The sequence below is a fragment of the Strongylocentrotus purpuratus genome, unplaced genomic scaffold (assembly GCF_000002235.5).
Source record: "Strongylocentrotus purpuratus isolate Spur 01 unplaced genomic scaffold, Spur_5.0 spur5_scaffold_15, whole genome shotgun sequence".
NCBI classification, from domain to species: Eukaryota; Metazoa; Echinodermata; class Echinoidea; order Camarodonta; family Strongylocentrotidae; genus Strongylocentrotus; species Strongylocentrotus purpuratus.
The window spans coordinates 16,704,672-16,848,850 of record NW_022145600.1 but is presented as its reverse complement, the minus strand read 5'-3'; the positions used below and the strand labels follow the sequence as shown (position 1 = coordinate 16,848,850).

The 144,179-nt window shown below is 35.8% G+C and overlaps 6 protein-coding genes across 13 annotated transcripts in view; 3 read left to right on the top strand and 3 right to left on the bottom strand.

The window, feature by feature from the left end:
* Positions 1–4,910, top strand: part of LOC577171 (tetratricopeptide repeat protein 1) — a 14,018-nt gene extending 9,108 nt beyond the window's left edge. The window contains exons 5-6 of the mRNA XM_030985696.1: positions 802–921; positions 2,036–4,910. Of these exons, the coding sequence (XP_030841556.1) occupies positions 802–921; positions 2,036–2,236 (321 nt within the window). The 3' untranslated portion in view covers positions 2,237–4,910. The remainder of the gene's footprint in view (positions 1–801; positions 922–2,035) is intronic.
* Positions 4,911–6,871: 1,961 nt separating this feature from the next.
* On the bottom strand, positions 6,872–26,966 carry LOC100892706 (homeodomain-only protein). The gene is made up of 2 exons (XM_003724788.3): positions 26,426–26,966; positions 6,872–8,294 (listed from the first exon to the last, which is right to left on the bottom strand). Exons 1-2 carry the CDS (start codon positions 26,597–26,599, stop codon positions 8,214–8,216), a joined length of 255 nt encoding a protein of 84 aa, XP_003724836.2. The 5' UTR covers positions 26,600–26,966; the 3' UTR covers positions 6,872–8,213.
* Positions 26,967–33,839: 6,873 nt separating this feature from the next.
* LOC763196 (rho GTPase-activating protein 19) lies at positions 33,840–55,083 on the top strand. 2 transcript variants are annotated; one of them, XM_030985693.1, is made up of 13 exons: positions 33,840–34,097; positions 34,559–34,651; positions 35,383–35,592; positions 36,005–36,255; positions 43,623–43,715; positions 44,389–44,490; positions 45,058–45,225; positions 48,046–48,174; positions 49,006–49,077; positions 50,025–50,150; positions 51,873–52,184; positions 53,024–53,272; positions 53,924–55,083. In XM_030985693.1, the coding sequence occupies exons 1-13, from the start codon at positions 33,881–33,883 to the stop codon at positions 53,951–53,953; spliced, it is 2,052 nt and encodes a 683-aa protein (XP_030841553.1). In that variant the 5' UTR covers positions 33,840–33,880; the 3' UTR covers positions 53,954–55,083. The 2 variants fall into 2 exon arrangements, with proteins under 2 accessions (XP_030841553.1, XP_030841554.1); XM_030985694.1 differs by lacking the exon at positions 48,046–48,174.
* An 812-nt stretch (positions 55,084–55,895) lies between these two features.
* Positions 55,896–64,308, bottom strand: LOC763203 (ribonuclease H2 subunit A). The gene is made up of 8 exons (XM_001199108.4): positions 64,064–64,308; positions 62,648–62,719; positions 61,762–61,888; positions 60,931–61,018; positions 60,362–60,499; positions 59,469–59,556; positions 58,762–58,885; positions 55,896–57,826 (listed from the first exon to the last, which is right to left on the bottom strand). Exons 1-8 carry the CDS (start codon positions 64,257–64,259, stop codon positions 57,685–57,687), a joined length of 975 nt encoding a protein of 324 aa, XP_001199108.1. The 5' UTR covers positions 64,260–64,308; the 3' UTR covers positions 55,896–57,684.
* Positions 64,309–67,780: 3,472 nt separating this feature from the next.
* LOC577425 (LIM domain-binding protein 2) lies at positions 67,781–130,298 on the top strand. Of its 6 annotated transcripts, none has more exons than XM_030985687.1 (12): positions 67,781–67,945; positions 78,303–78,548; positions 93,066–93,141; positions 104,820–104,922; positions 109,525–109,697; positions 112,084–112,206; positions 114,473–114,562; positions 115,644–115,767; positions 119,824–119,975; positions 123,415–123,510; positions 125,045–125,074; positions 129,513–130,298. In XM_030985687.1, the coding sequence occupies exons 2-12, from the start codon at positions 78,493–78,495 to the stop codon at positions 129,807–129,809; spliced, it is 1,320 nt and encodes a 439-aa protein (XP_030841547.1). In that variant the 5' UTR covers positions 67,781–67,945; positions 78,303–78,492; the 3' UTR covers positions 129,810–130,298. The 6 variants fall into 6 exon arrangements, with proteins under 6 accessions (XP_030841547.1, XP_030841551.1, XP_030841552.1 ...); XM_011674556.2 differs by having other exon boundaries at positions 67,782–67,945; positions 114,485–114,562; XM_030985690.1 differs by having other exon boundaries at positions 67,782–67,945; positions 115,644–115,749.
* An 8,030-nt stretch (positions 130,299–138,328) lies between these two features.
* LOC577487 (transmembrane protein 127) lies at positions 138,329–142,576 on the bottom strand. 2 transcript variants are annotated; one of them, XM_777712.4, is made up of 4 exons: positions 142,516–142,576; positions 140,430–140,697; positions 139,412–139,582; positions 138,329–138,875 (listed from the first exon to the last, which is right to left on the bottom strand). In XM_777712.4, the coding sequence occupies exons 2-4, from the start codon at positions 140,695–140,697 to the stop codon at positions 138,562–138,564; spliced, it is 753 nt and encodes a 250-aa protein (XP_782805.1). In that variant the 5' UTR covers positions 142,516–142,576; the 3' UTR covers positions 138,329–138,561. The 2 variants fall into 2 exon arrangements, with proteins under 2 accessions (XP_782805.1, XP_011672857.1); XM_011674555.2 differs by having other exon boundaries at positions 142,389–142,571.
* Positions 142,577–144,179: the final 1,603 nt, after the last annotated feature.

Below are 144,179 nucleotides of genomic sequence, written 5' to 3'. Positions count from 1 at the left end.
TCCCCTGGTTGCTTTCATACACTTACGTTATAACAGTCAGGTTAAAACAGACCATAGAACTCCAGTTAGTTCCCCACCCCCCGACAGTACATGTACATACAGTCTCTGTGGGAGGGAACTATTTTGGTGCTCCATGAATTTGCCTCTAAATAAGGATAATTTCCACTGAAGTAACTATCTCTACTCTATAAAAGCCATAGATAAATTTGCCAACTTATAACAATTATTGCACTATCAAGTACCGGTAATCAGATCGTGTAAATAACCCAACACATTGGAATTCAAGCTTTAGTTTATCCAAGTTATGGTATTTCTATACAGCCTATAAATGTTTTCACTATAACTTTGTCTTGTAAACTACTGCTGTGGGAATTTGTCTTTGATTAGATGTTAATAACCCAACACATTGGAATTCCAGCTTTAGTTTATCCAGGTTATGGTATTTCTATACAGCCTATAAATGTTTTCACTATAACTTTGTCTTGTAAACTACTGCTGTGGGAATAGTGTCTTTGATTAGATGGAAATGATTTTGTTGTATGATAACTCTTAAATTTGCCTCATGTTTATGATATCTTATTTATTGACCTCCATCTTGGGTATTCTCTCCTCGTCATCCTCAGTGTATTTACTTGTAGTTATGCAGCATTACATCAACAGCCTGGGTGTTGAACTGTTGATTATTTATCCGCTAAACTATTAAGAGGTTAGTTGATTTTTCAAATAAGTTGCTTCGCTTTCACATTCAGTACCAGTAGTCACCACTATTGACCTTTAACCTCTTTGTTACTACCCCTATAGGTGTGGCTGAGGAGAGCAAACACATATGAGCTGATGGAGAAGCTTGATGAAGCTCTGGCAGACTTCAAGCAGGTTCTAGAGTTGGATCCAAGCTGCTATGAAGCAAGAGCAGCCTGTATGGTAAGATATAGGTTCCAGAAGGGCATTATTTCTGTATTAAATGGTGTGAATTAACAGCCTCCTGGCCTGTAGCAGAGAATATATTGCCTGTTTGGAGCCAGGAAGAGCATTAAAGAGAAGGTTGAGCTCTGGGAAGAGGTGACAAATAATTCATGAGCGTTATCATTGTATGCAATCTGGAAGAACATCAGATCAAAAATGTTCCCTGAAAAGCATAGCTCTTCAAATGCCTTAATATTCTAAATATGTAACATCATACAAATCGGGACGGATTTCTATACCACATGTTCGTTTAGTCCCATATACATATTTCTGTGTACAGTGCTTGTAACTTTACCAAGACTGGGCCAAATTTCTTATCATTTTGATGATTTCAGAACCTTGCAGTACACACCAATACTTATATGCTAGATGATCAACCTTTTCTGATCGATTCCACAACGTTTCTTTCACAATGCAATCACATCACCAGAACTCAACTTTATCTTTAATACACTTTTGGCTCTGAACAAATTGTACACTGATTTGGCAACCAACTGAAAGGAAGCTTTAGTCTGGTTAAATTGCATTTCAATAGTATGATTAGGTGTCTGAACGCTTGATCTACATAGCTCATGATGCAGAAAAGATCTGTATTGGATAAAGTTTGGGGAAATGTAGACAACTGTCATAATTGTTTGATAAGCTCATCAAGAATGGAGATATTGCCATTTTGTGAATTTGAATGCCTCGAAATGCACTGTGCGCTGATAATGGCTGCCGGAGCTAAAGCTAGGGTAATAATTGTGTAATTTATTTTGAGCACACTTTGTCTTATATGTCTTATGATATGTTTTATGATAGGGATTGCGCTATATAAGTGGTACTGTACATATTATTATTATTACACATGAGGTGTTGTGGTCTAGTGGATAAGTCACCCGACTGTGGATCGCAAGGTCCGCGCTTTGAGTCTCGCCGCGGCACTAATGTCAGAGCTAAAGCTAAAGCTAAAGGTAATAATTGCATCATTTCGTTTAATAAGCGCACTGATATGTCTTAGGACAGGAATAGGCGCTATATATGTGGTACATATTGTTATTATCACGCATATCTTTTTATGGATCTTACACAGAGACTTCCTGATCAGATCAAAGTTAGGAATGAGAAGCTAAAAGAGGAGATGTTCGGCAAGTTGAAGGACCTTGGAAACCTGGTGTTACGTCCTTTTGGCTTGTCAACTGATAACTTTCAGATGCAGCAAGACCCAAACAGCGGATCATACTCGATGAACTTTCAACAGAACCCAACATCAGGGGGGAATGGGAACCGCTAGCAGAGCGATTAGAGTATGAGGCAAAGAGAAGCACAATAGACAAAACAAATCTGCTGAAGAAATTGGATCATCATAAGCACTTCCATTGCACTATAAATTGTACTCCCAATCGAATGCAAAAGCTCATGTCGATAGGATTGGTTATTATGTGCGAGTTATTCCCTTTGCAAAGTTCCTGATTGTCATGTCTACAAACATGGGATGCAGTTTAGAGACAACAACTTTCGAATTCCTGATTGCATTACAGGGTGGTTTCAAGAATAAACATTACATTTTTACAAGTGTACATCTTCGGTTGGATTTATGGCGTTACTTTTGATGAGATACAGTGATGAGATATTAAATGCACTTGAGGTACATGAATATGATAACATTTCACAATAATATGATTATCATCTCATTTATCTTGAGTACTGAAATATATGCTCAGCATGAGTTGAGAATTGTCATATATTGCCACTTAGATATTTCTTTCATATAATGAATTGTTTTATTTGTATTTGTTTACATGTTTTTTGTGCCATGACAATGATGAATTTACAAGAAATTGTGACCTAATTTCATTTCTGCTTAAATCAAGCTCCTCTTTCCTACACTTTGCTACCTAATTGCAGAATCCTCTTTTATTCCTTTTTTCTATTTTGATAGGGACTATTGTATCTCCTTAAAGTTTTTACACCCCCTTCCCCATCACCCTGTCAAAAACAGCAACAACAAGAACAAAACAAACCAAAAATGAAAGAAATAAAGAAAGAATGAAAGAAACAAGGGGAAAACAGAGAAAGACTGCACAAGAGCAATGAAAAGTATTGTGATGATTGGTTCTTTCATTTTTTCGACACCTTTTACAGTTGTTTTCATTTTTCCTGTGTGCTACATCAAAATGAAATATTAAAGAACAATGTAGATATCAGCTAAGTTGAATAAGGTGAAATATTTCAGCACCTTTAGATCCAGAAACACAAATCAATTATTAGTATGTGTGTTAGTGTAAGGGTGTTGTGATGTAGAGGATAATTCATTGTAAACCACAAGGTACTGGGTTCGAATCCCTGCCATAGCACCAACATCTTTTGGTCAGACATTAATGTACATATGCCACACTTGACCCAAGTGAGGTAAATGGGTATCTGGCAAGAATTATTTCCTTGAAATGCTAGAGCACCATAATGGCAGCCATACTAAAGCTGGGGTAATAGTTGTGGAGAACCAGGGTGTCAAGTTTGATAGAAATGAGCGCTATGTAAGAACCCACTATTATTGTTATCATTATTGCTTTATTACTCAACTTTTTTTAGCTCACATATTGTAATGAAAGAGAACATGACATTTTTTGAATTTGGATTGTGAGTTACATCACACTGAAATTTTTTTTGGAGATTGAAATGTTAATTGACAGAAAAAATCTTTTAATGAACTAAATCATAAAATGCCCAATTAATCATGTATGATCAGATACAGCAGCAAATGAGATCAATTCTGTATTTTCTCTCATTTATGAGATTTTAGATGGGAACATAAGTCTGCAAAACAACAGTGTTTGTATTTACTTTCATATTCTCCAGGTCTATGATCTTAGAGGGTTTTTATATTATTTTAAATGACAAAAATCATTTAGGCTCGAGTCTTCATTCTTTGTGCTGCATCTTGTCTAAGAGGTAATACATGTATCTTGTATGTTTTATATGGCACAGAAAAGTATGTGTTTACATATACTTTGGAAAATCCTGCAGATTAATTGAACATATAATGTTGCTGCATCATAAAACCGAAGTACATCCATACATTACAATATATTTGTATTTATGGCACTGTTATTATCTATGTGGATATTATTATTTATTACCACGTGTATTTTATGTATTTTATGTAAGTCCGATGGACTCTAAACGTTTGGAATGATGTTGTATAATTCCTTTCTCTCTGAGTATGTTTTCATATTTGTTATTTTAAGCATCAAATGTTCTAGAGACAATGGAAATTACAGATCAGATAAATGTGTGTTCTGTGAAGAGGTTCATTTTTATTAGTTGAGTTGATAAGAACCACTGTTTTTAATTTCAATATTAATTCTACTCATGTTATTGACCTTCCTGATAACAGAGAGAAGCCTTCATTGGGAGAATGGCAATCCGAAAATGTGAAATATTAAAATGCCTGTTGAAGATCGTTTGTATTGTTTTCACTGCCAGTCAGTTAATGAAGCATGTTATGTAAGACAAAAGTCTGTCTCAAGTGGGGTCCTTGACCCAAGGACTTCGTACTTTGCGCCACATGCTTGTAATTGCAATGTTACTCTCATTAGCGAATACTAATCAAAAATTTCAAATGCTGGCAGCTACGTTAATGTTGTTCTTATAGACCACGTGTGTGTTGTCCATTAATTGTTAAGAAAGTACTGTATTATCAATTTCATCATGAATTCCAAATGATAAAGACTATCTACTTCTCGGAAAGGCATGAAATCATGGTGATATTTCAATTTTTCTGAATAATTGTTTCATAGTTCCATCAATAATCAGTGTATGGGCTGTAAGGTGGTTCTTTTTATGTCCTTTATACTTCTGTTATTTGTGACCATTTTTATTTCTTTCTCTTTTTTAATACTTATTACATGAATAATATATCATACTTCATATTTCATAAGTATGCAAAGAACATATGAGATAAACAATAAACTGATACAAATATATGAAGTAATATAGTTCTGCTAGATTTCTATGTTAGTCTGTTGCTCTTGCTCAAATATGTTCATTTGTAATTACATGGCCTAGATCACATATGATGTGGAAGTGCTCTCCTGAGTATTTGAGTTGATTCAGGTGCAAAGCATTGAGTGGGTATCTGTTCCCTAGTGTGCCATACTGTACTGCAAAATTGTTAGCGAATCTCTCTGGCTCTGTTCATCCTTACTCTCCATCTTGCTTCCTTAAATCATTGCTCTTTACTTACTTCATCTCTCCTGCTTTTATATCCTTATCTGTCTTTTCTTTTTCTCTGTCTTTCTCTTCTCTTCTCTTCTCTTCTCTTCTCTCTCTTCTCTTTTCTCTCTCTTTCTCTCTCTCCTTTCTCTCTCTCACACTCTCTTTTATTTCTCTCTCTCTTCTCTCTCTTTATTTCTCTCTCTTTCTCTCTCATTACCTCTCTCTATTTCTATCCCTTTCTCTCTCTCTCTCTCTCTCTCTACTCCCTCTTTTTATATCATTCTCTCTTTCTCCCTCTCCATCCTTCCCTCTATCCATTTCTCACACTTTTTTCTCTCATGCTCTGTACCAGTAAGTAATTAAATACCGGAATGCATGTATTATTTGGAACACCTGATATTCTTTATTTCATTCTCTAATACAAACAAACTCTGAATTGATAATTGAAACGACTGCAATAAAATTCCACATTTCAGAAAAATACACTTTCACATGTGTTGACATTAAATTATGGAACATAATATTTACCAAAAACTTATTTATAAACCTCTATGAAAAATGTGATCAGAGAAATGAAATACATGTTACATTAAAGTTAAGGAAATACACCCGTACATGTATGAAAACTTGAACAATGAATGCAACAGTTTACACGAACGTATATAATCGATTCGAAATTAGTTTTCTAAATAACAATAAAATTAATAAGTATATGTTTGTATAGAACCAGAAACAGATGAAGAAATAGTTTATGATACAGTATTGCACAAAATATTGGCAAGGAATTTAACATGTGTATCAACTACATTCTAAGTACACATATCACTTTCCTGCAATTATTTCTGCTCTTTCTCGTGAATAAACATCTGAAAATACATTTGATATTTACATTTTGTTAAAAATATGCCTCTCAAATACGGCTCCTCCTTAGTGACAGAACTTAATCTGATACAAAGTGCTGTCGGAGAGGCATTCAGTCATACTGATTCTTACTTCTCTATCCGGAGATGAAAAAGACGTTGAGCTCGTGAGGTAAAATGTATATTTTTTTCTTTCTCCAAAGCTTATCCATATTAATGCAATTGAAAAATTGCCTACGCCCTACATTAGGCCTACAAAAAAAAATGTTGTATTGCCGGTCGGTCGGATTTTTTTTTTTTACTCCCTCTTTGGGCTGATATTTCTCAGTTTCGAATGCTTTAACACATTTTTTTTTCTAAAAATCGGTTTAAAAAAAAAATCCTTTACTAAAAATCCGACCGTACATTTCAAAATTTTGGGGTCGGTCGCAAAGAGCAATACAACATCTCTTTTTTAAAGGCCTTATTGGAGCAAGAAGTGTCGGATTATGACAAAATATGAATACCGGTAAATTGAGTCCGCGTTAAACCCTAAAATTCGAACATTGATAATGTGGATAATATCGGGGTATTACTTTCTCAAATAATATCAAATATTTTGTTGAAGAAATCCGCATTTAACTTTGTTTCGATTCCCGTCTCAAAAAGTACGAATTTGTTTAATTCGTTTAATTTCCATTATGAATAAAAGAGTCCGAAATATAGACGAGATCGTTAGACCAAATCATAGTTTTCAAGTTAATATGTAATTCATAAGTATGCACTTACTTTAAACTGTTATGTATTTTCTCAGGAAACATCATTGATGATTATCATTCAATGGTTCATAAATCAATCATAATATCGATATCTTTTTTCGTTTTTCTGTCATCCTCTCAATTCTTCTTACTTTTTCGTTTAGAGAAAATCTTTTGTTATTTACAAAATCAACATCGTGTAAATCATATCTCTTTTATACATCGTTTAAAATGTCTTTTTTTTAGCCCGGCTTCTGTATCGGAAATTTATATGCAGACAGAGATATTAAACTTGATAATGTCGTCAGCCATTAAGTAAGAAAAGGCGATACAAATCCAGAATGTTCCCAGTCATATTTTGTCAACAAGATATTGCCTCGGTGCTTATTTTGGAGGACCTGAGCAGAATATAAATCACTGGCATGTTCTCTAAACCATTTACACGCATGTTTTCTTGAGAAAGACATGAAGCTAAATTCCCTCGTCAATTTACAGCATCGTCATCCCGGATGTGTTTCATTATGTGACAGTTTCCATAGCAACTGATCCGGAATGATGTTGATTGCATCACATGGTTGATCCCCCGTTTCCGTTCCGGGTTTCCCGAAAATGAAAGCAATGGATTTGCAGAATCAACCCAATTTAGGCCTGGAAGTCGTGATTATTTAAGCTTGCGTACAAGACTCTCTTTATCAGTAGCCTGCATGCCACGGAGAATACCTACGTAATTATCCTTATGAGTATATTTCAGTCACACTGAACGCACCATCTATTACTCGGGCTCTTACTCCCTCTTCTCTCAACTATACTTTACATGTTCTCAAATACTTTCAAAAAATCAACTTCAGGCAAGTTTAATACCGCCTTGCATATTGAACTATATAATCCGAACATGATTTTTATAGGCAAAATATATTTTATAATTTTGTGTATCTTTAAGTTTATTTTTCAAGGTCTTTGCTATTGTATTCTTTCATGTTTTATTTAAAAAAATGTCTCTATCTCTATCTGTCTGTTTGTCTCTGTCTCTCTCTCTGTCTCTCTCTCTGTCTCTCTGTCTCTCTGTCTCTGTCTCTCTCTCTCTCTCTCTCTCTCTCTCTCTCTCTCTCAAGTTATCTAAATGCGTTTCTGTTTAATTTCCCTGTGTTAATTAACTGTTAGTTTATCCTGAGCTTCATATCCCAACGGTACCCCCATCTTCATATACAGTTTTCTTTAAAGCCCCCATCCTTATGTATTACCCCCCCCCCTAAATTTAAGAGACCACAATCATCTCCCATAAACATGCATAAAGTCCATCCTCTCTAAGTTACGCGTCCCTTGATATTTGTCAGCTAATATACTCTCTGCGCAGGTCTGTAATTATGACAGTTCGTTCTCCACTGATGGCATCTATCTGGAAGTCGCTGATACTGAGATGATGACAATGATTGCGTGGAGTAAGGTATCCTTGACTTCACATGTCTGTAAGAGAGCCAGATCCGATGCGTAATCCTTCAGTTCTTCGCCATTCATTCTTGCGCCAAGAGTACCATTTCTGATGAAGAGAAGAAAGATAACGAAAAACCATCCTTAACAAAACTGTATCATAATTATTTAATGCTATGGGATTTTGGATGGAGTTTAAAATTGAAAAAAGAAGGATACATGTAGATGACATTGATTTGTATTCAGCAATACAATGTCAGCATAGAATATACACACTATTCTTTCATTTTGGTATTCCGAAGAATAAACAGCCGCTTGAAATATTAGCTCAATTTCAATACGACAGTTCAAATTAATTCAAGCTAATTTGCCATTAACGGGGCATTAATCACCGTTCGAATCGCAATTACCCAAAACCAGACGACAACTTATTCAAGAGATATGCTAAAAGCGTGATTACTCTTTCTAAATGCAGCTGTACTCAAATTCGAGGCATTTAAGTGCTTATTTCGAGACCATTATAATCCATATGGTTTCCCTGATACATGTAAGTCACAGATAGAGAGTGATGAGGGGGTGAAATTGACATAGCATTCGTCCAAATAGCACTCCCGGGGAAATATTGATTGACTGTGCTACCGGTAAATTTGTTTTCATCAGGGACCGCCTCAGAATGATGGTTTAGAATGAAGTTAGGAAACGGGGACTGCTTGAAAAAAATCGCTTCTCTGCTGGGTCTGTCGTTGTGTTGAAAGTAGTTTATTATTTTGAGATTAATTGAAATATTTTTCGTTTCTAATCTTAGTACCAAGGTACCATTTCACCTTCTCAACCAAAAAGCAATAAGCTGTTAGATCAGAATAAAGAAGGGGAAGAAAATGGTACGAATAAGCGCATGGACAGGTTTTCATCGAGCACTGCTCTGCTTAATCATCACTCCGGTGTATCCCCTCCCTCCCCTTCCCCCTCCGTAAATCTGTTTGGAAACCCAGAAGCATGCTTGTTTACTTTTCGCTGCCCCCCCCTCCCCCTTTCTGACGATCCTGGATCTACCCTTTTTCTTCCACCAACCCTACCCCGCCCCTTCCCCCAAAGCTTCTGGTAACGCAACTGAATACTACGTGATATCAAACAAGCAGGTCATATAGACCCACATCATTCATATCAATAAATCAGGGGAGAACATTTGTAGTACATGGGCTATTCATTAATCATGTAAACAGTGGTAAACTGCACGAGTGACTGTCTCAAAACTGGTTGTTATAGAAGTTTTGAAAACATGGGCCTTTACAAAACGAAACAAAACGAATATGGCTAACCAAATACTATGGAACAATGAACATAATTCTCTTAAATGGAAACAAAATATGTTAAATCCCCAAATGACAGATACTATATTGTTTACTATGTTCACAACAAGTACGTATCAGTTGAATATAAATTAGGCTAATGTGTTCTAAATATATTTATGAAAAAGGGAAAAAGTGTTCGTTAACAAATATTTGTTAAGACCGATAAAATCAATTAATACCAAAAAACCGACAAAGGGCATTAAAGCATAAACTGAACTAAACAAATCACAACCGTGATAACAATTGATAGGCCTACTTTTCAATTCTTTTAAAATAATGTATCATTCGTTTTTATAATCTCCCATCTCATTTCATCTCATAATCATCTTCCAGGTGTTCACTCAAATTCATCTCCTGGCAACCCCATTCCTCCGTCTAGTCATAAATAAGCCAGTGGAATTCATTAAAATTTCTTCATGCTCATTCTCATTGTGCAAGCGTGAATATTGTTTATCCATAGTGACCCACCAGCATGCATGCAAGACCGCGTTAAGTTTGGCCTTCATTCGTCGTTGTGCTGTCTGTCGCATCCGATTATGATACCCCTTTCATCACAGCCACAATCAAAAATTTATCATTCTCTTTCAAGACGTTGCATATTTTTTACCTAGTATCCATACATACTGTGGTTAATCGAAATTATAAGTACGACTTTTTTAATTTCAGTTTTAAGGAGATCAAACAGTATGACATGTGACAGAATCAAAGTTGTGAAAATAGTGATTTATTATCACGATATCTCACAAATACACAGAGGCCATCATCTACAAAAGTATGGAAGCAAGACTTTATCCTAGTTACAATTTTAACGGCCATAAAAATGTTGTGATAGCTCCGACGTTATCTACCGAAGATGTAGAGTTAGAAATGTGAACGGAATGCGAACTCTCAATAATGTGGATTTCTCCACAATAACTATAGAATGATGAGTGGTCACCATGACAAATGATTATCATATTCGTGGTTTACTTGGTGATTATTGGTCTCAAAGTATATGAAAGTCGGGATATTTGGTGCAATAAAGACAGGCATATACCAGGAGCGGTTCTAGAGGATTTTTTTATTTTTTTATTTTTAAAATCTTTATTTTTTTTATTTTTTTTATTTTTTTTATTTTTTTTATTTTTTTTTTGGGGGGGGGGGAACTTGAGAGAAGGCCCACCCCCTTCGAATCATTACTGGATAAAACAATCATAAACATTTACGATGTCTTTCAGTGTGATCGTCTATCAGCAGCCCTTGCAACCCACTGATTACAATTGCTGTTGAACATCATCTGTCCGCACATTAAGTCTACCCACCCCTTTCTCTCCTTCATTACCCCTCTATTCGTTTGTTTACTTCCTTTGCATCTCCGACCATCCCCATCCTTCTCCCCCCCCCCCCTCTCTCTCTCTCTCCCACATACATACACACACAATACAGGTGTATATTTCTCTCGTTGCTCGATTCAGGATACCTCTGATTCTAAGACCAATTGGCCTGTATTTACCCCCCCCCCCCCCATTGCATTATAGCCACGATTCTCTCCAAAATAATTGGATCTATACCAAATGCAGATGGGGTTCATACTCTTAGGCACACCACCATTCTCTCCCAGACACCCCTCTAGTTAAAGGGATAGTCGATATCTAATACATTAAATAGTTATGATAATTCATTTGGCGATGTTTGAAACTATCGTGATTCCTCTGAAGACAAATTAATTATATCGGTCTACAAAGATTCTTGTTAATATCATGTTACAATCTTCATGTTCTTAAAAAAAATGGTGTGCTACTATTGTCTGTATAGGTTCTACATGCAGACATACACGCAACTGAAATGTATTGATGTTAAGAATTATACTGCGAGTGCACACCACTCATGAACTCATTTTATACTTAAGACAGACAACACATTTTATGTAATGAAGAAGAATAATCTGAGGAAAACCTCTAATGTTACAAGCTAGGTAAAAAAAAAAAAAGGGGGGGGGGCGAGTGTGCCTCCTTTTCATCATAGTTACTCGTACTTGCAGTAAATATTTAGAAAACGCTTTGGAGCTACGATGATAATTATGAAGATGTGATTATCGATATAATCTACGAATTAATTTTATTGGAGAAAGATTCCACTTGGGATGTGATTCTGTGATCTTGCTGAAAACGGCTGCCCTTGCAATTTGGTCAGATTTTATGTCATACAACCCCCCCCCCCCCCTAATCTTTTAGGAGAAAATCCTGTAAACATTATTATCTCCTTATGAACAATCCCCTTCCCAATTTTCATGAAAATAATACCGTACCTATAAACTTCATGAAGAAAACATGGACTACATGCCTTTAAAGTTTAACATGTTTAATGACGTGGACTCCATGCTGGCGTAATGTGCTAGCTAATACGTGTTCGTTTCATCACAGTCTCTCACGCGTTACACGGATGAGGGAAGATCCTATTATGGGGTGCATCTATTCTCATCATGATATCCCGTCTCCCTGCTTATTCATGCGATGGTGCTCCAGATGATGATGATGAGATAGAGACGTGAGCTCAAGGAATAATAGACCACTTACTTGTGGAGAATACCAACTGTTGATGATACTCAGGAACGTAGAAATTTGTAATGTAATGAAACCTTAAGGATTTATTCACTTCAGACCTACATGACATTGTATGGAAAAAAAGTTATACAAATTTTGTCAGGGCGTCGCTCAAATTGAATATGTACACATTTGAAAGTTTGAGGACCTATTTTTTCTATTCTTGTTGGCAAGTTAGAGAATATATTTAATGATATTTTATTGCTGTTTTATAATTAGGTAATATTCGGTTAACTTTCCGGCTAATATTTGGTTTACCACCATGCCGCCCCCCTCCTCCCATTCCCCTAACTCTTGAACCATCATTGAAAATGGTCTAGCGATGCCACAGTATTCATTCAATGTCATCGCTAGCTCATTTCGTCATTTAATTATATTATATCCACTTTTCCCATATTTTCTAGATACGAGTTCCGGCAGGTGATATCATTATTTTTCTTTAGGTTACAATGATGTGCTGTAAATATTGTGAGGTGTGTTACTAAGGCAAGTGAAGTGAGGGTGACGATGTTTGTATAGCATGGAAACTCTAAAGATGATGATGAATGTTCAGTGCGATTTAGCGCGAAGTATATACCCCCTTCCCTTCTCCCCCTTCTCTTTCGCCCTACTCCCCCCCCCTCTCTCTCTCTCTCTCTCTCTCTCTCTCTCTGTGTCTCTCTGTGTCTCTCTGTCTCTCTCACTTCCCCCACCCCCTCTTTCTCTCTCATCACCACTATCCCCGATGCATGCTGAAGCAGACCTTCATAATTTCCATGGTATAATACCATATGTTTATATATGTGATTATAGTGGTTGTCATGGCAACCGGCCTATTACTATGATCAATAAACGGACGTATGCTCGTAATTGGTAATAATGTTTTCCTAAAATATCCCCGAGCTTAACCGAGTATACTCTAGGGAAACACTCACTGCATAAAATGACAGAAGACAGCGATGCTTTGATCTGAAAGTATCGGCGAATGTGTGGTCAAAATAGGCGCTTGATTGCAACTAAAACCCTGACATGAGGAGAATTGTCATAGCTATAAAATGTGGATAATTTTGATTGATTATACCATTTCTTTAATGATATTCCCCTTTAAACCGTCCTGTCTACACCATTTATCTACCCTGTTTCACGAAACCTGTTATCAATTACAAGTGATAATAACTGTACTGTACTGTTACAAAATTCTGAAATCGTGACATTTGATTGGCTGAGGGCAAATTTGTCATAAAATAGTAGAATCTTTTACTGATAACAAATTTTAATGAAACAGGCCCTGGTCTTTTTTTTTTGTAATCTGAGTTCCGTTTCTTCGTGATATGTTTTTATTACAATGTCAAAATATGATTTTTAATGCAAAAAATTAAAAAGAGAATGTAGGAGAATATCGGTGATCCAGCAACTTAACATAGGCATTTTAGACTTCAGACCTTATAGGATGTTATGATATAGGAGTGTATTCAACAACATGTACTAGGAGAATCTTAATAATCATACTCTTTATTTTTGTTCCATATATTAAAGGTAATCGATTGAGAGGCCTCTGTTGAAGAGCATTGGTGGACAGGTGAATAAATAGAAACCTTTCAAAGGTGGGGATTTTGAGATTGTTTACTTCTGCCGTAGCAGTGGTTGCTCTGGAATACACCCCTGAGCCCGGAGAAAATATCCCAGGGAAAACTAATGTAGATCGAATAAAGGCTTTATAATGTTTTGACAATTTCACAAGGCTTGTACAAGCTATTTCATAATACAGTAAAATTGATATTTAAAAAAATATTTATACTTTCTCTCACATCCATCCGCACATAGGCCTAAGGGTAGCTTGAAATGTTGAAATTAATCATAGCGATGTACAGCACGAGTCTATCGCGGGTTTTCTTCGGACGTAATGTTATAAAGATAAATCGATTGAATGTGAAGATAATTATACGCTCTCTAGTTACGACTTATCATGTTGCAGAATTGCCCCTATCTCCATAACAACAAGAGTCTCTGAATGAAAAATGGGCTTATCAAAACAAGAAATTAATATGAAAAGCTGTTTGCATGTTGGGTGTAGTAAGTTCACTTCACTAACCATTACATGGTGTAATATGACGATGAAGGTCTGTTTTATGATACAGACGAACATTTAGAGTAGGAATGTATGATACATTAAGATGATACAATCTTCGGTATAATCGAGATATAGGGTTGATTATTACACAGCCCATAATAATAATACTAACGTTTTGTAATGATTCACGATTATTATCAGTTGATCAAGATATTACATGCACTAGCCGCCCACTTGTTTATGACTTGAGATCGGCGCCAAAACCATCAAGTGCAGCACTGCAATTCTTCCTTGAATCACTTTTAATTCCTTATAACACAGTGTAGTCACTCACCATCGCATGCAGTATACGGAAACACAATGCCCAAAGAGTATTTTTATCACCCATAACGATATCAGTATGATCAGCCAGGCCGCGCGTCTATACTGCAATTTGTTTGAGTTATCATTTGTTTGTTTCCGTTGTTTGTATGTTTGTTTTTGTTTTTGCTTCTATTACTTGTTGATGTTATTGATTTAGTGTTTTTTTAAACCTGATTTACTTAGAAAAAATGTCACATTATGCATTCAATATCCATATGGACAACACATCTCTATTACTATTAGCCTGAACCATTTGGCAGATATCAATTTCTTTATGCTAGAGTATACCCTTGCGTTATTCAAATAGAAATTCCAACGCCAATATCATGTTCATCTTCGAGTCAGCCTATACGCGAATGAATGTGTGCATCGGGAGAAAAAAAAATGATATGGACGCACTCTTGTGATACAAAGATACGGATCATAATCGGTGTTTACTTTGCAAAAAAAGAATAAATAACGTGATCCCCGTGTCAACACTAAGGAAGATGTGTTTGGTTTGATACTGATATTGTACATACATTCATTGATTCATATAATCCAAAGGTCAAAATATAATTCATCATATTTATTCATCTTTGGTCTTATATGGACAAATTACACTTCCAGTTTCCATTATACGAGGGAGTATCTCCCTTCTGCTTGAAGCTCTTTCTATAACTTTGCACATGTCATGAAGCATCAGCCAAAGTATATAGAAGGCAAAACATAATCATTATCCTCCCCTCCTCTTTCTTCGTCTTCGTTTTCTTTTTCGATTTCTTTTTCTTCTTCCCCTTTTCCTCCTCCTCCTCTCTTTTTCTCCCTTTTTTCTCCGTCCTCTTCTTCTTTCTCTTCTTTTTCTTCTCCATATTAACATTATCATTATTATTATAAGTAGTAGTATCAGTTATCTACTAGAAGAATTAGTACTAGTATACTACTAATACTCCTACTAATACTACTACTATTACTACTACTACTACTTCTACTACTACTACTACTACTACTACTACTACTACTACTACTACTACTGCTACTACTGCTACTACTACTACTACTAATACTATAACTACTATTACTACTATTACTACTACTACTACTACTACTACTACTACTTCTACTTTTAATACTAATACTAATACTACTGTTACTACTACTATATTTTTGTTGTTTTTGCTGCTGTTGATGATGATGACGTCGTTCTTGTTCTTGTTCTTGTTGTTGCTCTTATTTGTAACATAATGTATACTAAACATCTTGTACTTTTCATCTCATTTTTAATAATACCTTAGTTGCATAAACAATCCAATTTCATATACTCGAATTTGTACTGATATCAGTATATCTTAATTCCTATTATGCCGGTAAGTTCCCCTTTTCTTTATATAAGATTATTTCACAGAAGAGCAATTAACTATACCTTCATTGTCATATTTGTGACGCGGATAGAGACTCTCCAGTATTATTCGATATAAATGTATAATTTTATATTCATTATTATCAAACAACTCATGCATTAACGTAACATCACTCATTGTGCCAAAACTGAAGAGTTGATCATATTTATCAATTGTAAGCTCCAAAATCAGGAAAAGCCATAAACAGTGGTTCATCATCCATCATTATGACTGATTTGAAAGTAAAAATGGATTCCAATCAGAAAAAGAAAATGACCAATGCAGGAATTAATAAAGGGATAATGGATGATTATTAAAAACTAATGACGGATGTGTGACTACAGATGCGTGTCTGACAAAAGTATATTGGTATCAGATGTCTAACTTATATCTCATCAATTATTTCACTATTTGCCTGATGGTTTGCGCATTTTATGGATTTCGAGTGATTTGTATTACTGGGTATGATAATCACAAATTTGCTCTACTTCAATTCTTAATGTTTTAGTTTCAAGGTGTTTTTTTCCTCCATAGATTACCTCATTTTCCATAGGCCTGTCCTATATGAAAGGATATTTTAGAAAAACTGCATCGTATGTACAGGCTTGCATTGTCATTTTTGCCTTTGACAATTTCAATCATGATTCATAAGGAAACCGAGTTTAAACGTCTCTAAAACGCTTATTGAAAAAGACGAGGAAGAGGATCAAGACATAAAGAAATTTTAGTACTAAAGGATCAATATGGCGGTATAAAAATTGCACTAGCTGAATTCAAGTAATATCTTTTATTCTGTTTTTTTTTGGTGGGGGGGGGGGGGCTTAAACCAAGGGACTATCATGAAAACACACTATTATGACTTTTTGTGATGGCACTAAACGAAAAATAAATTGCTCTTAAAGGTTTCTTTCCGGGTTCGTAAGTTTGCGATATGATTCATTTCAAATTTAAGAACCGTTTTTAGGTCACTGTTAATGTTTGCTCTTATAGATTGCGAAATTTCACAATACAACTGTCGACTTTCAAAATAATAACAGGGGTGAAAAGTGCAATGAAATAGACCTCGTAAAATATTTGTAAGTGTGCGATATGATTCATTTTAAATTCAAGAACAACTTTCATGCCAATGTTTGCTCCTATAAATTGCGAGACTTCCCAATACACCTGTCGACTTTCAAATAATGACAGAGGTGAAAAGTGCACTCACATAAACCTCGTACAATATTTTGTGAGTGTGCGATATGATTCATTTTAAATTTAAAGGGAAAGTCCACCCCAAAATAAGTTTGTTTCGATAGAGGCAGAATAATATGAAAATCAGGTGAGTGAAAGTTTGAGCAAATTCTGAATGAAAATAAGAAAGTTATGAATTATTGAAGTTGTGATCAATCAAATACAAATTGGCAACTCTATGACGTATCATGCGAGCTCAACTTCCATTTGCTCAGTACTAAAAAAATCTAAAATTTTCATTTTCCCTCAAGAAAAATTTCAACCATACATGCACCCTAAATATAATAATTGCAAATATGTTTCTATACTCCCCCTGCAAGGAACAAATATATATTCCGTCATCAATAACGAAGAAAACATGATTTTATGGAATATTATGCACAAAGCAAAATTATGAAGGAGAGCTCGTATAATAAGTCACAGAGTTGCCAATTTGTATTTGATTGATCACAACTTCAATAATTCATAACTTTCTTATTTTCATTCAGAATTTGCTCAAACTTTCACTCACCTGATTTTCTTATTATTCTGCCTCTATCGAAACAAACTTATTTTTGGGGTGGACTTTCCCTTTAAGAACCCTATTTCAAGCCACTGTTTGCTCACATAAATTGCGAAATTTCCCAATACAACTGTCGACTTTCAAAACAATGACAGGGGTGAAAAGTGCAATGACATAAACCTCGAACAATATGTGTACACCATTGCATGGTCGGTGAAGTGAACTTTTACTGCACCTACAGACTTATTTTACTCTCTGAACCGATTCGCATTATTTCCCCTGTCAAAATGATTTGATTATGCGGCGTTGAGACCCATAGACATGCACAATGGTCGTTTTCATGACTGAAAGCAGGTTCGTAGAGGCTTGAGTAATCTCATTATATGTACTCACCTGACGGTGGTATTATACCTGCCCCCCTCGTGGCTAGGATATTGGAGTAGGAAGATGGAAGTAGTGGTGGGAAGGAGATTGAAAATAGGTAACAAGATTACGGTAACACTGGGTCCTCAAGCATTTCGTTCCTCGATTCGCTCTTACAAGAACGAATACGAATATGCAAAAGGAAGGACTCAATTATTCAATTTCTTCAGGAGAAAAAATATGGAACACTAATCTTGAGGAACCGTTTTAACCACCCGTTGCATGGGTGCAAAGACTCCATCCAGGGGTGCAACTTTGCACCCCTGGAAGGTATATTGATGAGCAAAAGATGTTACAATATAGTCAAAACTCCTTCAGTGGTGTGTACTTGTAAGAAATTCTCAGATCCAAGGGCATTAACGTTGGGGAAAAAATAATTAAAGGTGATGTACTATTGTACCTATACTTTATGTGTATGAGATATTGATTGTTTATAGAAAAAGCTTCTTCAAAGAATTTCTAAGCTCGTGGATTAATTAATCCATTATAAAAAAGACCATGGATATTCGCGATATTCTTCCACATGACCTGATCAAACGTTCATACGTGATCAAGGGTTGGTTTGTGTTTTAATAAAGTAATTATTGATTATGCACACATAGACGTCCAAAGATCGATATGCTGTACAAATATGGAGGCCGGATTGTAATGAGTTCATGTACGGTCCTTATACCCTCGGGAAGAGAGAATAAGGGTATTATAGAATAACCTCGCCAGATGAAGGGTAAAGTTTATTGGATGTTAGGTATGATAATCCATGAACAGTCAGAAGAACATTAGAAGAGCCAAATGAGAAAAACAACAGTGATACAGAGTTGCGTTAATTCGATGACCCTTCACTCTCTGTGAGCAATTTCCTGCACTATGCATGCTAACCGAATCAACCCTTGACTAAACACTCTGCCACACCCTTATACCATAAACCTAACCTAAAACCCATTGTCATCTTAAACCAAAGCCCTATAACCCTTACGCTACGAGCTCGAGCGACAAACACTATACCTCACCTTAACCATAAATCTAACCTAAAACCCATCGTCATCTTAAACCAAACCCCTATGATAACCTATAACGCTGCGAGTTCGGGCGACATTAATTTTGTAGCAGGAACAGCATTGATGCTGGTTCCTCCTTTAATCCTCTATACCAATTTATTTCCATTTCCTTATCCAAAGATTAAGGAAAGAACAGAAGGGTAAAAGTTCCGTGATGGACCTGCCATGCGTTCTTAGGTCATTGTAAAAAAGATCTACCCATACTAATACCTCAGTCACACTGACAAACCGACTCCACAACGACTCCAAACCGACCGATCCTTGGTCATTCGGGGGTAATGCAATTTTTTATTCGGTTTGGTGTCGGTCTGGTGTCGGTCTCTTTGGTGTGATTGGTTTCTAATCTTGTTTTACTAAATATACTAATAAACCCACAGTACATTCGTGTGATATATATATATATATATACGACAAAGTGCGTGCCATAGGTAGACCCTTGGGCCGATAAGCTCCCACCCTCGCCTTGGAAAAAGGGGGCAAATGGGGAGGAGGGTGGATGTGAAGACACATGGCTCTAATCTTGTCTTATTTTTGTTTCCTCCACATCCACTTCCACCTGCACATCCCCTTCCTACTGCCCATCCCCCTTTCATTTGCCCATCCCCTTCTACCTGTCCATCCCCTTCCACCTGCCCCTCCCCTTTCACCTGCCCCTCCACTTTCACCTGCCCCTCCCCTTCCACCTGCCCCTCCCCTTTCACCTGCCCCTCCCCCTTCACCTGCCCATCCCCTTTCACCTGCCCCTCCCCCTTTCATTTGCCCATCCCCTTCTACCTGTCCATCCCCTTCCACCTGCCCCTCCCCCTTCACCTGCCCATCCCCTTTCACCTGCCCATCCCCTTTCACCTGCCCCTCCACTTCCACCTGCCCATCCCCTTTCACCTGCCCATCCCCTTTCACCTGCCCATCCCCTTTCACCTGCCCATCCCCTTTCACCTGCCTCTCCCCTTTCACCTGCGCCTTCCCATTTCACCTGCCCCTCCCCCTTTCACCTGCGCCTTCCCATTTCACCTGCCCCTTCCCTTCCACCTGCACATTCCCTCTTCCCCCTCCAATTAACCCTATTATTTTATATCGTCAAAGGGTTTTAACTGGATCTCCTGTAACCAATGTATAGTGACTCGCATTCATGGCACGTACCTTACCCAGTATAGAATTCATCTAGACAAACATGGACCGTACTGGTGCCGTGCATTTAAACTCAAAACACAGACAAATATCATCCGAAACGTCGTTTTCAATTAACCTTCTTATCTTACTTCCATCAAAAGAATAATGAACTGTATCTGTTGAACTGATTAAACAAACCAAAACGGTTCTACGTCATTAACCCCAACAATAACATGTTTACCGCGATCCCCCCATCCTTTGTTCTGCAAATTATTCAGTCGAAATGGTAAACATTTCATAGTGGTTTTGTCAAGTACAAGCGTGGGTGTCAATTCCGTGGGTAGAGGGAGCATTTGCACAAAATGATTTCCAAATTTGATGTATAAAACCTACTGAGTATTTACTTTAGACTAATGCATTTGCCCCCCCCCCCCCCCTCTGAGTATAATTTGAATATGTACACATAATGCAGACTAATTTGTTGGTGATGTACATACACGTACATATTAAGGTCCTCATCCGTGTATTGTGGTTCCTGTCATATTGTGGTGACCTTGTAAAACCTCTACAATCTGACAATCAAACTGTATTTCCGATACGTCAGGGATAACCATAATGGGGATATTTTCATTAATTTTGTGAATATCATTCACAGGCATGTAATACATAATACAGGACACAAGCGCTTAAAACCCAATAAGCTTACTTCAATAAGGTATTCTATGGAATATCTATGTGATATATACACTTTTTCATAATGCTTGGCGAATGTGGTTTCGAAATAAAATCAATGGTTAATAACTATAGTCAACTTCAATTTCGAATGGATTTTCATCAAAATGTCATGCCCATACTTATTCAATGTCCATATTTTTTGTTAAAAAATTAAGAATAAAGATTAAGTATATATCAGACTATGCATCGCAAGAAGGTAGGCTTCTGTGTGCACATAACGAGTAGAAAGCCTGAGATACATTTAAAATATTTGTATTTTTAGCACTGGATCTCTAATTCTCTATAGGAATGCTAGATAGCATCTTGTTATATGCTCATAGATGGATCCGAAGGCCGTAGGGACCGCCCTTTCCCTCAGTATCCTCGGGCTTTTGATTTTATGTTAAGAGGAAGTATGTCAGGAAAATACGTCTCACCCCTCTGACACACGGTCCTTGATACGCCCCTGTTATGCCCTCCAAATATAATTATGGTATATCGAAATTATCTAGATTAGTAAACCGAGAACCCTCGTCATCAAAAAAGCCTAACTCCCTACCCCTCTCCCGGCGTTACTTTTGAAAAATCATACTACCGGGGAACTTTGTCAGAAAAATACATCTGCCCCTCCCCTTTTTTCTGACAATCCTGGAACCGCCCCTGCTATATCAAACGGCTCTCAGTTATCGAAATTCTCTAGATTAGCCAAAGGAAGACCCTCGTCATTAACAGGTGTGAGGAGATACCACGTGAAGGTCATGACAGGATGCATAGCTCCACGAATTTCATCTCATCTCTGATCGGGAGGATAATCATCAGAGCTGAAACTAGTTGCCATAGAAACGATACAGATGATGCGTAAAGATGGGCATGATTAGGATGATGGGAGATAATATGAGAACTTGTTATAAGCGGTTACTCTTCATTTTACAACTCTACTAGTGCAATTCTGCAGAAGATTAATCGTCACAATCGTATATGATTTTTATAATTTTCACAAAATGTATGTTTCATTTCCGATGTTCTGAATATGCAAATAAACTGAGTTTTCAGTTTATGTTGCAGATCGTAATGGAGCACATAAACCTACACTGATTTTGAGGTAATCATTCGCCTGCATGGTTTTCTGATAATTTTTTATTCTAATTGACTATTACTTATGTGGTTAGGAAAGGAGTATATGACTTAATTCTTTAATCGCCCCAGCTGAACACCTGTTAAAACTATCTTCATCGCAGTAAGGTCTTTCTAATTATTGAATTACCGCCATTCTGGAACCATAATGCATGAATTAGTTTGAACCCTCAATGGATACCTTCATTACGCGTTCTTATTACTATTGCCTTGTATTATTAAACCTGTTGGATATCTTTAGTTTAAAAAAAGAAGTATTTTTCAAGTGGTATTGACTTTTACTGAAGCACAATTATTATGTGCGATTTAACCATTCTTTTTTCCCCCTTGTCTTTCAAGAGCCTAATTTACTGAGAAGTAATGATGAACTGGAAACTATCGTGCCCCCCTTCCTCGAAGAATTATTCTTTTACCACAACATGTTGTGTCATTGATGTATTATTTGAGGATGGTCGGCCTGACTTGTTTTGCCTTTGAATGGCAACTCATGCTCCCTCTCTGTTAAAATAACGATAGACTGAAGATGCTTATAATATTATAGTTCAGCAGTCCTTCGTAAATATTCTCTGCCTCCATTAGACAAAAGAAAGAGACGACTAGTCACTATGCGACAATCGAATTACCGGGGAGGTATTTTGGAAAGAGACGGAGTCTCGTCATGACGCTAAATAATTGATTCATCGGTATCCATGGTTTTTTCCTTCTTGTTGCTAGGGACATTCCGTTGCTCTGTAAAAGCAAAATGGTACAAATGCATTCCATTTCAACTTGTCTGACATGCACCGCACACTATATGCCGTCTGGCACATTGAGCATCGGTAGCCATTATTCCATCATCAGGTTAAAATCTTATAACATTACGCCATATTAATTATTATTATGTAGGATCAGCCTTTTCAAAGATGAGGGTATTCAACTATTTCTCACACTACAGTATAAACTGTAATACTTCGTTTTGTTATAATGAGTATCATTATAGCGAAACAATTTATATTAAAACAAAAATGTTGATACAAATATTATAGTATACATTTCTATTTTTTTCTACTTCCCTTGCAATGCACTGGACATTACAATCAGCCAGGAAGCACTTGCAAGCCGTTCATGTTCATTCATTTTTCTGAGCATTGAGAAGTTTATCATAATTGGAGATAGCTCCAATATATTCAAATGCGTGGCATATACTTTGTCCATTTGTGGAAGGGTCCATGCTTTGTCGATGCGGTATCCAGGGGCTAAAGAAGCCACACTGGTAATATGCAATCCTATCGCGAATGTATCCACGTCATTCCAAGGTTAAATTTGATAGGAAAATAGATGATGATGCATGGACATTTCCTTGTATGTTGAAGTCAATAAAATCCCGTTTACAAAAGTTTATCAAACACATTTTAGATGACTAGATGTGCATGAAAACATCCGTCTGTTTATCTTCAATTTCTCATTCAGACTGTTGTAAAATAATTGTCATGGCAACTCGGGAGGCTTTCCGAAGACACAATCATGGAATGAGAGCACAACATTGACTATACTTCTAAATATCGCGCGATTCCTTTACACAATAGATATAGGTTTTCACTGTACAAAAGTTTGTGATGTATTGCAAACGATTAGAATGTTAAACATTTTGATTTCCAGTTTCATTGATTCAAATTAGCTTTGTTTTAGAACAATATTGTATGACTTTGGTGTACTGTTCACGGAATCGAAGGGAATGACATTAGGGAAATGACTTACGGGGCGTTGCTCTGTAATGGCCAAAATGTTGTTAACAATCATAATTAAAAAATTTCCCAAAGGTATGACGACAAAATATACACTATTAGTCATCTTTCTTTTCAAATCTGAGCTTTTTTATCTGGAATTCTGCACATACTGTAAGAGGGGTAAGAGGACACTTTTCTTTTTTTTTTTTTTTTTTGGTCTCGAAATTTGAAAATTTGATATTTTGCTCCGTTGGGGGGGGGGGGGTAAGGTCAATTTTTTAAGGTCAGCCATTGGTATAATTTTTGTTGTTGTGTGTTTTAAATAAATATAAAAAAAATACCAAGGGGGGGTTAACCCCCCAAATCCCCCCCCCCCCCCCCTGCGTACGCGCCTGCACAGGGCCCGATGGGAGACCAACTTATTGTAGAATGGGCTACCTTGTTTTTCTTTTAAATGAATAAATAAAATAAATGCTGTGGAGGTATACAAAAGCAAATCTTCATTGGACAGATCTAACGTTACGTCAAGTACGATTGACTTTCAGTGACAGATTTGGCCCACTGTATATAGAATCGACTCAAATATAGGTCAGATTAGTAGTCACAATAATCAAGACCTGTATTTGGGATTTGTCTAAACACAGGAAGCAGAGGAAATATTTGAATGCGTCACTACACATAGATAGTATTGACTAACACACAAACAAAATGATGTCGTATACAGACAAGGATGCGTGTTAGGGAGGGATGGAAAAAGCTCTATACTTCCCCCTTCGTTGGGGATTTGTTTAGTTTGAAATCAAACTGAAATTAGATTTAAGTCAAAATAATCACAAAGATGGATTAAAATCATCGATTCTCATTGCAGAATATTAAATCCGTAAATTACCAACACCAGCTAGCACAGTGATCACGATCACAAAGATGTTCGAAAAATCACCTCAACCAACTTAAGTGCAATTTCAACACCGTTTGCTTTGCCTATAGGATCATGGTCAGGTTACCTATAATACGTAATTATAACGTTCGAACGTTTCAAATGCGCTGCAGGACTATTTTGGTGTTGTGCATGTTGGGATTTTACCTTAAAAAATGATAATCGAAATTGAAAACACGACCTCAAATATAGTTTACATCTATTTGATATATTCAGGCCATTTAAAAAATGTATGCATCATTTAATTGTCACCATATTCAATTATTGCCTTGCTAATTCGCAACATAATTATATGGATTCTAAAATTGATCGGAACTCCTATCTCTTAAGTACACAGTTGCGAAATCAATCGCTACTCTTTATAATATTATCATGATAATACAGGGCCAAGATGTACACATACGTGATTTGGGTCCCTTTAAAGCCCCACTGCACTACTTATACTTGCGTCCTCTATATAACAAACAATGCCTAATCGGTGCATGTTGGTCTCCCGTGATCCATTTTCCCTTTTGTAGTTGAGAGCTGATTTGATGAGATAACCACCTGTCAGTGACCTTGCAAGGAGGTCTAATCCCCCTGGCCAAACTAGTGCAAACGGGCTCATTATTTTGTTTAAGACAAATTACACTGGTTTAAACATTACACCTGACATAGAAACTCCCTTCCCTATATAATAGGATGAACGACTATGGTGTCATTTTGATGGTTATGACTACCCTCGATGGCAAGAAGCCCCCTAATCTGGCTAATGAGTACTTCCTTTGACATTGAGCCGGTATTACCGTGCCCTTAAAAAATATGAAATTTCGGGGTGACTCAGAAGTGACTGTACTCGTGTGTTTCATCCGCCATGTAGACTTGAGATACTTCGTATAATTTGGGACTAATCAAATAATCGACATAATGAAGCATTTATATTAAACACATATCGTAGATATGGAATTTGTTTCATCAAAGAGTGAAATTATTTGTAAGCCTACAAAACACTTTCATGAAAAACAGATATTTAAGAAAATGGCTGTCCCTTTTCGCAATTATAATCTAAGTAGGCCGAATTGATGATAAACAAATTGGATAAACTGAGAGTTTTTAAAGCATGTATCATGGATTATCGATATCATACCAACCACCCCGTTGTAAATTTCAATCAATTCTCGATTTCATTTTGAATTAATCTAAATGTAGGCTGACTCTCAGTACATTCATGTTCTAAGAAAGTTGCAGTTGAATCGTAAATTTCCAAATGTAGGCTACTTTTGAAACCCACTACTATATCGCAATACGCATGTAAATGCATGAAAGTATTTATTCTTTTATTTATGTCTAATCTTTTGTCAGGGTAGCCCATTCACCATTAAGTAGTGGTCTACCATGGGGCCCTGTATAGTCATGAGCATATTTATATTTATATTATAACGTTTATAACTTTATACAGAACAGTTAAAATAAAATTCTATAGTACATTTAGAAAAATATAACACAGCAATAATAGACGGGACACAAACGGATACTCATTTGCAAACTAATCATATATTAGTAACCTGCAAATAGGTAAATATTGATTAAGTCGCAATTAGGTATAATAATGCATGTAAGAGAACTAAAGAGCGCGATTTTATGTTTTAACATTTCTTGAAATTGTTTTATCAATGACATGGTCATTATTAATGCCATACTGAGCCTATCTTCCTACTCACCTCGACGTCCTTTTCGCAAAGACCGCATTCTGCAACCACCAGCTCGAGTGTGATATCGTCCCAGTTCTTTTCTTGCTTGAACTCCTGTTCAAGTACCTTCTCCTGCTGTGCCGTGATCGCCACACCCGACGGCGACGATGATGCCGGGGTTTCCTGAGTACCGCTTGAGCTCATCCTGGAGTTCTTTCGTTTAACTCCTTCACAAGTTACAGCGGTTGTAATACAGTGTTTGGTAGTCTGCCACTAGTTGATGTTGACTACTGCAACTGTAGAGTCCAGGGTATTTATTTCAAATTCACATTTACAGTACTTTGCAATATTTCCAATGCTGTGTTCTATTATGAACTGGGTACGAACAAAACTTCACCTTAATTCCACTCGTCAACAATGAAGTTCAACAGTTGAATTATTGAATATGCAAACATCTATGAACTCGCTTGATTTATATCCAGGTTACTCTTTCGCGCTCTTCTACAGATATAGCAAGTGTCAGTGTCGTCTGCTTTACGCTCTCAACTGAATGACTTGCGTGAAAGAGTCGCAACACGTTTAGCGTTGCGATGCCTTTAGCAAACACAGTAGTCGTGTGCAGCGAAGCTATAAAAAAAACGCCCACATACGACCAATGTATTGAAGGGTTGTTAAATAAAAGTCGCCTATTATATTATCAACGATAGTTGTATTTTATTTGCCTCCACTAGCGTTAAACAAATAAGACAACAGAAGTCAGTTTCCGTAGTCCCTTTCAATAGTAGGATACTCTGTGGCGTATCCACCTCTTGGCCCCATCAGGAGGGGGGAACAGCTTAAAAAAAAAAAACTATTTTGGGAGGGGCTAAAAGATATCTCTCACGTATATATGCTTTGATGAATTTCTTTACTTGCATATCTTAATCTTCTTGTAGTGGCAGGGAAATATTGCCATGGACTTAATCGTAGTGCATTTTATATGAATTTATGTAAAATCGTTTAATAGGCCTAGGCCTAATCCGATTTTTCGAATAATTTTATTTTTCTCGCATTTTTCGAATTTTCTTATTAATCCTTTTTTTAAATATAAATAATGCTTCTCCTTTCTATCGCTTAACAATGACTATGAGTGAGTGGCTTAGTGCATAGTGAGCGCTGATATGGTTTTCTGTGCATTTCAGAAGGAGATTGATGAGACGAGGAAAGAAGCTATTGGAACTCAAGTATTATGTTCCGAAGGCTTGTACAATACAGACGTTTCCTCTAATCACTACTTTAAATAGAAACTAATGTGCAAATCAGAAACGTGGAACTATTTCCTCCCCCGGTCAATGTTGCATTGTGACGAAAGGTCTTAAGGTTATCGATTTTTGGATTTGGATTTACAAAGCCCATGAACAGCGTGCCAATCCATCAACCCTGTAACTGTCACTAGATAGTGTACCATGTATACAGTTATTGACATTTTACCGAGTTATTCATATTTGCAATATTGTGCCAAATAAAAGGACACTAAAATGGTCATTACTGTACCGATGTACAACTTCGTGAAGAGACTTGACGTCCTCACTCCTCATTTATTCAAATTTGCTGTCCTTTTAGAACTTTCCACTTCTAAATAATCATCCACCTTCCACCACTTCCAGTTAAAACTTTTTTTTTTAGTATTTAGGAGGATACCGAACCAACGAACCTAGACGTCTCTTTTTCAAATATTTACCATCAAGTTTTTAGATTTGAGAGCGAGCGAGAGAGAAAAAAAAACATTGACTTTTCTTTGTTCATTGTTACAATACAATGAAGAAAACAAAAATTATAAACAGATCATCTGCCCCAAGATGACTTAAATGTTGAGTGAATATGATTTGATATTTCATTGCCTGAATATATTGGTATTTCTCAAAGTTTTCGGGGGATGTAGCCCCAGTGCCCCCTTCTTACGTCACACGCTTATGCAATTAAGATTTTTTTAATTTTGTAAAAGTGGTTCAATTGTGTTACATAATATTAAATACTGAATAAGGAAGCTCAAGTATGTACTTTGCCCCCCCCCCCGTAAAATCCAAATAAAGTCACTGTGGTTGTAAAATGGACACCTGTTAACCCCACCTGTCCCCCCATGGCCCCATCCCATTATTGCCAATCATCGTTATTGTGGAAATTGAGGCAAAATAACTGCCCGGTTTGTTCAAGTTTACTTCATTTGACAATTATTTTATGAACTGCAACAAAATTGATACAAAATATATCGCCCTCTTACGACAGGGACATTATAATGATGACTACCAGTAGCTTTTATCATTATTGATTTCTGTTTTAATTATTTATTTATTTTCTACTCAGAAAAGCTTTCTTTCTTCCATAAAATTTCAAAAAAGGAATATGAAAATACAAGTAGATGTCATGAATTATGAAAAATATGAAAAATGTATTGAATAACAGACAACATAATATATATACAAACAGTAGCGTACGCAGGATTTTTTCAAGGGGGGGGGGGGGTGGGGGTTAACATTTTTTGAATCGTGCCCCCAAAAACAAAGAAAATGCAATAAATTTTCAATAATTTATTGCGGGGGTAAAATGCAATAAATTATTGAAATATATTGCATTTTCTTCGTTTTTTTTTTAATTTATGGAAACTGCCCCCTACCCTAGCCCCCGCTGCGTACAGTCATGGTTCAGTGACAAAGCAATGGCCTCGTGACTGTGAGGCCCCAGGATCAAAACCGTGTCGATGTGCTATATTAGTGCCCTTTTGTGGGGCATTAATCCTCATTACTGTCATTTATGACTTAAGAGCGTAAGTCCCCTAGTTGATAAGCATAGTAGCATACACATGCTTTAACAGTCACACAAAACACACATTGTCAAATTATTATTCAATAAAATCTGAGAAAGTATGCTATTATCTAGATCTATTATTTTTAAATTATTTTAAAAATAATTCCATAAATTGGGGTAAAACAAAAATATTCCAACTTCATGAGCGACAGTGTATATACATACACACAGGCGCGTACGCAGGGGGGGGGGGGGTTGGGGTTGAACCCCCCCCCTTTGGTATTTTTTCTGTGTGCATTTTGGCGGAATCCCCCCCCCTTTGGTTTTTGTTTTTGTTTTTGTTTTTGTGTTAATTAAAAAAAAAAAAAAATTATACCAATGGCTGACCTAAAAAAGTTGACCTTACCCCACCCCAACGGAGCAAAATGTCAAATTTCCAAATTTCGAGACCACCCCCCAAAAAGGGGTAGTGGGTTAGTGAGCACTCCTTCATTTTTTTACTCAACACCTCTCCCCCTTGAGCAACAACATCAAAAAGTCCCGCCGAAGGCCACCTGAGTAAATTAGGGAGTGACCAGTGTCCACGGATCAGTCTCGTCACCTTATTCAAAAGAAAAACATGAGTAATTTGGATTCTAACATCAATTACTGGTATTTCAAAGCACTGCTACAGTTCAAGCTAGTACTTCCCTCGTGTGCTCACGAAAGTCAAGTTATGTCCAAGCCCTCGTTATTTACAAAATAGGCATATAATACACACAAAAACAATGATAGTGTAACAATGCTTACCGAATCAGGAGAACACAGACTTATGTTTGTTTAGACATTCGTTATTTTATAGGCCTCCAATCCCTCCATGGATTTGCCCGTGAGATCAAAGGGGCACTCTGTAATTCTGCATATTACAAAATGTTACTAAGAAATATAAAAAAAAGTATTATATTCTAGGATTTCTAGCACACTCAAAGGCAAATTATAGCATCCTCGCAACACAATTCTTGAAGGGACGTTAGACTTCAAAGTCTTTCTACTGTATATAGGACACATCTTCCTTTTCGCGGGGAGGGACTTGTCACTATGATCACAAATGCGGCTGCTATACATGCTTCCTCAAAATGATGTACCTCTCGTCATGAGCACCGAACTCTACTATACGTATTGCAGTGTTGAGTTCTTATTAGTGGTTTTGAGCATCGCCGCCTTGCACAAAGATGCCTCATAAATATTATTAATTTGCCTCCCCCTCCCCCCCCCCCCTCCCATCACATCCTATTATAAGCCCTTCCAATTTATTATTGGAGCTAGCTATATCAACTTCCGTCAAACAACGTAAAACTACAAGTTGGGTTTACTCTTTAAGAAGTAAACAAAGAAAAAGAGCACAAATGCTTCATCAACTTTACCTTTTATTTGCTAATTTTCTAAATCAATCTATTTCCTGAGTTGAAGTTTTTGAAAAACTGGAAACCGTCGTTCATATTCTGCCTGCGACTCGATAGACACACCTGCTTTGTGACGTCACAGGGGAATAGACCAATCATAGCACCGTTTTTTTCGAAGTTGACCGTCCGTGCGGAATTTGATTTTTCAGTCTCACTCTCAGTGTTTCTTGCTTTGTCAAAACATTACGTTTTCTCTTCTACACTTTGGTTTCTTCAATATTTTTCAGTAGGTAAGTGATGAAATAACATGATTTGTATAATATTGATCGATTGATTGATGAGAATGAATGATAATCTAGAAACTGGCGATTTAATACGTTATCTGAGAGATACGCGAGCTCAAGCCGAAGTGCATGTCCGGTCCCATATGTTAAAGTTTGTGTAATGTTGATGATATTCATAGTTCATAGTGTACGATAGTGGGCCCCTAACATTTCACTTGAAATTAACAAGAATTTTCTATTGTATTTCCCTAATTATGATTTCATCTTAATCCTTATATTCTAGAAAGTAAGTGTGCCGAAAATCTCATCAAAATTCGAGTACGAACAAATACAATGTTATTTTCACAAGAACATGAAGAGTGAAGAAAAGAAAAGGTGGTGTTGTCATTTGTCAATTTGGCGCTTGTTCAGAAACCTATCCACAATTTGACCCGTAACTCCAGCGTGGAGATACCCTACTAAAACATACCCAAATGAAGTAAATATCCATTAAATGTCCAAGTAAAGATCATGAGTTAAAAGCCATTATGTAATAGACTATTATCTACCTGTTTTGTGTCAAATTTCTTGTTATTTTTGGAGTATTTTTCGGAAAAACGTTGATAGATTTTCTATTTATCATGTTTATAGTGGACTAGAGTCTATACACTTTTTCACAGGTTTCACGGCAAACGTTTGCCGTGAAACCATACTAATATCAATGTTTTCCGAAAAATACTCCAAAAATAACAAGAAGTTTGACACGAAACAGGTAGGTCTAATAAACATAGACTAACGACTTTTGATCTTTATTTGGACATTTAATGAATATTTACTTCATTTTGGGTATGTTTTACTTTTAGAAGGGTATCTCTACGCCAGATCTGAGATTATATTATAAAAAAAAAGAGAAGAGTACAAATTTACAAATAGTAACAAAAAAACAAAAAAAGTGAAAGGCGTAAATATTCTAAAAAAGAATGAAGTGCCGATAATACCAAACAACAAACAAAACCAGAGTTACCGGTCAAATTTTGGATAGGTTTCTGCAAACACGCGCCGTCAATTTGAAATTGCAAAAACAAAAAGGAGAGATTCCCATGCATGTCTGTGCACTCATTAATTTTACACACACTTCGCGTTTTTTTACATGAAGGCATTTCAAGTAACTTCGAGGCTTGTGCATAAAAGTTACATGAAATTATACTTTCTTCATTATATTTTATTTGTTTTAAAATTCATGCATGAATATCAAATACTTAAATACTCTTGACTTCATCATCATCTGGAAGTGTAGGATATCCCAGTCAGATCACTTGGTACATAAAGGTCTATAAATCAGTGCATGCGTGGATGTCAGACTATGCTATAACAAAGTGTTTGTCTGACCAAAAAGAATCCAAGCTGTGTTTAGATGAGTTGATGCTGGTAGCAGTTGCTAGAGTAGAAACACTGGTAAATTGTTCCAAGACTGGATGACCCGATTGCTAAAAAAGTTACTCCTGACATTCAATCGACAGCGAGTAGTGAATAACTTCAATGAATGGCCTCTGTTCTCTGATACTGGGATTTCACAAAAAAAAAACAATCTGGATCGAGTCTATCTATACCATGAAATATCTTGAAAACGTGGATCATGTCTCCTCTTACCCTCCGGTAATGTAAAGAATAGAGATTGAGCCGTTTAAGTCTTTCGCTGTAAGATACATGTAGGGCGCTGAAACCTGGGAACAGCCTCGTCGCTCTACGTTGCACAGCCTCTTAAGTTACACTTCAAATCTAGACCTAGGCAGCTAGGCCTAGATCATTTAGTCTAAAGAATTTGTGATTGTTGCATGATGATGAATGAAGTTAAAGGATTGAACAATTATGAATATATACACATTATTACAAGGCCAAGGGCATGTTGTTAGTCAAAAGGAGTGATCATGATCAGATGATTCTGCTGTGTGTGTGCATGGATTGTCATGATTCAACATTTTGAATAAAACTAGCTTACCGTATGTAGTAATTATGTGAGTACTGTGTAGACATTGTGATTCTGTTTGTGTGACTAAATTGTCAACTTAGCATATAAATACTGGGACTCCTGGGAGTTGTGTGTCATCTTTATCATAGATATAAAAATCTGCTGCTTGGCCTAGGATGAGTTTTTTAACAACTATTTTGTTTTTTGACACTCAGATTGGGTGAAGCCAGACATAGCTAGACTTTCACTTGTTTCAGTGGAAAATATCTCAGAACAAAATAGACTGGTTTTTCAGTTTAGTCCCGAGATAAGGAATTAAGAGTGTGTGTCAGTATGTCCGGACCTTATAGTTGAGATTTAACACTTAAATTAAATGAAATTGTTGTTTTCCTTCGGATTTAACAAAAATATGAAATATGAATCAAAATTAAAATAGCACTAAGATCTAGTTTTGAAATACATGTAGATCTATGTCCCTTATAACATGTTAAGTCATAAAAGATTTATGAAATAATGCTGACTTCAAATGATCACTGTCTGGAGTCTCTGGACACACGACATGTGGCCTGTGGGCACTGATTTTAGATCTAATTATAATGTAACAAAGAATAGTCTATATAACAGTTAGATCATCATGTAAATAGATGATGTAGGTAAATCAAATGTTGAAGGTAAAGACCAGTTTTGGAAATGTTTTGACTAATACGTGATCATACAAATTTTGCAGAGAAACCGCCTACTAATTGATATATTTGGTAAATTATTATATCTATTTGGACCTGATAGATATCGCGCACGTGCCACGTATTTCAATATACATCCTTCTGATTGATTCCACAACGTTTCTTTCACAATGCAACCGCATGACCATAACTGGCCTTTATCTTTAACTTTCAGTTTTACTTTACAGTCATTAACTTTTTAGGTCTTCATGAAGTTTCTGTTCTGATTCTGATTCCGAATATGGCAAAGTTTGTCAAACTTTTCTCTGTCTTTGAATTTGACTTGTCATTTGTAATTGTAATTTGATTGCAAATTTCAAATTGTTTATTTCCCTTGAAAGGTACGGAAAGAAAACTTGAACACAATGAGTGGCAGAGAAGTTCTGTGTAACCCCCTCTACTATGTAGAGGTGATGCGACTCAAGTACACCGAGACACTGACAGACTGGTGCTGTATCGAGTTATCCCATGTGCTGGACTTCAGTGGTACAGACGGCCTTGGTCAGGTGCTGATGGGAAAGGTTGATAATAGGCAAGGCAAGACCATCATCAGGAAATTCACCAGGCATAAGAAAAAAGCAGGTGAGAGTGTTATATTTGTAGCAATTTCTTTTTAATCAAGCTTAAAAAGTCTCATAAGATATATTTGATAACAATGTTTTAAAGATTTGTGTTTTCATACTGGTGTTCATATTGTGCACAATACCTAGTTTTAAAAAAAGAGAAGGAAGAAAAATCTGTTGTGTAGTGCAGATGCAGATTAATTCATGTTTATTGTAAGGTGCACCAAGTGACACAAACACAAGTAAACATGTCATTTTTATTTACTATTATTATGTTGATACTCTCTGCTTATAGCGCGGTTGCCCTTTTTATTCTTTTTATATAACCCCTTGGAAATCATATGACCCCTTCAGTGGTCCAAAAAATGTCCCACACCCTACCAGTCAATATCTTTATAATATTTATCTGTGCTAGAGATCATATTTTGAAGACAAACATGCATTCTAGATACCAAGCATTTTATGTTTTTTCTTTTATAGCTGCCCTCCAGCCTCAGCTGTCAGTATTTGGTGCTCCATTGAATGAGGAAGGTTACTGTAAAGCCAGACAGCTGATTGACTATTTAAAGGATTGTGAGTTTTTTGATCTGGGAAAGTAGATATTTTACCTTATTGATGTGAAGTATGTATATTAGTAGTAGCCAACCCCTTCCGAAGGGACGGCACTAGATGATGATGATGTATAGTCGATTTATGAAAGGAGTAGCAGCCTAGAGTAGAGAAAAGAACCCATCCTATAATAACATCATGTAAATGATGCTATTTACTGGTTTATTGCAAAGTGTACCCATTCATGATATGAACAATTTATTTAAAGCCCTATGTCGAACTTACAACAACAAAAATATGAACAGTATTATGTATGTATTTGTAAAGAAGGTTATTTGACTGTGCATCAACTTGGTTGCACTTTTATGATTCATATGGCACCATAATTTTAAAAGGAGGCTCCTCCAACAGACCGGTTTACTAACATATTCAAATTTTATGCATACTTTTTTTAATATAAGTTGTTCTTGACAACTCAAAAGCTTGCACGAGGCTTGTCCGACATTGAAACAAGTAATACATGCAGACTGGATTCAAAGTATTGTAGTTCATTCATTAATAACAGGTCACTGGAATAACTCAGCACTTGGTCCTCAGGAAAGAAACATTCATGAATTTGAATATGTTAGTAAACCTGTCTATTGGAGGAGCCTCCTTTTGATCAGTATGGTTTTTCATCAGTATGATATTCTGCTGAAGTAACCCAACTTTGAGGCATGATTTTACTGAGTGTCACACATTCTTGTTTTTTCCAGATGTGCATGTTGAAGGACTCTTCCGTATCCCAGGGAACTCCAGCCGTCAATCACGTCTCAAGGACCTCCTCAGCATGGGTAGGACGGTGGACCTGGAAAGCTCTGAATTCACCCCGCACGATGCAGCCTGTGTCCTTAAGACCTTCCTAAGTGAACTACCAGAACCTCTGCTTACAGACAAACATTATGAAGCTCATATACAGGCTGCAGGTACAGTCATTGTAGAATGAATTAATATCTTATTTTGTATATATTCAAAAGTAAACTTGATTTCCGATGATTCACATTGTCTGTTCGAAGCAAGAAGGGAACTCATATATATTTTAACACAGTTACTGTCCTTGTGGCTCTCAGCAGACATATTATATCACAAAAATTTAATGCTATTATGGTAGAGTTGCTTCTGATATCCTATGTATAAGTTGACAGAAATGATTAACGATGAGTAATATTGCCGCCAACAACCAGACATGCCAATTTTTATTTACCATAGGGTAATGTAATTGTTAGTTTGGTCTGTAGTTGGTCTAGTGTCATTCTCGTCAGTGTGAATGGAGTATTTAAAGATGAAAGATGTTTGCTTTGTAACATTCCTAATTGGTGGTATTGTCTATATATACAGAGCTGACATACAAACTTGAGATCCTTCCCCATCAAACACCCGAGATGCTTGGGAGGCTGAGAGCGACACGGACGACCAGCCAGGTGGGGGCTCTCCGATACCTCTTCCTGATGCTCCAGCCCTGCACATACAAGCTCCTCAGGGACGTGATGGAACTGCTCCACACTGTGGCGGCCAACGAGGAGACTAACAAGATGAATGCTTCTAGTCTTGGCATCCTCTTTGCACCCCACGTTCTCTGGCCTAGATTCGTGAGTAAAAGTTTTAGGGTTTTAGCTCGACTTTTGATCTATTTTTCAAGTCAGACAACATAGACAACTCGAACTGGTTTGTGGCCAAATTCAACATTTTTAGGCCGTTTACAGTGGCTTACAACTAATATGGTACTATTCTTAATAGTTTCCCTGCCCTGAGAATAGGTGTGTGAAGTCTGGGCTCTGTCCCCTTTTCCACACTTGTGTAAGTATGGTCTCACCATGATACCAATCAAAGTCAATTCCTGATTTTCTCATTTTTCATTTAAAATTAATGTAATTCCACTATTATTTTGTAAGATTTGCCCATATAGTCAGGTCAAGATATGAAAAAAAAGGGGTCAACCTAGAACTAATTGCAACAGAAACGATTCCACTTGCATATAATCTGGAATAGCCATGAAAACAACATACTCAAAGTTGACAAAAATTGAAGTGGTGGATCAGTGCCTAATTTGCATAAATTCAAAATGGCCGCCATGTCAGACCCTGGTAGACACACAAAACCTATTTTAGCCTATATCTCTAGATCTTAAACACATAGAACGCTAAACGAAGTGTCTTTACACATGTTTGGGGGTCAATAAACATGATTATAGCATTATCAGCAGCTAACAACTACTCCTTGACTCTTAATTTGCATAAATTTGCATAAAATTAACCCTTTTTAAAGTCAAAATGGCTGCCATGTTTCATGTTTAAAACTATTTCTCATCTGATACTTACAGAAAGTTGATTTAAGTGCCCTTATCCATGTTTAGGGGGTCAAGGAAAAATAATTATGGCTTTATCGGCAGCTTAGAACTATTCCTTGACTCCTAATATGCATAAATTTGCATATAATTAACCCCTTTTAAATTCTGAATGGCTGCCATTTGTTCATGTTTAAAACTATATCTCTAGATCTTATACACATAGAAAGCTAAACGAAGAGTCTTTACCAATGTTTAGGGGGTCAAGGAACATGATAATAGCATTATAATCAGCTTACAATTACTCCTTGACTCCTAATTTGCATAAATTTGCATATAATTAACCCTTTTTAAAGTCAAAATGGCTGCCATGTTGCATGTTTAAAAGTATTTCTCATCTGATACTTAAAGAAAGTTGATTTTAGTGCCCTTTTACAAGTTTAGGGGGTCAAGGAACATAATTATAGCATTATCAGCAGCTTAGAATTACTCCTTGACTCCTTATTTGCATAAATTTGCATATAATTAACCCCTTTTGAATTCTAAATGGCTGTTTTTCATGTTTAAAACTATATCTCTAGATCTGAGACACATAGAAAGCTAAACGAAGTGTCTTTACTGATGTTTTTGGGGTCAAGGAACATAATTATATCATTATCAGCAGCTTAGAACTACTCCTTGACTCCTAATTTGCATAAATTTGCATATAATTAACCCTTTTTTAAAGTCAAATTGGCTGCATACGTTGCATGTTTAAAACTATTTCTCATCTGATACTTATAGAAAGTTGATTTAAGTGCCCTTATTCATGTTTAGGGGTCAATGAACATATGAGCAATGATTATATAATTAAGGTGCATGTATGATTTAATACTTTCTTTAGAGTAGCTCACAATATACGTCACGGTGTTGCCAATTTATGTGTGCTTGATTACAACTTTAAAAAATCATAATTTTCTTTAATATTTCTTCTTGTATTTTGCTCAAACCTTCACTGATCTGTTTCTTTAATTTTTCTGCTTCTGTTAAAACCAACTTCTAATCAGGGTGGACTTCTCATTAAAGTTTGGTGTTTTAACCATTTTCTTTGGTTAACAAACTTGACTGTACCATTTACTTCAATTCAATTCGTTTATTCGTCCATGTAAAAATATAAAAATAAGCTTCAGTCATATAGCGTGATGGATTTAAAGCAATTATAATGAGTTTAGTGTATAAAAATGTAATGGCAAGTCAAACCATTCAAAAGGGGATATGACCCGATTCTGATAACTAAAATCTTTTGCTTGTAAATACACAGGATATGGGTTAATTAACACTCAAAGAAACCAGACTTTCAAATTGAAAAACCCCCGGAATGATATTAAGGACGGCATTTGTTCCCTCTTGAAACGCCGAAAAATACCCCGGTGTGTGCAGCTGAATATACAATGGCGTCTTATTTTGTTTACAAGCGACACATTCCTTTAGTTTTGTATCGCTGCATTTGTCATCAAAATAAAAACATGCGCGGGGTTTAGAGTGAGGCAATAGATTATACATTTAGCCTGAAGGTAGTGAAGTAAGAGAAAGAACTCAAGAGAAGATGAAAACACAGGCACTGAACATGTGTGAGATGTCATGGGACATCGTCTGCTTGTGCAAATCATGTCCATACTGTGATCTCACACATCTTAGCAGCGTTCAGAGAACTCTTCAGGTGCTATTCCGGGGCTGTATTTAAGCGTTTTGAAATTTATAATAATCAGTACTTCGAATGTTTCCAAGCATTGAATTTTGATATCATTGTTGAATCAAAGTTTCAACTTTGCAATAATGAAAATAGAGTAAGTTTTTAGAATTAATGAATATCTACTTTAATTTCTGTCTCCCTTACAGCTTTGACGATAAGAGACACGACGTTAAAACCGTCTGTGTTTCTTTCATCACTGTACGTGGATGAAAATAAAGTTATTTTTTAAAATCAATGAATATCTACTTTAAGCAAAATGACAAGGCTCACCTAGTGTTCAGAAAATTAGAATGGTTCTTAACAGTTTGCTAGGAATGCTTTCTGATTAAAATAAGGACCTATGCATTTATACCAAATACAACTTGATGACACTAATTTGCAAAGTAGAAAGAAAATCATGAAAACAAATGAGCATCCATATTAGAATATGATGCATTTATCAATCATTGGATGTAAGGTGCAAATGTTTATGGTTGATTATCTGGCAACCTGTGGATAAAAATAAGAATTAGAAGTTGTGCTTCTTAATGTCTCAACCATTTTGCAAAAGTATCTACCATTTACATTTATATTTCTTCCAAGAAAAGTGCTGCTTCAAGGCCTTGAAGATTGCGCACTGTGTGTGTATGTGAGGAGCCTGTGTGAGCCTGCTGGCCAGGATCCTTGTGCATATATGTACAGGGTGCAAGTAAAAACTTTTAATCCTGTGGGGGCAGTTAGGGGTGCTTAAATGCCTCAAGGGAGAGTGAGCAGGCTGGATCTACTGGAAGGTTGTTCCAGTCCTTGGTAGTTCTGGGGAAGAAGGAGATGATGTAGGCTTGGCTAGTGCACAGTGTCGCTCCGAAGCGGAATCCGTGACCTCTTGTTACAGATGTTGCTGCCTTAAGGTATTGTTGCCATTCAATGTCAACAAGACCAAAGCGGATGCGATACAGCATTGCAAGATGGCTTTGCAGACATCTACTAACTAGCGAGGGCCATTTTACTTTCTTCATCATAGATGTAACACTGCTGGTACGATCGAAGTCGCCACAGACATACCACGCACTCCTGCATTGAACCATTTCGACCTTGTTGATGTTTCTTTGGGTGTGTGGATCCCATGCTGTTGCAGCATACTCCACTATGGGCCTAGTGTATGTGACATACGTAGCCTCCTTGATCTTGTGGTTGCAGTGTCGAAAGTTACGGCGCAGGAAGGCACAGACAGAGTTAGCCTTCTTGACTGTGGCATCTACATGGGCATGGGCGTCAATCCTGGGGGGACGGGGGGGGGGGGGGGACACGTCCCCCCCCCCCCCCACGAATTTTCAGGTGGTGAAATGTCCCCCCATGATTTGGGGTTTAAATATTTTTTTTTTGTTCTCTCTTTCTCTCTTTCTCTCTGTGTTGAGAAAAATCAAGCAAAATCAGGCGATCAGATTTTATTAAAAGAAGCGTCATTAATATTACATTCACATTACCGGAAGTACAAACATTGGTTACGATGAAGACAAAAAATCTTTTCACCAACTGAAAAAAAAATCTCCCTTGTATCTTCCAAACCTTATGGCTGATTGTTCAATGGAAACGACAAATTCATCCATCTACCCCCTTGCATTCTTGTTCCTGTTATTTGATCTTAAGACTGTTTTCTCTTTAATTTGGCAAAAATTATGCCCCAAATCAAGCCATCTATCCATCAATTTAAAAAAAAATCTTTAACTTCTGAGGGGGGCACATCCCCCCAACAGACACCCCCTGCGTTCTTGTTCCTCGTTAATTGAACTTAAGACTTGTTTTCTTTTTAATTTGGCAAAAAGTATGCACCAAAGCGAGCCATTTAAGCATAAATTTGAAACAAAATCTTCAACTTCTGAGGGGGCACATCCCTTCAGACATCCCCCCCCCCCCTGTGTGGCGCAGCCCATTCGCCTCCCTAACAAAATAACCTGGCGCCGCCCTGTCTGAACTTGTGTCCCCCCACTCCACGGTCTAATTTGGATTGACGCCCATGTACATGGGCATTGAAGTTCAGCTTCTGATCAATGTGGACCCCGAGGTACTTGGTTGAGTTGACCTGCTCCAGCTGATGACCATGGATGGTGTATTGGCCTAGGAGTGGCTTCTTCTTGTTGGTCACTCGCAAGACCTGGCACTTGGAGGGATGGAATTCCATCTTCCACGTCTTCTCCCAGTCCTGGAGCCTGTCTAGATCTTCTTGCAGTTTGTCACAGTCCTGGATCGATCTGATTGGTTTGTAGAGCAGACAGTCGTCAGCATAAAAGCGTGTGGTTGAATGCCTAATGCAATCTTGTAGGTCATTGATGTAGATCAAAAATAACAATGGACCTAGGACGCTACCTTGGGGTATGCCAGATGTGACCTTGGCTTCCGAGCTGAGTTGGCCCTCCAGTATGACTTGTTGGGTACGGCCAGTCAGGAAGTTCTCGATCCACTGAAGAGTAAGGCCGTGTATACCACAATGTTTGGCTTTGAGAAGGAATCGTTTGTGAGAGACCTTGTCAAAGGCCTTAGCAAAGTCTAGTACGATTACATCATACTGACCCGTGTCTTCCAGTCCTCTAGCAAGGTCATGGATGGTGAGGGTCAGTTGTGTCTCACAAGAACGGCGCTTCCGAAAGCCATGCTGATTGTCAGATAGAATGTCATGATGGATGAGGTGGTGGATAACTGCACAGTGAACAACATACTCACACAGCTTGCATAAGATCGCAGTCAGTGAAATCGGCCTGTAGTTACCCGGGGATGACTTGCAGCCCTTCTTGTGGATGGGAACTACAAGTGCCTTCTTCCACATCGATGGAACGCATCCTTGATGAAGGGAGGCTTGGAAAAGCAGGGTGATCGCAGGGGAGATCTGATCGGCAGTTTCCTTCAACATTCTGGCAGAGATTCCGTCTGGCCCTGTTGCTGTTACTCGACAAAATCAAAATTGTTTTTGCAACCACTGGATTATTTATTTGGAATGGACCAGTCATCTGCCAGAGCACAAAAATTGTGTTGGATTCAAAGAATAAAAGAAGCCGATAAACAAGGATGGTTTCAAATTCTTCAATTGTATCTTTAAAAGAACAGTAGTTTGTTCCTGCTTAACTGTAACTATGGTTATAAAATGTTAGACAAAAACATTCCTAAGTTCTACCAAGCTATTTTCCTTGACCCCCTAAACATGAATAAGGGCACTAAAATTAACGTTCTATAAGTATCAGATGAGAAATAGTTTTAAACATGCATCATATTATGGCAGCCAATTTGACTTTTATATAAAAAAGGGTTAATTATATGCAAATGTATGCAAACTAAGAGTCAATGAGTAGTTCTAAGCTGCTGATAATGCTATAATCATGTTCCTTGACCCCCTAAACATCGGTAAAGACACTTCGTTTAGCTTTCTATGTGTATCAGATCTAGAGATATAGTTTTAAACATGAAAAAATGGTAGCAATTTAGAATTTAAAATGGGTTAATTATATGCAAATTTATGCAAACTAGGAGTCAAGGAGTAGTTCTAAGCTGCTGATAATGATATAATCATGTTCCCTGACCCCTTAAACATGGATAAGGGCACTAAAATCAACTATCTATAAGTATCAGATGAGAAATAGTTTTAAACATGAACAAATGGCAGCCATTCAGAATTTAAAAGGGGTTAATTATATGCAAATTTATGCATACTTGGAGTCAAGGAGTAGTTCTAAGCTGCCGATAATGCCATAATTATGTTCCTTGACTCCCTAAACATGGATAAGGGCACTAAAATCAACTTTCTGTAAGTATCAGATGAGAAATAGTTATAAACATGCAACATGGCAGCCATTTTGACTTTAAAAAGGGTTAATTTTATGCAAATTTATGCAAATTAGGAGTCAAGGAGTATTTGTAAGCTGCTTATAATGCTATTATCATGTTCCTTGACCCCAAAACATTGGTAAAGACTCTTCGTTTAGCTTTCTATGTGTATAAGATCTAGAGATATAGTTTTAAACATGAACAAATGGCAGCTATTCAGAATTTAAAAGGGGTTAATTATATGCAAATTTATGCATACTTGGAGTCAAGGAGTAGTTCTAAGCTGCCGATAATGCCATAATTATGTTCCTTGACCCCCTAAACATGGAGAAGGGCACTAAAATCAACTTTCTGTAAGTATCAGATGAGAAATAGTTATAAACATGCAACATGGCAGCCATTTTTACTTTAAAAGGGTTAATTTTATGCAAATTTATGCAAATTAAGAGTCAAGGAGTAGTTGTTAGCTGCTGATAATGCTATAATCATGTTCCTTGATCCCCCAAACATTGGTAAAGACACTTTGTTTAGCTTTATATGTGTCACAGATCTAGAGATATAGGCTGAAATAGGTTTTGTGTGTCTACCAGGGTCTGACATGGCGGCCATTTTGAATTTATGCAAATTAGGCACTGATCCACCACTTCAATTTTTGTCAACTTTGAGTATGTTGTTTTCATGGCTACTCCAGATTATATGCAAGTGGAATCATTTCTGTTGCAATTAGTTCTTGGTTTTTTCCTATTTTGACTGTACTAATAAGGGACCCATGTTATTAGGTAGGCTTCATAATTATGTATGCATGATTTATTAGGTTGCCCATCGTAATTCTATGTGATTTGTAGCACACATGCAAGCATTGATTTCAAACCCTGTCCTTCACAATATGTAGATGTAGTCAGGCTATGTCCTTTTTTTTTCCTGCCCATTTTATGAATACGGTATTGTGATCATAAGAGTGATCAAAATTTGTTAATTCTTGTTTCCACATAATTGTGATGACCTGATAATGCCATGCTTTGAAATTATAACTTTAGACTTTCGCTATGTGAGGACAGTATATCTTACTTGTTCTCCCTTTTTAATGCTGTCTTCATTTCTTTCTTCTGGTAATTATTATTTCTTATTCTGTTTTAATTATTCTACAGTTGACTACAAATGACTTGAGGGATCAGAGCTACATCAATAAACTCAACTATGCTGTGGAATTCATGATTAGCTACACAACCAGCATTTTCAAGGTAGAGAAACGTAGGAGTTTATGTAGTTGACATGAATGGAAATTTGGAATTAAGCATGTATTTCCTTCACAAAATTGTAGTAGCTGTCTTTTTACAACCTTGTAATTCTGATGTCTTAAAGGCACTATGTCCCATTTGCAGGCTGAAAAATTGAAAAGGTTAAATTCCAACAGCATTTGTAAGATAATATTAATTTAGAACTTCCCTCAAAACGAAAGGGTTTAAAAATGTCTTTTTGTGGGAAAATAACGAACGTTGGTTGTTGAATTTAGGGATTGCAGTTCTTTTTATCAAATAGTCTGATTTTTGAACCCTTGTACCAAATGGTTGTACCTTTTGTGCTGCGCGGAGATTGAATCAGTTTAATTTTGGCCATTACAAGAAGTGGGTTATTGATGAAGAAAAATGCTCATGTACCCTTTACAGCTCATTTTATGTGTGTTATTACCAAAGTAAAATGTCAGTCACTCAGTCAATAGTGTCTGACAGTGAAGTCTAGTCTCTTTGATCGCAGTTTCTGCGCTTTCTAAAAGAATATATATTGTTGGTAGTACAAGTACTGTATGGTGATGGTATGTTTTTTTCTGTTTACATCAAGTCTTGGATACTACTGTGTATTTTAGTTGGCCATACATGTGCTTGATTGTTGACACATGTTCTTGTATACTTGCAGGTCCCAGACTCTATGCTCCAAAAGTGTGCATTGTTTGTCAAAAATGGAGGGAAGTTACCAGAAGACGAAGAAGAAAAGATCAATCATCGTCAAAGAGCACAGGTAAGCTGCCCCTTCAAAAACAAAAACAAAACATGTTCAAAACTTTTATGTGACCTCTATTCAAATTTGCTGTACTTCCCCACAAAATGGCATTTGCTATTACAGTGGAAACACATTAAAACAAGGAAATTTGGAACACAAAAGTTCCTTGTTATACCAGCTTACTTGTATCATGGTAAAACAAAACAAAAGATATATATATATATATATCTAATGAGCTGGGACCAAAACAAATTACCTTCCTATACCAGGTATCTCTTTATAACAATGCTTTTTATATCAAGTTTCCACTGTAAAAAGTTGTAGTTACTGAGAAATTGTTTGTGCTTTCATTTATACTCCAGTTTTCTTTTAAGTAAGAAACAAACAAATCTAAATCATCTCTAACGATTTTGCCCTTTCTATTAAGACATTGAACATTTCATTCATTCATTCATTCATAATTTTCAGTTCCAATTAAAAATCAAAATCTTACAAAGGCATATCATGGTATAATAATAAGATAAGATTTACTCAGTTTGGAGTTCAGTTCCCAATGATTTCTAATTTTCTATAATTCTTTGGCAGTCCGACGATGAATTGGAGTGTGTTCGAAGGCTTCCTATAAGCCAGCCGGAAACAGGCTCAGTAACAACCCACAGTACGCAGGATTTCACACAGAACGCCCTCGCTCAACTCTATGCTGACGTTCAGTCCATGCCTGAAAGCTCCAAGAAACGCAAACTCATGAAGCAGGTATGGATCTGTTTTTATATAGTCGCAACAAAACATACCGTATTAATCACATGTATTGGAAACCATTATCTTCCTTTGTAAAACTATAGTAATTCCTCTTGCTTTATAAGAAGTAAGATATTATATATCCTCTCATGTTATATTCTTAGTGCATGCTCTTATGAATAAACTGCTCCATTTCACTTTATGTTTTCTCTCTGCATGCTACATACACCTTTGATATATTTTGTTTTATTATTAACCAACGAATCAGTCATATATATTACTGTATTCATTGGTTCATGCTATCGATGAAGATTTGTTCTTCTTTGCATGGCTAGTTTCTCTAGTTTGACAAATTGTCTGCTCAAAGCCCGAAGGATGTTAACTCTTATCATTTTGCACAGAGTTATTATCCTTCTCACTCTAAACAGATCATATACTGTAAACGCTGTTATTTTTGGTGATTAAATTTTAATGCTGAGCAACCCCAAAACATATTCTCTGGTTCTTAAATGCCTGTTGCACATAATTTAGCCGGTTCCAAACATGCATAAGAAGTCATGCTTATATTTTTGCGAGTTCCAAAATTCGCGCTTGCCGATCTTAGCGCAAAATCTGTGAAAATTAATGTACCACAAATATTTCTACTTTTACAGTATATATATGTTCTTTGTCTTTACTATATAATTTTGTATCCCTAGAGTTGTAGTTTTCTATGCCATGTATGCATGTGTTTATTGAGTAAATCATTGGGCAGAGTGAATCATTTGTTGGTGTCATATGTTGTTGTTGTTTTTCTTCATACAGGATGAATATAGAAGTAGAAGCATTGTCAATAAGGTATACTGGTTTGGTTATATATTTATTTCATACTTGTTTGTCCATCCCATCCCATCCCATCCCATAGCCTACCTTCTCCAATCCTATCCTTTCCTATCCTACGCCCCATCCCTTACCCTTTCTCTGTGACTTCAAGGTGGTAGCATTGATTTGAGGTTAAATGAAATAAAATTTACAAAACTATTACAAAATTCCATGTACCTGTACTGTAGATGTAGTTAACCAGTTATCACTGTTAAGTGATCAAATCAACAACGTTTTACTTTCTCATGCAAGCATGTTTAGTGCATTAAATAGTAGATTTTGCAATTTGACTTAGACCTTTAACCAAGTTATTTGTAAAATAAATTAAATGTCATTCCCAATTTAAATTGGAGTTTTTTAATTAACATTTTCAAAATGTTTATTTTTTAATTTTTTTCTTCTCAGTTTTTTAAAAACTATTTCAAAAAAGCCAAATTAGTGAGTTTGGCAGAATTGTAACCTCTTTCTAGGAAGTGGTTTCATTTTGTAAACCTTTAAATCAATGCTACAACTTTGGACCTGTTTGTCTACCTACATGTATTTGTCTGTGTAACTTGGGGAAGGAATGCAGCTGTGATTTTTAACCCTGTAAATGCAAAGAAAAAACCATATGATGTAAATTACCATATTTCATTTTGTGTCATGTTGACATGCTTCGAGCAATATCCAGATTAAAAGCTATAAAATGTTTATTTCTACAATGCATCAATGCCAAGGCTATTATGTCACTAATGCAACTCTAATGATAGTTTCATGATACAACTCAATTCTAATTATCATCCATTTTCTCCTTTAATAAGAGGTCAAGATATCCCTTTATCTGCCATATGTTTATGTTTGTGTACAGAGTACATAAACCATTGATGACAATTCTCCATATTGTTTATCAGGTTATTTGTGTACATAACAATGCTTTTATTCACAGCTATATGATCCGCTAACTGACAAATAAGAGATTATTCAGTTCTCTTATTTCAGTTACTGTTCATGGATCACATATTAGATATTTTGTTTGCAGTGATAGCACATTGTGAGTTTTCAGCACTGTGTTTTCAACAGTTATGATTCTTTGACCGATAAATAAGTGATTCTTTTATTTCAGTTACCATGGATTTTTGTGGATTTTGTGGATTGCTGGTTACACCTTATGATTACAGTGATAGCACTTTTTTGTTCTGTTTCCTTTTTTAGATTTTCCTTAAACTTCTTTGTCTCACAATGTTTCTTTGCTTTTATTAATACAAAATGACAAGAACTGTTGATGCCACATAATACACTTCTCTTCATTCGTTCCTAACTTGAATGTGTAGATGTGTAGTATCTATCTATCTATGCTGTGTCATGATAGGAATATGACTCTCCATCCAGATGATAGAATTTCTTTTCTTTAATCATGATTTCCAAAGTCATGTGCAAAAACTTTAGTGATGTTCATTGTCATCTCTCTGTATATTTCTAATCTGTTCTTTTTTTTAAATACTTTTAAAAAGAAAACAAACATGTACAAGTATATACTTTGAAAGTGCAGTTTACTCACTCATCAATCAGTTCATCTAAAACGAATGCATGGACCACAATTCCTGTCAGTGAATTATATTCTATTTTCTTTCATGTTAGGGATATTGAAAAGAAAACATGGTTACATGAAAGTGCAGCTTATTGGCTCTTCAGATCAACTAAAACTCACATTCATGCTATTATTTCTGTCAATAACTTTCATCTTGATTTCATTCTTGTGTCACTTCAAATTTGTGATGTCACATTCATAGGTAGCAATTATTGTTTGGTAGTAAAATCCTAAAATCTTTGGTAAATGAAACACCTATAGTCATGTTGTGACAAAGCTAGACTTTTAAACCAGTTATTAGCTTCATATTGTTCCATCGCAGTCTGCCCTTTTGCTTGTTGTATACCATATTCATTGAAATTTTCACGATCACTCTCCATCCACCCTCCTCCCCCTTCCCTTATTAGTTCGTACACAACAGCTATCTCCCAGGCACGCCTACCAAAGTAAGAGAAGATGCTGTCCAGATGACAAAGTCTCAGGAGCGGTCTCGCAAGCATCACAGACGTAGTCGATCAGCCGGCGATGTACTTGTGGTGCGTTTCAAATTGGCCAAGCATGTTTGCTCAGACTGAAGATGTGCTCGTGATTGTTGTGCCTGCGTAAAGATTGGTCGTGTATTTGACGAGATACGTGGTGATCCAACGTTTTCTCTGACAACAATTGCATGGTCTGGGCTTTCTTTCATTTTAAGATACAAGAAACAATCACATATTTCATGTCATACTGGTATGCAGTGCCTATCAAAGACATCATCTTTCGCTATAGGCTTATACATGCTTATTTACTCACATGGGACGATTTAGCTATAGACATACGGTATATACATGTATCTCCAAATGAATGTGTATGTGGCCATGATGAAGAATAGAAATTGCTTTGTTATCAAGAGGGCGGTCTATAAAAAATTTCAGCTCATTTCATTTGTACGTATCAGTCTTCTTTTTTTAATTGCTTTAATTTGATTCAACAATTGTTTTTATAATTAAAAAAATATATGCATAACATCCATTAGCTAAATTTGGGCGTTTTATTCACTTTTTTGACATTGTACAGTAATACGAATTGCATCATACAAAAACATTGAAATACCATTTGTGTTCATTTTTTGTTCATGTTGTTAGCTTTTGCATATAATTCCTGTCGAAATGATTTAGTGGCATTGATTAGAGGGGAAAAACGTTAGCCCATTGTGAAAGAAATAATAGCCAGGTGAGTTTTGCCAAGCATTGTAAACTTTCAGCATTAAATCTTTAATAGTACGTCAATTCAAGTTCAATAGGCAAGAATATGTTTACAGGCTAATAATCTTAAACTAACATTTTCTTGTTTATTGATTTTTGTGTATCCCATGATCTTGTTTTCAGAAGCAGCTAAGTACACCGTTCAGCAGTCGCAAGAAGAGGCTAGCACCAAATCCGCCACCTCAAAAGTTTTTGGTGAGTATAAATTAAGTGCATAAAGAACAATTAACTTGAACCTGCACAACACATCACAACATTTGCAAGATTTGACTTTTTATGTGCAGGTCTTAAACTCTTAATCTAAATGAGGAGATTCTCAGCTTTAATATGATATACATGTATAACTCATCACAGTTGAATGTACCCAACTGTCTGGGGGGAGAATATGGTGTCTTACATAATGTTACTTGAGAGAATAAAAGTCTGTTGTCTATTTCAGTGCTCTGACTCTCCAGTTTTTGTGCAAGATGACAAAAGGAAGATTAGAACTCTTCTAGACATATCTGTGAAGATATTAACAGATGGTCCTAAGATCTTTCACACCAATTATGTACACCTTGTTCTTTATTTTGTCCTTGGTTCAATTCAACAGCTTTAATAATCTTTAAGTTATAATAAATGAAAATGTGACCAGTAAGCAGAGTTGAAAAGAAATGAAAATTATTACAACAAATTCAATATCAGATAGACGTAGGTCAACAAAACACTGCCCAAATACCACTTCAAGATTGCTTGCTGCTTCCAATTTTTGTGTAAATACTTCTAGCTTGATTGCGCGTCCCATTTGGCATAAAGTTTTAGAAGAAAATCTCAGCTTGTCTTCTTTCTCTTTTAAGGTTTAGAATATTTAGCCTTTCCTTAATTATTAGATCTGTTTATTATTTCTTTTTGAACCAGGATATCCTAAGAAATGATTAAAACCCCTAGATTTCTTTATATTGTATGTGTTGGAACCAGAAGGGCGTTAACTCTCTGTTGGGGGTATGAGTAAGTACCCTTCTGACTCCAAACAGACAATATCACCATGACATTCACCATTTCCCCGCCATATTGGATGTGACTTTTCCCTCTGTTGCTTACAAATTGCAGAATGAGACTTATCACTTATTTCTTATCACAAATCACATTATCTTTCCCACTAGCCTACCTCACACTCCGTTGAAGAACCCGGATATGAGAATGACCTGGTAAACGGCCTCAACGACCTCAATAGCTGCAGTGGAAGGACATCTGGCAGTCCATTTAGATTGTCCATGAGAAAAAAGAAGGTATGTCTTGCAGTGCTTGTCTTAAAGAGAAGGTTGAGTTCTGGAAAGAAGTGTGGAAGAACATCAGATAACAAAATGTTCCCTAAAAAGCATGGCTCTGCAAATGCCTTAAAACATTCTAAATATGGCATGTAACATTATAAAAATCAGGACGGATTTCTATGTCAATGTTTGTGTAGTCCCATATACATCTTTCTGTGTACAATGCTTGTAACTTTACCAAGACTGGGCGAAAATTTGTGATCATTTTGTAGATTCCAGAACCTTGCAGTACACCCCAATACTTGTATGCTAGATGATTAACCTTTTCTGATCGATTCCACAACGTTTCTTTCACAATGCAATCGCATGACCAGAACTCAACTTTATATTTAAAGACGATGCTGCAACATTTTTTTTTGAAACGTGTCTAGTCAACACTTTTATTTTGCAATAAATAGTATCCATCAAAATTGAACTGAGTAAACCCAAACAATAAGATGATTATTTTTCATTTTGGACTACTTAGTCAGAGATGCCAACCCTCCCGATTTTATCGGGAGGCTCCCGATAATTCACCCCAACTCCCGACCTTACGATCACCATCCTTATCCTCCCGATTTATTAAAAAAAAAAAAAAAAAAAAAAAATGATTTTTTTTTTTTTTTTTTTTTTTTTTTTTTTTTTTTTTTTTTTTTTTTTTTTTTTTTTTTTTTTTTTTTATTATGATTTTTTTTGGAGGGCGCTTATCAGTATATATATCTGTGAATTGAAAGAGAAATATCATCTGCTAACTTAAGCATGTAATAATTCCACTATGTTAAAAGACAAATTAAGAGTAGCGAAAGATTGTTTCAGCATATGGATCGCCGTAACCAATGCGTGGATATTGCCACAGAATCCAAATGGCGGAAAATCAGCAAAATAAGACCAGGAAATGGTCTCGGAAGTATAAGACCGAATACAGTATCAAGTACCTGTGTAATCGGAAGTCTGAAAGTAATTCATCATGCATTTTGTACAATTTTTATGTTATTTTAAAAAAAAGGGGGAATTATTTAACTAAATACACATGTAAAATGCTCCAAAATAAGGCTCAGATTGCACCAGAGAGCATCTAGAACCCCAGAGCTTCCAGGGCCCTAAGGCGGGCCCTGGACCCCGGCCGCATGTGTCGGGCGCTACGCGCTCGAGATGTGCGCTACGCGCACATTAATTGGTGTCGATTACAAATCCTCCCTATTTCTGATTTCCAAAAGTTGGCATCTCTGCTTAGTTAGCACAAGGCTACTCTAGTTGTCCAATAAAGTCTGCTGCTGCTACTTCTATGTTCTTCACAAAATGTCAACTCTATTGCTGCTTGAAGGCTTGTGTTATTAGAACTATTGCAAACTTGCACTAAAATATTCAATTTTTTGTTAGAGTATACTCAATGTTGTGCTGTAAAATTATATTTATTCCATGAATATGGTAGACCATCCGTCAGTTGTGAAGTTTGAAGTTGAAAATTGCCCAGCTCAGATGTCTGATACAGTTAATAATCATTTATATACAATTTAATACAATATACATATTATTGTGTAACTGGAGCTGAAAAATGACAACATACTAAATTGTTGTAGGAGCACGTGTCATGCAACTCTCCTTCTGTATCTCACTTATTTTGCTGATTACAATTACATGTAGTTCATATTTTTTTCCCCGCCATTAGTTACACTATTCTCTACATATCTGTTTCCTTAGGATTTAAACATCCCTTCACCTGCGCCCCGCACCACACCCCACACCCCTGGGTCCCACCGGCGTAATGACACCCCAGGTGCTCGCCCTGTCTCTCAGAGGACCAAGCAGCCCCTCCCAACCAGCCAGGAGCCCCGCCCTACCAAGCAAACAAGCAGTAGTTCCAGGAGACCGGTCCTCAAGCCCCATAGCACTGATAACATCACCCCTACCCGCAAGGCACCAAGTGCACCCCCAAAGAAGTACTCCCCTTATATCCCACCCCCAAGGAGCCATTCTTCACCAATAGAAATGGACTACGAAGCTCCAACAGAGGTATGTATGGCTTTCATCCACTTTCTCAATACCTCTTCATATTACTTTTAGAATAAACGTTATACCAGGGGGCGTTTCACAAAACTTGTCATCAGTGACAAATGTCAGTTTGTTGTTATAAGCTACAGAGATCCTTGCTTCTGATTGGTTATATCAGCAGACTTGTTACTGATTTGTCATTAAAAAAAGGCTTTGTGAAACAGGTCCCAGATGAGCAACTTGGAATAGCATTCTCTCAGGTGTTCTGCCAAGGGCATTCCCACAAAAAGGAGCCATCTTTCCCATCCCACTATATCTAGAGTATTTTACCAAGGGATGAAGTAAATACATATAAGATATTTCCATGTATAATACATGACTATGCACTAAAGTAAATATATAAATAAATAAATAAATAAATAAACGTGACTCCAAAGGTAATATGTCCCATTTGCAGGCCAAAAATAAAAAGGTAAAATTCCAACGGCATTTGAACGATTATACTAATTTAGAACTTCCCTCAAAACGAAAGGGCTTGAAAATGTCTTTTAGTGGGATAGTCGTTACGTTTTGTGCTGTGCAAAGATTCAATCAGTTTAATTTTGACCATTACAAGAATTGGGTTTTTGATGTACACAAATGCTCATCAGTCACTCAATATTGTCCGACAATGAAATCTAAAAAGTAAAGTATCCTTGTATAATCTGAATATTAGGACACTGCTAACATTTAAATTTTACAGATAGGACACACATGGCATATTCATAATAGTTCTACAGAATTTGATGTTGGCTGCAAATGGAACATAGTACCTTCAAGAGATATTAAAGTGAATAATGCTTTTCTTGTTGGTCTGACAGAATTCTACCAAGCGAGGTCTTCCTCGCCCCAGAAGCCAGTCCTCCCCGAAGGAGATGCTCCGAGGAACCTCATCCCGACAGTCCCAGTCCAGAAGGACCCCGGTCCCTGCACCCCGCACCAACACTCCACCGGTATCTACCACCAAACAAAGGAAACGCAGGAGCGATGGCACAGCCGTTGATAGTCCTCTGGTCGTAGGGAGTCATCATGCAGCATCACACAGGCCAGTACCCAAACCAAGGATAGTAGTGAGTTCATATTTGTTCTTCATTATCTTAGGATTTGTAGAAATTTTAGGTTCACATTTTTATAGGTCCTCATCATTAAGTCATTGAGATACCTTTTGTATATATCACTTTGAAACATAATTTTGAAACCTTACAGGCAGGAAGAGTTGGTGCTTTGTCTATGAATACCTTTTTTTAAAATAAATAATGTTATATTTCATCTTTCCTTAAAGCCTGTCAACACTAGTTTGGCCAGGAGGGATTAGACCTCCCTGCATGGTCACTGACAGGTGGTTATCTCATCAAATCAGCTCTCAATTAACATAAGAAAAAGGGGATTATGGGGGACCCATGCTAAGGCATTGTTCGCTACATAGAGGGCGCAAGTAGCTACAAGTAGTGCAGTCATCAGTGATTTAATTTTTTAAAATAATATTTTCGTAACTCTTGAGATCTTAGCTTAGCTTTTAAACATATGTATCACCATACAGATGACCTTGCATGATAGTTTTCTGAACTCTTGAACACTTGAATAGAATGTTTCAATGAATACACATTTCAAGATATTTAAAGATTAGACCCATACAAATATATGCATGAAAGTAATCATCAGTCATCAGTGATATCAAATTTTGTTTTGTTTTCTCTTCTTTGCTATTTTCTCTTGTGCAGGATAAAAGGCAACTTCAAACAGCTGTTTGAGTACTGATATATGACAGGAATACAACCTCTGCATACATCATTATCCAAGTCTACAATCGCAAGAGACTCAATTGTGAGAGACAATCGATGCCCATCAAGACGGCATCGTGTAAACTTTTCACCAATGGCAGAAATATCATATATAAAGTCTGCATTAAAAAAGTAAACATTGAATTTGCCCTGCTCCAACCTGTTGCTTGAATGATTTTGCAATGAACCTCATGTGCAGGCTCTGTTGTTTAGAACCAGTAACCAGGACGACAAGCGAATATGATGTTAGCACTTTGGTACTCTATGGGATGTTGAATGTTCACTGCTATTATTAGCCTTGGTGTGTTATACATGTCATTTTCTTAAATGTTTGTATTGTGTACAACAACATAGTTCTACCTATGGTTTGTCAGCTATGATTCATCATGAATACATTTGTCATCTCACACCTGTATAGCTGCTGTATAAATGAAGACAAAATTGTTTGTGATTTTGATCAAACATAAAGATCTTTGCAACAGGTTCCAGCTAGTTGGTTCATGCGAGAAAGAACTTACTGTATTGCAGTTCTCAGCACTACAAGAAACATTTGCTACTTTGATCATGTTTGTTGCTATTGGGGCACAATGCCAAGTATTATAGAACAAACGAGTGGAAAAATATACATATACTGTACCTATTTAAAAGTTGATGAATATACGTGAAGATTGAGAAAGATAGCGAGGGATTTGTGGGTTAAGTGGCATGTGCCACTGACTTGCTAATCAAACGCGACTAGTGTTTGCTATGTGCTTATTTGTATATCAGTGTAAATGCTTTTGTGTCCAGCTTTCTACTGTACAAAGTAAGCTAGAGAAAGAACAATGCACACTTGTAAATTCACTTTTTCAAAATTTCTGTACAAAATGTAGAGCAATGTTTATATAACCACATATCGTTATACAGAATGTACATTGTGTTAGAGATGTGGAATCAATTAATATACAAGTATCGTTTGTAAATATGAAGATCGTGTACAAAGCATTATATTGTGGAATAGTAACTTCTTATACATGTATTAGAAGAAGAAAAAATCATTTAGACATCTCATTCCTTTTATATCGAGTGTAGATTGCACAAACTGTATAAGTCACCATAATGAGTATCTTTTGTCATTGCATTTTTTAATCTTAAAGAAACACAAACACAGATGTACTCTGTCTTTTAGTACCCATATATTTTTCTTTGTAATTATTACTTTTGAAACCCAAGAAAATCATCGAGGGCAGAAGTGCTTCACCTTTTTGGTCCCACAACCCTATCTGGCACTACACATCTTTAATAGCTAACCCAAAATTGTAGTTTGTAGGGTACATGTACATTGCACATATTACTCCAAACATCCACAAATTATTTGTACTCCGGAGAGATCCCATAGTGTGCATTTTAGTAATCAGCCCCGAAGTGACAGAGGTGCGTTTGTTTTCCCCTTAAAAAATATGTCTACCTGTGTATCATAGGAACCTCATTATAAAGACCACATTTTAACATTTGTTATAACAATATCATTTTTCTAGTCCCATTTAATTAGATCCCATTGTTTTTTTTTTGTTTTTTTGGTAGCCCCAATACATGTACACAGTTGGTTTGAATATAACAAAGTAACTTCCCTTGTTCGAAGGTAATTGCATCACTTTCCCAACAACAAAAGCACATATCAAGAATCTGAGGTTTTACATTTTGGCAAGAATAATCATCATCCGTTTATGTAATGGTGTCTACTACATCCTGGCTTTTTATTCAGGAAAATGATAATGACCTCTGTAACATGAATATAGTTACCACTACCCTTTCCTAGATTGTTTAGAATTACAAAAGGTTTATATACACATACCGGTAGATACTCTGTCCAAATTCCATTATTCTAAGAAAGGTGGGTCAACAAAATAAACTTTCAGTCATCCATAGGTATTTAATCCTTTTATTTCACACAAATATTTGTACATGTATTTACAAAAATAGCTAATGAATGTACACCTTTGGCAATTGCAATTTAATGTAGAACAATTAACCATATATATAAAAATGACTGTAGTAATGTATTTTTTTTTTTGCCATGAGATCTGAAATTGTAATTATTGCTGTAAATATGAAAGGTTATTTTATTAATTTGTATTTCTGCTATGATTGGCTATGACTATTTTAACATGTACTAATTACACTTATATTTCATGTGTCTGGGGCAATTAACTTGACTCGGATTTGTTTTGTACTGTATATGCAAATAAATATACTCTATGCTAAACAAGATCACAAAATGTCTTGACTGTTGTTATAATTTGTATCACAGTATGAATCAATAAGATAACTTATAATCATTATAGGAGAAACAGACTTGAGAAACAATAAGTGCATTAAATACAGACTTTATACATCAAGGCTACATATTATATAGAAATGTCAATTGATACATACAGGCAGTTTCGCTGCTCTTGCCACCATTTTTGCATGCCCAGAATTGGGCTAAAGTTGATGTTGCACTTCATTCGCTCTTCAAATTCTGCAAGAAACCCAATCAGCCTATCAAAGTCCAGTTTTACTGTAGGACTATGAAATATCCCGTTCAGAATATTGATAACAAATCAACTGTCAGTGGAAAAGAAAAAATGCTGCTTTGTATTTGTAAATGCTCATCTTCTGTTAATCAACTGTGTAGCCATGGTGTAAACAACAACAACAAAATGGAAAAATAAGTAAATCAGTGATTTTGAATAATAAATGCTCATTTTAATTATTGTGGACACTTGTTTTTTTTCAACAAGAAAATCAAATTTGCTGAACCTAATTATGAAGAAAGAACTGATGAGTTCATTGTCAATCTTGGTTTAAATATTGCTGAAAAATTACTAAACAATCTTGCATTACATTGATGGTTCAATGGTTCAGCGCTGTAACCATTATCTACCAGGTTGTTAGATGGTTACCCTGATATGAAAGTAACCGGGGCCCTGTTTCATAAAACTTGCTATCACTAACAAGTTGCAATAACGGTTATAAGCTACTCAAGTCGTTGCATTTGATTGGCTGAGAGTAAATTTGTTATAGAAATGTGACAATTGCTACTGATAACAAGTTTTATGAAACCAGGGCCAATAACCTGTTGCAGCTCTAGTCTTCACTCTGATTGGGAAAGCAAACATGTACTTTCTAAGAGTCGTTTCTATAAATAGGTTCACAAGTCTGGTAATACCAAAGCAGTAGTTGTTTCTGTTCATCCACACCCATCGGAAGCTAAACACATCCATCTTTTTTTAAGGCCCATTCACATACAACATTGTAAAATGTGAAGGTTGTTTCTTTATAACATATAAAGTGCAGAGTGTTTCACATTTCTGTATTCATAACACAATGATAAAGTGAGTATGCACATTACCTATGTATGTATATAGCTGATGCGATGAGCCATGCTTAATTAATGCAAAGTTATTGTGAATATGCATACTCCACATAAGATGATGTCCTCAAGTCGATAGCTTGTTTTTAGGTCGACAACTTCCAATTTTAAAGCTTTAATATTTCAAGTTTTCAGACAGCTGTTACTCCTCTTACAGACACTAAAAAAGCATGTTCATGTTATTGATATTGACTTATGAGCTTTCTGTTGATATATAATTCATATATTTCATTTTCACTTCTGAAAGGGTCTTTAAAAAAACAGCCATGGTATCCTGTGTCACGCATGAATAAGCCTTAGGATTGCTTCACATCGCAGTGACCTGCTTCAAGTCTCTCTCGTTGAAGAATTGGTGTTTCTTCTGGCGAGCGTCTGCATTCTTAGGAGCAAAGAATGATAGGAGGGAGGCGGTTCCTTTGGCTGCTTCTTCCTCCTCGTCATCATCTTCCCTATCATGATAAGAAAGGAAAGGAAGCATTTGTTTTGTGACTTGTAATAAATTTGCATAAAATAACACAATCAATTACAAACAGAATTCTGTAGAGAGTTTCAAAGTCCCCATAGCCCCACCAATTAAAGGGAACAGAATCTGAATCAATCAAGAAATACATAGAAAGCATACACACATGTACAGAGACAGATTAAAAGTCCCCTACCGGACAATACAAAAAAACACATATCATACCCACAAGAATGATTCATCATTCAAAGTTTTTAAAGACACATATAAGTGGGCTCTCATGAGGAATTTTACACCTTTTGGGTGTTTACCCAATATCAGGTGTCAGATTTTATGACCAACAAGCTTTACGTAATGCCCTGTCTTTTCCTCATACGGTAAAGTCCTTATCTGACATTTGCATCACCCGAAGACTCTCTGAGAGAGGAGGGGGTATTTCTTGATTGGCCTACAGGATTTGCTGTGTGCCAAACCCATTAATGATTTTTCAACCAAGTCTGGTGTCAGCGAATTATGACTTTCTGCACATGGTAACTGACGACGCACTCCCTTTAAAGTGACTCTGTAGCATTGCCTCAGATTCTGAAACAAAGTCTTGGATTTAGCTCATGCTGCAATCATAATGATAAACCTTTAGGTCAGTCAGGAATCCCATGACTTTTAAATGCCTGTCCAATTATCAAGATATTTATGATTGGAAAATGAGTATGGTAAAACCGGTCACTCAAAGACTTTTACTTTTTTAAGGCAATTCATGATCATTCTGAAGCGCAATTTTCGTATGGCTTCAATATCACACCATATCACAGACACTGATAGGGCCATACATCTCAGATCTAACATTGTTAAATGATGCCCTTATTAAAGCAAGTAACCTATTATCAGACTGGATTTTCTCTTCTAACCGCAGATTCTATCACTAACCATTGTACAGGAAAGGCATGGTCATCCAGGATAAGACTCGACGTGGACCAACTGAATCGTACAAACTGTGAGAATCCAAAAACAGGATCGACGTTTCCAGCTAGCCACTTCTTGGTTGCCGGATCTTTTTAGTTTTAAGAAATGAGAAATAATGAAAATATAGAAAGATCAACACAAATAGCATAGAAAATGACCTAAAGTTATATCAGGGCTAAAAAATAATTAAATCTAAAGAAGCGGGATCAACAAAATTACCTTGTTACACAAGAGCTTGTTATAACAGTGTTCTTAATGGCAATATTCCTCTGTAGTCTGTATATCAATTACAGTTACCTCTCCATAACTGGAAGTTGAATTTTCCCTAATTTGAATCTTTTTTTTACCAAACTATGCAAAACATGTTAGATTTACACTTTCTAAGTAAAAAAAAAAAAAAAAGTCAAACTATTTCCCTTGGTGCGCCACCCACCCCGCTGTGCCTCGGGTTTAGAGCAGGACGTAACGTCCTCTTGAGCCTACAGAAACAGGGATGCCTCTCATAGCAGTCAATATACCTATACAATTATGTGAACACAAACAAATTATTTCAATTGTATTATATGATGCGATGTGTATTTCTGTACAACTTAAAATTGCTCAATTCAGGCAATGGCTGCGATGCATTTGTTTTTGATAAAGACAATTATTGAATTGAATTGAAATCTCACCACTAGGGTATCCGCTGCCGTAGTTCTCTTTGTCAAAATCATTCGTCTCCACAAACTTCCAGCCTGTCGTTGCTCTGTCTCTGGTTACCTAGTAGAATGTGTTACAAAAAGATTCAAATAAAAATACAATTTAATGGGGTGATTTCCTATGGTGATATTTGCATATTGAAATAAAAGGCAAAGAGACGAATTGGAGATTGGATAAATTTACAAGCTGCGTAAAACTGCTAAGATAAAATAACTAGGGAAGTTCAGGTCGATCCCAAGTGTTACGGAATGAGACTTTCAGAAAAATTTATACTTAAAAAAAAATATATCACAATCATAATTTACAAATCAATGATATGATATATTAAGTGCTTTCATATTTGGGTTTCTTATCAACCATTCATTAAATTTATGAAATATTGAATTTTATAAACTTTGTTACGGAATGACATCGATGGTCAATCCCTGAAAAAATGGCAATTATATTAGTTATAGAAATCTAAACAAAGAACATTTTGCTGATTTAGATTGGAAATAATGATAAGGGTACTAGCAAAAATGCTAGTGCATTTAAACCTTCTAGTTAGAAGTATAGTTGAATTGGATTCAAATCGTCTGACTTCACTACAATTCTGAGCTGATTTAGCTTGTCCTCCTTCAAGGAAACTTGAGGTCTCCTTAAATGTTGATGTTATTGATCACATGACTACCGGTAAATCAGATCCTCGATCATTCAGATTTTAAACGTTTGAAAGTTCATATAAAATGCTGTTGTCAATTCTTTCAAAATCGGATCACATTTGGATTGTGTAGTGCACGCTTGGCCTTACAAGATCTTAACAATCTCTGCATTTTGTTTAAAAACAATGCTTCAGCACTTGCATGCACATCAACGCTCAATTTACCTTTGCACATATGCTAGCAGCACTGACGATAGGGAACTTTGAATCAGCCTTTGGACACACTGTGATGTCCAGGTCAGGGAAGAGACCTTTCAGTTTATCCTGGTATTTCTTGGCATCGCCTACCGTGTCCACATACACCTGAAAAAAGATGACACATCAAGGATTTAGAAACAGATACTACAGTTACACCAGGGGGGTGTTTCACAAAGTGTCGAGCATGTCAGAAATCAGTTATTGCTCCATCTGTGGAAAGCTTTGGGTGCCACCTTTCTCAACTCAAGCTAGGGACATGTGGAGTTGTGCCCTGCTGACTACAACGTACATTATTCAATATTTTTTTTGTTGATTTTGTTGATTTTGTTGATTTTGTTGATTTTTTTTTTTTTTTTTTTTTTTTTTGGGGGGGGGGGGGGGGGGTTACATAGTAAGTCTCCCTCTATCTCACTTTTATGTTAAACCCATTGCAAAGAGGACCCAAGTGGTCCCTTCAGTAGGCTTATGGGAAGTAGACAATTCAGTAGTCTTCGGGTGAATATAGTAGAATCATAGAAGCCAGCATCCTTTCTTACCTCTTTCACCTGAACACCATCAGCCAGTGCTAACCTTAGCAGACCTATCGCAGAGTCCATGGACACAGCATTTAAACTGTGTTTGTTCCTGTATGGAAGTCATTACAAGTTGTAAATCTTTCAGTATCAAGTTAAATACAATTCAGAATAAAGAATAGCACATATATACATGGAAGGTATCATAGACTCAGCAAAAAAATAAAGTGGACACTCTTTATTAGTGTTCAGAAATTTCATATAAACCATAAAACCATCAATAAGATATAACTATAGTAAAGAAATATCAATACTCTACCAGCACCAATTAAGATATAGTTTTGAACTTTCACACTTGGATATAGGCACATTTGTTTAATCGTAATAAGGTTTGATAGAGAAAAGTGTAAAAATAGAGCAAGCAGTGATTCAAATGTTAATGAACATGTGCATCCATAAGACATTCTTGTTAAAAAATGAAAACAAGAGTGATTCTCTCGTCTGGGAGCAAGATAAATAGCTTAGTCACCCCTTATCAAACTAGGACATAGTATACAGGGGCCAGGGGAGTGTTTCACAAAGACTAAGATTAAGTTTAATTTGGACTTAACTATGGCAGACCGTTCATGCCACTGTTTGCTCTCACCATTATGATCTTTAGATAATATTTTTTCCGTCAATAATGAATTATTAAAAAATGTAAATTCTGAAGATTTGTGCCCATGATTTGTTTTGTCCCTTGAGAGACCAATGCCAGTAAATAGTGAGAGCAAACAGTGGCATGAGCAGCCTGCCATAGTTAAGTCCAACTTAAAGTTGATCTTTGTGTGAAACACTCCCCAGGTCTCAACTCACCTTCTAAGCATAGAGTTTGCAATGTAGTTAGGGGACAGGATCTCAACTTTATAACCCATATAGTCACTGGCATCTTGGATACTCTTCATCAATGCTTCTCTCTGCCCTTCATTCAGTGTCTTGGAATCTGAGGATTAGAAGTGAAAAAATACATGAAAATGGTCGGTGGTCTTGCATTAGAAAGCTGGAAAGGATAACCTTGAAGTTTCTAAAGACAAGTATGAAGATAGGTGATAAAGTTTTTTTTTAAATCTAAAGAAGACAGAAAGGCTACCATCAATAGAGATGAGGAAACAGGAAAGATTTTATATATCACTTTGACCATATTTTGACCTTAAAGTCTGTTCCACATTTCAATGTATGATAATGTTTATATGATGGCCATGTCGAGGAAAGAATTGCATTTGGTATACGGTTTTAGTTCAAAATCTTATAAATTAGGAATATAAACTTCTACAGGTCCAAAAACTGTGTTTTTTACAGTCAATTATGAACTCTACTTCTCACGATGCAGAATCTTGTGACACAGGTTACCATCTTATGCAAAATTGCAAATCAAATCTGCTATGTGTGTATTTGTAGTTGATGAATTCCAATGTTGGCATTATGAATCTTCTCATGAACCAAATCTGTGCTGCACTGACCCTTTAATTGAAAGATGAAATGTGAATAGCTGAAAACTTTACTATAATCGGGGCAGACATGTGCGAAGCCATATAAGAAGCCACTATTATTATTATTATACCCTCTAATGAAAACTGAGAAGAACATGGAATGCACTGTTGCCTTGTTTCTTAGCATATTAATTTCAATTGAATAATAAAACCAACTGGCTACATGCATGAATTACGTAACAACAAAAAATAATATGACTTAGTAATTTTACCTGCAAAGCCAAGTTCTCCAAGTTGTGTATTCCATGAAATTGGACAGAAGCTTGTTCCATACACCATAGGACCTGTGATACAAAGATTTAGAAATAAATGTCCTCTTGGCCTTGTACTAGTAGATGTAGCTCAAACATTTTACAGATAAAGTCGAGTTCTGGTCATGCAATCGCAATGTGAAAGAAACGTTGTGAAATCGATCAGGAAAGGTTGATCATCTAGCATATTTAAGTATTGGTGTGTACTGCAAGGTTTTGGAATCATCAAAAAGATTAAAAAAATTGACCCTGTCTTGGTAAAGTTACAAGCACTGTACACAGAAAGATGTATATGCCTATGGGACTACACAAACAAAAGGCATAAAAATCTGTATCGATTTTTATGTTACAGGCCATAGGTCTATTTAGAATATTAAAAATAAAGATTAGTTATGGTCATGTGATTGCATTGTGAAAGAAACATTGTGAAAGAAACATTGTGGAATCGATCAGAAAAGGTTGATCATCTAGCATACAAGTATTGGTGTGTACTGCAAGGTTCTTATCATCAAAATGATAAGAAATTTGGCCCAGTCTTGATAAAGTTACAAGCACTGTACACAGAAAGATGTAAATGGGACTACCCCCACTTGTGCGCGACAGGTGCGTTATATCTATCAGGTCGAAATAGATATAATAATTTACAAAATATATTAATTAGTAGGCGGTTTCTCGGCAAAATTTGTATGATCACATATTAGTCAAAACATATTCTTTCACATGATTGGTAATACGAGCTTCCATTTCATTTTCGAGAGGGGGCATTTCCAAAACTGGTCTTATACCTTTAAGGCATTTGAAGAGCCATGCTTTTCAGGGAATTTTTTTTATCTGATGTTCTTCCACACTTGCACAATGATAACACTCACAAATTATTTTTCACCTCTTCCCAGAACTCAACCCCCAACCAATTCTAAAAACAAAACAAAAATCCAAGTTAATTGACACACACAGTGCGCAATCTTCAAGGCCTCAAAGCAGCACTTTTCTTGGAAGAAGAAGTTATTGATATGCATTTATTTACTCTGACTCTGACATTTTTTAGATCTAAATTAAATGACATTCAACATAAAATTCATCTAAAAAAAGGATAGGCCTAGGGCTAGGCAGTCTAGATCTATGATCTAGATCTAATTAGGCACAGACCTCCTCATTTAATAAATATCAAAATGAGTACATGTGTACTTTATAAACAAATGCTCTAGATCTACAGAATTCAGCCCTCCCCCTTGTCAATTTGTCATATTATCGAGTTCTGAATTCTATGCCAGTCTATGGGACCTTAAACCTAACGTTCAAGTGCCTTGGCATAATTAGGCCGGGCTGGACCGGGCAGCCCTCCGGGGCAGCGAGTCGTGGCACCGCTGATTGACTTACCTAGCACGGGTCCTCTTCCAGCTTCATCGATTCCAAAGCAACAAGGTTCGTCTTTGCAAATCTGAGGTATTTTAGATTGAATAATTGCATTATTACTGTTGTTCTTATCAAACTCTGTCAGATCTATAACGGCAGCTGCATCTTGACTTTCTTCCATAGCTTCAGAAGCATCGCTTTCAACTTCTTTTTCGTCCATACTTGCTCTCTACTTCTTTGAACTTTGCCGCCGCGCGCGCTTAATAAATGCTTCCGGTTTGTAAAGGTGAATGAACTTTCCTGAGAAGCAATCCGGACAACAATGCTCCGATGACTTCGTCAAAGATATGAAAATGAAATGGATAAATTATAAGCTTATATGAGCCATAGAATACAGTAATATGTGTTTTAGGCTAGGGTTAGGGCAAGGGTACTTTCAGTGTTGGAAAAAGTGCCAATACACAATGGCAATTAATATATTACTTACTTCAAACTTGTTGAGCCCGAGGAGAAGGAAGGGGGGGGGGGGGGAGGCGACGGATGCTATGCGATGCATGCTTCGTAAGCCATTTCTCTTTCTAACGTGGAAATTAATCATGATGACTTTGATTATTTTTAAATCAAGTGTTAGTAGATATAGACAACCGCGGATCCAGGATAGTATTAGTAGTGAGCACTATTTTGTTGTGCCCCCAATCGATATTTCGCTCAGTGGAGGGGGCCCCCGGGGGGGGGGGGGGTGTAGTGAGCGCCTTTTTCTTTTTTTTTACTTAACATCCCCCCCCCCCTTTTGAGCAAAAAAAGAGAGGTAAATTTCTGGTCAACAATTTTTTTTTTTTGTGCCGGGGGGGGGGGGGGGGCAAGGCCCGCTCGCCCCCCCTAAATTCGCCCGTGGTTATATAATTTGGGAAAGTTCTATTCTTTTTTTTCTTAAATGTGATCCTATGCAGGGGTGGCAATCCTGGGGTGGGGGCAGGTGGGGGATTTTGTCAGGGGTACTCATCCTCTCCCCTGAAATCTGCGTGAGAAATGTTCCCATTTAAAGTTGGTAATGACTGTGACAGGCATCACACTGTTTTGACGTGTTACAAGTTGCACATAATATTATTCAGATTGAATTTTTGATTGTTTGATTTTATTGCTGCATTTATCAACATAATAAAACATAAACAAACTAGGTTGGCCTACGTACATTTGTATCATAAACACAGGTTAAAACGAATACATAATCATATCATAATATAAAACAGATACATTTTTATAGCTTTAAAAAAGCTTTGACGTTTGACGTTTTATTAGACAAAAAATCGTTGTACCTTTCCCGACTCTTAATCGATTTTAGTCCCCCTCCCGCGCGAAGAGCGGAAGCTTTGACGTTTCATTAAATTATTAGAGAAAGAAGACGATTGGTTGTACCGTTCTTGACTCTTTATCCTTAATTTGAACTCAGTCTCCCCCTTTCCGCGCGAAGCGCGGAAGCTTTGACGTTTCATTACATTATAAGAGAAAGAAGACGATTCGTTATAATGTTCTCGACTCCTTTTCCCTTTTTCTTCCTACGTCCTCTTACTTTTTTTCTTCTCCTTCTTTTCTTTTCTTTTTGGCCGGCCTCAGGAAAGGTTTGGTCGCCCATATTATGGGCGGCCAAACCTACACATGTATATAATCAGAAATTAATCAATTATTATAACAGCCACATAATAATGGATTTTTTTCTTCTTCTTTCAGGCATATCATGAACTACGTTAAGTGTAAATGTGTATATTATGTTATGTAAGTGTATATCTTTTGTGAAACGTTTTAGTTATGTTTTTATTTATGCAATTAGTGTGTGTGCGAGTGCTTGTGTTTGGAGCGCTTATTAAAGCATTACTTGTAAGCTGATAATAATTTACACTTCATGACAGTCTTGAAAAAAAGAGACGTAGTACTAGTGGTTGAGAGACTATTCCAATTTATTGAATGGCGTCTTCATTCCCTCGCATAATTGTTCAATTTGAATTAGTGTTTACTAAGCGAAGCTTAGTTACTTTGTTCAATATCATTATTTACAGATCTTGTTTGTTTCTTTTTCCGTTTTTTTATAATCATGTGCAATCGTGCATGGTAGCGATTAATTCGACATATCTTTGTGAATCAAACAAACATGAAGAAAAGAAACTGAATAAAGAAACTTTGGGTTTTATGAGGAATTTTGTCCGACCGTATCAGTTTACCTAAATATCCAGGAGTGGTATGGAAATGTTATTTGTTATTTTCATTCAAGGGATAGGTATCTTTAGGGAGGTGAGCTTTATTTTCTTGAAAAATATATATTTGTTTTAAAGTTAATAAATCTTATCAATATTTTCATGCCTTATATATTAGAGTAGGCCTACAGCCTATAACAATTATGTATTATCTATTATAAAATTTGCGAAGATTATGATTATGATTTCAAAGAATTTCTGTTTCATTGTGTTTTCGGTAGAAATTGAGGTTCTGTTTTACAAGTTGATTTGCCGACAGAATTAGTTTGGATAGTTGCCCACGTGCACTAGGTTACATACTCTACCGTGGTTTGTATATCTATATATCTTCCACATATCCATGGGATATTTTGGTATGACTGTGAAAAGTAAGTTACAAAACATAAGGGCGCCATCTTGAGAAAGTATAAGTTCAGTAACAATAATGTGCCTGTGAATTAAGACTAGTTTCAGTTTTAGTCTAACGTTTCCAGACAAAAATGTTTGAATAGTAAACTAAAATGACATTAAACTTTTGTTTGATACAAAAAGCTAAGTTTGTTCATTTTTTCCAAATAGTATTTTAAAATAATGTTTATATCGACAACAAAGTTATACAAATGCCCCAACAAAATTGTTACACCTTTAACTTTAGTACATTGGTTTTTAATGTGAGTCTGCAAAAATAGACTATATTGCTTCTGCCAAGTAGTTTTTATCTTAGTATGTCAATTTTTTTCCTTCTTGTTGTTGTAATTTTTGATAGCTTGTCATGCAAGCAGGCCATCAAACTTACTAGCTTCCACTCCGATTTTAATTCTCTCTTTAATTAGAAAAGAAACCAAACAATAAAACTAAATTAAGTTTGTAGTTCATGTATAGACGAGTTACGTTGTGAAACACACAGGTATGAATGCTTTATACCTCGGAGAATGCGACATAGATAAGAAAGGGACTGAACCTGAAAAACGAGACACTGCCATGCAGGAACAAACAAGCTAACAAACATATACGCGGCTGGATCTTACTATTCTCTTACTAAAGATATTTACAACTAAAACATTTACCCAAAATAAATGAATAATGAATTATATAAGACACAATTTGGTTTTAAGTTTGAGAACAGCAGGCCTATATAGTCCTTAGGTTTCAAAAATTGCCCACAACTTGGACGAGCGTTTAAATTGGTTGTCTTGTTTTATTTCTTCTTCAAAATTAACAATTATTAAACATGCAAATATATTTTCTCTCTTTTTTGCAAGTTGCCGATAGCCCTATCAAAATTGGCTGGCTGAAAAAAGCAAGTGGTGGGGTGTTGTTTTCAAGAGCGCAACCTTTTTTTTCTCGAGCTTAATTTAGAGTGCAAGCTGAGAGAGAAAGAGAGAAAAATGAATCTTCGACTATCCCTTTAAAATTTGTTAATAGTCTTATACTCCAGTTGTTTTTGTATTGAAACCATGCCACGAACGGCCTCTCATCAACATGGAGTAAGCAGAAGCGGTGTGTATTATTTGTACTTACGACTCGAAAACAACTAAGCAATTATGTCGGCTTCGGGTAGAGACCTTCGGTAAAACAGTGATGTTCATTTTAGAAAAACAAGCATGATTACCGAGCTCCAGAGCTGTTTTCTTAGGCGAGAGGAATACTTGTACATCGATATTGATATTGTCCATTGGTAAGTTTTATTCTGGTCTCCATTTTGCTCAATTTGATATCGAAAATGCACAAATAGTGAGTCCGTACAAATGGGCTTGCACGTAAAACACTGGGGCTATGCGCTCTGTATTCAATTTGTACACGGCTTCCGTAGGGTACCGCTCTGCAGCCAAGATCGCGTTGCTTTAGCATGTAGATGCTGGCTCGCCTACCCGAAACTGTGGCTTGGAACTTGTACGTTCGCTAAGATCCCACTGCACGCGACTGTACTCAGACTTAGCCAGATTTAGAAGACAATCATACAAAGAACAGCTACAGCTAGCCTTAGTTATGAAGGATTACTAATTTAGAAAAGAAAATCAAGACACACCTAAAGTTAGACATTATTTATTTTCTGCATGGCTAAAAAATCAAGACAATCACAAATGCCAATTTAACGCTGTTGGCGTTGCCTTGTATTAGTTTTTCAGTTTTAGTCTGAGCATATTTTTTCATCATTTGCTGTGCAGGTTCACTCTAGATCTACTTATGTCATGTCTGTAGCTAGGACAGGTCACTACAAATACAATTGCAGAAGCTATATATCGAAACTGAGTCTGTTATGAATAAGTTTGACAGTTACACATGCTCTCTGTAAATGTGTGGCCGCCTGTGACCTTAATTCTCGGACTTGGCACCCTATTCCTACTCCTGAGTCCTAGATCTAAACTGTTACTGTTTAGTAGCAACAGTTTAGCTAAACATTTTTGTTTAGATACAATCAATGAAATGGTGTCTTGTCTTTCTTTTTATGCCCACAATCAAACTCAAAAAAGTTTATTATTATTGGGGTTGATTGATTATTTTTGTTGCCACATTCATTTGTACGATGGGGTGTCCAAAGTTTATGTCCATTAAATAAAAAATATGAAGTGATATTTGATCTGGGATTTCTCATATTGTATATCAATTTATTTAGATTAAATACTAAATAAACATCACAATTCTAGACCATAAATGATGTAACTAGAAAATTCATCGTCAAGAGGATTCTGGTGATATTGCGGATCTTGGATCAAAATGCACTACAACTGGAGTAAAATTTATAAAAGCAAAAAGTCCTTATAATGCGCATGAGGGTTTACAGCTTGATTTTCCAAAAGAGCGATCCATCAAAGGTAAGATAATTACATGAATTGGAAGGTAAAATTTCACACAATGAGTTGGTATCACTTTTTACTTGCAATTTTCATGACATCTTGAAGTGGGAGATTTCCAGACCCTTGTCGCGTCAGTAAGTTGAAACAATTGCAAAATGTTGCAAAAGTTGCAGACCTTTTCTTAATATTTTCATAGTTTTTTACCTAAATTCAAAGAAAATGTTGTAATTTATAGTTAATTCACATTCCTCTTTCCTCTAGTGGTATCAGATTTTTGGACATTTTTTGAGATTATGGAACTGTGCTTGAATTTAGGTCACGCACGAACTACTGATAGGGTTCACTACCATACATGTTGTAGGTGTTACTTGATCTCTTATAATCTGGTATATCCTCTTGACTTATTCTGATATTATATAATTATTCATTACTATATTTTTCTTCATCTTTGAAGTTTCCCACTATCAACTTGTAGCCCAATGCCAGATAACATCATGTTTATGGTTCACACACAAATTGTATATTTAGTGGGAGAGAGAGGGGAGCATAAGATAGAGGAGAGCATAAGATTGAGCTGAAATCAGCACCTAATATGCAGTTAATGAAACCAATAGGTATGAATAAATAAAGAGTGAGATAAAAAATGATCATAGTCTCTGTCACTGGTTGTATTTTATTTTTGCAATAATTTGCAAATTCCAAAAGTTTGATATCAGAATATGGTTGGAAACCTCTAAAATGAAAAATTATTGATTAGTTTTTGCTTGTGAAAATTTATACCTGTATTAACATTTATAGGGTAACATTAAATGTAGCATGTTACCAGTCATTAAGAGAAAAGGAATTTTGAGTTATTTGGAGATTTTTAGAAATAAAAAAGTATGTCATCACACACTATGACTCAGTTGCCTATGGGAGGTTTTTCTGTAATATTAGTGATATTTAAACTCTATCTGTAATTAATTCCCTGGCAGTCTGTACTATACTGGAAGAAGAAGAAGAAGAAGAAGAAGAAGAAGAAGATAACCACTTACATATTTAGCAGAAAGAATGAAATAGTACTTTTAAGTTTGTCAAATAAAGAAGAATGCCACCATTTGATTTTGATTGTTGACATACACACTGTGTAGAATTCAGTGTCTATGTGTGACTGGAGAGCAAATGGATGCCTTCCAGACAGAAGTGATGTCCAATGTGTAAATACATGTATGATTTAGTGTGTTGGGATATGACTGTGTGTAATGGCTTCATGTTTGCATACCTGTCATATCTGACGTAAACCGCATCAGGTGTCAGGGTAATTATGGGTAAATTCCATCTTTCTCACTTGAGCCTTTGTTTGGTTTTTATCATGGACCCTTCTGTGGTTTCATCTTTGATGACTTTTGGTAATATTGTAGATATTCTTTTAATATTTTATTTTTATTGTGATTTTACATGAAGATGTCTGAAACTATACTCTATTGTAGAATATGAACAAAGATACTAATAGTGTTTCATTATTAGTGGTCTTAAACACCCAACATTTAAGATTTATCCTGTGAAAATACATACGGTAATCAGAAATCAGGATTACTTTTAAGCTTAGAGACTCCTGTACATGTAGATTACTTTGAAAAAGATTTTCTAAGAGGTGATTGCTAAATTCTTTTTTGTATTAAGAAATTGTGCAAAAAATTGCAAACTGGTTTAGTGGATAAGTCTCCGCAGTGCTAACATTCTATTGGCAAAAGTATTTGCCACACTCGACCCTGGTGTAGTAAGTGTGTAGGCTGCTAGTGGTAGGATATTCATTGAATGCATAGAGCGTTTAAGCTGCCAGAGCTAAAGCTGAAGTAATAATGTCCAAAGTCCTTTGGAAGCCCATGGAGATGTTATAACACAATGTGACATTTTTGTGACCTAACATATTGTTCAAGGATTTTGTTGTTGTTGAGCGAACAAGAAAATGGTAGGTTAACAATAATATTGTTGTACATTACATGTAAAGCAGGAACTCCTACAATGTACATGTACACTGTATGTTATTGTTTTTTTGTAAAAGCAATACACTGTATGCAAAGAGATAAATGCTAACCTTTTTAAACTATTAATCTTACTGTAGGCTTTAGTACATTAAAGATATTATCTTGGCCCATAAACAACAACAAATTGTGAAACTGAAACTAATCATGAAGTACTTATGAAACCTTCCAGAAAACCTAAGGGTAGGTAATACATCCCTTGAAGTAAATCCAGGATACCACAAAAAGGAAGTACCGGTAGATTTTTAAAAGTAGGAAATGCCATCGAGGGTTATTGTTAATTCATTGACATACAGAGTTTGTGGTTTCTTGGAGTCTCAGGTGCATTAGAGGTAAATTGATGTGGTGGAGTTGCGTAGTTATGATACACTCTGTAATTGAATTTGTATTTACATCTTGATTACTTCTTTAGTGTACATTTGAATGTATTCACAAGATACACGAACATGTACAAATGGAAACTAGCACTATGCACATGTACAAGAATTCTACCTTCCGTCCTTTCTAAATTTGTCCAAAAATATTCCAAAAATATTCCAAATATTGTATGAAGAAAGCTTACATGTACATGTATGCGTGGGTGTCAAAGAATTTTTTTAAGTATTCGACCATTTGTTACGAGTTTGGGTTTGAGTGCATTTTATCTACACAATAATATACATGTAGGAATACATGTAAACAGGCAAATGTGACTCAAATTTAGTATGTCATCAATAGAAATAGAATTTGAATTTGATTGTAAACATTTCATGAAACTGATACAGTAGGTTTCTGTAGCATTTTAAATTGGCATGTGTGACACATTTAGCAGCGCACCCATCTTGCAGAATCAAGTCTAGTCTGTGATTCATGTTTCAATAATTAATGTCAACATAATATATTCAGGCATAGCTTCAGTTCATATTACATTGGGGGAAAGTGAATATCTACAGCACTGTAAGTTTGTAGACTGTACTGGAATGGGAGATTGTTTTGTGTATACTTTTCATTTATATATTTTATTAGTAATTTGGAAGTTTAACTTTGAAGCAAGAAATACAGATCTCACAAATCACAATACTTCTTAGGATGTTGATGACAATAAGACAATGTACATGTGGAAGTGTCGTGGTCCAGTGAATATGTCACCGGACTGTGGATCCTGCTGCGGCACCATGATAACTTTGTGTTGGTGACTGTATTGTGGCCAAGCCAATGATGCTATTAGAGTGTTGCATTGAATATGTACCGGTAGATATTTTTGCATATTTTTTAAAAACCATTTTAATCTTCTAGTGGGAGCATGGGATAGATAATTTGCATAGTCTCTATTCAACCCACACTTTCTATTTAAGTAAGAGCGTGCCCCATGATAAGTGTCGGATGGTGACTGCATTGTTGGCCAAGCCAATGATGCTATTAGAGTTTTGAATTGAATACATATTTAAAAACATTTTTATCTTCTACAGAAAGCATGGGATAGACAAATTGCATAGTCCTTGTTCAACCCACACTTTGTAAGTAAGATGTTTGGCCCATGATAAGTGTGTGATGGCTACTGCATTTTGGCCAAACCAATGATGGTATTAGAGAGTTGAATTGAATAATAATATGTAGATTTTTGTGCATATTTTATACAATTTTAAACCATTTTATCTTCTACTGAGTACTGGGAGCATGGGATTACATAGTCTTTGTTCAACCCTCACTGTCTATAAGTAAAGAGCGTGGCCCATGATAAGTGTGTGATGGTTGACTGTTCATTGTGGCCAGCCAAAGATGTTATTAGAGTGTGAATTGATTGTGGGGGAGGATGCATACAGGACAGTGTAATGCATCAATGGTTTGGATGAGCAAAGGGTCACTTGCTCAAAATCTCAAAAATGAAAAATTGAAGATGGGAGAAAAAGTCAGGCAACATTGCTGATAGCGTGAGATTTTTTTGAAATGTATTGAAAAAACTCTTGGAGAAACAGTAAAATTTGAATAAAGAGGAAGTTGGAATGTTGTATTCATGTACATTGCACAATCACACAGGAGTATTAAACACATTAAATTCTAACAGTTTAACTTTCATTAATGTACATAATTGTAAGTAAATGAAGCACAGTCTTTATGCATCACCTACTGCACACTGGTCTCAGTTTACATAGATCTGTTTGTGATTAAAGAACATAAATAAAAAACAAGCTTGCACCACACAGGGATTGTAGTATTGTACATCTGTTTACATGAACATAAACCACAGATTTCCATTCCTAAATTCCTGGAATATGATCGTGGACCATGCCCTTTTAGAGTCACCTCAAATATTTCTACATGGAAGGTTTCTATGCCAGAAATAATAATTTGGTCTTATACACAGGTATTGTACAACATGTCTTTTCTCATTTGTCCCAAATTTCCCTGCCTAGATTCCTAGAATATAAATACATGTAATAATAATAATAATATGACAAATTTATATAGTGCTTGTGACGAAAGTTTCAAAGCGCTGTACATGTACACAAATCAAAATTACTTCAAACAAAAATCAATATTACTAATGGAATTAACATTACTCAAATTACCAAGAAAACTAAATATTACTAACATAACTTACCAAATTAACATTACTTAAATTACCAAGAAGATCAAACATTACTAAGATTACTAAAGAAATTAACTTAACATGTAAATTCCTTGGAAATTAACACATTATATCAGTAATAGCAATAATAAATATTAATAAATATTAATCACGGACGATGTTTTTTTAGAACCACTTCACTCTTTTTCTACATTGAAGGCTCCAACATGCTTGCCAGAAATATAATTTGGTATTAGGATATAAAATATTTGTTGGTGTAGTTATTAATAGCAAAAGAGTTTTATATCGTACTTATAAGATATATATGCTATAGTTTACAATAAAATTGTAAGAACTCGTTCATATCTGGTGAATAAATAAGGAGATACATGTACATGTAGGATTAAGCTCCAAAATTTGCATTTCTCAAAAATATGAATAGTACTGATCCTAAAAATACATGTTTGAAGTATGTAAACATGATTTCATTTTTGACCCTCTTGGGGACACATTTGGTATATATATATATATATATATATATGTTAAAAAATCCATAAAGACTAGTTCAATTCAATTCATTTATTTTTCCTCTTTCAATTGTTCATATTCACAATGATGGTACATTTTAACATATTCATATACATATATACATATAGATCAGTTTGCACAATACAATACATTAAAACAAAATAAACATGAAATGGAAAGGGAAGGAGGGCCGACTAAAAAGCAGAGCTTGTAGGGTTGTAAGCCCCCCTGTAAAAGTAATTATTATGAATTATTATCAGATAAATTGACATTTGGAGGAAAACAAATCTATGGTTTATGATGTTTCCCTGTGTTTCTGACATTTGATCTAACATTTACATGTATGTGCAGTCCTGTCCAGATTAATAAACATCTTGCAAGAGTTGTTGAGCGTCGGTGTCAAGAGTGTCAGTTCAGGTCAAGATAACAGCATGGCAATTGGTCTTGTTCAAAATGACAATCAGTTCACATCTGTTTCATTGTCTGTCGGGAGCAGCGGCATGGCATTGCATTTTGCTGGGTAGGTAGACTTGAAAATTGGATGACGGTCAATAAAGAAATCTCATTTCCCAACTTTTCAAAATGTCCATGCCTGGAATGATACAATATTTTGCTTTTCTTCACTCGTGTAACAGGATGCCTCCTGGGACCCGTTTCACAAAGCCTTTTTTCAATGACAAATAACAAAAATCAGTGACATTCTGCTGATAACCAATCAGAAGCAAGGATTTCCATAGCTTATAACAAAAACTGTCATTTGTCACTGATGACAAGTTTTGTGAAATGGGGCCCTGAAGTGCCCTCACATTATTGAGAGGCCACACATTAGTTTCCTGTGATGTTGACTGACTCCCTAGCAGCAATGGGCCCTCTCATTCAAATGATAAAGCATATGGCAGGGCAGTACACTATCAGGGGCCCCTGATACTTGGGCACCTAAAATATAACTCTGGTCCCCCCAATTTCAAAATTTTCATGTAGGGCCTACTAACTGAGAAAAGTTAATTACGGACAGACCCCCTTCCCCAAAAGTTAGTGTGGAGCTCTGCATATAGTCATTTCTGTCTTGACCTTTTTCACCATGACCTTTAGGTATTATTTGAGTAGGTTTTTTGTGCCCACCGACTGGCCCAAGTGGGGATTTGCCCCATTCAGTTTAAAACCAATGTTATTTTATGTTCGGTCACATACACCTATTGTGCAAGTACATATCTTAATGTCTGGGGTTTACAGCTAGAAATGGTTTCATTGCTGGTCCACCAAATGCTTTGCATAGTCAAAGCAATGACAAAAGTATCAATAAATATCACATTTTAGTGACCTTACTGGCGGTTCCGCTCCTAAAATTTATAAGGGAAAACCCCTTCCCTTACTCTGTGTTCAAGATTTACATGTACCGGTACCTGTATATGCATCAAACACCATGCTTTTGAATACCAGTTCACATCTGTTCGAAGTGCGTGCCTGGGACATTAGTTACATGTACATTCCATCTTGTATCTTCATAATCAAGAGTCAGTTCACATCTGCTTTAGATTTCCATACTTTGAGGAATTCAGTTTTATACCATACAGGTACTCTACAATTTTCATGAGTTATTCTTTTCAAGATTGCCAATGGTTTAATGTTAATGAGCTCACATCTATTTAAGATGTCCATGCCTCACATAGAATAACACTTGACAACATAATGTTACTGTATAAATAGAGACGACACTACTGATAAGGTAATGATCTGAATAAACAACGACAAGATCTTTTTAAAGGATTTTCCTCCAAAGCCCTGTCTAGGTTAAAGCATGTCTTCCACTTTATATAAAACACTAATAACTTAAAACATACAACTGTAATTTGAATATGAGAATCTTGTTCAAATTGAAATGTTGCATTTGTAGTATGAATGCAGAAGGAGGAAATGTTGTTTTGGAAATGCTTTAAATAAATCATTTCGCTATGTTAAAACTTATTTTGAGGAAGAGATTACAGTGTGTGTAATACCAGAAGGGCTTTAACTCATATCCATTTACACAGATAAAACATCCTTCTGGCGCTTAACTCGTGGTATAACATCCACAAAATACAGCACTGAAAAATAATCATACAAAATTGTCGGAAGGTACCCACTATAAAAAGTGAATTGCATCAGTCATCACACCATTCAATCAACACTTTGTCTCATCAGCCCATGTTACTATATTCACAGTCCTTTCCATACAATACAGGCATGAATATTTTTCAGAAACCCCTGGAAATGTCAGCATAGCTGCTATGTTCCTGGGTGTATGCATACCCTAACCCCCCATTCAGACTACGTTATAAACATTTATGGTATGCTTATATGAGAATAGTATGTGGTAAGGGAATTAAGTTTTTCTAGTATGAACATCGTATGTTCTTGGGTATATGCATACCCTAACCCCCCCCCCCCCATTCAGACTATAGATAATTATGGTTGATTATATGAAAATTGTATGGAGTAATTAAGTTTTTCTAATATGAACATTGTGTAACAAAACGTTAAAGAAAACACAATTTTGAGCCCTTTTTTCAGAATGAGAACTCAATGAAGAATCTGCATCCTTCTCTAGTCTGAATGTCGAATCGTACATATTCATATTAATGGGTGTGGCATTTCGTGAGTGTGAACTGATGATTGGGCAGCTGTCATGTCGGCTGATCTCTTCAAAATTATATTTCTTATACTAAATTATTGTCTTGTCTGGATGCCCCTTTCGCTAAACGATGATTCTTTATTTATCTATTGAACGTTTTGTTGTGCAAAATTCATGTAGATTTCCTTTAGTATGAACAGGCCATAGGATAGAGAGAGAAAGCTCCTGGAGCAAAATTTCCCTCTCCCAAATCAATTCAAAGTGCACTGGTTGGGTGATCATCGTAATAAAGGTCTTGGGGAAAAGCACTTCAGACCCGGGTAGTCTTCCGTGTTGAGGCGGCTTTGTTTTTAGCCAAGATCCCAGAGTGTGAAAAGTACAGATCGTGAGTATTTGAGATGGATATCAAAGATGCAGTAAGACACCCTTAAAGTCAAGGAGGTTGTCCTCTGTGCAGTGCTCGGTATAGGACACTCATACAATGTACATGTAACTCTGAATTCCCTCAAAATTGTTTTGCTTGTTTTACGTTTTTAAATTTTGATGCATTGTATGACACACTGTCATTATAGAGCCTGTCTGTGAAGACTATGATTGGAGACATTTTTTATTTAAAGGGACAGAAGATGTGATGAAAAGAGCAATAAGAATGCAACCATAAATAAAAGAAGGGTAACAAGATCGATGGATAATGAATCCTGCTGTGGAAGGAATTATCAAATCAAGTAAAATAAATCATTAATACTCTTAATACCATTTCTCCTTTATGCAATAAAATGTGATTGCAGGCTCTGCGGAGCTGCCTTCAAGTTTATGACATGATGTACAGTACTTCAGTAATTAAGTGTGTGAAGAGCAGCATCACAACATACTTTTGTAAAAATATATAATTTATGAGCTATGATGAAAAAAAAATTAAATCAGGAGTGGCCACTTCTAAAACTGCATTTTCATACACAAATCATGTACTTGTCATTACACCTGGTAGCCATTCTAAACTTTGTTATCAACTGTAGAGTCAATGAATTCATCACAACATATTAAGGTTAACTGATTTATTATCCTCTCTTTTTATGGAATCTTGATTTCCGTTAATGGTAAAAAACAAATTCTCAAAGATATCTGCCAAATGATTTTGGTAGGAAATGAACAATAATTATGGATAATTAAGTACATTTATGTAAATAGAATTGTAGTCCTGACCTATTTGCATATCAGATGGTCTCATATGAAATTATTATCAAGTTGTTGTTAACTTGTTACCTTTGTTTTTTAAATGTATCTGGTGCACAATTGAGAAGTAGTTTAAAACGAGACAAATTCCTCTTCAATACAATTCTGTTTCTAAAACTTCATGTGAGCTATTATACTTGTTTTGGGGTTTCTTTAATGTTTTCCTTCATGGAAATGTATGCTCTTGGTACGTAGGATTTGCCTGTAGTCTATGAAATATGAAGTCATAAGATTATCTCTGAAATTTCTGTCAAGTTAATCATGTTTTTTTTTTTCCCTCTTTTTTAATCCAGATAATTGCTCAACCTCATCCTTTCCCCCCCAAACAACCCCACATTCCATCTTAACCTGGCGACGACATACGGCTCCAAGATTGGGCTACAAACCAGAACACCAAACGAAGAGTTCGTCCTGCCAGCGTTCCCGCCGGAGCAAAACCCAGCCCTGGACGGACCGGGGGACAGACCGAGGTTTCCGTTTGGTATGCCAGCGCCGGGAATGCCTGTACCGATGGACGGACGCGACCATGGTTACGTGCCGTAAGTATTTCTTTCATCCTTTTCTTGATGCGTTTGACATTTTTATTCCTGTACCAATGAACAATTTTGCATATAAAAATATGTGTACATTTTGTGAAAAATGTTGGGTCTTGATGACTAGAAATAAAAATTTCTATGCAGATTGCCTGACATTGTCATACTACGCCTACTTTTCATCTATGCTTTTATGCATATATATAAGAAGTACATGTACCGTAGTTTGGAAAGAAATTCATCTGAAAATACTGATCATTGCATTTCCAACTTTTGTTGTGACGTCTGAAAACTTTTCTGCAAATCAGGGTTAAGTTGTCTCTTCTTTCTTTCCACATGATCTGGTGGATATGTGAACTTTCTTTCTCCAAACAAATTCTTTATTCATTTACAAAGGAAAAACAAATTACAATATAAAAAAACTAAGGGAAATAAACTAAGAAAAATCAATATTATTTGTGACTGAAAATGATTTAATAGGATTTTTTCTTTACCTTTTTATGAAAGGGAACTCTTTCATCATATTTTATGCTGGACTTCAAGCACTTTTTAATACAATCTGGTGATATGGTTAAAATAAAAACAATAAAAATGGAATGCTGTACCCCCACCCACTTTGGGCTTAGTGTCAAAGCGACACCAAGACCCAGTTTTCTTGATTTCTTTTGTTGAGACATCGCTGGTTAACTCATGCCATCTCCCCTACCTACATACGGGAGCAACTTCTTTCTCTTTAATACAAAAATACTAGCCCACGAGCACCTGGGCTAAACAGGTTGGTTGAAGAGAGAGAGAGGGAGAGGGTGAACCGAGATTGAGAGAGAGAGATAGGAGTAATGAGCCCGCGTCTTCATTACGTTCAGTTCACGCTAGGGTCATTGTGCGGTGCAGTAAAGGCCGGTTTCAATCTTCTCTCTCAGGCTAGCCGCCTGCAAGTGTTTTGGCCATCACACTATGATCAAATTTTGCATCTGCATATGGGAATTTTCAGATTTTTTTTCGTAGCCTCGATGTTTGTGATTGAGTTATCTGAAGTGAAGAGATATGTTCACGGAAGGTGTGCCCTCACGTATGACTCATGAACATTGTAAGAAAAATAAGTGGTCATATCTTAATAACAAAAATGGGTCTTCACAACAGAGGCTGGATGAGAAAACTAATCGTGTACATAAATATAAGTTTACAAGGACATGTATACTGCATGACTGTGAGTATGATAACACTGTGAGAAGACGGGAGAAATGCCAATGGAATGTGATAGAATGTTATATAACTGAAAAATATTTTGTAATTGTAGGTCTAATTTTCGAACGTTTTTTCAAACTTGGATTGTTAGATATTGCCAATTTGCTAAGAAGTCAATCCTTGCTGGAGGTGTTTATTTCTAATTCACTGAAAGTTTTTTCATTTATAGAAATAACATAACAGAGTACAGTGTACAAATGTATTGAATTTTCAAGGCAGGTTAGACCATAAGTAAAGACCAAGGTCCAAATGTTTTATTCTGGGTTTCAGTATTTGTACATGTACACATTCAATCTAGTTCTATAGTTTACGGGCGTACATGAACAATAATTAAACAAAACTGCAGAGTCAGTAATCACTGCAAATCACAGGCAATGCTTTGTATCCTTCAGTTAAGGGACTATTGATGCAACAGCGCTCACAAGGGTCTTAAAGGGAAGCCCAAATTCATTAACTGTGACGAATTTCTTCCTTCCCGTCAGGGCTAGGAATGAAATAAAAATGTTGAAGGGAATTTGGTTAGTCATCTTTCTGGTCTTCAGACAGGTAGTGTTATTACCATGAACGTGTGAGTGTTGGCAGGCGATATGGCAGTGCGTACGGAAGCAAGAGGAAGCAAGGCTCACAGAATTTTTTGTAAGCCCCAAGCGTCTTGCAGCATGAGTGCATTAATATTAAAGGGCAAATCACCATCTACATGTATATGTCATCTAATTTTTACAGCAATCAAATGAGATCGTGAACAATTCTTTTCATAAAGAAGAAAAAATTTACCATTAAAATGGATGAAAATTTGTCTCTATTTGATGTGTTACATGTAGTTAATGCTAAAATGTCTTAAATTATATTAGATCGTTTATTTGGCTTATTGTTTTTATTATGATTGTTAATTTCTATTTTGTAAATTAATGCATTTTCATATTCTTCAGGTAATCCCTGTTCAGAATAAGAATTTACATATAGTACTTTGAACTTGTATCAAAGCTTGTGTAGAAGAACATGGAACTGAAAAGAACAGAGTAGATCAGTTCTTGATGATGAACCAATTTTCCCTTTGAATCAGTCCTCAGGCTCAAGTTTATGCTGCAATCAGCTTCTTTTTTTATGAATGAATGAATGAATGGTGTTAGTTAGTTTAGGTGTGATGAAAGATGGGCAGCAATTGTGTTAAGGCACAGTACTCCTGACAGGATGTCTTTACAGACGGAAATCGGCCAGAATGTGTGGCAAGAGACGATAAGGAGTCGAGCATGAGAAAAAAGGGGCGGGGCTTGGCATCACGGCCGCGTGGGGAAATGGCCAATGACAGGTCAGGAAGAACAAGGAGGAAAAGTGTGGTCCTAAGCGCACATGTGACAAATTTCCATTTGTCTAATAGCCCACTGGTCCTAATTGAATCGTGAGCACACTTAATTTGTAGCAGAACGAAAATAGCGTGATTGTTATCATCGGTATGATGATACTCTGTATCAGCATCTGTGTACACTTACCCATTGACAACGAGATATTAAAGGCGAGTCCTAATGAGAGAAGAAGTAGCACTCTGATTCATGCCTTCCCCTCTTTTTTCCCCCTAAAAATTTGCAGGTTTGCACAATTTCTTTTCTTCCTTCCTCATCCCTATTTGTCTAAACTCTAATTGTCTAATCATAGATTGTTATTGTGATATATATATATACACTGTATATCCATATATATGCAAATCGTAGAATAATCATAGATTATTGTGAATTTGTGATATGCAAATCATATCATATAGTTATGAAAATCATAATCACAGAATATTATTGTGGTATATGCAAATAATATGATCTATTTCTGAAAAATTTGGTCCATGTTACAACATTAGGCAACATTATACAACACCTACGTGGATCCCTGTCATTCGATTGGAGGATTGTTGGTCACATGATATTAAATAGATGGTATATTGCACGGTCGTGCATTTTTGGTTATATGCGCCGTGCATTTTTGGTTATATGCAGACTGCGTACCTCTCTGCCGTGCGCGCGCGTATCCCTGCGTGTATCTGACGCGAAGGCAATCTGAATGTAATCGAGAAGGCTTGAATCCAACTTGAATTTATCTTTAATATAAGGAGTAAAGCATAATTTGTTGATTAACGTTCTATTAGATCTTCTTCGATATGTTGTATAAAACAAATAATGAATGTTTTTCATTCGTTCAATGGTGCGAATATTTTCATTCGTTGAAAGATTAACATTAATTCTATTCAACTCGGCTGACGCCTCGTTGAATAGAATGTTAATCTTTCAACTCATGAAAATATTCGCACCATTGAACTCATAACCATTCATTATTTGTATATTATATTATCCTTTGCTCGAAAATCATATTTTACCATGTCTTGCTTATAAATGTCATGGTTCACCTGTTTGTAATTTATGCAAAACTTCACTCTCCTATGATGCTTAATAAAGTCTGTGTCACACAATTCACACTCTCTGTCAAGTCACACATTCAAGAGGCTGTTTATCTGGGGCAGTATTATTGGAAGCCAGTTTGTTGTAGAAATAACGCTACACCTCACCAATTTTGTATTCAGAAAATATGAATTTGATATTCCGTTTCCAAGTTTCCATGCATTAAAAAAGACCATCTCAATGGAGAACCATATAGTAAGGAAACCTTATTTCCAGTCTGCCATGGAAGTAAAATTGTGTTTTTATCACAATTTGATGTATTTTCTAGTAATTGTTTGCAATGCATGCCAAAATCATTGCAACCATCACCAAATGGGAAAAGATGGACCAAAATATTTACATGGTTATAGATATGCTGTATGCCAGAAATTTTAAAGTGTAAATTCTCTTTGAATGTCACACGACTGACAGCAGGCAGTGGAATGGCAGTGCTTGTTTAGGTGAAGGCAGGACTCAACACAAGCAGGGTTGAGGGTTCCAAGAGAAAAATATACATTACAAAAATGAATAAATGTATATGAATGAATGAATGAATGAATGAATTAAATAAATGAATAAATAAATAACAAGAAATCCGAATAAAAAATGAATACCGAAGATAAATAAATGAATAGATCAATTAGTAAATGAATAAATAAAACAAATAAATGAATAAATAGATAAGAAAAAAACAAACTTACAAACTAAAATTCATAATTGAATAAAAACGACTCAAAATATGATAATAATTTCTTAGGCATAACCTCCTTATCATTGGGTCAAACTTTCTATCTGAATCTCTGACATGAAAGTTAGTACAGGGCTGTAATTAGGGGTATTTTGTGGAAATATAAGTATAGCACACTGAATATTTCACACATACAGGTGTGTAGTAGACCTATTCTGGCAGTTATCGGAAAAAATGTTAATGCATTTTCTGCCCTTTTGTGCAAAGCAGAGATCTGGTTGATACCTTAATACCTATTATACAACACCTACGTGGATCCTTGTCATTTGATTGGACGATTGTTGGTCACATGATATTTAATAGATGGTATATTGCACGGTCGTGCATTTTTGGTTATATGCGCCGTGCATTTTTGGTTATATGCAGACTGCGTACCTCTCTGCTGCATGTGCGCGTATCCCTGCGTGTATCTGACGCGAAGGCAATCTGCATGTAACCGAGAAGGCTTGACTCGAACTTTAATTTATCTTTATAAGGAGTAAAGCATAATTTGTTGATTAACGTTCTATTAGGTCTTCTTCGATGTTGTATAAAACAAATAATGAATGTTTTTCATTTGTTTAATAGTGCAAATATGTTCATTCGTTGAAAGATTAACGTTAATTCTATTCAACTCGGCTGACGCCTCGTTGAATAGAATGTTAATCTTTCAACTCATGAACATATTCGTACTATTGAACTCATAACCATTCATTATTTGTATACTATGCAGCATAGGTGTACACGTACATTTCTACTTTCTAGGATCAGAATGCTATGTGACGTACAAGTAAAGCCCCTCCCCCCTCCTCCCACTCGAACTCTCTCCACCAGCTCTGACCTACATGAACCCTAGCCTTGAGTCGAGACTATTGACGGTACAAGTGAAAATGTGTTTGCATTACATCATATGAGCCCTATCATGCTGATAATTCAAAGATACATCATCATTATGTTCTCTTGTAACTATCAGATATACATGTATGCGTTATTCAGTATCACACATTTATAATAAAACACATTTCTGATAAAAACATTTGTGCATATATACAAAAAGTTGAAAAACACAAAGGTAATTTGAACTGGTAAGCCTGCTGACTGTGTAAGTCAATGCTACTTGCTAGTGGTTTATTGTGCTCCTTCAACTTATTGATCACCAACAAATGAAGTATATATATGTGGACTGAAGATTAATCTGTCTGTTAACACGTAATTTCTTGTCATACATATATATGCATAAAGGTATTTATGACCAGTATGCCTGTCTACATGTAGCTTTATAGTAATTTGAATTTAATTTATGTTATGACCTGTAAAAATGTTTACAAAAAAAGAAAAAGATAAAGCAGACAACAACAAAAAATCAATGCTAAAAATGGACTATATCTCTCTGAGACACAAAATCTTTCCATAATTATACATCCGACTTCATTGCCTATGTTATTTTACGAGCAGGTATAAAATGAAAATAGAAATGAAATTGTTATATTTCTTCATTTTTCTTGTTCCGATTCGTATGCAAATCTGTGCTAATGGGGTGTGCACTTGATTACACTAGGACATCCCAGTAAATGCAACAGGGGATATACGACCAGGATCAAATTTGCATAAAATACGGCGGGAGTTGAAAGCCTGTCATAAATTTGCAATCTTCAACTGGTGTTGTGTGTTCATCAGTTTGTAAACACATTCACAAATACACCTAGTCAGGCGGGCCGGAGCAGAGCAGGCTTCTAACATCCATTATATGCCTTGTGAATCTACCCAAACACCACACTCACACTCACTCGCACACACTCATTTGCTCATTTAGTAGCCGGGGGAAGACCAGCAGAGTGCTGCGTGTGTATGTATGTATGTGTGTATATACACACACACCATCCATAGAAGTTCTTGCGGTTGGTTTATATACCGCGTTGTAGTAAAGTCGGGTTCTCCTGTTCATCGTTAAAGCGGTAGTGTATTGATTCGCTGGTGCATGGCCCTACAGCCTAGGCACAAGCCAAGGTCCTTTGTTTAGACCCTGCAGTCAGAGAGAGAATAGTAGTCTCACATCCCAGACACTCACGTTCAACTATGGCTGAGAGAAATGCCTGAATTTCATTCCACCCCACCCCCTTTATATATAATATATGTAAACAAACATTCAGACAGTTCCAAGAAACTTTCATTTTCAGATAGATATGATTTTTTCCCCCCTTCATATTCCCCGGTTTGCAAAAAGCCTCTGAAGAAATATGTACTTCTTTTGGCTTTAATCTACATTATCATGGGTAGGCCTATTTTCTATAAAGTTTTGTTTTAATGTTGCAAATCTAGTAAATGGTAGAGCCTTACCATTTACCCTTTACCCGAGATTCTGGAAGAATGCTGTGTTCTGACTGCTTAGCGAGATATACCTGTCCCTTTAATGATACTAACAGTTCAGGGAGTATAAGGTGATGACAGAATCCATTGAAATATTATTGCACAGCATATTTTGTGTTTATGTACATAACAGGAAGGCCCCATGCTATCTGCTATTGCATTCATATTCTAAGACTGAGGACTCCCTTTAAATCAGGTAGTAGTCTCTATTCTAGACACAACACTACATATACATGTAGATAGAAGAGAAAGAATTTGTATCAAAGTTAGTTTTCCAGCCCAGACCTTTTTTAGAATAGTATTGTATGCGAGATACATACAGTCAACTTGCTTTGATGACCACCTGTATAGAAAGACCACCTGTCTATATAGAGAGAGAGAGAGAGAGAGATCACATGTATTTTCTTGAACGTTGTTTCTTATAAAAATTGTTCAAAAGGAACCTGTAGATAAAATCAACCTGTCACAAAGACCACTTTTCTTGTCTCCCTGGAGCGGTCTTTATATACAGGTTTAATGTTATGTGTAACATGAATTTTACAGATGTGTATCAATATATTTATATACCGGTAATTGTTTTCATCACAGGTCGTATCATCATCTGAATTCTGAAAGACATGATTTAGACATGAAACTGGGGTCCATCTTAGTCGGTTTGCGGCAATGAAAAAGAGCTGACAACTAGACTAACATATATCTAGTCTCAACTCTCCAGTCTATATCATCAAGACATTTCTTTTTAAATTAAAAGTAGAGATCATGGAATAAGGTCTCTTTCATGAAAAAATTTGTTTGTTTTAAAGTGATATACATGTATATATAGGTTTGATAAAAACAGAAAAATGAGAGAAGCAGATTAGTGAAATTTTAAAGAAAATCTCATAAAGAGATAACGAAGATGAAGTATTAAAGTTGCCTTCGATTATTTGAGGAAAATGAATTGTATTAACCCTGCACTCTAGATATGATTATTGCATAATTCTTTTTACAGACACATTTATGACAAATTTTCTTCATCAAAACAAAGAAAATGGTAATTTCTGAATTTCAAAGTGTGATGCAATTAGGAGAGGTACCCACAAGCTCCATCACATAGTTGCCAATTTGTGTTTGATTTATGATACTATTAGTCTTTGATAACTTATATTATTTTTCACTGATCTGTTCCTCTCATTTTCTGCTTTAAACCAAATAAATATAGTGGACTTTCTCTTTATGACAGCTCCTTTAAATTTAGGGCATGTAAATGTACTAAAACTTGTATAATGATATAAAAACAGTGTTTGCTTTATGCAGAGAGAGTCGTATTTTGAAATAGCCCATAAATTGAGGGTGAGTGTTATAGGGAAATTTATTACACATGAATAGGTAAGGTATAAAAAACTGGAAAATCAAAGAAACAGATTAGTGAAATTTTTAGGAAAATCTGATAAAATATGAAGTAATGAAGTTGCCTTAGTTAAACACAAATTTGGCAACTCCAGTGATTTACCTTGTGAGTTGCAAGCACTTCACTACTCTATTGCTCAGCAACAACAAAAAAGAAGGAAATAAATTTCATTAACCTTGCACTATAATGATAATAATAATAATAATAATAATAATAATAATCTTTTAAAGTCCACTCCAAATTTTATTAAACCAAAAATGGAAATTCTTTTTGCCCCATTGATCGTGAGCCCGGCAGCCACTGAGCAGCGCCAAATCGACGTTGCTCTATCCCTTATTGCTGAACGCCAAACAGGGTAGCAGCAACTCGCGTCTTTTAACGTCTTTTGGTATGACGCGGCCGGGGTTCGAACCCACGACCTCCCGGTTATGAGGCGGACGCTCTACTGACTGAGCCAATATAGTTGTCATTATTGCACTATTCTTTTTAAAGAACTCATTTACAAAAAATTACTTCATCAAAAACCAAGATGTGCAAACCAATGTGTAAGGCAAATAGGAGAGTTACCATTAGGTCCATCATAGTTGCCATTTTTTTTTTTTTTTTTTTTTTTGGAGGTGTCGGGGGGGGGGGGATTTCCCTTAAACTTTCACTGATCTGTTCCTCTAATTTTTCTGCTTGTATTTAAACTAACTTGATATAATGGTGGACTTTCCCTTCATGAGAGCCCCTTTTAGATTCAACCCATACTTGTACAGTGTAAATGTACTTTAAACTTGTATATTTTTATAACAGTGTTTTTTTTATGCAGGGAAATCGGTCTGTTTGCAATAGCCATAAATTATGGATGAGTGATTGTGGGAAAATTCACAAAAGAATTTGTAGGGTATATTACTGTTGCTCACTAATATCAGTACCGGTAGCTCCAACAAGACAACATCAGACAACACTGGACTGACTCAGACCGATACTAGACAGATACCAAGGGACAATTTTCTTAAATCCGTCATAATTAAAAAAAAATATCAAAAAGCTTACATGAGCATTAAAGAAGAACAACTAAATGAAAAAAAACTTTGGGAAAAAACAGACAACAACAATTTCTCATTATTATTTCTTGCTTGATTTTCTGCCTTTATAGTGCCCACAAGGTATACTTCTCTGAAAAAGTGCCTAAAGAAGTTTAAATTCAAATCTTAGCAAAATTGTATAAAACTGGGTTCGCTAATGATGCCAAGTAATTCTCTTGACAATACTCTCTAGTTATACTCCTCTGTATTTTTCAAACTTTTCTAATTGTTTAGTGACCCATCCACCCATGGTAAACTTTTATGTACATGTACATCAGTACAGGTGATAAAACGTAGATTCATTGTCATCAACCAGAGGTCTTTTTCCTTCAAATTTCTTCCTTCCACTGTATATTTTTGCTTTATTCCTACATTATGTGTACGTGTGTGTATTGTTTCTTCTTCCTCGTTTTGTGCCCCAAGCTATTACTTACCGGTACCTTTTAAGGTTTTTACATTTTACATTTGAAAAAAAGTCTACTCTCTCACAATTTGCTTTCCTCACTAGCTTCAATTTACCTTATTTTGCCGAGCCAGCCACTCACCAATTTGAACCGAACTACAGCAGCCCTGGCCCAGCTAACAACCCTATCATGCAAAACGACCAGGTTGCCTTAGCAACAATCGCCATGGTTATTGTGTAGTTTCTTGACATACAAAGGCCTGTAGTCTGTTAGGCAGCCGAGGGTTCAATTAGATGTGGAAATGCAGAGCCTGGAATGAGCTAGTCGTACCAATGCTGGAAACCATTCCTTTCAATGTAATGAAGCTGTGCAGTACAACTAGGCAAGAGGACACCTCCCCCCCCCCCCCCCTCCAGGATGGAGAGAAATAGTCTGGTGAATTCTTTTTCCCAAAAAAACAAAACAAAAAAGAAGTCATAGATCCTATACGGTGTTGATTACGTTGATTACATGAATGCAACGGCCAGGATTTGTAGACAATAGCTGAACTTGCATCAATAATAAGAGATATTGTTACATTTGTGCTGCTTTCTTTTTATTTTTTTTCATCTGTGTGGAGCAATATAGGCGTTACATTCATATACCCTGACACAGAGTTAACACTTTTCTGGCTCTGAAGAAACTACTTTAATAGAGTACTCGGGTTCACAATATTTCAGAATGGACAATGAGTTTTATACATTGCTTAAAGCTTATCTGCCGTAGTTTACAGGAGGGATAAGACCACTCTGCAAGGTCACTGGACAGGTGGTTATCTCATCAACTCGGCTCTCAGTTAACATAAGAAAAAGAGGATCATGGGGGACCAATGGTCACCGATTAGGCATTTTTTGTTATATAGAGGGCGCAAGTAGCTACCAGTAGTGCCAAATAACTATTACCAGTAAGCTAGTTTTGAATCTCCTTTCTGATAGATAGATAGATAGATATTTGGTTTTATTCAAGTACTGATTAAAAAGTCCGAAGACTAAACAAGTCAGTTAACAATATAAAATGCATAACAAAAAATATAACAAGGTAAAAAAACACATGGATGAATTAAATCATTAATAAGTAAAAAAAAAATATAATAAGTATATAAGTACATAATAATAAGTAAATAAATAAGTATATACAATTACCATAAATAATTATATATAATACGATCATTGCTACAGTGAAAGGACTTGGAATTCAAATTAGAAACAAATTAAAACAGCTTTGGGAGATCATACAATTACCATAAATAAATGATGAAGACAAACAAAACAAAGCAAGACAAAGAAGAGAGAGAGAGAGAGAGAAAATTAGTCAGTGTAAAAAACAAAGCAAGACAAAGAAGAGAGAGAGAGAGAAAATTAGTCAGTGTAAAAAACAAAGCAAGACAAAGAAGAGAGAGAGAGAGAGAGAAAATTAGTCAGTGTAAAAAACAAAGCAAGACAAAGAAGAGAGAGAGAGAGAAAATTAGTCAGTGTAAAAAACAAAGCAAGACAAAGAAGAGAGAGAGAGAGAGAGAAAATTAGTCAGTGTAAAAAACAAAGCAAGACAAAGAAGAGAGAGAGAGAGAAAATTAGTCAGTGTAAAAAACAAAGCAAGACAAAGGAGAGAGAGAGAGAGAGAAAATTAGTCAGTGTAAAAAACAAAGCAAGACAAAGAAGAGAGAGAGAGAGAAAATTAGTCAGTGTAAAAAACAAAGCAAGACAAAGAAGAGAGAGAGAGAGAAAATTAGTCAGTGTAAAAAACAAAGCAAGACAAAGAAGAGAGAGAGAGAGAAAATTAGTCAGTGTAAAAAACAAAGCAAGACAAAGAAGAGAGAGAGAGAGAGAAAATTAGTCAGTGTAAAAAACAAAGCAAGACAAAGAAGAGAGAGAGAGAGAGAGAGAGAAAATTAGTCAGTGTAAAGCCAACAAATAAAAAAGCAGCAAGTTAAGAAAGAAAGCAAACATAAATAAGAAACCCATCTGCCAGAACAGTAATGTCTTAATTCTATTGTCCTTTCTCACATGATTCATCAATTGGGAATCGACACTATTCCTGAACCTGGGCTTACTGTCCTGCGAAGCCACTGCAGGACAGATTGGTTTGGAAAAACTGAAATATATTTATAATGATATCCTGAGTGACAGTTTTAAAACATTTACCTGTACAGTAGGATGAATGCAAACTAATATTGGTCAGATGGGATATTTTCCATATTTCGATACACTTACCAGTAAGCCATTGGTGGTGGAAGACTGTCATCCAGCAGTCCAATGCATTTTTAATCACAAGCCCCGTTCATATTCACTACCTTTCCCTAAAATAACAACCGCAGCTATTTTATGGAAATGCTACCGATAGTGGCAGATCTATATGAACGGGTAACCACTAACCAGCAAATAATGCGGTATTTTGCTTTCTGCTATTAATTTAACACTTATTTTGCAGTTACTACTTTCTGTTTCAGGACCTAGTAACAATTTGGTAATATTATCGCTACCCGACAGATGTGAATGGTATCCGCAAAATAGCTGTAACATTTACGACTTATGCAGTGAAGCATAGCGTCTACTCGGTGGGTCAACCACTGACTCATTGCATACTGGGCAACCACAATTGGCCTGCCTTCATCAGCTCGAGGTTGCCAAATAACCCACTATTTTAACTATCCCGATCGCAAATTAGCCATTTAATTTGCGTCTTCATCAGCCTGCAGTTAGCGGGATATTTGGCCGAGAAAATATCCCAAGAAATCTTAGTCTTGTTTGGGAAATAGCGGGCTAATTTACACCCTCCCGACCTAGTTTGTAATGAGCGTATCGGTCTGGTGAAGACTTCGGGATAATATTCTGAGTCTGAAAAAAGGGGTTATTTGGCAAACGCAAGCTGATGAAGAAGGGCCTTAATTCGGCCCTCATTGCATGCCGGGCAACCACAATGAAAGGTGGTACTTGGTACTTGCGGATGCCAACTGGACACTGTCTTATTCTGGATACCTATATTAACAGGGATATACTGCAATATTACGGTATCATTGCAGAATTGTCCCCCTGATATGAACGGTGGGCAGAGAAAAACATTTATGGATGCAAATCCGTAATACTGTGGACTCATTGGTAAATATGAACAGGGTTACGGGCAGCAGTAAGAGCAGTAAGATCTTAAAGGGATGGTGTTGTTTCAGTCGCTATTTTGTATTCTAAGGTACCGTTATACAACAATTGAAACTTTTTATCTTATAGAACATAGTGATTGTTTTACAGTAATGATGACTTTTAATATGACTGTTGTTCAAGACTTTATCCACACTTATCAGAAATGTAGTGATTAATGTGAGCTGGATACTTATCTTTTGTATATAAAGGCTTTGTTTTGAAAAGCTGTTGCAAATGGGTGAAATATTCCACATAATAAAGAACTTTACATACATGTACTTTTCTCTCCTTTTCTTTACATTGAGTCCAACAATATATTTAACATTTAATTCATACATAATTGTCTTTATTATGATTCAACTACTTAGGATAGTGAATTACATGGATTTTCATATTATCCATTAACTCAGCAAGCATTTCTGTAAATTTGCCACATTCGGTACCCTGTCTTTAAAGATATTGTTTAACATGTTTAGATGGTCATGGAAGCAATTGAATCTTTAATCAACTAGTCTTTGACTGTGAGAAAATTATTTGTTTGCAGATTTGAAAAATTATCAATGTTTATAAGGATAATATCAACATTTAATATCCATACAAAACTTGGTGTGATGAAAAAACCCCTGAAGTAACTTAATAGAGGAATAATGTCATCGCAATTCTATAACATTGTCAATTTTATCACCATTTTCTGTTAGTACCTATATAGTACCTTTAAGTAAGGTGGGTGGGGGTAACGTCCGTCCAGCTCGGCTTGCCTGCCTGCCTGCAGAGCCAGCATGGGGCTAGCTTGTAGTCAGTGCGAGAGCGAGGTAGGGGTCATCGCATCTTCTACGCATAAATTTATGCAGACGTACAGTATTATGGATAGAGGGAGAGATATACCTTTATGCTTGTTCAGTGTGGTGAGCATTCCTGTAATGCAACCGTGAAAGATATCCCAATTGGCGTTGTCACACATTTGTGTTTCTGTCTACAAATCTGTGATGTTAAAAAGCATCTTGAAATTTGATGTTGACATTTTTGACTGTCAGTGTAAACTTGTTCTTATGAAAATCAAAACATTTGAATGAATTCGTTGAATTTATTCAACTATCCTTTTCTGTTTTATAATGATGGCAGCACAGTGACTGATAAGGACCGAACAGTTTATGATGTTATTGATAAAAAGAAATAGTCCTTATTAGTTATTGGTTAGAGGCATTAATTTCCTTCATTCAAATACTGATAAGCAAGAAGACATAAAGAATCTCTTGATAAAGATATTGGTTTCTTTTCTGTTAAGATATTTTATAAATATTTAGTGTTAAATTAGATGATGGTGATCGATGAGGAACTGAGAATTAAGATGATGAAGATGATGGAACTAGCGGTGACATTCATGGTTATAAGGATGAAGAGGATGATGATGATGATGATGAGGGGGAGGAGTAGAAGGATCATTATCACATTGGTAGTGGTACAATGATGAATAGTTTACATCAGGATATACCTCACCTATAGTGATTGATCACACTCATCATAATTTATGACAGTGATATACATCATGAATTATAAATGAATTCTTGATTACATGCTGATTGTCTTCTACCATTAGATCCTCATAGCGTTATTTGCTCATCATATGTCTAACACAGCTACAGTGTAGTATTCTCTTCTCCCAGCTAACAATTTATTAATCTCGCTGAGTACTGAATCTCTTCTCACTCATTCTCTCCATACAGGAGGCACACGCCATTCATCAGTCAGCCCGACTACAGAATATATGATCTCAACAAAAGGTTACAACAGAGAACAGAGGTAAGATAATAGTATAGGGTGTGACATGAAAAAATACCTTGACATATTTCATGGATGAACAGTGTCACTGTAGTATAGGGTGATACATAAATGTATGATGTCTCAATACATTGTGGGGCGATGGGTTTATGAGTGATCCCAGCTAGCTACTCTCTTAAAAAATAGAGTGAATTTTCACTCTATTTTCACTTTCTTGGGAGTGACGTCCGTGATCACTTGTTTAGGAGTGAAAATCTATTGATTTTAGAGTGCTCTCTAAGAAGAAAAGAGTGAATGTTCACTCTATTTTCACTACATTTTTACTCTCCAGAGGAGTGACGTCCGTGATCACTCGATTTTTTTTTAGAGAGTACAGAATATATGATTTCAACAAAAGGTTACACCAGAGAACAGCGTTACTATAATGATGTAGTGTCAATTTACGACTGATATACTAATGTAGGGTGATTTTTATGACTTTAATGACAACAAATATTTCAGGGCAATTAGGTTTATTGCTTGGTTAGACAGCAGAATAGAGACCTACAATCTCAATTAAAGTTACACCACAAAACAAAAGCGGGTCTAATACATAGATACTAGTATAGGGTGATACATAAAAAGGCATGATTCTTGTACAGACACTTATTTTAAGAAAATGGAAGGGTATGCTCAAAAGTGCTACAAAAAAAGAAAAAATGTTCACATTTATATTTCAGTGCAGCTGCTGTAAATACAGCACTTTCCCAAATGATGATTTTATTGGGCTAGTCACAAATACTTTTGCCAATCTTCCTTTCTTTATCTTCTTCATGTAATCACCATTACAACCCCTGGAAAATAGAAAATGTAAAAAATACATCGACTGAGGTCTAATTTACCAGTAGTTTACCTGTAACACGTTTCGAGTGGCCTACAAATGCAACAAGTAGGTCTCTACTATCCCTCTAGAGCGCCGCTATAGCAGCCAGGCTTTGAATAATTTCACAAAAATTGCAAGTTATCAAATTACTATGCGCCCAAGGGTTTGCCTGCGCACTCGGGTGTTTGTATTCTGTTCACTTGCCAGTGTTGGCTGTGTTCTCATTGATTTTTGGCTTCCTTTCTTCCCCCACATGAAGCCCATGTCCACATTAAAGCTTTACATGTAGTCTTATTATCCCCAGACTCGTGGAGTGTGTGACCTTTTCGAGTATGTGACCTCCTTCTTTATCCTTGTCATACGGAGTACAAGTATATAGACTTCCTTCATGTCTGTCTGATGACAAGTTTTCATTCAATTATAAGTTCTAGTCTTTCTTATGGACTCACACAGTTATGTCATCAGGGGGTATTTCATAAAGATCCTAAGTCAAACTTAACTCTTAAGTTGTACTTAAACATTATGAAGAGCCATTTGTAGCCTTAAAAAAGAATATATTCAAAAGCAAAAATTCAAGTATTTTAGACTTTTCATAAATTCCACATCAAATACATGAAATCTCCTCGATAAAGAAAATATGAATGATTTTACCGGTAATCAACATTTTATGCCTTTAAAATAACTTTTACTTCCTAGTTTTGTGATGGCATGAAAGAACAAGCCCGACTATTTTACTTTTATCCTTGAAAAGGTCCATCTATTTTTCTTTTTCTTCTAAATTGTCCCATTAAAGGTACTACCGTATGTCCCTTTTGCAGCCAACCTCAAATTCTGTAGAACTTTGCAGGAATTATGAATATGTCATGTATGTCCTATCTGTGAAATTTAAACGTTAGCAGTGTCCTAGGATTCAAATTATGCAAGGAAACCTGTTTACTTGCTAGACTTCACTGTCAGACACTATTGAGTGAGTGACTGGCTTTTTTTCTTCTTTGGTATGTACATACATAAAATGAGCTGTATAGGGTACATGAGCATTTGTCTACATCAATAACCCACTTCTTGTGATGGCCAAAATTAAACTGATTAAAAGGTATGACCATTCGGTACAATGGTCTGAAAATCAAGACTATTACTTATTGGCTCTATAGCTCCTAAGTCCATTTAACAACTAATAGTCGTTATTTTCCCACTTGAAGACATTTTCAAGCCCCACCTTTTTTAGGAAAGTTCTAAATTAGTATTATCTTTCAAATGCCGTTGGAATTTAACCTTTTCATTTTTTTAGCCTGCAAATGGGACATAGTACCTTTAACAAAATTCCACATTGATGATTTGATACCATGATTTACATTTGTAAGTTACTAAGTTTTGTAATACTGTACAGTGTAGTATTATATATAGGTACAATAGATTTGTGATGGCATGACAGAAGAAGCTTAAATTTTTAAACACTAATTCTCTTTGAATCCCATTTCTGTTTATATTGCTTCATTACCTGGAAAGCTAGGCGGTGAAAGATACTGAACGCCATTTAGTTGATTTAATTTGATGATTTACATACATATTACATAGTTTTGTAGTATTTTATCCCACACTGGACAGTTCTGTGAAGGCATGATAGAAGCCAAACTTTTTCAATCCTTTTCCTTTTAAATTGCCTCATTACCAGGAAAGTGTACATGGTCTACCGCACAGTGATGAATTAATTTCATAATTCACACTGCAGTTCATCTGTACAGCGGGCTCAGATCCTTGTGGTTTCTGGTTTCTATCAAGTATTATGGGTTTTCCTTTAGAATGTTTGACAGATCATTGTCCTATGGATGGTACGGTTGAATTAACCACAACGCTAAATAATGCAGTCTTTGAATTAATATTCTGCAATTATTTAGAAGAGAGACTAGATAATAAGCAGGTTGTGTCATTTTTTTTGTACTGCTGTTGGTGTTGGTATGTAATAATTTTTCTATGAAGAAGTGCATATCATAGATAAGGAAAATTTGATGACAATTTTGGAGGAAATATTATTGAAGAATTATATGCCCCAGCTACCTTATGGAGATGAGAATGTATAACAAGTTTTGAAATTTTGAAGTGAATGTGAAGGTAAAAAATGTCTGATTTGTTTGATGTATGAACTGTGGACAGAAATACCCCCATTTGATTCAGATATAACAAAGCTTTGCTCTCATCCCTTGGCAATGATGGTACTTTTAATTTAATGGTACAAATATTTGAAAAGTATTTGACTCATCAGTCTAAATAAAATACAGTGAAACTTATTGAAGCAACCACCTGTATAAAAAGACCACCTGTCGGTAGAGACCATACTTGCTCTTTCCCTTGAATAAAGTTTCTATTATTATTTGTTTTTTTAATTATTTGGCATCAACTGTGCCTGGTGGGGGGAAAGGGAACTGAATCACTGTAGCCCTCTTGGTCTCTCCTTTGGGTATAACTGGTTGGGGATGTGAAGGTGGACCCCTATACAGGGGTTCCCCCATACTCTTATACGAATAGTGCAAAGGGGTCTCCATTTTAACGTCTTATCCGAGGAATGGAGTGTTTTTTAACACATAACTCAGGCTTAATTCAGTCATCCGCCCGAGTTGGATTCAAAGCCACGATTTGTGTTAATTGGTATGAGTACGACACGCAGACACTTTACCAACTGAACCAACTCGCCTCCTTGGTACTTGGAACGTGTAATAAAGGAACCTGTATGTAACCTTTTCTTGCGTCCCTTGAGTGATCTTTATACACAGGTTTCACTGTAATTGTACACTGTGTCATGGCATAGGGGATCAGCAGATAGGGCTGTCACTGTCATGAAGATTTTAACATGCAGATGCTGCAGGAATTCGCTGCAGGAATTCGCCGCATTCAGAATATCTTCCAGAAAAATATCTTCCAGAAAACAATCTTCTGAAAGATACAAGATTTCCCTTTCAAAATGACATCGGGGATCAGAATATAGGGCTGTCACTGTCATGAAGATTCTATCATGCATATCGTCGCTGTTTTCACGAAGTGACGGTAGTGAAAAAAAGTTGCATTCACTTTGTGTGACGATTTTCTTCACTACCGTCACTTCGTGAAAACAAGGACGATATGATGCAGGAATTCACTGCGTGCAGAATATCTTCCAGATTAATATCTTCCAGAAAACAATCTTCTAGAAGATACAAGATTTCCCTTTCAAAATGAAACCTGTAAGAAAGCCATTGACCTTATTTGAGCATTCCTTGATGGGTGGGTCCTTCCTGGAAGCTCACATATCTGATCAGTTTCATATGATTGCAATGTGATGACTCAATAAGAATGCTAGTACTGCGCCTTTCAAAAGTTATGGTTTTAATGGTGTAATTGATATTTTCTAGAAAATCTCTGGATCAAATTACCACATCCCCATTTTGGGTCGATATAATTGTAGTTTTACTCATGCTATGGGAATTGGACTGCGGTGGAAGGGACTTATAGAATGGTTGAAATGGGTTTCTTGCGACTATTTGTATCCACGAGGCTCTTCAATTTTCCATTCTTTTTCAGAATTCTTTATTTATAAGGTTGTTGATCTTATTATGATGACCAAACAGTATCAAAATCATGATTTTACAATTGTTTTCATTTTCATCCTCTCATAGATTCTAAAGAAGTTATTTTATTACCACTTTTTTTTTTACCAGTGTTTGGAAATATATTATAACATTTGCATTCATAGAGGTACATGTTGTACACCCTTTTTTGGGTCTTATTTACAGTTATTTTACAGTGGCAAACTTCAGTTCTAGACTCTCTATGAGAAAAAAGATTATTGATACACAACTTTTGTCTCTGATTGCCCACCCCAGAATTCTGAAAATCTTACTTTCTCTTACCTTAATAAGAACAAATTGTTATTCATCTATGAATTTGGAATGTTAGCCTGATGGCTGTCTGAGCTCTGTGAACTACAGGTCATTCATAAAGATGACTCTCTAAAAATTGGGTCATTTTGCCCAGGGATATCTTTCCTCTGTTTCTGCTTTTGTACTTGAGCTAGAAAAATTCTAAGAAAGAATGTGAACAAAACTGTGAAAGAAATTCTTCATTGAAGATCTCAAAATGTTTGATGGAGATGAATTGAGAAAATGGCAGCTTAGCGTACACATGCTTGGTGTCATAAATCATTTCTTTATCACCTTCATTTGAACTATTGTATAATCTGATGAATGGGAAGGTGATCATTAATATCAAATTAAAAAAGGATTCAAATTATAGCCCATTCATCATACACTTCATTGATAGCCTTGGAGGCCTTCTACACCATCAGAAAATTCAGGACAACTTAACAAAACAAAAATATGCAAATCTTAATACAAGTTGCATTATATGAAATACAGAATAAATCCACAGTCAAATAATACAGTTATTACTGTTATTAAAGATTTCCATTGGAAGCTGCATGTGATAATTGTTTATGTCTGTAATATGATTTGTCATGTTTTTATTGACTTCCATGACTTTTGTTTGAGTATGTTTCTTCTTTTGATCTAGGCAACCTTTAATTTATGTTTCTCATCTCATCACTAAACTTAAAAAGGGGAGATATTTCTGTTCTGAATAGGTACATGTATACTATAGTCATATAATTAATGAACCAAGTGGTGAGATTCTCCCTCTATTTTGTTTTATTTCATTTTCTATTTATTATTATTACTATGGGGGGGGGGGGGTGGGGTGTTATATTTGGGTAAAACTTCCTGGTGGACATTGACAAGTTTTCTTCATATTTCATAGGCTTCTGAACCATCCATGCTTAGCTGGATATGCCACTTACTTTATGATATGTAAATGACAGCATTTATTAAATTAACTTAAAAGCAGCATAATTAAAATGTCTTTAAAGAGTATAAACAACTTGTAAATGGGTGATCATGAAAATTGGCAAAAATATTGTACATCTTATCTTAATGAAATCTGAGATCGTTTATAAACTACTGCAGATTTTTTTATTAAAAAAAAAAATCTTTATTGTGGGAGTATTCTGTCTAGGAATTGAAGGGAGTCATAAATCCTAGTCAGTCTGCCCAAGCATGCCAAACAACAATACCCGCCTAATGGGATAAAACCTGATAATAGAGTTTGTGATTGATACAACTATCTTTGCTCATCTTCATGACAGGTGGTTGGTATTATTTGATGGTGAAATGAAAGAGATGGATGGAAGCAATGGAAAATGATGGATAATAGATGAATGATGTACTGGTAGAGCTGTATCACTATCATCTATTCGGAGCCAGAAGGGTGTTAACTCTGTGTTAAAGTATATGATACAATGTCCTTCTGTCCCCAAACAGACAATATACAATGTATATCGATATAGATAAGAGAGAAGATAAAGAGAGAGATAGAGATAGAGGATAGAGAGAGAGAGAGTGAGAGAGAGAGAGAGACAGACAGAAGCGAGAGGTGAAGAGTAGAGAAGTAAAGAGAAAGAGAGGGGGGAAAGAAAGAAAGAGAGACAGACAGAAGCGAGAGGTGAAGAGTAGAGAAGTAAAGAGAAAGAGAGGGGGGAAAGAAAGAAAGAGAGATATACAGAATACAGAGAGAGAGAGAGAGGGGAAGAGAGAGAGAAATAGAAAAGAGATAAAAAATGGAGAAGAAGAAAAAGGAGGAAGAAGAGGTCATACATTTGTTTTAAGTAGTAAGCTTGTAAACCAGAAATAGAAGAAAAATTAATAGACATAAACAAAGATACATTATCCTAGTGTCAATAGTAAATCTGAATGGAACTAGGAGAAAGAAAATATGATTGATGGAGACGGTGATTATGGATGATCCAGTCTTTTCCTCTTATTTATATTTGCCAAAAGCGACAGATTTCCTTTGGAATTTCAGGGGTTAGATCACCCCAATTTGGGAGATCCATGGATGTGATATTTGCCCTAGTGCTCCCTTTGAAACTTGTTTACAATAGATATGACTTTGGGCTGAAGACCAGTGACGATGTGGTTCCATAACTCAAATGTACAGTAGGAGGAAGATCGAGGCATAATTTTGTTCATGATAAGTCCGGGAGTCGCCAATTAGGTTGCTTCTTTGGAACCCAAGCTCAAAAATGAGGGAAAAAAAAGTTGTACAAATATAAATCTGTCACTCATCAACCATCAAATAATATTTATGGCCTGAGAACCAGTTGGATTTTTGTATTCTCCTCCCAGCAGATGATTTTGTTTCAGATAATAGGATTTTGGTTTAAAAAAAATGCATGCCTCATAATCAAGGAAAATATCTCATTACATTTGCCCCATTTATGGAGAAAAGAAAATTGCTTTTGTAGTATGGATGAATGATCTTAGAAGTTAAAAACAAATTTGAAATAAACTTGGGAATTGGGTATGAAAATGAAACAAAATCATGCTCGTGATCATCCATGAATATTACACTATAATGGATCTTTATTTGATTCATTTTTAGTGGTGTTTTATCTTTATATATTGATTTGTCTCCATTGAGTTTATGTCAAAGTAAATCAAAGATGCCACAAACTTGAATATTTGTTATATTAATTAATATGAATAATTGCTGTTATTACAGTGATAATAATTGGATATGAGACCTGAAACATATTATATGATCCAAGTCATGTTGGGTTGGAAGTAAAATGAAATAGATGGGTAAAGGAGGATGTAGAGTGTTCAGCAGATACACATGTATAAGAAGGGATGAAACAATGACACAAAGGGGTAAACAGATGATGGATGGAGAGGGGTGAAATATGATTTAGATTAGTAAACAATAGACTTAGAGGGGTGGGGGTGCGGTAACGAGTTTACAGGTCGGTAGAGAAAGTATTAAGAGTGTTCAAACTATGATTTACATGTATTTAGGAAAAAGATGATCAACCAGGTTAAGCGTTGGTCACAACTCACCGTGCATGTTTTTAGTCTGTACGGTTTTGGGGGAGGCCATGGCCGCCATGTTTTTCTGAAAATGTAGGGAGGGAGTACCAGCAACGCACGTCACATGCACGGTGTAAGTAAGTGGTCCGCACGCTATGCCTGGCCGTGAGCGGTTGCGTGCATCGTACGTTGCGCACGTGGTAAGTGCGTTGTACGTGCCTACAATGTACGGTCTCCGTGCGGTTGCCACGTTATCATACGGAGGCCGTACTTACTCGTGCTGCTCACGTACGGTGTCCTTACTCACTCGCACGTGCGATGAACTCGGTGAGTTTTTCCGCCCGATGTTGGGGTATATATAGATCAATATTCCGATGTTCTCCAGAAGTCCCAGCTGCTGCTGCCTCAAGATGCCGCCCATTCCCCCACAGAGTCTATATACTGCATAAATCAGTGCGCACAACGTGCGTTGTAAGTCCGGAGCACGTGCTTACTCGGTACGGCCCACATTAGTTTTGCGTGCTCATTGGACAGTTGAACTGGGGAAGTGGCGAGTAAGCACGGACCACGCAATTATCACGTGCCAAGCACGCACATGCTAAGTGCGCCTTCCGTAGAGCAAGTGACCTAGGGAAACAAATTTAAAAGACGCACGGAGTCAGTGCGCTGTGCGCTCGTTGGCAGTACCAGGCACGCACGTCACATGCACTGGGGGTGAATCGGTAGCCCGACCGCAGCCCGAACGCAGTGAAAGTTCGTCGTGCACTAAAAGTGCCACGGTGTGTCTGCATGCTCCCGAATCCATACGGAGGCGGTACTCAACATGTACGGATACCCAAATTTTGCACGTAGACAGCACGCACTTGCAAGTATGGCGGGTTGTGACCGCATTATGGAGATGAATTGGAGGAGGTAGAAAGATTTTTTTTTCCTTCGGGAGTGGGGGGGGGGGGGCAAGGAAGAAAAGATGGATATAAGTGGGTATATACAATGTATATAAACAGGTGAAGAATGAGATGATAGGAAGAAAAAATGAAGATTTGTGAAAGCAGACCCATTTTGTAGGTCTATGTAAATGATCCTGACAAATCGGTTGGAAAGGATACCCAATTTGGTCCTAGTCATAGCATGTCTACATGTTTTCATCACCCACTTGCCTAACCATGTCATCTCTGGACGAATGCAAGCATCTAAGATTACAGGATGAGAATTAGATCTTATTTCTAAGTTTATGCCTTCTGTAGAGTGATTAGAATGAAATGATCTTGGGTCTCGGAGTTATGATTGGGCTGGATCTTAAGTTTTTCCCTCTGTAATTAGAGTCGGTTGGAATTCCACGTTGCTTCACCCCAATCATAGCTCTATTAGCCCCATAACTGGTCCTGGTAATTGAGCGGGGTCTGGTTACCCTTGCCAGGCCTTCTCATTCTTGTAACAACTTTGGGGATTTCTGAAAGTTTGATGGTCGTTGTTTTTCAACAGGTATGATTGGGGATGTCAGCTAGGATGAAAGTGATCAGAGGATAGCATAGTCAAGATGAGAGAATAAAAGAAATGTTATATTTGATACATTTGTTTGTGTCGGTTAAATGTCGAAAATTGTTTTTGAAGCAGTTTCAGATGGAGCGTGGAGGGATAGTGATGATAAAAAAGGGTCCCTAGAATTCAGTCTAGGTTTCTTACGATTCCAATTTGCTTTTAAATAAATTGATTATTCATGTAAAGGGATACATGTACACATACATGTATTTTATGGAGCTGACAGTGAAACTTCAAACTTATATTAGGGTATCCAGCATTTGGTGCTTCTGATGTTCATCGTGGTATACACTCCCCCTATCATACTTCAAATATAATAAAGGAAACAAGACCAAAATTGATTTAGAATTATAAGTTAAGTCAGGTATTGTAAAAGATCAAATATTAATTTATGATGAAAGAGTTGGCTCCAGCAAAATCCTTACTTTCATATTATGCTCCAGTTGCCTAACGGACCACACAGAAACTCTGGGATATTGTGGAGGAAAAATGAGAAAGTAGGTCAGAAATTTTTTAATTTCACAGATCATATATTTCCAAATCATTTTCTGTAGAGGTGACATTGTCCCAAATTACATTGACATTGTTGGAGTTGACATGGTTTTTCTATGGAATAGTTTATGGTGGGCAAAGATTAGTTATGAATAGTGAGGTCTCTCCTGGGATTATGGTGCACTTTGTATCGTCTTGTAGACTTGTATACACAATGCGGGATAATCAGAATGAGACTAACTCAAGCTAGGTTTGCACGGCACTGTCATAGTTTAGAAGTTTAATGCCCTAAATTCACCATAATTTGGGTTTTTCTGTTTAATCTGTTATACACAGAAAACCTAAATTTTGTATTCTTTCATCAACATTCGACTTCAAACACAAAATGCGTCAGCTATCCGCATGGTCCTTAAACTACAATATACTCCCAAAGTTTAAAATCACAAGCTATTAAACCCCAAAGCTCTTGTCTGAACATAGCCTCAACGTCCCTACCAGTCTTGTAGAATGTACATGAGGTTACTGTTGACATTGGCATCATAAATTGTATGAGTTGTGTTTGATATAAGCCGTTTATGTTATGTCTGTGAAGATATTAAAGATACTATGTCCCTTTTGCAGCCAACCTCAAATTCTGTATAACTTTGCAGGAATTATGAATAAGTCATGTATGTCCTATCTGTGAAATTTAAACGTTAGCAGTGTCCTAATATTCAAATTATGCAAGGAAACCCGTTTACTTGCTAGACTTCACTGTCAGACTATTGAGTGAGTGACAGGCTTTTTTTCTTCTTTGGTAATAACATACATAAAATGAGCTGTAAATGGTACATGAGCATTTGTTTACATCAATAACCCACTTCTTGTAATGGCCAAAATTAAATTGATTGAATCTTTGCACAGCATAAAACATACGACCATTCAGTACAATGGTCTGAAAATCAAGACCATCAAGACTGGCTCTATAGCTCCTCAGTCGATTCGACAACTAAAAGTCGTTATTTTCCCACTTAAAGACATTTTCAAGCCCCCCTTTCTTTAGGGAAGTTCTAAATTAGTATTATCTTTCAAATGCTGTTGAAATTTAACCTTTTCATTTTTTTGGCCTGCAAATGGGACATAGTACCTTTAAAGGTAAACTACAGTGGTTGTAAATAGGCCCTGGTAAATACTAACAGTTCGAACTGTCTGCATACATATATGTGGGAAGGTAAATGTTTGGTTAAAAATTTATGTGGTTTCAAGTTGACAATCATGTCGATGACTTTTATTTTATTTTTCAAAAATTGATCCCATTCTAGAACTTTTTATAGCATTTGGGTGTTTAGTACATTGGGTTCGCTTCTGAGCAATCTATTGGTGAAGTGTTGGGGTGATCCGAGAGTGAAAGAAAAGGGACATTCACAGAAAGTTTGCAGGAGGGGTAATTCAATAAATCACAAATTTGTGAACTACATATTCAGAAACGTATATTTCTATTCTGTAAGCCAGGTTTACTTTTTTTAGTTTGGGGTCAAATAATTTTATAAAATGTTCAACTGAAGGAATTTCACTATATCTCAATTACCGGTATCAAAACTAATGTGCTCCTGTACTCTTCACTGAATTCTAGGTGTTTCAATCATATATCATTACTAATCAGTAAATGAAATATATAATATTTGTGCAAGCACTAGTTAATTATAATATCACTTAATATATTGGAAACCTGCTCCAAAATGACATATGCAATTGTCAAATAAATTAGAAATCTATTCAGATTCTTAATGTATCTTGCAGTTGATGACAGATAATTAAGTTATTTGATAAAATACTAATTTATTCAAATATTAATAATCTTTATTCATTCTCTCTCTCTCTCTCTCTCTCTCTCTCTCTCTTTCTCTCCCTCACTCTCTCTCATCCTCTTTCTCTTCCAGGAAAGTGATAATCTCTGGTGGGATGCCTTTGCCACAGAATTTTTTGAAGATGATGCAACACTCACCCTGTGCTTCTGCCTTGAAGATGGTCCAAAGAGATATAGTAAGTATAACGGTTTGAAGAGATATAGTAAGCAAATATTAATCGACTACGAGGGTAATGGTGCAAACTATCATCACCGAGGGGATGATAATTTGTTTCCATTGCCCGAGTAAAGGAGGTTAATATTTGTTTTATATCCCACATCGGCAACAAGGTCTATTTAAAGTGAATTTTACATAATAATAAGAACTGATTCTGCAGACAGTTTAGCTTCAGCTAGATTTTACAAAGCGCAACATGCATACATGTTATACAGTCGATGCGCGCTCATTTGACATTGACATTGACTTGACATTTCGCGTAACCTACTTTGCTCTGCGTATTCAATGGGCAAGGGTGGGCAAGTGGGGTAGCAGCAAAAAATTACTTTACAAAAGTACTATCTCAGGTAGATAGTACTTATCTATACCTTTTTCGTGTTCTGTACAATCGCAATGCAAACAACTATACATGAGGGATATAATAAGTAATAAGGGTTGGAAGAGTGCTCCTTATAGAGAGAGATGGTAATGACAGTTAGAGCGAGGTTAGAAGTGATATTGTAAGTATGATGGCTGCTTAAACACTCTTTATAAATCTTAGAAAGAGATGTTTGAAGAAATACAGTAGGTTTTTCGTCTTTTTACTAGTCAATAAAATGAGAATTCATTTCATTTCATTTTTTGTAATATAAACACAGTAACTCTCGGCCTAAAGGGCTGTTTTTCAGAAAGTCTGTGTTAACTGAATAAAAAATATACAAATTATATCACAAACAAAAATCAGTAACAACAGATCGCAAAACATAAACATATGCATGATAAACTAATCAAATCAAACCAAAGGAAAACATAATTGGCATTGGAAACTATGAAGAATAACAAGAAGAAAGAAAAAAATGTATTATCATAATGTACAAAATACAAATCCCTATCATGTTAAAAAAAATTATAAGATGCATATACATGTAGCAGTTAATATTTACAAACAAGTCATCAGATATTGTATGGCCTGTGCGCTTGCTAACAACTTTCTCCCAGTGGAATGAAAATACTATTTCTGCCCACTTCTTGTTATTGATAAAATAAAAAATTATTTTGAAGTGCTTCGTTAGCATGCGTGGGAGTAATTCAGGGATTTTGTATCTTAAATTTTAAAAGCAGATTACACTGAATATAATTTCCCACTGATATTAATTTTAATTTATTCATTGAATAGGATTTTTCAAAAGTCCCTAAGGAACAAATGCATTAATTGAGGTGCAGAAACTTCTACTTTTATGGATGAAATGATTTGTTTTTGATAAGTCGTTACATCGAGGGATGAAAGTTTTATCCAACCAATTATTTTGTTTTGAAGTTCCTGCAACACTTTAACATATTAATATTATTTTTGCTACAGGTTTTGTTTCACTTTTTCCTTTTACCTTTATTATTGTAATGTTGTATCTACATGTATTCTAAGCCAAAAAGCTCTTCCTTATCAAATATTTAATATATGGAATCTTCAGTTTTCTTTAACAAGCTTGGAAATGATCATAACTTAAATAATTGTTATGAATTTAGGATAGGATTATGAGATTGTAGGATAAGGGATCATCACTATTTAATAAAGTAGAAAGAAAAATAATAATAATTGCACCATTTACCCATGTTTCAGCACGTCATATCTCTTTAGCCCAGCCTCTTTCTTAGAGGGGGAATTAGGATTTTTTGTGCATTTATTCTATCCTTCTTCTTGTATGAGTTGCACTCAGTTTAACAATGAGAAACAAGAATGTGTAGACTGTAAAATCTAAATAAAAGTGTCTATATGCAAGAGATGTTGCATTTATATAACACTGATACAGCTGTCTTGATGACTTAACAAATTTTGGCAAAATGAACTTTCATGGGCAGAGATCATGAATATCAATCTACATGTATGTGCAGTAGTTGAGACTTGGATGACAGCCGTGCATATCCAAACATGTACATTTTCATGTATGTAGATACATGAATTGAAAGGTTATTTCAAAATGCACGGATGTGCTTGTTTTGCATAATAGTTGTTTTGTCTTCTCAGCTGATGGATGCAGCATAGATTAGAAGACCTATTACTGGATTGGGTTATAAATAAATAATCCTGAATTGATAAACAAGTTACATATATCTTTTCCATCCTTCATATTTTCAAAGTCATCCATGGTTTATCGTATTGTAGAAATTGTTTATCTTCGATTCCATGTTGCGTGCCAGAATGGGAGATTGTTATCAGTACCAAGTCTGGGAAATCAATAACTTGATATAAAAAGAAAGGGTTACCCGGTACTCAAAACTGGGTGACAATTCCATCTGTGAAAGGGAATAAAATTTGACTTGTCTGACAATTTTCTTCCTGTTTGCCGAGTTTCACTTGCTCTTTTTACAGCCCTATGGTCTACCGCTGTTTCCCTTTTCCTAACAGGTTCACTCTCCTATTCCCAATGCAACACGCAGAGGTTGTAATGAAATGGTAGACCCAGGGCAAAGCAGGTGGGGGTTGGTGGGCACAGCCCCCTCTTTACACTTGAAAATGGTGGTGGGGGGGGGGGGGATGAGTTAAAATTGGGGGCCAATTCGTACCAGACATTGGTAGTGTGAATTCTTTTAATCCGTCATTAGCGTAACTGGAGATCAATTTTGTAGTAAATCAGGGAATGGTACGTAATACAAAATGACCTGAAAAGGTTGATACTACTATCCTTCCAACCTAATTTTATGTTGACATGTAAACCCAGGTTGCAGTTTAACAGGAAAGACATAACAATTAGAGCAAGCTGAAGTCAAAATGTCACCTTGCACCTTGAACACATGTATATTTAATAATGGTGGTATCCGCGATTCCTCACCAGTTTTGCAAATCAGTGTACGAGTATAGCCTTAAACATTGCCCGTAATACTGGATCACAAAAAATATTGACAAGATTTTTGTACCGATCAATGAGAGCTGCCATGTGTAGAATTATGTGGTACACTGTAATTTTAATGTTTATCCAATTATTGGCGCATTTATCGGGGCTTGCCACTAGATATGTACATGTACATATCGTACCCCACAATTGAACCCCACTATCATACCCCACTATACGATCGTGATTTGCGGGATGTCGCGTTTATCGTCCCTTCACGATTCAAAATAAAGGCCTTGTGTCTGCCCAGACAGTTTCTCGGAGGTCAACTTCACACACGTGCTTGTACACAACACCTGGGTGGTCCTATTTGTATGTGAGGTTCAAAACAGCTTTGCGTTTATCGATCTCTCAGAAACGTGATTCTGGCTGTATGTCACATACGAAACACACCTTTTTGCGTCTTTAGATATGCCCATATCTAAAGCCCTTTAAAAAAGGCTTTGCGTTTATCACCTTCTAAAGTTGCCTGAAAGACGTTTGAGAAACCTGATTCTAGCCAAAAATCTGGTCGATAAACGCAACCTATGTCTTTTCTACCTCTTCTTCTTCTCCTTCTTCTATTTTAAGCTTGATCTTGTGTGTCCTTTTCTTTTCAATGTCTTTTTCCATTTCCTTGTTGATATATTTGTGCAATGTTATTTATACTACCGTATGTATATTATTATGCATATTACTGTATCTTTTTCCAACCATTTTTCTATGTTTTCTAATCTATGTATAGCCTCTACATGTAGCTGCTATTTTGAATGTATGTGGTTTAATCAATAAACCAGTTCAAATCAAATCAAATCAAATCAATACTATCAAAAAATACTTGGTCATGATCATTCATACCTGCTAGAATGATTTATACATTGAATATTTCTGGAATATTTAGTTGTATCCACAATACAGATTATGCTGTAAGACAATGTACGTACATGTATATGTGAAGTGCCTTCATGTATGGAGAATATTTATACTATATGCATTGTTCTTTCGGAGGTTAAAATGTGTTCAAATTCTAGACGTAGGTTGTACTGTTTGATTATCATATCCGAGGAAAAGTTTGTGTAGAGGGGAATACCCTGCTAGCGAGTTCAATGGATTCAAGTACAAAGTATACATGACTCCTCCCCAAGTTTATACAATGGTTGACAGCTATTCTTAATGTTACATCAGCTTATTGAACTGTGTTTTCTCTGATTTCATGTTATGTCATTTATTTACTTATATCCCATATTATTGACTTATTAAAGGATAAAAGCAGTCTACTGTTAGTGTTATGTATAGAACAGGTGGAGAAAAAAATATTTTCTAAGAAAACAAGTGCTCACGATCATTGGTAGAAACCTGAAAGCACCATACATTTTTTGACACAGACCCCTTACTTTATCAAATTATTGTTGTTGGTGTTGTTATGTGACTAGCGTTTAACTGACAACTACTTTTTAATAAACACAAAGTAACACATTAGCTCACCATTTACTGAACATTTTTTTCTTTTCTCCCTTCTCTACAGCTATTGGACGAACACTTATCCCGCATTACATACAATTTTTATACAGATCAATTCTATCTTTATCAAATTATTATCATTAGTATTGACATGTGACTAGCCTTTTATAACATCTACTTTAAAAAAATGGAAAATAACATGTTAGCTCATTTATGTACTGAGATTTTTTCATTCTTTTCTCCCTTCTCTGCAGCTATTGGACGAACACTTATTCCGCGTTATTTCAGAACGGTGTTTGAAGGCGGTGTGACAGATCTCTACTATTTACTTAAGCATCCCAAGGAGTCATTCCACAATACGACGATCACGTTAGACTGCGAACAGACGACGATGGTCACGCATCACGGCAAACCAATGTTCACAAAGGTATAAATTCATGCTTCACACTCACTGATACATAACAATTCGATTTAATTTTCAATTCAGCATTTATTCAATTCCATAATAAAAACAGTAACATCAACATACAGTAAATATAATAGAAGTACTACTTATACATTTTGGTTGCATTTATTTAAATAGTAAAATATTGACAGTAAAAAGAAATAGGAATTTGGTTGCTGTATAAAAGCCCTAGTGGGTTCGTCTAGACAGCCACCATGAACAGTAAAATTAATAAAATAATCCTACAAAATGATATATGAATAAACAATGACAAAAACAACAACAAAACAAGATATGAAAAGAGAGATAAAGAAAGAGAAACCAGTGGCATGGCATGATTATTACACATATACATTATTGTTTATTTCACATGTATCTGGTATTCTGTATTAGCAAAGGCCACATCAAATTGTTATCACATTTAAACAGTATAATTAAACAATCATCAACAAGTAATCATGAACAAGGAAAAAACAATTTCGGGTAATGGAGCTGGGATGCCAAGTTGGGGCTGGTTTTATATTACCAATGACCATATTGATAATTAAAAGAGTATAGATTGGTCTCCTGCACTATAAAGCTTGAATCTACCAATTGAATCTTCAATGCGTAACATTGTTCAGACCGTTTAAATGGAAGTACTTGTAGTTTAGAAAGGAATTTCAGTTTTACAGCAGAATTGAAATAAATATCATGCATCACTGAATATAAAGTAGCTAAACACATTTATGAATTCATATCAAAGTTTGCTTTAAGACCCTACTGACTCTACAGATCCATTTTAAGACAGATAAACAAATTAATTCATAAACAACAATTTAAAGAAAAGAAGGAAGAAATACAGCAAGCAAACAAGCCTTCATCCTATTGTTCTGTAACCCTTCTAGCAAGTCTTTGTCTGCCTAAGGAAAATAGTGACAGACAAAAACAATAGTAAATAGCCTCGCACAGAAAAAAACTCTGGAAAGAATTGACCAAGAAGAATAGTAAACATACATCTCACCAAAGGAAGCCCTAGTTTGGTGAGAGAGGAAACTTGAGCGTGTTATCAACGTCTATATCAAAGCTAAAACATCCTGTAGAGCCGGCATGGAAAGAGTTTGAAATGTGAGGGGCTAACATCGTGGCAGGAATCTGAGCGACGGATTTGGGCCTACGATAACGGTCTAGCAAATCAAAGTGAGAGACGAGAGGGATAGAGTGAGAGAAAGGGAGAGGAAATGCTGACAAGATTTCCTCAATCATAGCGTGTGATGGCAGGGGAGATAAAGATGAGTGAAGTTCCAGATATTAGACTTGTTTTTGATTGCAGGAATGTTTTTTTCTGTGGCTCATATTTTAACTTAACATTTTCTCTCATTGCATCAATATTTCAAAGGAACGCTCACAAATAGAAAAGTTGTAAAATCAAGTTTACAAGTTTTCAAGTTTCATTTATTTCTTCTCAAGAGATTAACAGATAAAAAATACAAACCTAAAGTCCAGAAAAATGTATGACAATACATAAGATGAGGAAGGCAGTGGCCTAAAAGGAAATAAACCTTGTAAGAGGCCAACCCGTTAAGAAAACAAAATATAATATGTAACATAAAAACACTTTAAAAAGGAACAAATTATATATGTGAGTCTTTGGCAGTGCAATATTAAGGAGGAGAGCACTCACTGCTGGGATGTGGGGCATGCATGTACGTTTACTTTGTCTTGTACAGTAATAAGTTAGGATGAAGACAGAATATTAGAGATATTATTTGAAGGAAAAAATATCAACAATGCTTCAATATGTTATTATGAACTACATGCGGGCTTGATGAGGTATCTAATTGGTAGTGGAATTAAAATGCGACAGTCTGATATATGAATTCAAAATTCAAACATTCTTTTGAAAATGGATATGTCCGTCCTTGATCTTTATCATTTCACTTTGGCATTTTTACCTCTGACATTTTTACATCTGGCATTTTTACATCTGACATTTTTACCACTGACAATTTTACCTCTGGCATTTTTACCTTTGGCATTTTTACTTCTGACAGTATGTTTACCACTGACAATTTTACCACTGACAATTTTACCTCTGGCATTTTTACCTTTGGCATTTTTACTTCTGACATGTTTACCACTGACAATTTTACCTACTGGCATTTTTACCCTATGGCACTTTTACCTCTGACATTTTTACCTGGCACCAATACAGAAAGCTGTCTGGTTGATTTGATGATCATGTATTTGAATACCGAACATTGGGCCCTTTATCCACAAAGATGTGAGCTATACAAGAGAGCTATCTGGTATTGCAGAATGCATTTTAAAACTATACAATATGTGATTAAAGATGGATATTGCTTTAAAAATTCTTTCTTTGATATAGGTTTGTACAGAAGGCCGTCTGGTGGTGGAGTTCACATTTGACGATCTGATGCGGATCAGGTCATGGTACTTCGACATTCGGCAGCATAGAGAACTCATTCCAAGAAGCGTCATAAATATTCAGGTATGAACAGGCCCATGAACCACTATTTCTTGAGGGAGGAAGCCACAGATATCATTGTTGATCTGTACAGCACCTTCAGAATTAAGGCTCCGTCTGACTTAAGATTATTAACTGCTTTGATAGGAACAGAGAAAATGATGAAGCTGAATAAAATACTGGCAGATTAGTGGGTATGCCATTGTTGTATTGTTGTCTGCAGCTTTTATCTTTGGTTCCATCTCAACAGCGATGCCTTTTGCCATTCATGTTTCATGTTTCTAAGATGGTTTTGATGGCGAAATTATCCCCTACAATTTAGGCCTCACTTTTTCTCAAGAATTGAATAATACATTCTAATTTTGATAGGGTACAGGGGTATAAATTTATGAAAACAATCTAATACTCTTCATATCTTAGCTGTTAAAGTAAAAAATAGCACAAGGAATTGCAAACTTTCTATGATGTCTAAATATCTCTAAAAACGGCCGAAAGTCCTTCTCTTAGTGCTAACTCATTGAATGAGCAAATAAAAAAATATATTGTTGTATTTCCTTTATCGTTCTTATGAGTTTGTTTCTGAAGGGAATTGATGCAGCCTTTAACATGAAGGCGCGATTATCTTGCACATGTATCTTTCTTTCTTCACTTCCTCAATCTGCATTGGCATTCCCACCTCTCTATTTCTTTGCACCCACAAAATTTTCTTATTTTCAATTTACCTCCTGAAATGTATTTGAATTTTATACTTTTAATTATGATGATCCAAACATTGTCTGCATGTATGTCCCATTTGGATGTTTGATTTTTTCTTGTTGTCTGGATAAAATTGTTGAATATGAATTGATTACCATCTGGTCTTTTTTTTTACGTCTATTTTTGTTTTGTCAAACTTTGTCTTTTGAAATCATCTTGTCCTATTATTTTTGTTCTTATCTGTGCTGTGTCAATCTTTTTCTCTCTCTGTGTCTGTCTGTCTCTCTCTCTCCTCTCTCTCTCTCTCTCTCCTTTTTTCTTTCTCTCTTCTTCTCTCTCTCTCTCTCTGTCTCTCCCTGTCCCCCTTCTTTTCTTTTTTGTTTCTCATATCTGTTTCTTTCATCCCGAATACCTTCATTGCTCTGTCTCTTGTCTCTCTCTCTCTATATATCTCCCCCTCTCTATCTCCCCTCTCTGTCTCTCCGTCTCTCACTCTCTGTTTCTCTCTCCTTCTCTCCCTCTCTCTTATTTTCTTTTGTGTTTCTCATATCTGTATCATTCATATTGAACGCCTTCATTGCTCTGTCTCTTGTCTTTCTTTTCACTCTGTTATCTTCTCTTTTCATGCCTTGGTGTTAACTGACTCTCTTTCACAACATTGGAACTTAAAAACAAATTCTCTTCACTTCCTGTCTCATTACGTTTCATGCCTTCTTTCTTCTGAATTACATCATACATTAATTTCACTTTCCTGCATGCTTCCGTCTCTCAATTTCTACAACTTCCACATGCGGGCTTCCTAAAATCCTTCCATATTAAATCATTAATGTGCATTTGACCTTTCCCAACCGTTGCTGTTTTTGGAACGTTTGATCCAACTTTTGTAATTACTTAATTATCCGTATCCACACAACCTGTCTTTACAATGATCACACCTCTACTTCTTACTTGCTCTTACCTTTTATATTTCTTCATGTCTGTCCTTGTCACTTTTACTTTACTTGATATGTGTGTCCTTCTCTGTCGGGTGGCTCCGGTGCTCCCTTTCATCATCTTCTTGCTCTTACCCGACATTCTTCATGATCTCTCAATCTTGTGTATTTTCCCTGTTTTGTGTTGATGTTTTGTACATTATTTTCACTTTTATTTTGTGATTATTGGTGTGATTTTTTTTTGTGACCTACCAAATGGCCCCCTCCCTTTCCTTTCTTCCTTCCTCTATTCCACCCTGTAATCCCTTCTGCAATGCTCGACATTCCTACCTCTTCCCTTTTACCTCTGCCCTTCTCCTCACCCTCTTGTCCTTGCTCACTCTCTCCCCTTTTCTATCACCCCTACTCCTCATTCCTTCTTCATCTTCCCCTCCCTGTTTTCAATCATCCCTTCTCCATCTCTTATCACCTGTTCCCTTACTCCTCCCCACCCCACCTCATCCTCTTCACCCCTCCCCTAACCCATCCCTCTTGGGTTTGAATCACCCCCCCCCCCTAAACCCCCCAACTTCATTACCTCCCTACCTGCCCCATGCCAATGAATTTGCCCCCACCCCGCCCCTATTATGGGTTTGCTTCCCGCCTTGCTGACACCCTTTTAGTACCATTCACAGGACCCTACGATGCTGGAACAGCTTTCTAAGAACATCACCCGACAGGGTCTAACTAGCTGTACTCTCAACTACCTCAGGGTGAGTCCAAAATCTCTAAAAACCTTACAGAAAGAAACTAAAGATTCTTCAGAGCTCTTGCAGGTTGGATAGTAAAATGATTGCAAAATTTCACAACAACAGGAACATAATATTGCATAGACTATCACATATAATAAATAAGGGCAAGTCCAGGCTACTTTGTCCCATATGCTATTGTCACATCTAAGACACCAGTATACATGTATTTGATGACTGTATCAAGCTGATAGCCCTGCTTGAGCTTGAATCAGACAAAACAGGAAGTAAATTCATATTTTCATGTCAATTTATATATTCACAAATACATAGTACGATTCTATATATACTTGCTGGGCCCCGTCTTACAAAGAGTTTATATCAATCGCACCTTATTTGTGATTGATATCAAGTGCAGCTATGTACATAAGAGAAAGGAACCTGCAAACTTGCGATTGATTGAAGGACTTGCGATTGATTTTGGTCAATCACAACTCTTTGTAAGACAGGGCCCTCCCTGGTAACAGATGGAACATACCCAGGACTTGCATATCGACGATAGTATATTTATTTATTTAGAAAATAAACTTGTTAAAAAGTCTCAAATTCAAAGGAAGAAAGGAATGGGTCATAATTACAGGGTGTGCTGTGTAAACTATGTGAATTTTAGTCATAAACAATTGATAGACTGTTTCAATTCCTCACTCATTTATTCTCTGTTAATCTGTCTTAAAGATTGAATTACCCACCTGCAAAGTATGATTGGAGTTCCCTTTCACATTCGTTCTTGTCTTTGGTACAGTCAAACCTGCTTTAGTGACCACCAGTCTACAATGACCACATTTTTTGTTTCCTTTGAAAATGATTTCTTGTTGAAACATGTACTGCAGAAACCTGTACCGGTATTTGAAGACCACTTTTTGTGTTTCCCTTGGGCTGTCGCTATAGACAGGTTTGACTGTACTAGAATATCTACCTTTTCTTTGCATCTCAATATACATAGATGTCAAAAAATAAATATTCTTTATTTCCTCCTCTCTCTCCCACCTCCTTTCATCATCTCTGTTCCATCCATCCATCTCGTGTGATGTCCTTCATCCATCAGCTGTGTGTGATCCTGGAGCCGATGCAGGAGCTGATGTCACGACACAAGGTGTACAGCCTCAGCCCTCGTGATTGCCTCAAGGCCACCTTGTTCCAGAAATGGCAACGTATAGTCACACCTCCCGGTAACGTATCCCCGTGGCAACCTGTCAAAATGGAACCAAAATATTTTTTCACCATCCACAAACAAAACAAAGAGAACAATTCAAATCAGAGTTTGTGTAGGAAACATGGAATAGTCATTTATTATTTTCTTTTCTTTATTTCCCCCCTTTATGAATAGAGAATGCCTCCCCACCCCAGCACCTGCCCCTGTATGCCACAGTTATTTATTTTATTTTGTCTGATGGAAACCTCAAACATTTAAAGATGCATGGTTATGTTGATTTTATAATTTAAATAATTGAAACAACTTGTTTTTTTTTATCAGTGATTAAGTTCAGTCAATTTTGTACCATAAATGTGTCCGTTATTTGTTTGTTTGTTTACCATCTTCAAAAGAGAGCTGATAGGTTATCTATACATTTGACCTGATCTGGTTTAGCAAGATCAAAAATAAATAAAGCAACAATGTGGCTATAGATAATCATTACACAAGCAAAGGAAAATTTTCTTTAAACTCATACACCTACTTGTATGTTATCTCAATTGATATCATTGATGGCGCTTTAAAGATGAAGTTGAGTTCTGGTCATGCGATTTCATTGTGAAAGAAACGGTGTGGAACCGACCAGAAAAGGTTGATCATCTAACATATAAGAATTTGTGTGTATTGCAAGGTTCTGGAATCATCAAAATGATTAGAAATTCGGCCAAGTCTTGGTAAAGTTACAAAGACTGTACACAGAAAGATGTATATGGGACTACACGAACACGTGGCGTAAAAATCCTACCCCCGAGTTTTACGATGAACATGACATATTTAGAATATAACGGCATTTGAAGAGCCATGCTTTTCAGGGAACATGTCTTATCTGATGTTCTTCCACACTTGCATAATAAGAATGATAACGCTCACAAATTATTTTTCCCCTCTTCCAAGAACTCAACCTTCTCTTTAAAATAAAAAAGAAAGAATTTTGTTACAATTGAACTCGCACAATTTTGACCCTGATATGAACAGAGACATATCAAATTGGTACAAAATTTCTTACAAAGAAGTTTTAGAAGAAAAAATCATATCACCTGCATATGTTTAGTGAAACAGAACTTGAAAGCAGAAGCATATTCATTTTCTATATACTTAACAACTCTACCCCAAATGTAAAAAATAAGATTTTACTGTTCCGATGACTCTTCAAATGAAAGAAGAACGTGGAACATCCAATTTTGACAGGTTACTGCGGAGATGCTATGCTACCGTTCTTTTATCTGTGTTATCAAGTTGTGATGATGATAATGTCTGCTGAGAGCTAGAAAAATGTTCTCGATGATGTGAGTGAACGCAGTTCTGGCTCTCAGCAGACAGTATAACATGCATGCATTCAGACTAACTCACAAGCCACATATGTGTTCACACTGTAGAATTCCTCCTTGTTTTCTTGTGGTGACTAATCAATGTGTGATTCAGTTATTTAGTTATGTTCAGCTTGAATTGAATATTTTGCTCTTTTTTTGTATCCCCTTCAGAATAGTCCTTTTCATGCATTTTTATGATAGATAATTCTCCATACACTAAAATATGAAGTCATTTCATGATGGAGAGTTGTTCCTTTACAATATTTGTTTTTCATTTAATTGTACTACTACCATAGCAGATTAAACATTTTGCCATGGTGTAACAGAAATTCATGAAATGTTTATTTGACCCCAGCAGAGCTTGATTTAATCCATGGATCAGTACTGTATGAGCCTAATTTTCATCTACATGTATATCCAGGCTGTGCAGGTAGAGTTAGTCCACTAACTTTATTCGGAGTGTAAAGGTCACTTCTTCATTCTGTTTTTAGAAAATACCACCATTTTTTTTTATACTACAAGTATCAATTGAGCAGATATAAACGTAATTATCATAAAATCAATTTCACATTATCATTTTAATCTTATTTATTTTGTTTATAATTCTTATTACAGAATAAGAGTATTCTAAATGTATAGTGCAGAGCTGCCAACTAGTACGGATTTTCCGTAATTGGTACGGAAATTAACGACCATTACGGAATGTTGTCTCAAATTACGGATTTAAAAAAAAAAAAAAAAAAAAAGATTTTTTTTTTTTTTATTTTTTTTTTTATTTTTTTTTAATGAATTAAATATGATTTATCGTAGCGAGTGCTGTGAATAGGAGCCATTTTTCATGATAAACTGTGTTGTGATGACCTGAAATTCAATACTTAACATCTTTGTGTGAGTAAAATCACCAAAAATTTCAGATAATCATGCGTCCGCGCAGTGTTGGCGTGTCGTTTTTTTAGATTCATAGCGCCGCATAAGAAATTACTGATTTATACCCCAAATTACTGATTTTGAGCCTTGTGATTACTGATTTTCTGTTCTGGAGGTTGGCAGCTCTGATAGTGTACCAAACTACCAATCACCTAGAATTACTTTTGTGTGTACAGGTAGCATGTATAAAATCAACTGCTAAAAAAACACCTGATCCTAGCATTTCTTGGATTATTAAACGGATAAGGATTATGCAGATTATAAGGAATATCATAATACCTCATGCACGGAACCCAAGCCAGACTTAGGATCCGGCCAGGCCCTATTTTCTGCGAGGGCGTATGAGTGCATTGGCTAATCTACTCACAAGTCACTTTTATGCTAATTTAGAGTGTACTTGAATATAGTGTAACTCTTTTTAGAAATGGTATTCAGAGATCATATCTTGAATATAGCATATTGACATCGAACCTCTAACATACAAAGCACACTGTCTTTTGGTGAATGGTATGAACACTTTAAACCTGGAGCTCTAATAATCAATGGACTAAGTTTAGAAAGATTTGTGCACTTTGGCCTATAATATATTCTGAAAAACCAGTCCATGTTAAACCCATTTAAGCATGGCCCACTGGTTTATGGAAGGCCAGTTGTCAACCCCTAAGTTCCATATAAAGTACTGTAATTGTGTATTAACAAACTAACAAACTAAATAGTCACAATAGATTTGCTCATGAAAATAAAGTAATTTCATAGAGATCATTTTTTTCCTTCATATTTCATTTATCAATAACAAGTGTCACATTTCTATCACAAACTTGCTCACAGCCATTCAATAGCAACGATTTCAGTAGCTTATAAATAACGGTTTATTGGGAATAATGAATATGTTGTTATTTCGCACTCTAATCAATAGAATGAATCTGTGCAATTAGGCAGATTTACAACCTAAAGCTAGCTGGCTTAAAAAAATATGAGTGTTTTTTTATAAATACATGGCACTATGAAGTATGAATAACTCCATCAATATTAAATAACACCAATACATTTTCCCTTTATTATATTGAAGGAGAAATGAAACCAAAGGACATGGGGTATTATGAGAAAACTTCCAATTTCTTTATTGTGCTCAAGAAACTATTATTATTTTTGTAGGGGTTATATTTTTTTTAGTCATTAGGGTTAAAGATTACTCTTATAACCTGAGAGATATAAGCTGTGAAAATAGGGCAGAGAACCTGATGTTGGCTTTTATCATAGTGCACAATATGATGCTCTAAATATTTGAACAGTCAAATCTCAAAATGCCCTCTGACGCTGGAAACAGCTAGTCTTATATCCTCTCAAGCCATTCAGAATCATTGATGTATGAGATGTCTTTTTACTCCATTTGATGAAAACAAGAAAGGTCTTTATTCTTTATATTTTTACATATATAAATCAACTGCTTTTTGATATAAAGCTGATGACATTATGATTATGTAGAAAATGACCCCAAAAGTGCTGAAAATCATTTTTGCTAAAAAGCACCTACAGTGATACGCTTATGTCAGACAAGGTGATATATTGTTTTCCCAGCAGAACCCCAATGTCCTTATTCTTATAAGTGTATTGCTCAATTTCAATACATTTTAAAATGAAATAGGCTGATGCTGGATGTGTATATTCTTGAACATTACGAGTTGGATAGGACTTTGTGTTGATTCTAGAATGACCAAACTCATACATGTTCCCATGAGAAATGATTGTTTCTTTTTCTCTCTTTCTGCCTCTTAAACCTCATCAAACATCTGCAGATACCAACAGACCGCAGCAGAAACGGCGTAAGAGGAAATCATCGACGACACTCTCGACAACGGGGGGCAACAACCTGGGTATGAACAATATCGGTGGCGGAAACAGTAAGAAAAAATCACCGGGCAGCTTCAGTTCAGACGGAATGCCAACGGTTTGTATATCATTCTATCTCTCTCACATCTTGTTTCGTTTTAAATTCCATCAGTATTTTGTTTTTCTTGGTCATGTTATTGGTTTTGCTTCCTTTTTTGTTCATCTATTATTGTTATCATTATTATTATTTTTTGTTTTTTTATAAACATGATTGTCTTATCCTAGTATGATACTAGTACATGCGTATTTCAAGACAGTTCAAAATCATTTCATGAAGATATTGTGAGGAAAAGTTGTGTCTCTACATGTTGATCCAGTGTCTACGTTCAATGACAGACTACCTTTTTTTCTTCAAATTAAAGTGTGAAAAATCACCATGTATGTCATACAATACCGTAGATATGGAAGGAAAAAGGGAGAAAGAAACGATGTTCCATCTTCTTTTAATGCATCCTTGCATAATTTACCGTTATAAATTGAACCTTGCATTCTCATGGATAATACACAGGAATGAATCAGGACGATTCCATGCAATATGTCTTATACAAAAAATTGCATGATGATTTTATGCGTTTATGGAGCACAAATCTGTCATCCATGAATGAAAAATCCCTAAAACTCTGACTTTTGGTAGCCTAGCAGGAAGGCCCATTATCCAAGATGCATTAAATAATGAAGAATTTTTTTTTAATGACATGGGGAAAAAGACATGTCGTATTGGACGCATTGCACGGAATAGTCCAAGAAAAGTTTTCAAAGGCATGACAGAATAGAAAAGAGTGTACTAAGTACAAGTGTTTCCTGTTCCCAGATTACTTTGTTAGTCAAAGGTAGTACTGTTCATACAGGAATACATTTACGTTGTAGTGTATTTACAAAACATTATATATGTTACATGTACTATGTTTTATTTGAAAACATGTTTGTTCCAGCATATTGTTTGTGTATAGGTATAGAGAAAGACTATAAGCAACAAGTGAAGACAAACATGTTTCTGTTTGCAGATGAAACAGTTTTGATGGCAAAAAAACGAAGAAGAGGGAATACATACAATCATTGATCGACATACATTGTACATGTAGCTCATGAAGAAAATCTGCTACATGTTGTATTTGCATACTTCACTTCTTCATTATTTGAAGTCCTATGCTTAAGGGAAGGGGGGTGGATGTGGGTTTTATAGTATCGACATCAATCTGCAGCTCATAGCTCATGTTCAGGTTTAAAAGGACATGCGGGGCTTTATGTGGTAATCCTAATGCTTTCAGTTTAGAAAAAAATATCTATAGAGAAACATTTGAGAAAATATCCAATACCTTCAGAGCAATTATATCCCACTATAAAAAGTTAAGTATAAGAGGTGGGTACTAGAAATGTTGTTATATTAAACAATCAAAAACCCAATATATTCTAACCAGTCCAACTCCTAACCTTCATCTTGAGCTTGAGTGAAGGCTCAGTCCCAGTCTTAACTCCAGTGCAGTTGAGTGACCCCCCAGAAATGACATATCAAAGCAGCGAACAAATAAGTGAACAAGATTTATAGTGTAAAATTACATGTATGGTTAAAGGTCAGATGACAAATGCAGACATGATAAACAATGCGTGGAGCAATAGTCTAGTCCGGGCCCTGTCTTACAAAGAGTTGTGATTGATCCAAATCAATCGCAAGTCCTCCAATCAATCGCAAGTTTGCAGTCTCCTATCTCTTATGTACATAGTTGCGATTGATATCAACTCTTTGTAAGACAGGGCCATGATGTGAAGAAAGCAAAAGGAAAGAAATCCAAGATTTGATGTAAAATTTTTGAAAACAATACTTTAAAGGATATTTTCAAAGAATGTACATTTCTAGATTCAAGTACTTACAATGGTAGTTAGGACTATACATAAAATGGGTAATGAACGTGATGTGTATGGTTTAATTAATGAGATTTAGAAAATGTTTTTTTGCCTTTTAACAATGATGTTAACTTCTAAAATTCACTCCTTGCATATGAGAATGCATGTGGCATGACTTTTTTGTCTTTACAATTATAAACGGCTGATTCAGTCCCCCATGCATGCCATGTCACTTATCATTAACTAACCATATCATTATAGTGAAGGGAAAATAAAAAATAAAAAAAGAATGCTTAAATTCAAGTCTTTTGAGTGCCAACATTTTTAAAAGAAAACGATTTTGAAGAGTAAGGGCTTGAATTGTGTTGAAGTGGTTTATTAATAGAATTAAAAGGACAATTATAGCAGGTTGAGATATAAGTAAGCAGACACAAGTCTCGTTTAAACAGGCCTCTTCAATTTTTCTAGTTTCTTGCCAGAAACATGTGTACATGTAGCTTTCTACAGATGTTGTGAAACGACAGGACATAGAATAATGTTTGGGTATTCTACATTATATTTGTAATCTGTGCAACTGTGCTGTGTGAAGTTGGATTCTAAACCCATGGAATCTGTCAGAATTATCTTTCAATAATCTTTAGAATGCATCTAATAAGCATGCTGCTTCTTCTGACATCTCAACCTAATGATGGCAGTCTAATTTGAACATAATAAATAATGTAATAAGAAAGAGAAGAATAACTTATTCTTCACATTTCTTAAATGGGTTTGGGGCAATTTAATTTTGAGAGCAACCCCCCCCCCCCCCTATGTTTTGGTTTGTTTTATGCTTGTTTTTTAATAACACAAATCTTCACAAAGTTATAGGTCTTTTTAAACGACCTCACTTTCAGCCCTTTTCAAATATAAATCTTTTTTTTTTTGTGTGTGGAAAGATTGACTTAATTTTTTTTTATCTGACAGAGTAATAGTACAATTTTGAAAATGATGAATTCAGAACTATTTCAACCAGTTAGGTTTCTTTTTCATTACAAACTCTAATATCTCTTTTTTTTTAATGATGTAAGGACAGTATTAAATTGAACACCTGCAAGTTGTTTCAATCAGACTAAAAACCATGATTTTTAGTATATTTTAAACATACCGGGTACTTTGCATATGACCATTTCCCATGTTCTGTATTTTTGGAGTAGGGTATTTGATTTTGTACAAATATGTGAACTCATTATTTAAAGAGCTTTAATGAGGTTTCCTCAGACAGTGCTTGAGTGATCGTAGATGCTGGGGGGTGTTTCATAAAGCTGGTGGTAAAGTTATGCATGACTTTATGAATGACTTCAATATGAAAAGCCAAATGGGATGCTCATCATTATTAACTGCATCAATTAAAGTTGAACTGTGCAGATGTAGATTAACATCCTTATTATAAAAAAAAATAATAATACAAAGTATATTTTTTGCCATAATTTAATTGAGGTTATTGGAAATATAGTCACACTTTGTTAAAACATCAGGAAAAACTTTAGGCATCCTATCTGGCACTTCATATACAATTCGTTCGTAAAATCATGCGTAACTTTACGAACAGCTTTATGAAACACCCCCCTGGATTGAGCCTATTTGTTGACAATGTTTATGCTCTAATCCATCCATAGAGAAATGGTCCAGGTGGGAGAAGTAAGAAACGGAGCCGGTCCGGTACACCTCAGCCGGTACCCATCCCTCCCTGGATACATGATTCTATTTCAGAGGTGATTATCACAAAGCAATGCTTCACAACACCCCCGTGACAGTCAAGTGGACTCGGCCTTCATACATTCCCTCTAGGAGCACTGTAGGAGAAACCATTGCATGTTAGGGGAGGGAGGGTTAGACGGAAAAATAACAGACTTTATTATTTTTTTCTTTTTCTTTTAAGTGAATAGCCAATTAGACATCTTACTTTGGGGACAGCTGATTTAAATTTGAGATGAAGGAAGTGATATAAAGGATTGATTTTTGTTTATACATGGGCCATTTGTCATTAGTTTTAATTTCTATATGCTGACATACGTGGAAAACTAAAATAATGTTACCACAAGAATTGGTCTGTTGTAGAATCAACTTAAATCCACAAAAAATATAGTGTTCTTTTGCTTTAGAAATTACTTACTGGCACTTAGAATAGTATTGAATTAAATTGAAAAAAAGAATAAGCAAGGCAGGTTTTAATGTTTAAATTACCTAGAAGTGATTGTACGAACTGAGAAGGTTAATGCAAAAGACACAAACTCTTTAAGTGAATAAACTAAGATTTACTAAATGTGTTTAAATTGAAGAGATGTTTATATAAATAAATATGGAGAAAGCAATGGTTGTCTAAATTCAGGATCAAAATTTAAGTCCATTTGATTATGTGGTGTCCTAAGAATAGCTTCACATTCTTGAAAATATCTTTATTTTTTTCTTATAGTATATTGTTTGGGGTGTTTTTCATATCACAATATCACAAGTTTGAGTTCAAAAAGAAGGAAAGTCCACTTGATTTGTTGCTTTTGGAAGTTTGCTCATCTTTTTTTTGTTTACAGTTCTTTCTTTTCAACTAGCAGACTCTTCAGTCATAATGCAATATCTATAACACAGCATAATACATCTCCTTTTACTAAACCTTTTCCTTTTATTCAAAACTATTTCTCTGTGTTAACCCCCACCCCTTGCTAAGTTCTTCAGCAGTTGTGAGATTTCAGGCGCGCAGGGACTTCCCCACACTTCCAAGCAAAAATGTAAAAAGAAGTATGTGCAAAGGGCTACCTTGTTAAATCCTGTTAAATCTGTATCTTTGGTTATGTTAAAGGACCTACAGAAATCCTATTTAGTTTGTATCACATTAGGGCATTTGGATACTGATTAAACAGAGGGGAAAATACTACATATACATGTAGTATGTTAGTTTGCTGTATTTTCAAAATTCCGCTTTAACAAAAAATGTTCATCCGTACATGCATGCCCTCAAGTTTGACCATAACAACCCTGATCAACCCGCATCATTTAACTTGTTCCCACATTGTTTGTGCCAAGAAACATGATTGTTTAGAGCGAGAGAGATACAAAATAAAGCATGGATGACATAATACTAATCTGATATAAAGGAAACAGTGTAATTGTATTCCTTAGGTCCGTGTTCATTTAATAGTTTTGTAATGTTAACTTCATGAATGAACACGTATACCATTGTCACAAGACCTTGCAATGAGCTTGACGTTTTATCTCCTATCTTTGTTTCCATCTCGATGCATTCCCCTAAAGTATGATACTAGCGGCCATCTAAACATACAGGTACTTGGTATCACAAACACTATGCATTTGTTCTGGATTTTTCAAACTTTTGTGGAAATGTGCAATTCATGCAAAAAATACAGAGCCCCAAAACGGTCTATGTCTGTGTGTAGGTTTAAAGAGCAATATTTTTTTTTCTACAATTTTTGCCTGTTCCTTGGATATTTCACAACTGTTCTGCTGCTTGATTTTAAGATAATTTTCGGGGCTCTTTTTATTTTTCTTTCTTCTCTAATCGAGGGATTTTATTTGCTTCTTTATTTCTGCACTTTTTAGTAATTTCTTGTCCTTGTGAATTATTATTATTATTATTATTATTTTTTAAATTCCACTCGTTTAACTGTTGCTCACTCATTAATTGGAGGCTTTTGGAAATACTCACACAGCACCGAACCTAAAACATGGTCACAGTTTGGCACTTGTTCACTTGTTTTTCAGCACCCTTTGTACCCAGTGGTGGTATTTTGTTTATATGTTGGTTGCATGTTGCACTGTTTATTTGTAAATAATTGAGGAGCAAGTTAACTGATGTGTTGGCACAACCCCACAATTTTTATTTCCATTTGTTCACAGTGCACAAACGCTGTTACTAGTTGTTGATGTGGTTTGGATATGTCTTGGGGCATTTATAGATAACACCAAATTCTTCCTACTATTTTGTGTGAAACAAGTACTAGTAGACTCCATGCAATTAATCTCTGTATCCAATGCAAATATAGGGTAATGTTGATGATAAACTTTAGTTTGGGGGGATATCAGTGAGAAAAATAGATTTCCTGTTAATCTCAATGCTTGATATGATACAAGAATAAAAAAAAAACCTTTTTTTTCTCCTTCACAATATGTCACCCAAACCCTCCTTATATAACAGTATTGTTTGTACCCCTTTTCTCCATGGATTGCATAATTTTATCAGATTTTGAGGGAAGCCATTAGAAAGTGGGAGAGTTTAAGGTTTCCTATTTGATTAGAAAAAAATAATGTTGGAAACAGAGATAAGGAAAGCCAATTTTTTGATTGAAAAATAAACTCCATAAGGGTAATAGTTGGTAGTTTTACATAGGAAACATAATATTTTGTAGTTTGTAAAAGCTGTGATATATCGAAATGGACTTTTATGTTCTGAAGCAATGCTCGAATAGAATAGAAATTATGTAAAGATCAGGTTAAATGAAATGGGATGAATAAAGTTTGACTCTGGTGGTCATGTTTTGAATATTCCCTAATTTAGGAGATATGGACTCCTCCTCCCCCCCCCCCCCTCCTCTCCCCGTCCTCTTATAACTATTGAACTTCATTTTGCTTTCTCAAAGTAGTAAGATTATCCTATTGACATTATAGGGTCATCAAGAAAACAGAATGAACCAGAATTTACCTTCATTAAAAAATATCTTTGTGATATGATCAATTATAATAATGCAGAGCAGTTTAATCTTTTCTATATCTGGCCATAATTATGCATATAATAATAGTGCCATAATTATTCATCCGTAGTTTATCTCAGATTCTTTTCTTCTTTCTCAAATCTCACAATCTTTTTCTTCTGCTCTTCTCTTTTCTTTTGAATCCAATATATACTTGTCTATCAACTACAATACACTGAACTAATCCTGTGAAATCACTGAGGTGGTAAGACATCTAAAGAGTTGCATAATTGCCAACAACAAGCACTTTTAACATCCTTAATATTTTTTGCTATGCAGTTATGGGAAATGTATAAAAGATTAACTTACCGAAACTAAGTACTTATCAAATCATAATTCAGTTCATTTGCAACTAACAAGGTATACTAAAGCTATTAAACTTCACTTCCATATACAGTAAATGTAACCAAACGGGTACATGTAGGCCCGTTTATTACCAAATGCATATTAAAGACCTATACTTAATTATATCAAGTACTCACAAATGCTCCTTTTGAAATAAATAAATAAATTTATAGAGTAGTAAATTTAAATATTTGCAGTTAAACGCCATTGCACATATTAATATTTTATTCAATTTAGCTCAGACAAGTTCATCTGCGTTTTTTCAAGTACATGCATATAATTATACTGAAGTTGTTCTTCAGGTACTGAAAAAACTGTTTTTCTTGACTGGCAGTTTTGAGAAAATAGGGAAGAAAGAGGAATTGCATGAAAATTAGTTTTGATGGTATGTACAGCTGTGAAAGCGTCTAGCTGTATGATAGTTTTGCACAGATTTTGCTTGAGGTGCAATGCTTAAAACTCATGAGTGTCCACAAGCATATTGTAAAGCCTTTTGATTGGAAATGTAAAAGAAATTCAGAAAATGTAGAATCAATTTTGTTGCCCTTATTTGTAAGCAAGTAAATCTCTACTTGATAAAAGTAAGATAAAGAAAAAAAATGACACGAACATGGAATTTCATTCACAAATTTCGTGCAAGGGTGATTTGGTAGTACTATTTATATTAATATTTGATTTCTTGTACAATCGATCGATCAATCCCAATCCATTGATCAGTGTTTCTATTTTCTTAATGGCATGACCTCTGCTTGACCTGTTACTGAAAAAAGAAGACTGTTAATGACATTTGTGGTGCTCAGGCTTTAAATAGGCCATTATGTGTTGTTGGTTTTGCAAACTGTTGTATGCTCATTAGCTTAAGCATTGCACCTTCACCAGATTAAGAAACTAGTGACAAATTCATTCCAACTTTTAGAACATGAAAATTGATCTCTTTTAGTTCATTTTGTTGCTGTAAAGTTTTCTTCATCATACAAAAAATAGTCTTGTAACAGAGAGAGAGAGTAAGAAAGAGAAAAAGAAGAAAATAGGGAGGTTTTAATTTATTGTGAAAAATTTATGTGCCTGTTATTTGTCAAGCAAAACATTTTGAGCATTTTTGCACAAAGGAAATAATTTTTCTTAAATTTCAATTTTCCTTGTATATATGTCATATTCTTGTATTATTTATCTTTCATGTTTTGGGGTGTAACTTCTTTTCTTACTTATTGTTTTTATATTTGTTATTGTCTTTTTCTTTTCCCTCATTAACATTTATTTATTTGTTGTATAATTATTTTGGTTATTCTTTTTTTCATTTATTTATGTTTCATTCATTTAATGTTGATTTTTACTGACAATGAATTTAACATCCCACCATTTATACAGATTATGTAAGATTTGGTTAGGTAATTTATATTATGGTTACAATTTGGAACCAATATGATGATGTTTAATCTGTATTACAATTCATCATATTGGTTCCAAATTCAATAAGCTTACATAACAATAAAACTTTGAACATGTTCACAAAGATGAAAGGTAGAAGACTTTACTGAAATAATGATATTGTGTCAGCCAGCAATGTTTTAATGCTCATGTGGATTTATTGTACATGTTATTACAAATAATAGGAGGCTAGGCTATAAATGTAAGTTACATACTGGTAAGTGAAGTGTAAAAAAAGGATTTTTTTTTTTACTGTTTACTATGTTGCCAATCATGACACACATAAAGTATGAAGGCTTCACTTTCTTTTTGTACAGCTATCGGTAGATCCCTTTTCCCTTCATTTTTATAGTATTATGTGATGGCTTTGTTGATAAAGTGAAAATTTGATATATACAATACTTATGTCAAAGAAACATGTTTTTTGTCTTGCAATATAATATAATATTATTAAAAAAAGCTTTCAGAGAATCAAATGAACTGAAAAGTACTAAAAATGAATGTACACATATGAGATCACATAGACTTTTATGTAGCTACGTATCTCGTGATGAAAATTCATAGGGTTCTGTCGGAGGTTCTTTGATGTTTGCAGTATTTGGAATTCCTAAAAAGCTCTAATGACAACCCGTTTCACTGCACACAATGATATTTTGTCATGCTGTGCATAATATGAAAGATTTGGAGGTGCACACATGTTGTAACAATTTGCAGTTTAACAGTAAACACTCTTTGAACTAACCGGGAAACACTTTTCTCTTTGGGAAGAATTAACCTAACTCAAATATGGTACTACTGTGAGTAACAAATTAACTTTATGTAGGAATCTATCTTAGATTCATTGGGTGGTATTCTCAAAAGCAGACTAACTTTAGTCCATGGTTTAATCCACCGACTAAGTATGGAATGCCAAGTGTCCATATGAACATGTTTTTGAATAATTTAATCTGTCAATAAATTAGAATAAAATGTAATAACATAACTAATAAAATAATCAATAATATAACTATGATATAAACATGTTATCATGGTAAGTTAGAAACATATGAAAGTTTTTCCCCAAAAAATGAATATGGACACTTGGCATTCCATACTTAGTCAGTGGATTAAACCATGGACTAAAGTTAGTACACTTTCGAGAAAACCACACATCGAAAAAGGTGATTATTAAATTTTCAACTAAAAAAGTGAATATAGCCTTTAAGAATGGTTCTATTAAATCTCTTCGTACTTAATTGCAGGATGTGATGGTGGTTGGAGAGCCATCGCTTATGGGCGGTGAGTTTGGCGACGAGGACGAGCGGCTGATCACGAGGCTGGAGAACCAGCAGGCCGATGCCAACAACGGCATGGACAATGATGAGGACTTCGCAGGAGGCGAATCGGGGGGCACGGGTCCGGGTCCCGGCGGCCCCAAGTCCACCAATTCATCATCGGGCCCCGGCGGCCAAGGGTCTTGGAATTCAACCGACACTAAGCCCCCTCCTGGAACCAATCCTCCACAAGATGAGAAACAGGTAGCAGCATCACAGAACTGAACTGAACTCAAAGGATGCTGCCCCCAGCATTGCTCCACAGGAATACTGACAAAAGCAGTGCTCTTGCTCTTTGCTATGGGACTGTTTTTTTGTGTGACGACATACTGGAATGACTATATCTTTTCCAGTGGACTTATCTTCCCCATTTTTTATTTATTTTTTTTTATTTATATCCATTTTTGGGGAACAATTTTTGATGGCCAATTTTTTCTTTTTTACTCCATTTTGTTGTATATACATGACTATGTTTACAGCAGTGGTATTATATGTTTTTTGTGCTAGTATTATTATTATTCAAAAGATTAAATTATTGATATGTTGACCCACCTTTATTGAGTAAGTGGAACGAGTCTTACAAAATATTCCACTTTGACGGAGCAGCACCTGTGAATCTCGAGGTATTCAGAAGTACTAAAATGATGAAGCCTTTGTTGAATATTGACTATCAGGACAGACAGGTATACATATATTATTCACAGTAGTTACAACCATAGATTTCTAGGTATGCATGTAGGTTAACAAGATAGATGAAATGAAACTTAAATTCCATCCTTTATTCCCCTTGATCATTAATACCACTGCTGTAGCATTCTATCTGTCGTTTGTGTGTTTCATAGTTTTGTATATTGTAAATACGACAAATTACGAAAGGGTGATGACAGAAGCCAAGACTTGGGTTCTCTACAATGTGTTTCCTACAAAGATGTCATTTGGACATTTACAACGGGGCATAAGATATTATCTTCATCTATTGATATGATTCTTTTGTTTTCATGTGTGACATCACTAGTATATGTCTGCCACTATTTCATGTATGTTTTTTTGACCACCTCCCCTGTCCCATTTGTGTATCTCTTTATTCTCGTTGAAACTTGCTCAGTCCTGTTGGTTAATAGTTTTACATCAGAAGATACAGTTAAAAACTAGATTATTCATACCCTTTGCAGAGATGCCAACTGTTCTGTTTTTGCCGTATTTGTTCCGTTTTTTTAATTTTTAAATTTTTTTTTTTTTTTAGTGGTGTTTTTCTTAATTTCTGATCATGGGCTTTGTGTCGTAAGTGTATTATGCACCTACATCTTAAAACGATGCACGCAGGATGGTGATATGGGCCCCAAACTGCGCACATTGCGAACAACCCACGTGTAATGTATGCACGTCGCGCTCCGATCCGGGTACGTATACGTGGTACTGCCTGGTTTTTTAAGCTGCTCGATTGGGCGATATGTTAAGTTGAGAGATTTTTTCAAAAATGCTGTTTTTTGTCCAAAAATACTGTTTTTTGCTCTGAAGAATACTTTTTTTTGTTGAAGAAGGTTGGCATCTCTGCCTTTGTAAATTCAATGTTTTTTATTGTTGTTTTTTCCTCATAACTCAAGAATGACAGGTTGACTGGTTGAATTAGGGCCTGTGTTGAATACTTCAAGATGTATTAGTATTAATAGGTCACATTCTCAAGAAACATAAATCAGGGTAAATCAACTTTTTACGTACTTATAAAACTACAAATCTTGGGAAGGGTATGAATAATTTAGTTGTTAACTTTATAATTTTTTTCGATCCAAACTATTTTTCACAATTTGAAAAATGTATTTCCCTTTCAATATGGAGAAGAATTTTTTTGGTCTTTGTCTGTTTCTATTCCAAAATGAGTCACAGAGATGGACAAGCCAAGTACCTCCACCTTTGTGTCATGTCATATTTACAACCACAACAATAACCAAGAAAAAAATTAGTTATTTTGTTGCTTTAGTAGTTGTCTCGGCAGTACTGACATTTCAATTGGCAAATTCAAATTGAAGTCCAAAATTCAAATTCTTCTTTCTTTAATAAAAAATTCTGGCCTGCAATGCGGTAAAAGATATCAACGTAGTGTACTCTAGACCAGTCTAATTCACCTTAAAGTTAATTTGTTGATAATTATAAAAGCTTTCACAACAGAGAGCAAGTCATACTTTAACCAAATGGTATCCATTTGGCTTGTGACCACTGGTATGTTATCCTGGGGGCTGTTTCTCGAAACCATCATAAGTCTAACTTCTTAAACATCCTATTGAAACGTGTGTTATAGAACTAACATGATTGTCTATGGGATGTCCACGAACTTAGATTTACGACGGTTTCAAGAAACTGGCCCCAGCATTCTAGAAAAAACATACCCAATTTAACTGCAGCCAGTAGTAGTACATGTAGTACCTTTGAAATAAATCAGCTCCTTCCTCTGCATTCACAGTCTATTCTCCCCTCATGTTTAATGTTTTAGAGATACATCATTGATATTTATTGTTACTCAAATCACTGTATTTGTACATATCAGATATGTGTTTTTTCTTGTGTTTAGGTATACAAGTGTTTGTGTATTGTGCATTTTATGTTCATCATGGTGCACTGCCCGTAATGTATAGAGAGGGGTGATTTTTTTTTCAGTAGGAATTTATTTTTGTTGAGATGAAATCAGTTATGGTCTAGACAGTGGCAAAACATGATGGGTCTTTCCTTGTCGTTAATAGAATTGTTCTACAGAATTTAGGATTTTGAATAGAATGAAGAATGTTTAGAGCTATATTGAAAGGTTTTGTATCATGTCTCGGAAGAGGGGAGTCAGTGAATGTGGAATCTGTCAAACTGAATCAGGAATCGTCGTTTTCATATCATTTTGTAAAACGTAAATCATAATTGTATCACTATTCCTGTTATTGTGTGCTTTTTTAATCTTTATTTGTTATTGTTGATATTGATTCCTCATGGGTAACTAATGAGCACAAAGATTTAATTGACACTTACACAAGTATTAGTGTCTTTGTCTTTTCTCATTGTTTCTTTAATGAGATTGGCTTTGTTATGATCATGCATATATGTATACATTGTTCCAGATTTTTTCTAAAGTTCACAAAAATGTCGATCTACTCAATCATTGCATTCTCTTAATTCCCTCAAGCTAGGAGGAGCGATTGAATCACTATATTTTGCTTTGTTGATTTCTTTGTTCGTTCATTGTGTCAATGAAAGAAAATTTGATTCATAAAAAATAAGCTGAAGATTGTATTGTTCAAATAAAATAAATTCCTTGATATCTTCATGAATTTCCATTTCCACAATTTCAACTGCTATAGTTCTTACTCATAATTGGTATTCTCCTTCAAATTGGTGGTCTAAATTGGCATCAACATCGGTTACTTCGAGTACAGGTATGTGTATTAGACTTGTTGACAGTGTAGAATTGACAGTGAATTTTGAGGTACTTGAAAGAACATGGTTAAAGATGTGTGTGTGTGACAAGCAGTGAGTAGGGGGAGGGGAGGGGGGGAGGGGGGTAGGGATCGGGATAGGATGGAACCTGCAATTCTAAATGACTTACTCAAGGTTTTAACCCATAGATTATTGATAACGACTGTGTGTTTGACTGGTTTTGACTGGCTTTGACTGGTTTCGACTGACAGGGAAAGTCCCAAGAACTCGTTCCTGCAACCAACAAGAAAACTCCAATTTGCCCATCGTCTGCTGAGAGCCAGAAGGGCGTTAACTCTGTATTAACTCTGTATTAAAATGATAAAGAGTTTGAGCCCTTCTGACCCTCTGGAGAAGATACAAGTCAATGTCTCCTTTCTTGAAATTGTCCATGAGTGGCAATGGATGACTTGTATTGGATTGGATGTCAATTGTTGATTGAAGGACGACTATGTGTATGTACATATGGATAGCATACAAAGTTTGTACAAAAGAATGAAAGGTCATGCGATGAGGTCATGACCCCCTGTAGTATCAATAATCTCTATTCTCTGCTGCAGTGTATAAGAAGAGAATTGATTTCAGTATTTCATATCAATAATAAATTTGGACTTGGATATACAACATTTGACTGCCAAAGCTATTTTATTTCATTTTGAGTGGATGCAATGTGTTGTCAAGTTGTATTTTTAGTGCTCAGAATGTTGATATTAGCCAACGATATGGGATAGAAAAATAAGCCTGCATCGTATACAGTTGTGCATTTTGTCCCGTAATCTATAAAAAAAATTAAACACAGCACTGGCCTTAAGCTTCAGGAGGTTTTGATGGTGTCCAACTCAACCATTTTAGAGTTCTCCTTAACTAGCAACAAAACATTTATTAAACAGAATTTCTAGAAAACGGGTTCGCATTGAAATCTGCTACCAATTCTTAAGAAACTATCATCAATGGAATAGGAGGATTGTTTTTGTACTGATATTTAGGTAAAATAATTGTTCAATGAAGGCAGGAAACTAGAGAAAAACAAATTGGTTAATTGCCAAATGTTAAAACAGAACGACAGTTCCATCTGGGCCCTCCACATGTATTTCAATCTTGCATAATTCCATTCACGCACAGAGAGCTTGTTTGTAGGGTATCAAATAATTTATTCCTTATCTTGAAATTCAGTATAAAAATTACAATAATCAAACAAATAATATATACACCATCCAATCCAAGTAAAAGTTATGACAAATTATTGTAATTTTATTTGGGCACTTTGCCATCACATTGGCTCAATTCTACCCCCCCCCCCCCCAACAAAAAAAAGTAATTTCTGAACTTAAACAAAAAAATCTTGTATTTGTAATTCAATCTCTTGTCCCCTTTTAGTCCCTCGCAATCTTTTGTTCCCATCTTATTGAGACAAAAAAAATACCAAGAAATCAAGAAATAGATTGGATCAAAAATTCCTAGTTAATTCTTCATGATACTTCAATTACAAATTGAATTATCGAAATAGAATTTGCCCAAAGAAAACATTAAAAGATTGTCATATATACATAGAAACTTCTACTGGATTGTAGTGTTATACACATATTCATATATACCGGTATATTCATATATATTTAAAAAAGGAGGGGAGGGGGTTACTTCATAGTGTTTGAATATCATATTGAAATGAGATTGAACCAATTTATCAATTCTTTGCCATGCTAGGTACTTATTCAGGTACCTTTTATAAGTAGTATTATGAAAAAATAAAATGAAACATTTATATCTTACAGGAAAAAACAACAACATACAAATAATCTGGTTTCTAATATCTGCACTATTTTGTTCCACTGGTACATTGTACATTTACCCTTGGCTAAGATGTTCTGAATTATCGGTTGAGAGCCGATCCCACATCACTAATAACCCAAAGGTAACCATAATTATTGTCCCCAAAGTTGGAAAAAGGTTCTTAAAAATTGGCATTGAAGATCCCATCACACTGAATTTATGCTAATACCCCTTTCAGAGCAGCAATTTTTGTTCACAACCAAAGTGGTAAAGGTAAAGTTAGGACTTACAATTATCATCATCATTCTTGCGGGACCTGGGGGTGTTTCATAAAGCTGGTGGTAAAGTTACGCATGACTTTACAAATGACTTAAATATGTAAAGCCAAATGGGATGCTCAATCATTTTTAACTGCATCAACTAAAGTTGAACTGTGCAGACGTAGATTAACATTCTTATTATAACAAACATTTTTAATGCAAAGTACATTTTTTGCCATAAATTGATTGAGGTTATTGGAAATATAGTCACATTTTGTTAAAACATCAGGAAAACTTTCATGAATGTCATGCGTAACTTTACGAACGGCTTTATGAAACACTCCCCAGGCCTTTTAACTTACTTTCATATTGAGAATTTGAAAGAAACGGGATAACAAAGGCTTTGAATACATACTATGAGTATACGGCAATGGAAATGAATTCTACGTGCACTTTGGTTGAATATAAATTGGGACCAAAGTTATTTACATGTACATGTGTTCAATATTTCTAGATACCAAATGTACTGGTACTAATAATGTCTTGCATGTCATAAACCATTTTTTCCTCAGTAAATTTTTACTTCATCAGTTTGACACAAAAAGAAATTCCGTACTGTTTCTATTTCTACTAAAACCTACATAAAGTATTACACCAGTTATACATATAGACATCTCTTTTCATAAATATTTACAACACAAGTATAATACAACATATATTATTATCTTTATAAAAAAAAGCATTAAACGCTGCTTTCTCTGTGTGTAACTCTATTAACTCATCCATCCCTTTTCACTGTCTGTTTTGATGGTCAAATCCAGTGTGATTGTTCCCTATGACAGTATTCCTTCAAAAGTACATCATATTGCAACTTCTTAAAGCTATGTTCATTAGGAAATTGTGCATATATTGATTAGAAGTACACACACCACAAAGAGTATTTCAAATGACAACAAATAACAGAATATTTGTGACTCTTGTGCATCAATATCTTGCATGTACATACATATGTACTTGCAATTGTAGTGTAAATACAATGTGTGTACATGTGTGCAGGCCTATACAAAATTTAAACAAAACTTTAAACTAAAATAATTAAATAAATCTATTTGCTCTGAAATTATTTGAACTTGTGTTACCAATCAAATGAATTTAAAATTATGAATCCATAATTCTGTTTACATTTCTCTATCAAAAGAAAAAACAGTGCATTCACTTCCAAGCTATTTAGTCATACTACCCTTTCATATGAGTTGTTAGAATACGTTTAATATAATCTGAAAGGAAAACAAAATTGATGAAAGAAAAAATTCATGTTCAAGATATCTTTCAGTTTCCACAAATCATTGTCACTAATTGAATCTGAGAGTATGAATATATATATATATATATATATATATATACACACACTACCCTAAATATTTTGTTGTCTTACCTGTTATATATTTTTGGAATTTGGAATCAATGAAATCACAGCAGACTATCAAACAGAGATAAACACATGATAACTGATTTCATCTACAATGTATATTGTCATTGTGGGAGCAGCAATATACACAAGATTTATGATGTCAAAGGTCACTATAAGTCAATAAACACAGTAACTAGATATAGTAGACCATTCTTATTGAGTAGCTGGGTAAAAGGCAAATGTATAGCAATAAGTAAATGAACAGTTGAATATACTTATCTAATAACTTATGTAATAAACACCATATTTTTTTTAATTAAAAAAATTCAAAGAACGATTCTTCTCTTCCTATTTATGCTGTAATAACACCTTTACCTCATAGAGACATTATCATTCCATATACACTGTACACACATTAGTGAGAAAAAGAAATTTCACATGCTCATTTCATAAGCTGATAGACAAGTAGAAAACTTGTTGACAAATTAACTTGATATCTGTGGCATCTGTGCCACAATATCAAAATGTAGTACTGTAACAAATGAAGAGTTTATTTCCAAATGGAGCTAAATCAATTTTTGTAACTTTGGAGAAGAAAAAAATTGTTTACCAGATTTTGTACAGGCGTCTATGGTAAAGTGGTATTAGAAGGTGTATTTTTTCATAATTGCTCCGAAAATTTAGGTAAATAATTTTGTTGAAAGACGGGTACTCAGTTTTCAGCATAAGTAGATTTAGCTCCTTTTGGAATTAAGCTCTTCAAATACAGCCATCCAAACAGGATGCAATGTTTCTCAAACACCATGGTAACGCATTGTTGAGGTTGGGCTCAATTGTAAAGACAAAAATCACAATAATGCCTGACAAATTATAAGCATAAGAGCTAAGCATAGCATGTAGCACCAAACCTACATTGCACCATGTGAGGATGACTCAATGTATATGTAATAGGATTGTTCACATTTCTTCAAACATTTTCCTATATTCCGAAAGAGCCTTTCAGTGCTTATGTATGCTACTAAGCTGTAATGTTGTGTGGTTAAGAAACAAAAGTAGACTCTGCATGCTTTAAAGGATGTTTTAGCTGCTGCTTTGTAAGGTAAACCTCTGGAAAGCTAATTTACTATTTGAATACATTTGTGAACAATACTATTACATCATATCACAAAAACCCTAATGGCCTTTTATTCAGCCCACTGTACACTATGCTGTCCGACTATGATAAAGTTTTTAAGAATTGGCAATTACAAAATGAAAGATTAAAAAGTCACGTCTTGATGAAGGGTTGTTGGTGAATAAGAGATTGAAAGACAGACTCAATTAAAGCTCTGAAATAAAAGGAGAAAAGGTAAAGCCATTGCCTACTGGAACTGGATGGCTCGTGTACTAAAGCCTATGGAACTGAGGGAATTAGGGATCAACGGGTTATTAAAGTGTCCTGTCAAATCTCCCTCGTTCAACACATCTAAAGAGCTCCCAGAAAAAAGTGACTTTTTGAAACTGATGACAGTTTCGTTGGACAAAACTTACATAAAGCATGCCATTTCTTCTGCAGTCAGATGGTATAATGTACAGTAGGCTTAAATTTAGATTTTTTTTAACCTTTCTCTCAAATGAATGAGATGAAATGGTTTATTGTGATGGTGTCATAATCGTTTCTATGCAGGAGTTTATATTCAGTTGCAGGTTTCACAACCCTATGTACGCACAATACTGTTAAAGCATATGTGCATACATTCTTACATGCAGCCACTGTGAGTGTGGCAGGATTTTCGATATGACATATATTTATTAGTCAGTTTAGTTGCAGCTTCTAGAGAGGTTCTCAACCATATTTATTCTCCTGCAAGGGGGGGGGGGGGACATACAATGGCTACTTTACACCTCAAAATATAAAGGCTACCATTATATCAGAATCGACTATAGTCCTAAATCTTTGAGACAGGAATAACTGCAAATCATGTAAGAGCTATAAGTGGGAAGGGTAGTCCAGTAAAAGATTTTTATGTTTGTGAACCTCTCACGTTGATTTCAGTGATATATCATCGCAGTTATTTAGATCATCCAATGAAGACACGTTGAGTTATGGGGTATAGGCAGGAGGGGCAGTCAGGGCAGTGCTGGGCGGGAAACCTGGTAACTCTTGCTCCAGCAGTTCATCCCAGTCTTCCACCAACCTCTCTCTCCTCTGCGGCTCGTCGTAGAGGGGGTACCGTCTGAGAAGGTTGGTGGCTGCTATGACGACGGAGAGCGCCCCTGAGACGACGATGAGATAGTAGCCCATCTCGAAGGTGACGAAGACTTTGCTGGTTGAGACTAGCTTGTAGGCTTTGAGCTCTTCCTCTATACATGTGGACACCCAGTAGCATAGACCATTGATGGCTACACAGAACAGTACTGAAAAGGAGACACAATGTGTGAGGGGTTAAAAGAAGACACAAGACAGACGAAAGCCATATCTATCAATGGCTAGACAGCAAATACTCATGATGTATGATGTAAAGCAAAGGAAAACTGTATCTGAATTAATTATGGCTTTTAGATTGCATTGCATCAATAGTAGGAAAGATGCTATGGTATAAGTGCATCATTATCATTGCATCCAGATTTTTATATTGAAGCCCTAAAAAAAATTGCACTTCAAAATGATCATGAAGTGTCTCAAAAAGTAAAGAAATCTTTGAGTGACCGGTTTTACCATACCCATTTTCCCCAACAGACTGTAGCTTTATAAAAACCATCGGGGAAAAAAGGTTTTTAACATTTTGAATTCCTATCATAAATATCTTGATAATCAGATGGGCGATTGGCTTGTAAAAGTCATTGGATTCCTGACTGACCTAAAGGTTTTTAATTATCATTGCAGCATGAGCTAAATCCAGGATTTTGTTTAGAATCTGACACAAGGATACCCAATCCCTTCAAGTCTGTACCTGTTAGAATGGATGAGATGGCAAATCTTCTACAGAGCTTCAAGGATGTCTGCATAGGCCCCAAGGTGTCCAGGAAGAATGCAATGAGGGATGACATGATCCCCAAGAAGAGGAACCCAATCACTGCCCTCATGATTGGTATAGCTTTACTTGTGAAACAGTGTTGGTAGGCTGCAAGCAAATAACATCATCACATAATCAAATGAGTTCTTACAAAATAAATAATGAAATCACTAATATGATGGCAAATCACAATTTTGCTTTAAGCCCCACTGCACTACTTATAGCTAATTGCGCCCTCTATATAGCAAACAATGCCTTAACGGTGCCTGTTGGTCCCTCATGATTCCCTTTTTCTTATGTTAATTGAGAGCTGATTTGATGAGATAACCACCTGTCAGTGACCTTGCAGGGAGGTATAATCCCTCCTGGCCAAACTAGTGCTGACAGGCTTTAAAGTATCCAGTAGAAACATAAGATGAAACCCAGACATAAGTGGTCATAATGAGATTTATTTGGCAGTTTTGAGGGTGGAGTTGTCTTGTAATTGTAAAAGAATATATATAAGGTTATTTGTTCCTACATCCTCCATCTAACTTTAGTGGTGGCCTTGATAGAGAGTCTTCATCATGCTCTTTAATCCTTAACCATTTAAATGTCTGACATACATGTACATATAGTTCTTTGGGGCTGATTTCAAATGTTTTCTTATTCTAATAATATCTACATAGATTATTTCTTTTGGAGACAAGCTAGCCACATCATCAAATACCTAGGGTTATTTGAAACTTTGGGGCTGATTTTAAATGTTTTCTTATTCAAATAATATCTACATAGATTATTTCTTTGGTGACTGATCCCCTCTAAATACCAATCAATTTCAATGGCATTTTGAAAACAACGCTTCACTGATATATTTTAAAAAAAAATCAGTACATGTACATGTGGGGATCACACACTTCAATAACGTAGCTGTACTGCATTCTAAGATCGGCATGCACTGATGCAGAATACTTACATGTCATGTCTTCAATATTTGGTGTGAGGAATTGGTAGGCACCGAGATACTCCTGCTTACACTTGCCGCCATGCAGCTTGAACCACTTCCTATCTGCAAGGGCCGAGATGAGAACAGCTATCACCACCATCCCTAGAATGGAGGCGACCAGGTTCCTTTCCGTCTGCTTGGGTCTCAGGCGGTGTCTTCTCCTGTGGCGGTGGTGATGGGTGTGATTCGATCGACTCCTGCGAGATGAGCTCCCTGAGCTACGGCCTGAAGATGGCATCTGAGGAAGGCAGGTGTCCCAAAAGAACAATATGAGTCATGATTAATGATGGAGAATCTTGTCTGTAAAATATCTTTGATGCAACTGTTTGGTAGCAAAGGCATTGCTAGAGACTTACATACACCCATTAATTTTTAAGATATCCCAAATTATCTAAACATTTTCATAAATTATCACTGATGGAGCAGTTCTATGATACATTCCTCATGGCCACTTTAAGAGCTGGAGACAAGCCATCCACATCAGCAGATATCCAAGCGGCCCGTTTCTCGAAACCTTCATTAGTCTTCTTGACTATCCCATTGAAATGTGTGTTAAACAATTAACACGCGTTTCAATGGGATAGTCAAGAAGTTAGACTTGTGAATTATGACTTCTAGATCAACAAACCCAAAAAAAATTAGATACTACCTGCACTATTAAAATAAAGACCCTGTTTCTGACAAAGAGGCGGCTCACTCAAGATTTGTCTGGCGCGGGAATGGGTGATCACGAACGCATTTTAGTTTTTACTTCACATAGGCTTAGGTTTTGTTTACATCTCTCTTCACACAGGGTACGGGTGCTGATCAACAGTAGGGGAGCTGGTCCGACAATAAGGATCTTCTTCATAAATGCGGACAGACGTGTCCGCATGAATAAGGATCATCCGCTTTTTTGCAAACGTTTCAAATTTCCAATACACGCATTGGCAATGCAAACGATGGATTCCGCGACGATTTTCTTGATGCATTTTACATTGACTTTGTACGGAGACTTTCACGTTATGAGCAATAAACCCTTGGGAAGGTGGACAACCAGTAAAAGTAGATGGTGAACCCGGCCCCCCCACTCAGAGGTCGGAATGACCGCATGCGTGTTGCCAAAATGTCCGGTAAAGGGGTACTTTTCGTGCGACAAAATCCGGCCCGAGATTTGTGAAAAAAGGGGTGTATTTGACTTTTCACCCGGAGATTTCTTTAAAAAGGGGGTGTTTTTCTTTTTCTCTCTCATCTCTTTGGACTCCTGAGAAATTATTCCGAATTTAGGGGGGTACATTGAGCATTTTTCCTGATTTAGGGGGGTCTCCAAGGCAGGAAAAGCCCGCGAAAAGCCCGCGAAAAGCCCGCGAAAGGGGGGTTCGGAAATGTTGGCAGTCCTCAGATAGGGGGTGCTTTCAAAAAGAGGGTACGAGCATATGCGTACCCTAAATAACACAGAGTGGGGGAGCCGGGAAGGTGAACAGGGGTTATTTTCTTACTAGGAATCTGTTTTTCGCATCGCCAGCATGCGGTTCGCGTTCGGGAACCTGTAACCCGAATTCCGCAGAGCGCCAATGATAAAAAATGTCCTCGAAAATGCAGACGATCCTTGTTTTTATCCTCGTTTATGCGGACGATCCTAATTTTTGGAACAGCGCCCTTATCAAGGCTGGGTGATATTAAAATCAATTTATCATGATTCATACTATCAGTATCACCAAGCTCTTAAGGATGTATTGAAGCTTTCGGTCAGCAACAACACTTGCTCACCTATTCACACACCCAGCCAGTCATCACTGTCACTGTCACTGTGTCTCAGCTCAGCTAGGCGCTCGCTCACATTCACAATGCATGGTACCGTACGGTCGGGTACACACCGTATAGTGCAGTGTCAACCCGTGACATCTCACATTCACAATCATAAACACAAACATTATTTTGTCAAGTTACCTTTCCTGATGATATCTGATGTTTTTATGACAAAGTTATTGATCCCATCTAGTTCTACAGCTTTCTCAGTATATTTATGAATAAAGGGTGGTAGTATATGGTTTCCAAAACAAGCAATATGACTCACTTTGTGTCGCTTCTTCCTCTTTAGTTCGCTGCTGATGTTTTCATGAATTGCCTAATTGTTCTCTATATTTTGGCTGGAGATGGCAGTAGACTAGACTACTTTTTTCGGATTTCATAGTTTTTTTTCCAAAGAGAAAGATCGACAGGTTATTTTCAAAATAGCAGGTACAATGAGAGAGCAATTAAAAGGAAAAAGTTTCGGATCATTGACTCATGACCATTGGCCTTGCTTTCGGTTACTAACTGTTAGACAAAAAGAAATGTTGTGGGAATGGGAAATTCATCGATAAAATGGGAAGATGAAAATGTCTATTAATTATTCGCCCATAGGTCTACTAAACATCAACAAAGTTGTGAACAGGATATGAAAACATAATTAAATTGTAAGTAACAAACGTACCGTGTTTACTGACTAAAAGATTAAAAAAAAATAATGATAAAATAATAATAATAAAATACGTCTGATGCGAAGGGAAGTAAGTCTACCTGACAACATTTTCCGCGGCAATGTTCCAAATAGTTTAGTCAGAGTATAATGATTGCAAATAACCCCATGATTTCTATTTACCTTTAATTTGTTTAAAGATGTATCTATCATTAACATGTATAATTATCACTATTTGAGGGATCCACATTCTACAATCCCTGTCTTACAGTGGGTTCCTCCATTTCCATAGTTTCCCTTTAAACCCCCCCCCCCTCCCCCCCAAAAAAAATCACACCATGTGTATTCCATTTCTTTTGTAAATCGATAATTAAATTCATGATTTTCAAAATGCATAGTACTATGTACATTAATTTCTTTAATTGATTTTGTCATAATCATTGTTCTGTTGGAAATGAAAATGAAGTAAAACTGATTGTAAAAATGTATTTATCTATTAAAAATCTTACTGTGATCTATCTGGTTCGATGAGCTGCCGCCGCGAGGCATACTTTCCTCATTACCAAGTCCCTCGTATACCTTTAACATAAAGTAACAGGTCCATGCACTGCATGGTTGCCTAGCTATAACCAAGAAGAAGAAGAAGAAGAAGAAGAAGAAGAAGAAGAAGAAGAAGAAGAAGAAGAAGAAGAAGAAGAAGAAGAAGAAGAAGAAGAATTAAGAAGAAGAAGAAGAAGAAGAAGAAGAAGAAGAAGAAGAAGAAGAAGAAGAAGAAGAAGAAGAATTAAGAAGAAGAAGAAGAAGAAGAAGAAGAAGAAGAAGAAGAAGAAGAAGAGAAGAAGAAGAAGAAGAAGAAGAAGAAGAAGAAGAAGGAGGAGGAGGAGGGAAGGAAATTAGAAGGAGAATCAGAATTCGACATGTCAACTCGATCTGTTTGGTATCCTTCTTGCAAAATGTCAATAATGTATTATTTGATATTTGATTTAAAAAGAAGAAATAGTTATACTGACACCGAATTGCAATTTTATCCCCCTTTCTGACAAAACATATAGGAACGCCTTTATATCATTCAGAAGTCAATGGGTTCAAGTATATCTGGTCAAAATAAAATGTGGGAAAAGATTTGTTGATTTGTTGATTTACAATTCATTTGTAAGCCTCTTTTCCAGTAGGCCTACTATATAATTTTTTCGTCGAAGAAGAAGGAGGAGAAGATCAAGAAGACGAAGAAGAAGTAAAAAAAAAGAAGATGAAGAAGAAGAAGAATTTAAGAATGATAA

What these genes read in the sequence shown, in the direction of transcription:
- LOC577487 (XM_777712.4), bottom strand. Translation starts at nt 140,697, where the DNA reads ATGCCATCTTCAGGCCGTAGCTCAGGGAGCTCATCTCGCAGGAGTCGA. An exon ending in AAATATTGAAGACATGACAT is followed by an intron (nt 139,583 to 140,429) that starts GTAAGTATTCTG and finishes ATTTGCTTGCAG; the next exon opens with CCTACCAACACTGTTTCACA. An exon ending in CATCTCATCCATTCTAACAG is followed by an intron (nt 138,876 to 139,411) that starts GTACAGACTTGA and finishes TCTCCTTTTCAG; the next exon opens with TACTGTTCTGTGTAGCCATC.
- LOC763196 (XM_030985693.1), top strand. Translation starts at nt 33,881, where the DNA reads ATGAGTGGCAGAGAAGTTCTGTGTAACCCCCTCTACTATGTAGAGGTG. An exon ending in ACTACGAAGCTCCAACAGAG is followed by an intron (nt 52,185 to 53,023) that starts GTATGTATGGCT and finishes TTGGTCTGACAG; the next exon opens with AATTCTACCAAGCGAGGTCT. An exon ending in TACCCAAACCAAGGATAGTA is followed by an intron (nt 53,273 to 53,923) that starts GTGAGTTCATAT and finishes TCTCTTGTGCAG; the next exon opens with GATAAAAGGCAACTTCAAAC.
- LOC100892706 (XM_003724788.3), bottom strand. Translation starts at nt 26,599, where the DNA reads ATGAGCTCAAGCGGTACTCAGGAAACCCCGGCATCATCGTCGCCGTCG. An exon ending in TTTGCGAAAAGGACGTCGAG is followed by an intron (nt 8,295 to 26,425) that starts GTGAGTAGGAAG and finishes TCTCTTCATCAG; the next exon opens with AAATGGTACTCTTGGCGCAA.
- LOC577425 (XM_030985687.1), top strand. Translation starts at nt 78,493, where the DNA reads ATGCCAGCGCCGGGAATGCCTGTACCGATGGACGGACGCGACCATGGT. An exon ending in AGATGGTCCAAAGAGATATA is followed by an intron (nt 104,923 to 109,524) that starts GTAAGTATAACG and finishes CCTTCTCTGCAG; the next exon opens with CTATTGGACGAACACTTATT. An exon ending in ACGTATAGTCACACCTCCCG is followed by an intron (nt 115,768 to 119,823) that starts GTAACGTATCCC and finishes AAACATCTGCAG; the next exon opens with ATACCAACAGACCGCAGCAG.
- LOC763203 (XM_001199108.4), bottom strand. Translation starts at nt 64,259, where the DNA reads ATGGACGAAAAAGAAGTTGAAAGCGATGCTTCTGAAGCTATGGAAGAA. An exon ending in TGGAGAACTTGGCTTTGCAG is followed by an intron (nt 61,889 to 62,647) that starts GTAAAATTACTA and finishes TCTAATCCTCAG; the next exon opens with ATTCCAAGACACTGAATGAA. An exon ending in CGGCAGCGGATACCCTAGTG is followed by an intron (nt 58,886 to 59,468) that starts GTGAGATTTCAA and finishes AAAACTAAAAAG; the next exon opens with ATCCGGCAACCAAGAAGTGG.